Raw genomic sequence first — 144,179 nt, 5'->3', positions numbered from 1 at the left:
AGAGTTGTGTGGGGTTTAACAGTGTTTACAATTATAACAGGAACTCCCTGAAACTAACCCAAGGAAACAGGGGATAATCTCTTAAAATCTATTTAAGCAAATGATCTCCTGTACCAAGTGTTTTACACACAACAATACAGGATAATCTATCAGTGAAACATTAATGAAATCATTTGTTATTTTCATGGCAGCTGAAATAGTACCATGATATTGCTTGAAAGATTATTTATTAATGTCCTGGTAATGAATGAGTAATTAGCAAATCTTTCCAAAACTCTTCATTGTGTTAATGGCAAATACTCAACAGGCATTTTTCAATATTAGAAAAATCTCAGAAGCAATACAGCAATGCAGCTCTCTCTGTAGCAGATCATTACGGCTCAATTCACTTTAATTCCTATGCAGTCAATATTCAAGGACTATGGATGATAGTCTATGAATTTTAGGTGAGGCCAGAGACATGGCCACTCAACATTTTAGATCCATCCAACATTTTAGATCCATGATTTATAAAGTGTCTAATCCAAACATTGTACAGATTCTCAGAAAGCAAACAAGGCAAAGAACTGGCAACCCACAAACTGCAGCAGTCAGTGAAGGATAAATCCTTTGACAGATTTCCAGCCCATCTGTGTAGCTGTCAATCATGCGTGTTGTAAAAAGCAGATTTATGAACAATCATCTGAGAAGCATTTCTTAAACGTGGAGCATAAAAAGAAAAATGTACTGCTTTCAGGTAGATAATTAATATTTTTTTAAACATTTCTTACACAGTAGTGTCCAGAATGTTTGGGGGCTATACAGACATACTGTGTAGGAAGACACAGCCTCTGCTCCTCTCCTGTGAAATATTTACAGTCTAGAATACAAAAAACAGATGAATGAATGGAAGAATGCAGACTGGGATACAATATGCAAGCAGAGAGGACAGGGTAATGACTGTAGCATGTTAGTTCCAGTTCAAATTATATTTTATTGCTTCTTTTTTGTCTTATTTATTCATTTTTACTTGTATGTAATAGTTATCCACTACCAAGTCAAGATCAGTTAGTTAATTTTGTATAGGCATCATGGGGGAAATAGGTCTTCAGAAGTGATCTGCAGGAGAAGAAAGAAGTGGCCTTGCAGATGGGCTCAGGAGGGACTTGCCATATGTAGGACACTTGAACAAGACCACACAAAAATCTTTGGCACAGCAGAGAATTGAACCCAGGTCTCCCAAGTAGTGTCCTAACTGGCCATCCCTTCTTTCTTGATTGACCATTCACCAGTCATTGACTAATACCTAAAAAAACAGGAGTAATTGTGGCACCTTAAAGACTAACAAATTTATTTTAGCATGAGCTTTCGTGAGCTAAAGCTCACTTCTTCGGATGCATAGAATGGAACACACAGACAGGAGATATTTATACATACAGAGAACATGAAAAGGTGGAAGTATGCATACCAACAGGCAGAGTCTAATCAATTGAGATGAGCTATCGTTAGCAGGAGGAAAAAAAACTTTTTGAAGTGATAATTAAGATGGCCTATAGAAGGTGTGAGGAGAACTTAACATAGGGAAATAGATTCAATTGGTGTAATGACCCAACCATTCCCAGTCTTTGTTTAGACCACAGTTAATAGTATCTAGTTTGCATATTAATTCAAGTTCAGCAGTCTCTCTTTGGAGTCTGTTTTTGAAGTTTTTTTGTTGCAAAATTGCCACCTTCAAGTCTGTCACTGAGTGGTTAGAAAGGTTGAAGTGTTCTCCCACTGGTTTTTGAATGTTATGATTCCTGATGTCAGATTTGTGTCCATTTATTCTTTTGCGTAGAGACTGTCCAGTTTGGCCAATGTACATGGCAGAGGGGCATTGCTGGCACATGATGGCATATATCACGTTGGTAGATGTGCAGGTGTACGAGCCCCTGATGGTGTGTCTGATGTGATTAGGTCCTGTGATGGTGTCACTTGAATAGATATATGGACAGAGCTGGCATCGGGCTTTATTGCAAGGATAGGTTCCTGGGTTAGTGTTTATGTTGTATGGTGTGCGGTTGCTGGTGAGTATTTGCTTCAGGTTGGGAGGCTGTCTGTAAGCAAGGACTGGCCTGTCTCCCAAGATCTGTGAGAGTGAGGGATCATCTTTAAGGATAGGTTGTAAATCTTTGATGATGCGCTGGAGAGGTTTTAGTTGGGGGCTGTAGGTGATGGCTAGTGGTGTTCTGTTATTTTCTTTTTTAGACCTGTCCTGTAGTAGGTGGCTTCTGGGTACTCTTCTGGCTCTGTCAATTTGTTTTTTCACTTCAGCAGGTGGGTATTGTAGGTTTAAGAATGCTTGATAGAGATCTTGTAGGTGTTTATCTCTGTCCGAGGGATTGGAGCAAATACGGTTGTATCTTAGAGCTTGGCTGTAGACAATGGATCATGTGGTGTGTCCAGGATGGAAGCTGGAGGCATGTAAGTAAGTATAGCGGTCAGTGGGTTTCCGGTATAGGGTGGTATTTATGTGACCATCGTTTATTAGCACAGTAGTGTCTAGGAAATGGACCGCTTGTGTGGATTGGTCTAGGCTGAGGTTGATGGTGGGATGGAAATTGTTAAAATCTCGGTGGAATTCCTCGAGGGCTTCTTTTCCATGAATCCAGATGATGAAGATGTCATCAATGTAGCGCAAGTAGAGTAGGGGTGTTAGGGAACGAGAGTTAAGGAAGCGTTGTTCTAAGTCAGCCATAAAGATGTTGGCATACTGAGGGGCCATGCGGGTACCCATAGCAGTGCCACTGACTTGAAGATATATATTGTCCCCAAATGTGAAATAGTTGTGGGTGAGGACAAAGTCACAAAGTTCAGCCACCAGGTTAGCCGTGATATTATTGGGGATACTGTTCCTGATGGCTTGTAGTCCATCTTCGTGTGGAATGTTAGTGTAGAGGGCTTCCACATCCATTATGTATGAGATTATGTTTTAGTTTGGGAAACAGGTCATTGTTAAGAATAAATTGCTCACAGGTTACAAGTATCCCCAAAACTCATGGATTAAGACCTTCAGCAGTTATGCTCTGGCATTTTGAGCTAACTGAAGTCTATAAGTGGTTTCCAAAAAGAGTTCCTAGTAGAACCCATTGAAGTAACCAAATCTGATCACTATGGTGAGATTCCCCAAGAAAAATAATTCAGAGCTTCAAAATATTTTGGAGATGAAAGGACATTTTTGATCATCACTGAAACCTTGATTTCAGTTCATCTCACAGCCAAAACTAAAGTGACCAATCACGCATTCCCAGAATACCAAACATTCTGGTATTTCCAGGAATGGCATGGGCCTGCCCCAGCCTGCATGGCCCTGCCCCCACCAATATGACGTTGCATGCCCAGTGTATGTGAGGTCATGCTGGTGAAACAACTCCCTCTTCAAAATGGCAACCCCCATCCTCTACCAGACAATATTACATCTTATTTTGTCTCAGTACCATACCAGGGACATACCTTAAAAAACCAGGATTGTCCAGTTTCAAACCAGACAAATAGCCTTCCTGGCCAAAACTGATTACCCTGAAGAGATCCAGGGGATATCTAAAAATTTCCAGTTATTGTGCATAGGCCATAAACAGTGCTTCAATATTATCCATATTAAACTTAAACCTGCTATCATATATCCAGTCTGCAGTCTCAGCAAGATTCGATGACAGCACAGAAACAGAAACTCTGTTATACAATCTATACTAAGGGATCACTCCATCCGTCACTGAAATGCAGCTGTTCCTGGAATGAAATAAATAAAAACTGAAAGGAACAGTCACAAGACTGAAATACGTACAAGCATAATAAATAAAAAAAAATAGTAACAGGACTCAAAAAAATGCCACCATAGCTAAACAGAATACAAGAGGCAGTCAGAGGCAAAAAGATACCCCTTAAAAATGGGACATCAAATCTTACTGAGGGAAATAGAAAGGAGCATAAACTTTGGCAAGTCAAGTGTAAAAATATAATTAGGTAGGCCAAAAAAGCGTTTGAAGGGCAACTAACAAAAGACACAAAAACTAACAGCAAAAGAAATTTTAAGCACATCAGAAGCTGGAAGCCTGTCAATCAGTGGGGCCACTGGATGATCGAGGTGCTAAAGGAGCACTAAAGGAAGACAAATCCATTGAGGAGAAGCTAAATGAATTCTTTGCTTCAGTCTTTACTGCAGAGGATGTGAAGGAGATTCCCGCACCTGAGTCGTGCTTTTTAGGTAACAAATCTTTTGTAAAGGGAAATCATGCCTTCCCAATCTATTAGAATTCTTTGAGAGGGTCAACAAGCATGTGGACTAGGGTTGCTTCAGTGCACTGGAATTTCAAAGAGTCTTTGACAAGGCCCCACACCAAAGGCTCTTAAGCAAAGGAAGCAGTCATGATAAGAGGGAAGGTTCTCTCATGGATCACTAACTAGTTAAAAGATAGGAAATAAAGGATAGGACTAAATGGTCAGTTTCACAGAGGAGAGAGGTAAATAGTGGTGTCCCTCTGTAAATAGCAGGATCCCCTAAGGATCTGCACTGGGACCAGTGACGTTCAACATATTCATGAATTACCTGGAAAAGGGGGTCGGTAGTTAAGTGGCAAAGTTTGCAGCTGACTCAAAATTACTCAACATAGTTAAATTAAAAACTGATGGCAAAGAGTTACAAAGGGATCTCACAAAAGGGCAGATAAAATTCAATGTTGATAAGTGCAAAGTAAAGCACATTGGAAAACATAATCCTAACAATACATACAGAGTGATGGGATCTAAATTAGCTGTTACCACTCTAGAAAGAGATCTTGGAGTCATCATGGATAGTTTTTTGAAAACATCCGCTCAATGGACAGCAGCAGTCAAAAAAGAAAGCTAACCGAATGTTAGGAACCATTAGAAAAGGGATTTATAATAAGACAGAAAAATCATAATGTCACAGCATAGATTCATGGTATATCCACATCTTGAATACAGAGAACAGTTCTGGTTGCCTCATCTCAAAAAAGATATATTAAAATTGGAAAAGGTACAGAGAAAGGCGATAAAACTGATTAGAGGTATGGAACAACTTTCATATGAGGAGAGATTAAAAATGACTGGGACAGTTCATCTTAGAAAGTAGATGACTAAGGAGGGATATGATAGAGGTCTAAAAAAATCATGGACTGGTGTGTAGAAAGTGAATAAGAGAATGTTATTTACTCCTTCATATAACACAAAAACTGGGGTCACTCAATAAAATTGACAGGCAGCAGGTTTAAAACAAACATAAGGAAGTACTTCACACAACACACAATCAACCTGTGGAACTCATTGCCAGGGGATGTTGTGAAGCCCAAAAATATAACTGTGTTCAAAAAAGAATTAGACAAGTTCATGAAGGATAGGTCCATCAAAGGCTATTAGTCAAGATAGTCAGGGTTGCAACTCCATGCTCTGGGTGTCCCTAAACCTCTGACTGCCAGATACTGGGACTGGACGACAGGAGATGGATTACTTGATAATTGCCCTATTCTGTTCATTCTCCCTGCAATGGTCAGTGCCAGATGCTTCAGAAAGACAAGATACTGGTCTGGACGGACCATTGGTCTTACCCAGCATGGTCATTATGTTCTGTTTAGCAGTGAACCGCGACAGCACACAAAAGTTTTATATCAAATGAAAAATACCTGTTTCCAGTTAACAATTGCAGTGTGAATTTCAGGCAACAGAATGTAATGTCTCAAGATTCAATTTACCTTGGGCACAAGGACTAACACTCTGTTAATACAAAAGTCATTAATTAATTATTAATAAAATAATAATAATAATATAATATTAACAGTGACAGGGTCCCACACTTTGTTGCTTTGGTGGGCCCAGCTGTGCACACATTGAGAGACAGCAGCATAGTAAGCTGCTGCCTGTGATATGAATAGGGAGCAACAGGGTGTGCCAGAGACATTCCTCTGCCTGCAGACCAAATAGACAATCCATAGGCCTGGTTTTCCTCTCACACCAATGTTGTTCTTCTCTGGACACTCTCCAATTTGTCCACATCCTTCCTGAAATGTGGTGCCCAGAACTGGACACAATATTCCAGCTGAGGCCTAATCAGAGTGGAGTAGAGCAGAAGAATTACTTCTCATGTCTTGCTTAGAACACTCCTGCTAATACATCCCAGAAGGATGTTTCCTTTTTTTGCAACACTCTTGACTTATATTTAGCTTGTGGTCCACTATGACCCCCAGATTCCATTCCGCAGTACTCCTTCCTAGGCAGTTATTTCCCATTTTGCATGTGTGCAACTGATTGTTCCTTCCTAAGTGGAGTCCTTTGCATTTGTCCTTATTGAATTTCATCCTATTTACTTCAGACCTTTTCTCCAGTTTGTCCAGATTTCAGTTGTAGTAAAGTGACTATTAAGACACTGAGTGACTCATAGTATTATGGGCTGGAGCCATGCTTCACTCAAACAGTACTAAGGAGGATCCTGCCTCTTGAAGCTACTGCCCCTCCCTTTGTCCACCCTCAGGGCCAAAATTCCTGACTACTCAAATGAGAAGGGAAGACACACTGCTCACTCAGATAATCAGGATTTTCAGTTAATTGAAACATGGATAAACAGACTTCACCTGTACATGGCATTACAGTAAACAGAGGGCAAATAAACTGAAGTGCCTCCCATAATGTGCCCATGATTGGACTAGCAGTCTGCATGCCATTCAAAAATCTGTCACAGGTTGCCAATCACTGCCAGCTAGGTGAAGAATTAATGTGCTTTTTCTAGAGAGCAAACATCTGAAGAGCCCTTTGGCCTGTCAAGATTTGGACAGTGCCTTATCCAGCCCCCAGGAAGTGTAATTGAATACCACTGATCTAAAGAGAGGCAGCACAGTCAAAGTTGACGTCCCAGTTATGGTTTTGAGTCTCAGAGAGGATGGTAGTGCTGTTCACAGTGACTGAGAAAAGTAGGTGAGCTTGGAAGAAGATTAAGGGCTATGGTTTTGTTTCATTATTAATGGGAAATGGTCATCCAACTGCCCTAGACCATTTTGAAAATCCTAAGCTGTTCTTGGTTTCATGTGACATTAATGCTTCCAGTACAAAGTACAATAACCTTTGTTTATTCTGGGGCATTGGTTCCGTACTGACTGAACAAAGAGAGCCACCTACTGAATAACCCACAGCAGCTGCTGGAGGTTTCTCCACATAAACACTCTCCCAGCCTGAAACACTGAGCTCTGATAGGTTCTGTCCACAATGGCTGACGAGTGATACAGCTGATTGCTGGGTGATGCCAGAGACCTTGCTTTCAACTCAGTTCTCCAAGCAGCTTTATATACATAAAATAGCAGATGTGACAAAAACTATCACATAAAGCAATCCTTTTCTCCCAGGCTTGCTCCCAGCTGCAGTGTAGACATACCCATAAAGGACCAGAGTCTCTCTGAGATAGGTCTATATAACTCTTGCTTTCTTTAAGACGATGGGTAGACTATGAGGGAGCCACTAAGATTGCTGGTCTGTACCAGAAGAAAGGACAAGTAACTTGATGCTTTTTAATCTTGCTAATTTTGCATAGAACAGTCTTTCAGGTTGAAAGGACTTTGGGGCACACTCCTTTGGGAATAGGCCGTGTTAATTTCAGATGTTAATGTGAGACTGGACTTTGAAGCAGACTTTGTGGATAGCCATTCTAAACCCAGAAAGACTGGGGAAAGGAAAAACCCTAGTAGGGGGGAGCTCTGTTGTTTAAAAGAACTTGTCTGACCTGTTACAGCCACCTGCTATCAGAAATGAACCAAACCACATTAACATGTTAACCTCAACTACTCCACACGTCAAGTTGTGATCAGTCATGTCAAAAACAGATAATATTTGATCAGTCTTATCAAAAAACTGATATTTGATCTAACATAACTAGTCTGTGGAGTTGTTTAACATGAGTTCCACAAAGGAGATCATTCATCAAACATGTTATCTGCATGCCTTGCCAATGGCTGCCAACCACATAGGAAAACATAAAAGGAATCCCATAATGTCTAGATGTCTCTGGAGTTGCTTAGTCATAACCTCCACTAAACCCTTCCGAAAAGTGGAATGTTCAATACTGAGCCAATAATTGGATAGTTCCTCAGTGTCAAGAGATGATTTCCTGATAGCACTGAGCATATTTCAGGGAGTCAGTTCATTTGGTTTGCTCTCTCTAGAATAGGCATTGATAGTGGAGTTATCCAATAAGACAACGGCTTGTCATTGGCTTTTAAGAAGCCAAGATTGGCAAGAATACCACTCACAGTTTGTTGACTTGACCTATCCTAGAACTTCTATATTTTGTGGATGTGACATTGCTAAAATAATCAGACAGTATCAAAACAAAACATGTCTAAAAAGATTACTGTACTCCCATAGCCCCACAGGTGCATGAGGAACTACCTTAGGCATGACACATTATACTGGCAAATCTCTCATATCACAGAGAAGCCTGTTTCAAGGAAAGAAGTCTGGATGCACCAGACTCTTCAGTACCCTGAAGAGCTCAGCTAAGTGGTTCTTCATTGTGTCAATACTGGAGGACAAATATTTCTTCTTTGACTCTGCAATGGCAATGAGGTATTTCTACACCCATGTTGAATAGTCTGTCACCATCAAGGCCAAGACTGCTCCACCAGCCCAAAGTGTTGTGAAACATGCATGTGCAAAAACCAGTAAGTACAGCACACTCTGTATGAGGTCATAGTTAAGAACTGAGTAAAGACTCCAAGATACAGGCGCACAGGTCCCACTGGCCTTCAGTGGAACTTGTCCTCCTAAATCCCTTAGTTGCTTTTGAAAATCTGCCTGAAAATCATGCCCTGGCATGGGGTTATTGTTGTTTTGTAAAACTGTTTTTAGATGCTATCTTTTAATTCAAGTGAAGCAAAAAATAAAGTGATTCCATATGTGTGTGTGTGAGAGAGAGAGAGAGAGAGAGTGTGTGATTTGTTATACACACACACACACACACACACACACACACACACACGACATCAACTCTCAGTAGAAAGTGTGTTAAAAGGAGGGTCTTGTTTTATTTGTTTTCTCAGTTGCCCCGTATGTCATACTTTCTAACCTGTGTTTGGCTATTCTCAAGCAGTTCTCATCATCACTAAAAGATAAGTAACCATCCCTCTGAGTTACGGTGAGTCTAGTTCATTTATATAGTTTTGTTCTGTCATGCCAGATGTGAAATGTTGAATGGTTCTCTCAAGTATCTCAGCAAATAATTTCCTTCAGTGTTTGCTCTTTACTAATCATTGATGGAGGATTAAATAAAAAATGCTTAATGTATCTTAGAGCTGTATCAAGTATTTTGCACACTAGGAGAGGTTAATAAAATAAGTTTTTTCCTCACTTTTTAACAAATAGTGTTTCTGTTTGTTAAAATTCTAATCAGGGAATAAGCAGTGCTGCTGTAACCATGTTGGTCCCATGATATTAGAGAGACAAGATGGATGAGATAATATCTTTTATAGTTTCCCAGACCTGAAGACGAGCTCTTTGTAAGCTAGAAAACTTGTCTCTCAGACAAAAAGAAGTTGGTCCAATAAAAGATATTACCTTACCCACCTCATCTCTCTATCAGGGAATATTTATTTAATGTGGAGCAGTGATTTGCATGAGTTAGCACTGAGTAGAAAAATGAATACAGACTTTAGGGTTTGGCCTTAATTACATATAATAAGTGAGAGGCATCTAATTATTTTAGATAGTCTAGGCTGTTAATAAGTGTAAACATTTTTCAATGAAACAAAATTTGAACCATATACAGTTGTTGCTCTGCACACGCAGCTCCCCAACTTCACCATTAGGAATTCTGTATATCAGCACAGAGTGTTGTAGAGTCCTAACACTGCAAATTGCAGCATTTTTTCCCCAATAATGAAAAAAATGGATGAATTCATTTGGGTGCCTGCTCCAGCTTTCCAAATGATGAGTCACACATATTGTCTCTTAACATATCTACGATACAAATTCAATATCAAGAACAAAAATAGAGAGTGCAAGGAGCATTACAAACAAGTACATTATGTCAAAAGGGAACTACATTAAAAGTAAGTAATTTCCTTGAGGAACTATACATAAATGTGCAATTTTAAACAAATGGAAATATGCTACAGTTTAATAAGGGGCAACTTCATAACAGAGATCCGATGAGGTGTGAAAGGAAAGCCACTGTAGCTTGTATGTAAGTGAAGTCATTAAATCTGTGAAGTGCAGAGCCAAACAATCAAGCATAATCAATAAACTAGAACAGTTATTTTAGCAACTTGTAATCTACTTTTGCATATTATATAATCCAAGTCTTCTAGACTTCCTAGACTGGGCATCACCTTGTGGAGAAGACATATGAGCATGTGGCTAGTGAACCAGAAGAATTGAGTTCTGCCACAAAATTTCTGTGTGGTACTAGGTAAGCCACATTTAACATTTCTTTGTATCAGTTTTTTAGACCCCCAGTTCAGGAAAACACTTAAGCATGTGCCTAAAGCCATCCCTATTCAGGGCAGCACTTAAAATATGCTTAACTTTAAGTACATAACTAATTTCTATTGAACTCAGTGGGACTTAATCATGTATTTAAAGTTAAATCCATGCTTAAGTCTTGAGAAGTCCTGTCCTGATTAGGCATTATAGAAGTGCAGATTATTATTTTTTGTATGGTGATTGAACCATGATGTCCTTTTGTCTTAAAGCCTCATCACCATTATCTAAACAAGTGTTCTTTAAGTGTAAACTGTCTGCTTCCTTAAAAATGTGTAATGGTACTACTCAAAATAATACCCCACTTTGAAGGTGTAATGCTCCTTCCTCATCCAAATAATCCTGCCTGACTCTTAAGCAGCTAGTTTTTGGTGAAATCACAAAATATTTTACTCTCAGAATATCATCATCATGGTAAATCCCAAAGGGTGTGGTCTTCTGGCAAATTGACCATTACCAGATTGATCTCTGGCAAGGTGCATAAGATGGTCTGATTGTATATTCAGTTTATGTGCATCCCTGGCAATCTTGTTGTGCCACCAAAGCTTCTAGCACCCATATCATTGGCCATGGAATAGTCACACAATTCAGAATGTGTTGGTCTTCCATTCTTCTAATATGTCCATACCAAGAAAGCTGTCAAAACCCAATCAGTGCTGATAGGGGTGGTTGCCAAGTTCAGTTTAAAATAGCCTCATTTCTGGTCTTGTCCTGCCACTTGATATGGAGCTGATGACTGAGACAATGAGAATCAAATATGCCAGTTTGGTGTTCTTCAAACACCCATGGTTTACTTCTGTATGATAGATTTGGCATAACTGTGGTTCTATAGAGTTTGAACTGTCACCACATCCCTATAGAGGCTGAAAGATGGCAGCATCTGCTGCTATATGAGCATCTTTCAACACCGTCTATGATACAGCTCACAAATATTTGACAGCTGCTACATGTGCAATGTCCCATCCAAATAGGTTAATATAGAGCTGGCTATAATCTGGATCTGAAGACTGTTTTATGAACTGGCCAGGGATCTAGTTTTATCAGGATTAATAACCAGACCAACACATGCTGCTACTTGCCCAACCAGACTGGCCATCAGCTGCAGTGATTCATCAAACTAAGACAATGTAATTGGCACATTGAAAAACTCAAAGCAGAATGGTGTTCAGCTCAAAGCCACTAACATCTGCTTCCTCAAGCTTTGTCATCAATTAGTCAATGCCAATATTGAAAAAAGATGGTGGCAGAACACAGCCTTGCCAAACACCCTTGGAGATAAGAAACCGTGCCATCTATCTGCCACTTACTCGACTGCATCTTTCCATTCCATTATAGTCTTCTATCAATGACACTATATTTCCAGGGATGCTGAGACACCTCATCAGATCCCACAAACTTGCTCGATGCACTGACTCAAAGGCCTGATGGAAGTCTATAACAAGTGGTTCACACAACTTATTCTCTACAAGCTATCTCAAGGTAAAGCTCTGGTCAAGAGCACAGTGACCGGGGATAAAGCCGCACTTTATCACGGTGCTTGCAGAATACACATCTGGTTTACCTGGAAGCAGTCGAATTTCTATCCTTGGCCTCTCCCTTTTGCTATGTTGATCTACAAAGAGGATGCAGATGAACCCCCAACCTCCTCCATATTATACTGTCCTCCTTCCTCTTCCTCCCCACCTCCTCCTTCCTTTCCCTCCCATCATTATCCAGGGGAATTACGATGGTGATGGGTGTTTTTGATTGGGTATGCCTTAAGCCTTGGGACAATCCACCTTTTCCTTCCCCAGCCCACCAACAAACACACACAGAATGGCCACTTTTACTTTTCCAAGTTGAACATTTTCCTTTCAAGAACGTTTGATTCAAAATTGCTGGTATTATTTGTTACATGAGAAATTATGACATTTTATCCCACTTATGAAATTTCCTATGATATTGATATACCACTTTTGAGCAGTTCTAACTGATACACATATTTTATTATTATTGGGCCAAATCCCGGGGTCTTTTTTGGCTTTTGCTCAACCTTTAAGTGGCAAAAGCCCTTGATAGTTGGACTAAAAACTCAGAGCATTGTAGTACTGGTGCTGATGTTTCATCGAAAGTGATCATCACTATTTTTTCTGGGTATCAGTTTCATTAATACTGAAAGCAAGATTATAGTCTCAAAAATTAGAATCAAGACCTTTACCCACCCCTGCCCTGACCGATTAAGCTCATTAACATATATAGGAAGAATCAGAACTAGGCGACATATAAAGTCACAGCCAGAATGTGCCACCATCTTTCAAGAAGGCCAACAGAAGGAGCTAAATCTTTGTGTTTTATCCAGGATGGTCTCATTCTGATTTCTGATCCTAGTGAGAATGCCCTGCCCCTGACTCAAGCACATTCTAACCCCCTTCTATCAACCTTACTATCCTAGTTTATTTGAATACAATTCGACTGAAGGGTTGAATGGTGAAAGGAGGTAGGCCCAAACCCATTTAAAATTTTGAAGGTGAGGACCAGGACCTTGTAATGTACCAGATACTGGAAAAAAATAGTGCAGAATACACAGCATTTGACGTGATATGATCCTGATTGTCTTGCTCCCTTAGCAAATGGACCACTGCATATTGAATTTTCTGGAATTAGCTTATACTATTCAGTCAGCCCACTACTCCAGGCTTCAGGTGACCAAAATATGGATAATATGCCTGGGTGCAAACTTGAGAAGTAGTGGCATGATCTTTTGACTACCTAATGATGTGAGAGGGAAAGCAGCTCTGGCTAGAGCTACTATCTGGGCATCAAGGAGCAGTTTTATAAGACTCATAAAACAGTACCCCACCATGAAAATCAAAGAACATAGTCCCTAGATTGAGGGTAAGGCTATGACTTCTTAAACTGTTTCTCACTTTCAGCGTCATGACGATCTCTCCTGAACTGAGTGTGAGCCTGCTGTTTCTCAGGCAGGGCCCTATGTCCCTAAGACACATTGGATATTAGAGTGAAAGCAAAGTCTACACTAGGCAAAAAGAGATAAAGTTCAATGTCTTTTGCATATTTCTGATATGATATAGTCCATGGCATTTCATGATTTCTCCCACTGACCTCACATAAGTGCTGGACAGGACTGAGCCCTGTCAGACTCCACAGGACTAAAGACCTGATCCTCCATTACTGAAGTCAGAGGGAGTTTTACCATCGATTTTATTAGCTACAGGATCAAGCCCAGAGTCATCATCAGCAACTGCCCACTATAGTCCAGTGGAATTTATTTCAGATCCATTGTGAGGAAATTATATCATTAGCATGACAGGATACTGTCCTCTGTACAACCCAACAGGCCCATCAAAGAACCTCATGATAGTTGTATGTCTGTCTTCCCTCAGCCCATAGCCCTTATGAGATTGTTCATCAGCATGACCAGCATTGCCTCTGCCAGCTCTTGTTCTGTGGCCAAACTGAAAGATGTTGTAGGAGACAAGATGCATGACAGCATTTTTGGGTGATAGTTTGATTCCAGTAATTAAAGGGGAAGTTTTGTTATGATGCTAATTTAAGAATAATACCTTTAAAACTATTCAGATGAGGAAGTTACGGCCTTGACCTGGAAAAAGGATAATCTCTGACACCCGTATGGATCTTGAATGTATTTCAGGCCCTTGAATGTATTTTTTTTAATTAAAAACAGATGGATCAAGTCTGCAATTCATGGGTAAATAATAATGGTAAATGAATGGAATTAAACAGATGCTATCTACAAAATGCTAACTTTTTTTCCATTGACTTACCCAAATCAATCAGTTGAATGCAATATTTATAGGGATTTTTAACTGATCTCAACAGTTTCTATTGGAATAGGCGCTAATGATGGTAAGTGTACACTGGCAGATCCCAATAAATTAGTTGGCCTAAAGGCCAACACATAATACTAGAAAATATTTTTGTTATTGGGGAACTTGATGATTGATATTTCTTCCTTTTTGCCATTGTTCTATTTAGTGAACTGTTTTAACACTATTACCTTCTCCCCTAAGGGCAGGTCCACACCTAAAATGCTGCAGTGGCACAGCCATTGTAGCACTTGAGTCAAGATGCTACTACGCTAACAGAAGGGGTTCTCTCCTCAGTGTAGTTAGTCCACCTCCCCGAGATGTGGGAAGTACTCCCATTGACTTAGTGCTTTCTACAGAGGGGTTTAGGTTGGTATAATGGCATCGTTCTTCGGTGTGGATTTTTCAGATTGTGAACTTTGCATCTGTTCGTGTTTTTGGACCCTCTGTGCATGGATCTCATTTTTCCGCTACATAGACAGGAGAGTCAGCTGCTGCTGCTGCAGCATCATACTCCACATTTTCTTCCAGACTTCTTTCTGGGTCCAAAGGATATGCGTGGGAAGTAGGGGTTGGGAGCGGATGAGAAGGACAGAGGACCGGGTAAACAGTGTCCCCTCTGTACCCAGTGTGAACAGAAGAGAAGAGTTAATACAGAGGCAATAGTATTCACTTTTCTGTGAAGCCCCATCCCTGCTAAGTAATCCTGCTAAAGGAAGTCTAAAGGGCAGACACTGGCTGGAGAAGTCCTAGCAGCAGAAATATTGGGCAGAGTCACAAGAGACCCAGAACCAATGGAGAAGAAGAGGGAGCTGGAGGGTTTGTGAACCGGACTCTCAATTTCTTCTGCAGGAGGGGCACATCCCCAACGCTCGCAATAGATAAATCCAGCAGGTTGCTCCAGTAATTTCTCTAGCCATTAGGTAAGCATTTCCACATAAAGATTATATATATTACCCTATACACTACAGCAGAAGAATGACATCGCTGTCTCAATGTAACCTGTTCACGAACCCATCATTCTCTGGGGAGTACCATAAATCCACAAAACATCTCTGACTGATGAACTTTATATTTGATCTCTACTTACACCAAAGGGTGTATGAAAACTTGTGTAGCCAGTAGCACTGCTGACATAGTTGAAGAGGCTCAACCCTTGCAACAAGAGTCTGGACTAAATCAAAGTCTATAAATAGTCTCTGCTATACCAGTTTCAGGAACAGGGTATAAAACACTTGTGCATTTTGTTAAATCCTCCTCCTTGTGGATGACCAATGCCTCTTTTGAGAGCTGGTTTTTTTTATTTAATTTGTATAGATCCAAGAATAAAGCCCTCCACTAGATCATCTCAAGAACTGTGGTTTCAAAAATAAGAATCTATGAAAAAATGGTTTCATTTTATATTCAGATTTTTTTGAGGTAGAAATGGCATTAGAAACCATGATTGTTTACTTCTCGCTTCCCACATGCTCTCTTTGCACAAACAATATTTACATTTAATATACATTTATTAAAAACAGATTAAATTTAAATTTGAGCTAGAGAGTTTTTTTTCCAACAGCTTTTCTCTGAGTGGAATGAATAGCCAAGAAGAGTAGGAGATGAGTAATGGAATATGGGCTTATCACCTTTAGGTTACTAGAGTGAGTATATCCCAACTTGTTAGTGACCAAATCACATTTATGCACTGAAGTCAAATGGGAGTTTGCCTGAGTTTAGACTTTGTAACAAAACCTACAACCAGGAAATTTTTATGTGGCCTTGTGTTTCATTGGAAACATTCCTGAAAGTGAATACTTTTCTCTCAATACAAATTCATTAGCTTTACAGTAGTCAAATCACAATTGGGCATCAGAAGATCTATCTGTCATTGCCCACCCACCATAAATTGGGGTCCACCTAAATGTCAAGCTACACTACCCCTCACACTGTTGCTAGGCTGCTTAGTATGGTTTACATGGGGCTCCTGTTAGTAATGATATGCTAACATGTCACAATTTCACTCAGACAGACAGCGTAATGGTCAGGGCCATCCTTAGGCATACAGAGCATTGTGGTTGCATAGGGCACACTGAGTCTTGGTGTTCACCCTCCCAGCTCTTCCTACCCTTGTTCTGACCCTTCCTGCAGGCTCCCACAGCTAGCTGCTGCAGCCTGGTGACTCTTACTCCAGAGGGGATCTCTAACTTAAAAGTGAAAAAGCCTTCCAGCCTGCCAGACCTATTAGCACAACATTGAAACGGTTAAAGAGCCATTCAAGTGATAATTAAGCCATTTAACAGGCATTTGCCAACCCCTAGGTATATACTGTCAGTTTCTGAATTTACTGACAAAAACAGTTGTGCATTACTGTAATATTTACTCAGAACATGTTAGTCTACAGGACCTTAGTTTAAAGGGCAGAGCAGGGGTGGAGTATGGGCAGGGCCACAGGCAGGAGAGGTGGGCTGGGAATTTAATTTAAAATAACGTAGTTTTTTCAGTAAATTAAATATGTAGTAATCTAGTATGATTACTTTGAAGGCATAAGAGTCAAGGCTGCCCGGGGGGTGGGGCAAGTGGGGCAATCCCTTCCCTGGCTAGAGGCGCCTTTTTAATTTTTACTCACCTGGCGGCGGTCCAGGTCTTCGGTGGCACTTCAGCAGTGGGCCCTTCACTCGCTCCGGGTCTTCGGCGGCACTTCGGCGGCAGGCCCTTCACTCGCTCCACGTCTTCGGCAGCACTTCGCCGGCAGGTCCTTCAGTGCTGCTGAAAACGCAGAGCAAGTGAAGGACTGCTGCCGCCAAAGACTCGGAGCATTGCCCGGTGAGTACAAGCACCGCAGCGGGTGGCGCCTTTTTTTATATCCGCTCCCCTGCTTGCCCCAGGCCTGAATCCTCTGGGCAGCCCTGGTAAGATACATTTAAAATCTAAAATCAATTTAGAAATACTGGTTAAGAAAATGTAAAACAGAAGAGCTGCATCATGTATTCCATAATATTTAATGTTGTATTCAGCAGGACAGCTGAATTGCCCCTACTACAAAGTTTTTGCAAATAAATCTCCGACAGACTTCAGGGTATATCAGAATAACTGTGACTGACATTTTTTATTCCCAATTTTAGTGCTTTTAATTAGGGACCTTCTGCATGTCCAGTCTTCACCATCTGGCATGCAGTGGAAAACATGCTCCATTTTCTTTTGGGGGGAAAAAAAAACCCAAACAAAAAAAAACCCACCACACTCTTCTGCAATTTCTTTCTAATGTCATTTGCTTCATTTGGGTTCAGGGATTTGGCTGGAAGGGGGTGAGCAGGGTGGGGGAGGGAAGAGAGGTGGGAGACAGTGGGGAGAGGGCAGGGCCTGGGCAGAGTAGGGGCAGGGCCTGGGGCAGAGCAGGGGTGGAGTATGGGCAGGGCCACAGGCAGGAGAGGTGGGCTGGGAAGCTAGCCTCCCCAAGCAGCAGCTTCACCTACTGCCCATGACAGCAGGTAAGAACAAGTCGGCTCCTGCACACCCAGAGTGTGCTGCAGTCTCCTTAGGCAGGGGCTGTATTCACAGAGCCAAATGCGCCAGCACCGCACATTCTGCATAAGGAAGGGGATACGGGGGTCTCTGTGGGGAACTGTGACTCTCCACCACCGTGAGGCGGGCCAGGCGGCTCGTCCCTTCCGCCCTGGGTTGCGAGCCCAGGCTGCCTTCGGGCATAGGGTCACCAGTTTAATAATACTACGTAGGGCCCCATAAATCCTAAGGATGGCCCTGGTAATGGTATAGAGAGACAAACAGTTAGTTCCACTAGTGAATGAAAAAAACAGCAGCAACAGATAGAAGCTTTTTAAAACTAAGACAGTTACGTTTAAATACTAAAACAGATCGAGAGGGAATTCAGCCAATGTTCATTATAGCAAGTTGTTTCGACAATGCACAAGTTCTTTTCGCAAGCAAAATCACTCTTTCTCAGATTAATGGTTTGATTAGTATCCTTTCATTGAATAGAGTATACCTGATGATGCTGTATTTTGCTATCCCAGTATGGATTATTATGTTTCAGAATATGATAATAGGTTTGCAGAAAAGTGTGAGACTGGAACAAGATCTTTGAGAAACTGAGTAAGTATGTCAAGTACAGTATATGAAAAAGTGGTGAGATTACCAAGCAGCTATTAAATTGGCCTCAGTTGGATCTTGTTTCTAGTTCTCACAAGATCACTGTTCAGGAAAACAGAATATGCAAGAAAAATTACTGATTTGCTATGTTACCTTTCACACCAAAGACTGGCCCTTTGGGGCAGCAATGCAAAACAACCATCAGGGGGAAAAAAAGGGTAATTTTCTGGAGCGCTGTTCTCTTTTTATGAAATATGATGAACAATTTGAATGAAACTGCATGGTACATTTAACTTAACAAGCCATGAAATTCAAAATAAGTTGATGTACATCACAGCTGACCTGGTGAAGAAACATAACTGAGGAAATGCAGACTATCAGATTTTATTGTCTCCTTGCTAATGAAGGGTGGTCTTTTAAACAAGGACCTCTCAATCTATGTTCATTATGTATGTGCTGATTTAAATGTACACGCATGATTGCTCTTATTTAATGACTGCTATAGATCACAAAATGCAGAGGAAATTTACAATAGTCTCAAAGAAGGAATAGAAACAGTTGGAATAAGCGTCATTCCTAGAGTGGCTCAAATTTATGATAGGGAAAGTATTATGTGAGGCAACATTAATAGGGTACAGCAAAAATTAGAAGTGACCACTTCACAGTTATTTACATTGTATGGCTCACAAGCTTAACAGTGCCACTGTAGAGACTTTATAAAATAAAACCATGTAGGGATTTTTCAGCTTTTTGGAATCTCTCTAATGCTATTTCTTTAATGCTTGGCTTTTTTGCAATAGACAGCATGCACTAGGAATCAAGCCCATTGAATTGACTAATTTGAGTGCAAAAAGTAGTGCTAACAACTTTTTCCCCAATTATTAATGCATTAATGAAGAATTAAAAGAAGATTTTTCTGAGGAAATGTTAGTGCATGCTGTAAGGATGCTATTCTGTCTAGCGAGCCTCTTGTAGTTGACAAAGTGCTGGAAATCCATGAGAAGATTATAGGAATCAATGCCAATTTAGCAAAATCTGAAATGCAGGTTTCTCAGACTGGACATGCCATAACATATCCTGTTTTCATATCCTGGACATGTCATAACATTAGAAAATCTGAGTTCTATGCTGACAGCCTCAGAATACCCCAAATTCTTTAAATTGGGTTAGTTAGCACTTGTGCTGCCTGCTGGTGCAATGAAGTCTGAAATGTCCTTGTCAGTGATGTATCGAATTAAAACATACTTGACAACCATGAGCCAGAAAAGGTTTTTGGCTTTGGATATCCTGAACATTGTATCTGACACCACCAAAGACATTGAGCCTGCAGAAATTGTCAAAATTTATGTTTCCGAGGAAAAAAGACAAACTTCTTCCAAAAGAAGATAAGAGCAAGATTTTCATTATTTGTGTTCATGCAAACAGAATGCATTTTACAACAGATTTGAGTGGACTAACACAAGCTAAATAGATTCACCGCTAAGATGTGTCCAAATGTTGTACAGAGTAAACAGGAAACATTATTTAGTAATGATCCCTTGGTTTAATGTGCAGCTGTATAGCTCCATGGTTGGGTCTCATAACAGCCTTGTGTCTGGCTGTTCACATTCAGCAGACAAGCTAGTCCTCCTCACCCCTCAACCCTGCCCCAGCCTTTCCCCCTTTGCCTCAGATATTGTGCAGTACACAACATGCAGCTATAATGATTGGATCTCAGTGAGGCCAACTGTCAAGGCTAATTCCCCACTCTGGCACTTCGAGTGCAGAAGGTGGAGGCCCACAAGGATTCTAAAAATTAATACTGGCCACTCCAGGCTTGTATTAAACTCCCAAGGTTACAGCTTTTCTCTGACCTAGGATTGGTAGATGCTGCCACCACCCAAGTTCAGAACCCTTTTGAGAGCCCAGGAAGGCGCACTTGGGAATTCCTTCCTGTGGGGGCACCCTCAAGCCCTTTCACCACCACCCACCCCCGGGGAAGAGCTGAGAAAGAAAAAAAAAAGGGGGGGGGGGGAAATCAGCTGGTGCCACCAGCTAATTAAACAACATGTGCACAAACCTCTTAGGACACAAAAATCCAATTTTGTTCTTTTAAAAGGTAAATTTTATTTAAAATAAAGAAAATATATCTGGGAACTCAGGCTATTGATAGATTTAAAAGATCAACTACAAGAAATAAGCACCAAGAATACCTTTCTTGAGGTCCAGCTTAAAGGTTAGAGGCAAAACAAAAGCACCTGGTGTTAGCACAGAGGAATCTACAAGCCATAACAAAATAAAGGGGATAAACCTAATTGCATCTTCCTAGACATTTCCTGATCTACTTACATATCTGGGGTTTTAAATGAGTAGTTTCTAGGTATGATACTGATGATTTTTCATACCTGGCCCAAAGCTTCTTATAGGATAGCTGATGCCCTGTCCGCCTCTCCCCGGGAGAACAACAGACAGACAGACAAAAGGGGAGTCTTGTTTCAATTTTAAAAAGTTCTAGCCTTCCCATTGGCTCTTTTGGCCAGGTGACCACTCACTTTCTTTTACCTATGCATGGCAGAGAGACTTTTTAACCCTTTACAGGTAGAGCAATTAGAGAACAGCTACTAAGAGGGATTTTATAGCTACTGGCTGGCTGGCTGTCCATAAAAGAGAGCTATCCCCCCCTCCCTTCATTTATCTCACCAACATTCCCACTTAGTCAGTAAATATCAGTGACCTTTTAATCTACCAAAAGCAAATTCAACAGTCATCCTGTACCTGCTCAGCCAGTAGTGGAATCTTTCCTTGTCTCTGTCAAGGTGGACAGTGGCTAGCTTAATGAACCAGGGGAGTAATAGGTAAGCTGGGTCCCCCATAATCTCTATTGGCATTTCAGCATAGAGTCAGAGTCTAGAATGTCTGAAACAGTCCTCTGTTCTTAGAGATGTGAACATCATACACCTTCCTTGACCAGCTCACATTGATGTCACTGAAGCATCCCTGGTGATTCACCAGTACTTACATAACTATTGAAAAGCAACCATTTTTGTTTATGTATTTGCTGGCATGGTGAGAGAGTACCAGAATAGGGATGAGTGTCCCACCTATCGCTCCACTGCAGTTTGGGAGCCCCATTGCTTCAAATCCATCTACTATTTCCTGCACGTTGCCAAAAGTCATAGTCCTGTGTAACAGGATGTGCTTAATGGTTTTCCACAGTGGGGGCCATTGTCATCCAAGTGTTCATATTCCAACTGCAAGCAGTTTGGCCACTGACCAATAGCAATCTGGCATTGCAAGTTTCCAGAGCATGGTCATCACTTGCTTCTCCATTGTTGATGCAGCTCTCATTCTGGTGGGCTGGGGTGAGCTCAGCACATACCTTCAAGTATGTGGCCTTTCACATCCAAAAGTTCTGCAGCTACTTTTTATCATCCCAAACTGCATCACGATGTGATACCACCAATCAGTGCTAGTTCTTAGGCCCAGAAGAGTCAATCCAACATATGAAGCTGCTCCATGAATGCCAACCAAAACTTAACATTTTTATTTTCCATGTCAGTCAGTATCCAGTCATCAAATATCTCCTCTTCTTCCTCCTCACACCACCAGTTGTAGTAGTACTCAGGAAAGTGCACAAATGCAGTAGAATCATGTGTTCCACGTTAGCAATGGTCATTAGAACTGCACTGAGCTCAGCAGGGTCCTCACTTCTGGCAAGGGATGGTGAAGACTGAAAAGCAGTGTGCATGACTATGGGAGTTTTAAAAATGGCTCAAATATTACGGGATGGAATAAGTATTATAGATGGGAAAAGTGGCATTTTAGCAACTTGACCCTTAGTTCCCAAAAATCACTGGGTGAACTGCTGGTATCCTACAAAGCACTGTGAAAATGTCCCACAAGGCATTGCATTGGACATTGGCATGGAATACACTGGGATATCTACCTATAAAGCACTGCATTTTCCATCAGTGCAACCATTTATGGTGCAGATGCACAGCACCTAAGCAAGCAGGCAATTTTGGTATATTGCTTGCAAAGTAAATTACATTAACCAAACTCTGTAGTGTAGTCATACCCTGACTGTACAGGCTCTTGTTGGCCCCTCTAATACATAAATTATTGCAATTTTTGCTCTGCATTTCTGTGTCTGGCTCAGCCAAGGTTATTAGTCTTTCCCTTTCATTAGTACTGCACTCACCCCATACTTAAAAAAAGTACAGCACAGAAGGTATACTTGACTAGATATTTTTAGAAAGCAGGGACTGTGTAATTTCCTCTTAAAAATCTATTGGCAGATTTATATTTAAATAAGTGAAAGGGAAGCCATTTAAGCTGGTGTAACAAAATGGTAATTTTAATCAACTCATGACATCAATGGAAATACTATTTTAGTAACTCTGTTCATTAAATGACTTCAGTGTTGCTTTAGATCAGGTGACCATTTCTAAACTCCATTTCATACAATGCACCATATATTGCATATCAAAGATGAAAGCAAGAACATGTTTTGTATTCAGTTTCCCTATTTGTTTTAAATTTTAATTAAGTAGCAGGTAGAGAAAGATTTCATAATTAGTCATGCATATATTCATCCTTTAGTTAAAATGGGAGATTACCTAGAGGACAGAGCTTCACAAAACTTATGCTGAGTGGTGCTCACTGCTCAATATTCAGCATGCTAAAATCTTTACAAAATGTTTTTGAGCTCTACTGATGTAGGAGCTTCACAGCCTTGAAACTCACTTGCTCATTTCCTTCAAAATAAAGCTACTTGAGTAAAATAATTGCATGTGTCTCTTAATCCATAACATTTTCCTATGAGTACTTTCTAAGATATTTTACCATGTCCAAAGAGAGTGTGGAGCTCTGGGAAATCAGTGAGTGAACAGATGTGTAATTGTGAGCTCTCAGAATTTACATTTTCATTTTAGGTATCTGGATAATGGCTGAAGAGAACGGTGATGAATGAGTCCTGTAAGCTTTCACAGCTTTTACTCATTTAAAATAAATGATCCAATAGACCCAGAATCATTCAGGCTAACTCTGTATTATTATAAGCGCTGAACATTCTCAATTCCCATTGCCTTCAGTTTCAAGCACTCTGTACAGATCAGGATTAGACCCATAGAAGCTAGAGATGGAAAAGAGCCTTTAGGTCACTAATCCTACTCCTGGGGGAATTCCATGCCAAAAAAAATTCCTAAATTCTTCATATTTTATTTGTCAAAATAATGCAATATAATCACACCACTTATTTTCACTTATTTTGTTAATTTATCTAAATTACCATAGAGGGGGGAAAAATCACAATAACTGTTCAGCATTTCCTAAACACACGAACATGAAGTTACAAATACTTGGTAACCAGTTATAATCCTGGATTTTCATTTAAATTACACTACTTTTATTTTGGTGTTCTGTAAATTAGAATGTCGCTTTAAATTGCTTAGACTTTTACAAATGAAAGTCATACAGTTTTGCTAATCACTGTCCTGCATTTTTTTTAATGGAGAAATAAAATAGATCCTGAGCTGTAATCTAACCCCATTGTGCCTCTTTGGCACAGGGGAAAAGAAGCCAGTAATCACATAGGCCTTCCTAGCTGAAGATTCCGTTACTGTCATTTACAGTAAGGCTCCTTTGGAATGGGAACAATTAAGTAACAATGGAAACATTAGCAGCCTGCCTTTTTAGTTGTTACATTTCTGCTGTGCCTCAGTGTATGTCTACACTATGGGATTATTCCAATTTTACATAAACCGGTTTTGTAAAACAGATTTTATAAAGTCGAGTACACGCGGCCACACTAAGCACATTAATTCGGCAGTGTGCGTCCATGTACCGAGGCTAGCATCGATTTCTGGAGCATTGCACTGTGGGTAGCTATCCCGTAGCTATCCCATAGTTCCCGCAGTCTCCCCCACCCATTGGAATTCTGGGTTGAGATCCCAATGCAAAAACAGTGTCGCGGGTGATTCTGGGTAAATGTCGTCACTCAATCCTTCCTCTGTGAAAGGAACGGTATACAATCATTTCGCGCCCTTTTCCCCTGGATTGGGAGCTCAGCCAAGAATGCAAATGCTTTTCGGAGACTGCGGGGACTGGGATAGCTGGAGTCCTCAGTACCCCCTCCCTCCCTCCATGAGCGTCCATTTGATTCTTTGGCTTTCCGTTACGCTTGTCACACAGCACTGTGCTGTGGCCTCTGTCTATCATAGCCTGGAGATTTTTTCAAATGCTTTATCATTTCGTTTTCTGTAATGGAGCTCTGATAGAACAGATTTGTCTCTCCATACAGCGATCAGATCCAGTATCTCCCGTACGGTCCATGCTAGAGCTCTTTTTGGATTTGGGACTGCATCGCCACCCATGCTGATCAGAGCTCCACGCTGGGCAAACAGGAAATGAAATTCAAAGGTTCGCGGGGCTTTTTCTGTCTACCTGGCCAGTGCATCCGAGTTCAGATTGCTTTCCAGAGCGGTCACAATGGTGCACTGTGGGATACCACCCAGAGGCCAATACCGTCGATTTGCGGCCGCACTAACCCTAATCCGACATGGCAATACCGATTTCAGCGCTACTCCTCTCGTCGGGGAGGAGTACAGAAATCGGTTTAAAGAGCCCTTTATATCAATATAAAGGGCCTCGTTGTGTGGACGGGTGCAGGGTTAAATCGGTTTAACGCTGCTAAATTTGGTTTAAAGGTGTAGTGTAGACCAGGCCTCAGGGACAGAACCTGCTTTACACAGCCCTATGCCTCCAAGCCCAGGATGCTGCAACAGCGAGGAAAGGGACAGAGTGAGTCGCATGCAGCCAGGTGCCCAGCCCCATCCCTTTAAGGTCTCTCCCTGGGTGCACACAGGCATGCCCAGCAGCCTCCCTCCCACCCACACAGTGATCTGCTCTCTGCTGCCAGCTGCTCCCAGCAGATGCGCCAAGGCTGCCACAGAAGGGGTGTGTGTTCCCCCACAGATTTCTTTACTCCCCCATTTTTCTGTGTGGGAGCCAAGAAATCATAGAATATCAGGGTTGGAAGGGACCTCAGGAGGTCATCTAGTCCAACACCCTGCTCAAAGCAGAACCAATCCCCAACTAAATCATCCCAGCCAGAAGATATGAATTCTGAGCCTTCGGCAGGGTGCAGAGTTCCCCCAGGAGTATAATCCATTTTCCTGACAATGCAAGATTGTTCCCTATTGTACATTTACTAGTGTTTTGCCACATTTAGTTTGAAATGTGGCAAGTGATAGAGCTTCCAGCACTTCCTCTGGGACACTATTCTGTTCTAGATCCTAGTAGATTTCACTCTTGGGGAGATTTTCTTAGAATACACTTTAAATAATCCCTTTCTTTACATCATACCACACTTAGCTGATCTTCAGGGCATGCTGATCTTCAGGAAACTCTGCAAGGAGGATCATCTGTTTTGCCCAGATAGCTGAAGAGTTTAGGGCCTGATGAGAGTGACTGCTTATGAGTGTGATGGAGGTTTGGGGGCACAAGTTCCACCTATTAGTAATAGAGATAGAATTGTGCTGGAAATTTTCTGAGGTTTGGGGGCACAATCAGCCACCAAAGGGGGACATAGATATTACTTATTAAGGAATCCCTTGTTGAAGACTAAAAGCATCCAGGGCCCACTTCACTTCCAAAGCTTCCTTTTCAATCACTCAATATATCTTTTCTCTGGGGAACATTTTCTTGCTAATGTAGACATTGCTGCACCCCCACCTTGAAGCTATTTCCATTATACACAGTGTTTACAGTTTGGTTTGATGACTCTCAGCACCCCCCACTATACAAATTGTTCCAGCACCCCGAACATAGAGGACTGGATGTTCTTCATCTTTCACTTGGGAAAGGACAGTCCCTAGCCCTACATCCAAGAGATTTGTTTGAAGAATAAATTTCAGTGTGAAGTCCAGGTGTAACAGCATGGCACCCACTTCTCACAAGCACCCCTTCTGGCCAGGTGTGTCTGCAGTCTTTAAGTAGTCCTGACATCATGCCATACCCCTAGGACTTCCATCCTGCAGGTAATGGTTTCACCCTCTTGGTCTATTTTGGCCCCAGCTCTCTAGCTGGGCCACTATGTAAGTTTAGTTCCCCTTCTAAGGGTGTTGCACTGTCCAATTATAGCCCAGTTCCCCAGTGACCTATGGGGGACCCAGACCCACTCACTGCTCTAGGTCCCAGCCCAGGGACCCTAAGAATAGCAGCCACATGCCACCATATCCCTTTAACTATACTGCTTTCAGTTCCCTAGGCCACTTCCCTTTGGCCCCAGCCTTTGCCAAAGCTTCATGGTTACTTCAGGGCTCATCTAAGTTCAGGCCCAGCAGCCAGTCAGGGGCTCTTCCTCATGGTCCCAGTCCCTGCCAGCACTAAGTTCTCTCTCCATGGTGCTGCAGCTCCCTTTAGCCAACTGGGAGCACCCTCTATTCTCCTCTACCTCCAGCAAGGAATTGACTGTTTGGCACTGCAGCTCCTTTTTATAGGCCCTCCTGGGCCCTGATTGGCTGCTGCCTGCAGCCTCTCTGATTGGCTGCATCCACTGCAACCACTCTAGGCTGCTTGGAAGACTCCTCTATTGCTCCATTCCTGGGATGGGTATGGCAGGACACTGAGGCCTTCAGCAGGGCGCCTCTGTGTCTAGTCCACCCCATCATACCAGGCTAAAAAGGACCAGTTCACAACATAAACAGTCTTATACTGTATTAAAGGCTGTTTTCCAGGCCTCAGACTGCTTGACTTTCTTTGGTTCATGAGGTTTGTGACAGTATCTGTAACAGTAGCAAATGCTGGTACAAACCATCAATAGCACCCCACCAATCCCAGCAAATAGCCCATTTGCCTTTTCATGTTGTGAATAGAACAGGCTATTATCCAGATCCTTACCTTGTTGCTAAGTGATTGGAGTTGGCCTCTTCCTCTCATATAGATGATCTATGTGATCTCCCAGTTCCCCACATTACACTTAGTTGGGTGAACTGTTAGACCTGCATCTGCTGGGAACTGAAGAACAACCATGACCTGTCTCACATGATCCTCCCAGTTGTAGCAGTAAATCACTGACTATCAGATAGGTAAGATATAGCATATTGTCCATCAGGTCAGAGAACTCTGACCATCAGCTACTGAAAAGTCATACCCACCAAGTAATCACAAGAAGAGATTACTGAGCAATAAATGGCACACAAGGAACTTGTCAATAGCAAGGTACAGAGAAGCCAGTGTGCCACCTGAAACAGATCAACAATTAAAGTCCGAATAACACAGAGATATAAAGCAAAAGCTGAACTTGACAAATGCAAAATGACCCGTGCTGCAGCAGCTTGAGAAAATTTCTTTTGATCATCCACCTAGAATTAGAGTCCAGGAATAAAAAATGATTGGAACTATAGAGATAAAATTACTGCATATCAAGAGGTTTTGTACAGTGGACATAGGCCCAGATTTAAAAAAAAAAAAAAAAAAAAAGTTATTTAGGCATTGCTGTGCTCAACATTGCGATGCCAAACTGATTAAAAAGCCCAAATCTCATGTTCAAAAATATTAGGTACTTAGGAACTGATGGGATTTAGGGTCCTAAGTATCTAAATCACTCTTTAAAATGAGATTTGGGCTCCTAAATCAGTTAGGCATTGCAATGCTGAGCTGAGTACTGCCTAAATACCTTTAAAATTCTAGGCTTTAATGTCACAGTTCCACACAGTCTGAGGTAAAAAATATTAAGCATTATTCATAGTGTCTATCTGGATATGTAAATGTAAAATCAGAGTCCATGTTGCAGATCTATTTGAATTAAATTGGAAAATTACCTCTTATTAGTGAGCTGCTGCTTGCATCTTTCAGAAACTGAATTGTTGCAGAACACATCAAATAATTATAGCATATTGCATATCATAGCTCGCTCATATAATTTTGTTGGTTTGGGGAGGAGGTTGGAGGGAGAGGGCGGGGGGAATGTGGTTTTTTTCTACATATATCCATCTCTTTAAATCTGGAACTCTGCTCCCAGGTCATCTCAGCTCCGTGGAACTGGAAGTGCTTGGCTGCTGGCGTCCGAGATCCCTTTACACTTCCTTGACCCAGAAATCAATGGGAAGTCTTCCAACTGACTTCATTTGGATCAGGCCCATAAAAAGCCATGTCTTCTTGAAGTTGCAGATGTATTAATCAAGTGTATCTTGCCTACACAACACCATGGTATTTGAGTAATAACCTCACCCCCAGGTCTGTTTGGACTTTGCAAGGTTTGGTCACAAAGGAGTTCACCTTACTGGATCTGCTTGAAGATCTGAATTAAGAGATATGTAAAGTAATGGGTCCAAATGCTACCTCCCACTCTGTGATGCAAAGAGAAGGAAAAAAGTGAGCAAAATGAGCAGAAAGGCTATATAAACAGCTACATGACAATAAATAGCTGTGTGTCGAGTGAGTTGGCTGTCCAGCTAGTGAGGCAGTAGCCAAGAAGCAACAGCAGCATGGTCACCTTAGCAATTGGCACTGTGATTGGGTGTCCATCCCATACAGGTCTGGAAGAGGTGAAGGTGGCCAGGTAGGCCTATTAACTCTACAAGAAGCATCTGCAGGAAGACCCAGGGAACAGGGAATTGACTGCAAGCAAGTTCAGCTGTGCAGGAACAGGTGGGGCCTATAAAGCCAGGAAGCTGGCAACAGACAGGGGCAGTTGCTAGGGAAGGGCAGTCACTCCCTGGCAAGAGGGAGAAGGGTCTGGAGCTGGTATTCTCAAAGAAGGGGGGAACTAGAAGTGGTAGGAAGGAGCAGTGAGGTCTGGGAGAATAAATCCCATTACTGTTGGGTTGAAGGTCCCTGGACTGGAACTCAGAGTAGAGGGTGGGTCTAGGTTCCCCTGCCAGCCACTGAGAGAGTGGTACCTGAGGCAGTGGATGGGAAGACTGCCCAGGACTGCTGAAGTAAATACTTTGATATTCCCCCAGAAGAGGAGAACACTGAGTGACCTGGGCTGAGTCATGAAAAGGACTCTGCAATTCCTGGACTGAGAGAGGGGCTGCAGATCTGAGAGAGAGAGAGAGAGAGATGAGTGAATACATGCAACTATGGGAAGGGGCATCTGATGAGTGGCAAGCTAATCCCCAGAGTGGCCAGGAGGAGGCACCAGACTAGCAGTCAGTGAACCACCCTGTGACAGGCATATTTCCTAGTATAAATCTTCATGAAAGTTTAAGGCTGCTACAAGCTGCTTTATGTTCCATCCTTAGCTCCCATTCCCTTAGAAAAGAGAGTAGTGACCAATCTTTGTGCAGGAAAAAAGTGGCAGCCTGGCTCTTGAGTGAGCCATGCTGCCAGAGAGAGGTACAGAAAGGCATAATGTGGTGGGATGCTCAAAACAGGCAGCTGTTTTAGGATCTGTAGGGACCCAATTTCCCCTATTGTCCAAAATTGTTTGACTACACTTGCGGTTCATTCTTAAAAATGCTTGAGAGATCAAATAACCAAACTTAATCAAATTCTTTATCTAAAGACAAAACAGTACAATAGAAAAAAGAGATATGTATTCATCTTCCAAGAAGCAAATTCTTGCTTTGTGGTCACCTTACAGAGAAGGTATGCTCCTAAATTAAGCATTTCAGCTTGTAGTATTTACAGGATGATTTCATTAGTTAAACTCTTTAAACACACAAAAATTCAACCCTCCAGTTTTTTCCAGTTCCCTAACTTGTTCTGTACCTATTTTATCTTTATTTGGATTCTAGCATTCGAGGAACAGGTCTGTGAAGGTACCTCCCCAGCTTGTACCAGGCAGAACAGTAATGTATTTTGCCTTTGACAAGGTTCCTAATTTCTGTTGCAAAAGTTGACTTCAGCTTTGTAAACTGTAGTAAGATGAGGCCCTGAAACATCAACTCTTGTATCAGAGGCCCATTCTGAGGCCTGAAGCCTGAACCAAAGTACTTCCAGGCATTGCTAAACAAAAGCTGGGCTGTGAGCCAGAGACAGGCCCCACTCACAGAAGTTGGTGAGAAGAGGGTTGCTAGAAGCAGGTGCATCCACACGTAAGTGCTAATAAGAGGAACTTGCGCCAAGATGACATCAGAACACTCCAGAGATAATGAGGAATAGGCAGGTGCATCTTAAAGACAGTGTCAAAAGGACATCACGGTGGATAGATCTGTTTGAAACAACATGATCAAAGGAGGACACAGCCCCCAATGAGTCAAGGGGTTGTACTTCAATACATCAGTAGGGATGAGTAATCTGTCCTGTAACTGTATAAAAGTAGGTCCCGGAGTGCACATCTTTGTCTGGCCTAGGGGGCGGTGGAAAGTCCCGCCACAGACTGAGCCAGTCCATTGCCAGGGGGCACAAATTCATAGTATGTCTTGTAGAGTCTACAGGAAACTATTACTGTGCTTCGTTTGACAATAAACCTGGCTCGGGTTCCTTCATGCCTTACTCGAGTCTGTGGTCTTTGGGGTTTCTCTCAGGGTCTGCTGTGTCAGCTCTCTGCGCAGAACTGGGGCAGCACACAGAGTGAATGTGCACGCAGTCGACTGTTATCATCATTGAACAAGAGCAGAGTGCCACACTGGTAGCTACTGACAGCATAAACTATTGTGAGATACTTGACATGAGTGAACAGAATTATCGGGAGAGCATAATATATTCAGTTAACATAACTTCCCAACACATATGTAATGTACATTCATATCATGCACATGATACTTAATGAGGTATATTCTATGCCTAACATTTATGTATTGCCTAACATGCCATGGACCTTTTGAATCCATAGGGTGTCAATGATATGACCTCTGTTTTCTGTGCATAATCACAACCCTAAAGGGCTTTCCATATTAGAGGAAGCAGTTGGCTTGTGATTCCCATTTATCAATTATAGTATGCAAAAGAAGCCCATTTTTAAACAAATGATTTCTAACAGAGTGAAATTCAGCAAAACTTCACTTATTAAATCATTTATTATGTTCTGCTTGTTCAGAGCCCATGGATGATGTGACTACTATATTTATCACATTTGTTCTGCCAGTGTGAGCTTCACTAATAATGTGTGAAATTAAAGAATAAGCATTATATGCAAAATGAGATCTTAATTGAAATGTTCTCTTGTTTTTTAAAGAAACTTTATAATAGTTGCACACTATGCAAATATTTTTATCATACTAAGATTCAATAGTACTTCAGAAATAGTTCCACTTTTCCTTTGATGAAAACACAAGAGAATTCACTTTAGGTCTTTGAGGGAAATTTTTTTTTTTTTTATAATGCAGATGTTGACTTTCTTTTTATGTCAAACTCTTGTGTGTTTCCTTACAGGGCTATATTTCATCATTTACATTTGGTGTCCTTCCAACAAGGCAGAGTTTTCAGATCTTAGCTTTTGCATCAGAATTTCAGCGCTACACGGTCAAAATGCAGGTATTAAGAATATTTGTATTAACAATATTTGCTGCCACTGAAAATTAACAAACAACAACAAATCAAATAAAAGTTTGCTTTTTATATCCAGACAAGAAATGTAATTTCTTCCCTGGAAGATTATCAAATAATTAATAGTTAGCTTTCCCACCTATATGAATGGAAAATGACTGTTGCTGTGGCACTGTGACAGAAGAAAGGCAGAAATGAGAGATGAGCTTTCTGTCTTCTAGAGCAGGGGTTTCAACCTATGGTCTGCAGACCCCTGGGGGTCCACAGACTGTCTGAGTCCATGAAAGGTAACTATGAAAATAAAGTTTCAGATCCCAGAAAAGGCATTCTGTTTTTCTGAATAACCCCACCTACAGGTCAAAAGCCAGAGGTGGTGTTGTTACCATAGAAGCCCACAATTTAACGCCCTTTCTTATGTTGCACGTGCTTGGCCCTGCATTTGACACAGCATTTATAGTTTAATGCTGTTCAGTTTTCAGTCTAAGACTACTATGGTAGGGGTCTGTAGACCACAGTATGAATTTCTAAAGGGGTCTGCACCTCCATTTGAAAATGTTTAGGGGTCCACAAACAAAAAAAGGTTAAAAAACAGTGTTCTAGAGGAGTAAGTAACCAATCTGAGGATTGTTCCCTTATGAGTTAGAGTTTCTGATTCCTAATTATCAGTCCTATGTACTGTGTAACCTAAGGTGACAGACTGTTCCTGCTGCAGTGAAATGTGGGATAGAAAACTTCACTATGCAGTAGCAAGGCTCTAAGTGAACAACAGAAAATGCCTAAATAAAATTAAAAGGTAGCTTGCAAGTGTTTCATAGGCAGTATAGATGCCAATGTGTAAATGCTCACTGGAACATCACCACCTCTATTTAAATGATCCATAAAGTAGGACAAGCTTTGCAGTGCTGCTGATTGATATGCACCTCATGCCACTAATTTTTCCAGGAAGCACTTTAATCAGCATTAAGACAGTGTGAAGTGTTTGTTTGTAACTATAAAATGGACATTAAAAATACCATGTCTAGTGTTTAGACTAAGTTAATTGTTTCATAATAGAAAATCATTCATCATAATTAGAATGGCTCCTAATAAGAATTCATCTATGGAACTACTGTATAGACCTTCCTGGGTTTCTTTTAAAAGCAAACTGGAACATAGTCTGAAGGAACACGAGGGAAGCCTCTGCCTGGCAGAGCACTGAAGAAAAACAAACAATCTGTCTTCAATTTCAGAGTCTGAAGGTTTCCCAAGCACTTTTCCCATAGCCCAACCAGATGGTATATTTCAGTTTGTATTTTAAAAAAAAACAAAAAACAAAAAAACAAAAAACCCTCACTCAAGAACATTAAGCACCTTGATGCAGAACATAATAAAATAATGTTAATTGTTTCATTTTATATTACGATCAATTCAGGCCATATAAAAAGTGCTGAGGAAATATTCAGCCATGTCTAGAGCAGTAAAGGAGGGGAGAGACTGACAGTCTATACTGTTATTGTCATCATTTTTACAAGACTATGACAAATTTTCTACAAAATATGCCTTGTAAGATATCATTTGAAAACTCAATCTGCTGAATATTGTTCTCCTTGTAAAATGTGTGTATCAACATCATATGAGAAGTTATTAGATTCTACTATGTATCATTGTTGTAACATGCTCTAAGGCAGGGGTTCCCAAACTTGGTTCGCAGCTTGGTCAGGATAAGCCCCTGGCAGGCCACAAGACGCTTTGTTTACTTGAGCATCTGCAGGTATGGCCACTTGCAGCTCACAGCTCCAGCGCCACTTCCCACAGCTCTCATTGACCGGGAACAGTGAACCGTGGCCACAGGGAGCTGCGAGCAGCCATACCTGCGGATGCTCAGGTAAACAAAGCATCTCATGGCCCACCAGGGGCTTACCATGAACCAAGTTTGGGAACCCCTGCTCTAAGGTTAAGACAAGCAGACAAACCAGTTTTTCAGAGACAAAGACACATTAGTACCCCGGCCAGGTGTTGGAGTTATCCCGGACTTAAGCAGCCATTATTCAGCAATGGGAAGGTGTGAATAATAAATTTAGATTTCATCAATGAGACAGTTCAACCCACATGTCCACAAGAGACTACTTGTCGCCTGCACCCAGTTGGGGTTAATCCTCAAAGAGGCGATGGTAGTATAGGAGAGGGAGAGACAGTGGCCTCCATTTCACCTCTTCTCCTCCCATTGCTCTGCTCCATGACAAGAACTCTCAAAGAATTGAACTAACATGGAGTGGTCCTAGGATGAAAGGAGACCTACCCTGTGAAATTTACAACAGCGTATGGTGAGACAAAATGTTTGCTTTTACGTTCACTTGGCTTGTTAAATTAGGTAATAGCTTGTGTTTTACTCTATTTTCTTTTTGTAACCAATCCTGACTTTCATGTATCATCACTTAAGTTTATTAACTACAGAAAGGTAGATTTTTATTGTATTGGTCTATCATAACCAGTGTTTTTGGATTAAGTTATGTGGGGATAAAGCTGGTGCATATATCATTTTCCCCTGATGAAATGATGGACTTTCTATGAGCTTTCATTGTTCAGTAGTGTACTGGATAGTACAAAGTGCTCATTTCTGGGGGAACAAGCCTGGGACTTGAATTTGTGGATGTAACCCTGTATGTAATTCATGAGTGATTGGTCAGAGTGCTCATGTATCTCATGTGTCATGCTCGTGTCTCTGTGAGATTACCTTTGGTACAATCTGGTCAGCTGAACAGCTGTGTCCCCTAAATCCTCTAGCCTGGGGTGCCTTTTACACTGCTTTGCTCTCAGAACAGCCACTCCTGACCTGCTCTCACAGGTGTCAACATGCATATTCACCTGAGTCAGGTGAATATGCATGTTGACACCTGTGAGAGCAGGTCAGGAGTGGCTGTTCTGAGAGCAAAGCAGTGTAAAAGGCACCCCAGGCTAGAGGATTTAGGGGACACAGCTGTTCAGCTGACCAGATTGTACCATAGGTAATCTCACAGAGACACGCAGGAGTAAAGGAGAAAGAAGGTGCAAGGTGGATAATAGACAAAGCCTGATTCAAAGCCCACTGAAGTCAATGGAGAAAATCCTATTGGTTTCTTCAGACCATAAGTCAGACCCTGATGAGCCCAGATATATATAGTTTATAGACCAGCTATAAAAACTGCACCAAAAAAAAATCACAGTTCTCATACTTAGAATCCACAGAATTTTGCTGCCAGACTATCTGCAGTGAGCATGCTCCCTCCCCATAGAAGAACCAAGTGTGCTCTAGCCCAGGGCTGTAGGAGGTGAGCAGGCCTTCCCTTGCAATTGCTCCACTCAGCACCTGTGAAGTGGGAAAAATAATACCCTCCTACCTACCGGGGTGTTGTAAAATAAATTGATTAATGTTTGTGAATCACTTAGATGTCATAGTGATAAGCACCACAGAAAAGCCCATGAGGTAATTATGAATTCTGTATTAGAGTAGGGTTTTGATGGTGTACAATAAATGAGGCCCAGGGCTACACATTGAAAGATAAGGATAAAACAAAAGATTTAATGGCTGCTTGCTCAGTGAGCACTGTCCACCTGTGCACTCAGTAAGGCTGGGAGCCTGTGGGGAAAAATAGTATGTGATCATGTAATTAAAGACTGTCACATAATGCATATGCACAAGTGGAATATTTAAGATTTCACGGGCAACCTTAATTTTGGCATTTCCTAACTTTTGAGTGCTTGATTTTGGAACCTTAATAATGTGTTTTAATGGAGTTGTTAATGTTATATATTTAGACATCAGAAAAGTCCTACATTAAAAACATTCCTGAGTGCTTCGTTATTCCACTTTGACAGCTAGCAAGTGCCAGAATTAAGGTGGTTCATAGTACCTTAATTTTGCCCCTTTGTTCATACTGCTATATATAGTCTTTAGTTATATGATTCCATTATATCACAGTGGTTGTTTAACTATGTAGTGTAAATAATTCTAAATGGTACACTATGTATTTTTATTCCTGATTATTGTAAGTCAAATTTGTTTTTTGTTATTAGCTTTGATTATGTATCCCTTCTGGGTGCCCAGTATAAAAAATAAAAGATCAAGTTATCCTGTGCCAGCAGCTCCTTGGGACAGGGACTACTTTTTCTGCGGTGCTTAACAAATTATAACAACCACCTGCTAGGAGCCCAAGAGCTGTATTTACCATGAATTGCACATATTTGCATTAAAAATAAATGTACCCAACCAGAATATTTGAAATGTTTCCTTGCACTTGTACCTCTCAGACTGATTGAATAAAAAATACTCGTGGTTTGAATTTACTAATGCTGAAACCCTGAAGTTGATCAGCTTTGCCCATATTCTAGTTCTAGCAAGATGGCGGTCTCAAGACACATTTTAGGAATTGCCTCTGATCCAGAGGGAAGCTTTTTTCAGTCTTCATAGAAGAAATAGTTATTTCTGCTGTGACAAAGTCCTAAGCAGCTGTCATCTTGATTCTCCTATGTTTTGGCAAGGAGATGGAGACAGACATAATCAGCAACAGTGAGTGAGTAACTTCTGAAACTAGACAGCTTTACTGACAGCTGAACATAAAAGTTAAATACTGTATCTGATGTGATACTTCAGCCCTAGGGGGGGAAGAAAACTTTCAAACTTGTCATTCTATTTATGGTCAAACTCCTGCTTGTTGTACAAATTTATATAAGCCAAGAAATCTATATATCCACATTTTCATTTCACAGAAACAGTAAGATCTCTCTCCTTTTAAACAAAAAAAAATCTCACATTTAAAACCTAGTCTGGTCACATTTTATATTAAAGCTCCATTATAAAAATGATTTACAAGTAATTAAAAGATGTTACAAGTGTGTTACAGACATGAGTAGTATGTGTTTGGATGGTTAACTTTGAACACATTCTATTGATGTGTTCATATGAGACTTAGGCTGATAAGCATCTGAAATGAGATTTAGGCACTTAAGTCATTTAAGCACAAATCCTCAAAGAGATTTGGGTGCCTAAATCCCCCTGGTTACAATGGGAGTTAGGTACCTTTGAGCATCTGGGCCTTAGGCACTTTTCAGAAATGTTACCTATGTAATAATTTCAAATTCAAATTAAAAATTCAAATGCCAGTATCATATTAAGGATAATAATGTCTGTCTGAATTAAAATCTAGATCTGACAAATTACTCTAGTCTAGTCCTCCACTAGTGCTGCCTGCTGTTGCATGTTCTCTGTCAGTGTGTCCACAAATATATTTTGTTCTCAGTCCCCCTGGCCTGATGGGGCTGGAAGGCTGACCGCACCAAGTCCTAAAGTATACCTTGCTTCACATATGGGCATCGGCTTGATTTGATTACGCTCGTTCAGGAAAACAAATCATACTCTATCACATCAGTGCTATACGACAATAAGAAAAATATTCTTACCAAACACACCTCCCCCTGAAGGGCAGATTGCCCAGTGGGTAAAAGTTACATTAAACATTTAAGCACACGGTTTTGTATTGAGAATTTGATGGTATCTAAGTGTAATCTAAGCCAACTACTTCCCTCAGGACTAATACCACAAAGTGTTAAACACCCTCACTCCCCATTGACTTCAGAACTCAAAACCAGGGCCGCACGGGGGGAGGGGGGGGGGAAGCAAGTGGGGCAATTTTCACCAGACCCTGGGCCCCACAGGGGCCCTGTGAGCCGCTCTGGGTTTTCGGCAGCACTTCGGCATGGGTCCTTCACTTGCTCCAGGTCTTCGTCAGCTGGTCCTTCAGTGCAGCAGAAGACTCAGAGCGAGTGAAGGATGAGCCACTGAAGTGCTGCCGAAGCCTCAACGTGCCGCCCAGTGAATACAAGCGCCACAAGCGGCCGGGGGGGGGGGAGGGAAGAAGCCACGATCAGCAGTACTTAGGCTGCTCTACCGCCACTGCTTCATTCTTCGGCTGCATTCGGCGGCGGGTCCTTCCCTCCAAGAGGGACTCACTGCTGAATTGCTGCCAAAGACCTGGCCCTTCTGCAGGCCCCCTGAATCCTCTGGGCAGCCCTGCTCAAAACCTGTGGAAAACAGTCTCATACATTTTAGGTTTGCATGTCCATTGTCCTTGCAGCATAGAAAAGAATAAGGACAGAAAAGAAAAAGGAATGAAGTTAAATTTCTGGTTCTCCCCTTCTCTCCCTCTTTCCAGGAATACAGAGAAAATGCAGGTCTCTTGGGATCACTCATACAATTAAGTAACGTGCTCAGATACCACAATGATGGGTGCTGTATGTGTGAATGGCAAATGGACAGACAGATCAAGAGGGACAAAGGGAGATTACTAATTATACTTGTAGTTTAAAATAGAGGCTATAGGAAAATTATGGAAAGCATGAAAAGTAAATGCATATTGTACACATTTTCAACTTATCATAATCTTTAAGAATTAACTGATAAAGAAAAATGAAAGAACCAAAAGCAGGTAAAACAATCATGTAATAGCTGCTCTTCCGTATGCTTTTTTATATAAAGAGATTCATCCTCTTCCTAAAAACTTTCAATGTTTTCTTCACCTTCCATCAAGGAAGAGTTAGAAACACCTTGTAGAGGTAACTGCTCACCAGGGTAAATGATGAGGAACTGATTTTAATTTGAAAAGAGAATATTATTTTTCACATGTCCCTAATAAATTGCTTTCTGACCAGGCATTTGACATAAATGCTTTTTCTGACAGGTGGTGAAACCACAACAATGCTTAAGCTTACATTGGAACAAAGTTGTTATTTATCTTACACAAGATAGGAGAATATAATTCTTTAATACTTTTTTCCTAACACATAACCAGACTTCATTTAATGTTTATATATATATATATATATATATATATATATATATATATATATATATATATATATATATATATATATATAAAAATAAATAATGGCCCATTACGGGATTTACGTCTGACTACCAGGTGAAAAGTATTTGCTAATATCTTATTCTAAAGAGTCGGAAGATTGATTCAAATTTCTCCCCTTTGGACCCTGAAGAATACACAATAAGCTTAAAAGCCTCGATACATTTGTGGAGTACAAACTAGACCATTGTCCCCCAAAAAGCTCCCTTCAGTACTGATGTCCTCAAAGACAGGTATTCCCAAGCAACACAACTGGTCCTACAACTATTCTGGGGACATTCAATAGCCAAGGTTGGGGTTGCGAGATAGACATCAGCAACAAAAACTAACTATTTGTGGTGGGGGAAGGGAGAGAGAAAAGAAGTAGCCTAAAAACTTCATCCATTTTAATTTGAGATCTTAGATGTTTAATACAGCAACATTCAGGTCTTGAGTCCCAAATGAGCCTCTCTACTTACCACACCCTCCCTCCCCCATTCACTGTAAATATCAATTTCACTTTCCATTATTCTACAAGGATTTTAAATATAACAATGCATGTTTTCCATTAACCATGAAGGAAATACCATAGTCATTACAGCAGACACCAACAATGAACAAATAGGATATTTTGTTGTAGAATAAAATATTGAGGAAGAGTATCATTAAAATGTCACAGGTGATTGACTGGTAAGTAAAACTGGGTTTTGCCAACATCTCACATGGCAGGCATAGACCATCATATCAAAATGATGATGTATTTAGGCCCATACCCAGTCTCTGACAGTGGCCATTACCAGATGCTGAGAGGAAGGAGCAAGAAACCCTCTTGTAGTGAATTATGGAATAAATTGAAAAAAAAGTCAGATTGGTTCATGACCTGAAGCATGATGGTTTATATTCCATATAAAAAAAGGGAATAGCTTATCCTAGTAGAACTGAAGATGTTCCCATAACTCTCATACTATGGCTAATCCTTCTCCAGGGTGGCCACTCACGCATTCCCAGAATACTGGACATTCCAGTACCTCCAGGAACAGTGTGGACCTGCTCATGCCAACATGGTTCAAGCAAGGTCATGCCGATGGGGGCGGGCAGCATGCTCTTCAAAATAGCATCCCCATCCAGTACTGGACAAAAGAACATCTGTTTTTGTCTCTATGAGACAGACGAACCTTAGAAAAGCAATACTGTCCAGCATAAAACCAGACAAATGGCCCGCCTATGTTGTGGCACTGAGTTCTGCAGATTAAGTATGTGTAAAATATATTTCATTGTATTAATTTTAAATTGTTGTCTTTTGATTTAATTGATATCCTTGTTCTTGCATTGTGATAAAGGGTAAATAGAACCATCTGATTTACCTTGTTTTACTATTAGTTCTTCCATTAATGTGTAATTCGTCCTGTGTAGACATTTAAAGACTTCTTAGCACTTTTTGTAAAAAATAGGATTTTGCCTTAGTGTCTTGGGTCAAAAATATCCAGTGTCATACACTGTGTTGTGTACCAGTTTTTTAATACCCTCTACTTCCAAGGAGCCAAATTTCAATGGTTCTGGATGTACCAGACGTTTGGACCCTGCAGTCCTTTCTGAATGTCAACGAATATTTTTATTTAAAAAAAAATCACAGAAAATATATATGCTGCATATTTTAAAGTTACATTGGTACAGTACATTCAAAATTGTATGATACAAGTACAATGCTGCCCATGATATGTAATTTGTCATCTAACAGCATTGAAAGACAAAGCATTTATTAGTAAACTCTGGCATGCATTGATGTATTGCGACAAAATTTGCTGCATAAACAGCAGTTTTCTTACAAATGCACTACATCACCTCATCTGCCAGCTGTGGGCAAAATGAGATGCAATTAAGGACCATATTAAATCACAGCTCAGAAAATGGGCCAGCCAGCTCCTACAGATATATACGCTGATATCAATAATTTCCCACAAGGTACATGGTACATGTATCAGCTATTTAAAGTTCAATACTGTACTGGAGATTTCCAGTTCAAAATGTGGAGGCTCTATTGAGAGCTTGGGTGATGGCTCAGGAGGACTCATTTGGGTGTTGTGTTTGTAATACTTGTTCCAGGCAGGTTTTGCAAAACCAAAACCAAAACCAAGAACAAAAGTCAGACTCAAGGTTCTGCTTTATCGGAAATGAAGTTATTAAAAGCTTTTGGTTTCTTCACTCACACAGCAACAATACAACCTTTTGTCCAAGGCAAAAAAGTGTAGACTATAGGAATCACAACATTAATCATTTTGTATTGCACTGGCACCTACAGGCCCCAATCAGTGATGCCAGACACTTTAGCCACATGTAATTAAAATACAGTGCCTGCCTTTTTATTCTATGTGTGTGACCCCTGATAACAGGAAGAATCCTGCTGAACTTTTCTCCATTAAAGATAATGGAGACTCATTCAGTATCCCTTGTATCAGCTAAAACAACCTCATTTGGAAAAGTTCATGAATCGAAATGTGGAACTTTCTACATCAGATCAGAGATGGGATGGGCGTGTTGTTGGCCAATCCTCACCTTGCAAGACATTGGTACAGTTGGTTAAATGCAGTCTATACCACTCTTCTTGTTGCTCATCAGAATTTCAAAAGGCCATTGAATTTAAGGTCAATCTTTGGGTCTCATTGTTACATTGACTTTACCATCTCATGCAAACTAAGACCTTCACCAAACATTATTGGCAAGCTGCAAGACTTTACTCAGCCAAACAATCTCATTTTGCTCATTATTATGTAGCCACCATATTCTAGCCATGCTTACTTATTGTCTGACCTTGGAATTAAGTGTCTTCTTTTGGGGGGGGAAGAGCTATGCAATCTTTTTTTCCCCAGCCCTAGAGTGTCCTATTTCATACTTGTTCCTAACCACCCCAGAAAGCAACACTGATATCTGTCACTTTAAAAAAAAAAAAAAAGACTCACCCCTTGTAGAATCCAAAGTCTCTTGGTAGCACTGAATCTGAGACGGAGCTAACTGCTGTCCTGGTCACTTGGCAAATCAGTGGCCAAAAATAACAGCTTGGACCAATTTTATTTCACCTGAGATATTTTACAAGACTTTATAGCTGCTTGTCTCCATTTTTGTGTCTTTTCTCTCCTTTTATCTTTTTACTCTAACTTTTAGGATATATTCTATTGGCCAGAGTCTGCTGTGACTTAAATCTGTGAGACTCCATTTATTTTTAATGATACCGACCTGGAGTATTAAAATCCCACCAGTCATGCATGGAATATCCTGCCCTGCAAACTGAATCACATGGAATAAGCCTAAGTTCCTGACAAAAAGGTGGTGGTTTTATTTTTAGGCTCCGCGGCTGTAAACTAGGGCAAAATTTGCCCCTCGGCATCTAGGTCTTGAATCAGAAAAAACAACATTTAACTACATGCTTAACCTTAAGAATATGTTTAAATCCATCCCTATTCAGCATGTACTTAAGGTACTGAATTGGGGCCCTACCGGTAATCTTACATATAGACATTTAGATAGGGCAGAGTTACGTGTGTATTCTGTTTGGAGTAGGATGGGAATTCCACATGTTTTAGCTGTTATACAAAGTTATTTTTTAACCAAAATGCATTCCATCAAAAATTAGGAAATGATGTGCTAAATAATCATTCATAGACAGCCATGCACAGTGGCTTTAAACTTTAATTAAAGTTGCCTTAAATTATTTCAATTTAAAATACCTATCTGGAAAAAACACATAGCTGGAATTGAAAACTCTGCATATATTGGAGAGATTTTCTACTTCCCAGAATATGCTATGGCAAAAACACAGTACTTCAAAGCTAAAGATTAAGTAATGGAAGCAAAATTTATGTCTGGTATCTCTCCACTCACTTTTAAGCAGTTACACCAAAAATGAACTTGACATGAAGAGCCCTATTTTGCCCTATGCTAAATCCTCTTACCACCACTCCTGCAGCACAAAAAAGGATTGAAAGCCACCTTAAAGGGGCATCTTGGGACTTTGCTTGTGTAGGGGAATCTCTGGGTGGAGTAGAACTGGCATAGCCAGCACTCTGCCACCTGTTCCTGCCCCTGGAGTACAGGTTTTACCGGGGCAGGAGAGGGCGTAGCTGGAATGTGCTGCACTGACAATCCTTGCTGACATGGCAGTGTGTGCTGAACCAGCACCCATCTGCTCCAGGGATAGAGAGGCAGAAAAGTGGCAAAATAATATCCTTGCTTCCCTTCTCAGATGCATCAAGCAGAGCTCTGGTTACCTGAGAATTAAACCCAGAATTCTTCAGTTCAATAGCATTTGATAACCTTTTAACAAACCAGGCCTCATCCTTTTCCCAACATAGTCAATGGAAGGAGAATTTGGACCATAACAGGCTTACAAAAAGCACACTGAAATATTAGTTAGATAGATGTATCAAGAGGCTGACATAACCCTACCATCATTGGTGCAATAAAATGCTAATGCTGAATCTACCATAACACTATGTCTTTTTTCCTCCGGAAGAGAAATGTTGCTGTATCATTTCTGTAAGTCTTGTCATTTAACAATGATTCTACTGTAGAAAAAAATATTGTTTTTCAATATTTATGACTACATTTAAAACACAATTTTAATCTAGTCTGAATGTTGCAGCTTCAGTTAGGACAACATTTAGCTATCACTTTATTTGTTAAATTTCTCAATGTTAATATTAATTATTTTCTAAGCCCAGCTTGGTCCCCAGTTCTTCTACCATTAACCTTTCTAGGAGCAGAAACAGTCCTCTGCGTATTATACAGATTGTCTGCCACTTAAATACCGGGTGAAATCCTTCCCCACAGAAGTCAATGAGTTTTTTGCCATGGACTTCAAAGGGTGCTAAGATTTCACCTTCTATCAAATTCATCCTTTAATTCTTTTAAAGTCACACTGAGGAAGAATTTGTATTTCATCTATAATCTGAGAAATAATGTTATATGCCACAGCAAAAAGAAAGTCTTTTACATTTATACAGCATTTTGAATTCCAGAATTTCTTTTTTCCTAATGAGAAAATATTGTAATGATTCAAAATAATTTAAATTCGTTTTTATTTCATTAAAGTTCCATCACTTATATGCAGCTTTATCAAGGCATTACATTTTCTAGTTTTGGATTGAGTGGATTTTGAAAAAAACTTTATAACAGTGTAAGCAGATGAAGTTCTCACCCTGCTCCAAGTACATGGTGTACACTACATTAAGTTCCACATTTACTAGTTTCCCAGGCTTTTTAAACAACAACAGGTAACACAGGGAGGCAACACAGCCCATGATAGGGCACTAGAATGGGAATGAGGATACCCAAGTTCACTTCCCAGCTCTTCCATTGGCCTCCTGGGTGACCTTGGGCAAGTCATTTCTCTCCCTGTGCACAGTTTTCCAGTATGTAAGACAGAGATAACGATACTAACTTCCTTAGTAAAGTGTTTTGAGATACATGGATAAGAGTGAGGCATTATTATAAACATCAGCCCAAGCTTCCTTCTGAGTTTGGCTGTACCTAGAGTTTGTCTGCAGGACACTTACTCTCTCTATCCTTACCCTTAATTCCCTATGTCTCAGAGCAATACTCCAACCCCTCTCATATTTCTGGATTGGAGTTAATAGGACCCACCTGACCTGATAGGCATGAACTACAACACTTTCACAAAATTCCAGGGTGAAATACCTGGCCCCAGGTAATGAATTAAGTCAATTTGCCTCTAGAACCTACCGTCCTCTTTATATGAACTCCTGAAATGTAATATATTCTCACTCTATTGCAGTAGCTGATAATAGGAAAAGATTATCATGGCTAATTAAATTAAAATTTCTGAATTAGTAACACTTACATGTTAATAATTCAGTGGCCTCAAATTAGCATGATCTCCATCACAACTTAATTTCTTTAACAGTTAAACTGGTGTATATATTCATATTCTTTGCTGGATGTCACTATTTTAAAATAGTAAATAATTAGTAGTTTAACCATACCAAGTATGCTGTTCTTGCAGTACTTAAAATTCATTGTGTTATAACTAGCATATAGTAGCACAAAACTATCAGCAAAAAGGAGTAAAAAGGAAAAGAAAGGCTTCTGGACCAGGTGTGGACCCACAATATGGGGGATCAGTGCAACATAGAATATCTGGTACTCCTTGGTTATTGGTGGAGGATGTGTCACTTTCAAAGATATATAGTATGCTACCCTCACAACCAGACTCTGCAGTTAATACTGTTCCTGAAACCATGGGACTGACAGGTGCCTTTAATGAAAGATACAAGGTGGCTGAGGTAATATCTTTTACTGCACCAACTTCTGTTAGTGAAACAAAAGGTGTTTTTAATTAAACATACAAGGTCAAAGGAAAAGCAGAAGCTCTGCCAATTAAACACTGAAAGTTCATGAGTAGAGAAAGACAACTGGTAAAATTATGGACAAATAAAAATGGTCATGTATACAGGGCCTCCCATACACATGCATCTCCAAACACTTAAAAGACAAGGGGTCTGATTCTGTGCCATACCCTTTAGTCCCTGGTAGTATTAAGGAGCCTTAGTGTGAATGTCACTTCTACATTGCTGGAGCAATATAAAAGAGACTTAATGTACAAGTGAATCAGGTCCCGTGTGTCAAATCTTGCCACATTTGAAGTTAACGGGACTGGGATTTGTCCCTAAGTGTGCATGGACCACTTCAACTGCATCTGAAATGCAGCTAACAGTTGGGTGGAAAGGCACTAGCAGCCATTCTCTTCTAATAATGCTTCACAGCCCCCTTTAAGATGGAAAGGCAAGAAAAGCTTCTCCAAATGAAGCTGCTACAAAAACATAGATGGGGATAATGTGTAATCAGAGCCCAATGTTGAAATGAAACCAGGATACTAGCATTAAACACTCCTACTCTAGCAAAAAGCAAGACAGTAGTTGTAAGTAGTCAGGTCCTGGATCTTGCCTCATCTGAAGTTGTCACACAGTGCCCACTAGCACCATTATCTGTTCATTTCCCTCAATTACAAACCAATTCTGTGCAGTGTTCAGGACCTGATGGAACTGGGCCCTTGGTATCATCTCTCTTCTCCTGATTGTATTTATGGAACAATTTAACTCCAGATGCTAGCATGTCATTTTCCTTTCTTCCCTGCCTTATTTGATTCCTGCACTCTGACTGCTAGTATATGTTTAGTCCTTTCAGTTTCCTCCCTTTCTTATCAATATTTTGTTTGTGTAGGTAAGCTTTTTCCATCAATCTTCCTTTCAGCCACATATTTGTATCTTATCTGTATATTTAAAGTTAACTGGAATGACTAGTCTTTCTGTTTGCAGTAGTGAGAATTTGTGTTTCCACTATCTGGTCTTTATCCTCTTTCCTTGTGGGTCAGATTAAATTCCCATCTTCCCAGGTACTCATAAAAGTAGCAGAACACTTATTCAGTCCTCCCACACCAGTACCTCTACTATGCTGCTGTACTTTGATTGTAAATTCATCTAGTAAATAAAGTGGCTTAGCCTGTGTTTATAAAGCACCTTGTAAATTTATGGCACTATGAAAATGATCTCTGAAGTTAGAGGGCAATGATCCAGAAATCAAGGGAAATTTTTATGTATAGAACAAGCCAAAAAAACTAAAAAATTTTAGTTTAAGCATCAAAATTTGGGTATTCCTATTCTTGTAACTGTTTACAATACACAGTGAAAAAGTGTGGGCTCTCTGTGGATTCTAACCCAGGAATGTAATCCTCCTAGGACAAAAGTTCAACACTTAGCACCTTCTGAGCACCTGCACCTTCTGCTTAACTGTTTTGGTGGGTTTTTTGCTAACACACACACACGTGCCAATAGCAGCTCTGTCTGCAATTTGTGCCTTGTCTACATTCAGGCTACGTGCACTCACTAGAGAGGACCCCCTATGACATGTGATGAGTGGTTCTAGGATTTAGTCAGCCTACAATTTATACTCTATCCTAGAACTGTGACTTCAGTAACACTGAGCTATCCCTCCCGCCTTAACACTTTACTCCTCAGCACAGTGATGCTTGCAGTGAAGCTTTCAACTTCATCCATTTGTTAAAAAAAAAAAAAAAAAAGAACTCTAGTCACCAGATGCCTGATGCTCCACTCTTCAGCTATACGCCTATAGCTCCATTGACCTTGGTGGAGTTATTCCTGATTTAAACTAAAGATCAAACATCAGGATCTGTGACTTTAAAGGAACCTAGTCATATCTCTGAAAAGTGAGAAGCTATTTCATTAGTCACATATTGCTCCATGTCCTGAGACGTTGGGCATGTCTCACCAAAGACAATGACTTTAGAGGCCCTTATGCACAGTGTTGACACATGTAGGCTTTCTGTAGCCAACAATGTAAAGTTAATTCAGGAAATCTATATTTATTTATTCAAATCCCACAAGGAAAGCATTTTTTGCTAAGCTGATGGGCTAACTAGAACTGGATTTGACTGCTGAAGTAACAATCCAGCCCTTTAAAGCAAGAAACAGGCTTTTCTGTAGAAAAATAGAAAATAGACACTCTGGGACAAATTCATCCCAGATCTAACTCAATTGGCTACAGAGCAGTCTTCATTTATTCACTCTAATTTAAGGTTTCACATGCCAGTAATACAGCTTAATGTTTTTAGAAAGTCTCTTTCTATAAGTCTATAATATATAGCTAGACTATTGTTGTATGTAAAGTAAATAAGGTTTTTAAAATGTTTAATAAGCTTCATTTAAAATTACATTAAAATGCAGAGTCTCCTGGACCGGTGGCCAGGACCCAAGCAGTGTGAGTGCCACTGAAAATCAGCTTGCATGCCGCCTTCGGCACACATGCCATAGTTTGCCTACCCTGCAATAGAGGATACATTTTCAGTTCATGGTTCTTGTCACCTTATTTAAGAATTAGCATCCGAAGAAGTGGGTATTCACCCACGAAAGCTCATGCTGCAAAACGTCTGTTAGTCTATAAGGTGCCACAGGATTCTTTGTTGCTTTTACAGATCCAGACTAACACGGCTACCCCTCTGATACTTATTTAAGAATGTATGTATATGCCAAGGCAGCTCACTTAGCTGCAGGAAAAAAAAGTATTCATAAAAGTTCATAGAAATAAAAGCTGTAGGTCTGCTAAGGCAGTATACAAAAGCCCTCTGTTCACTTTCCATAAACACTGGTATGAGTGAATGTATTGACAAATAATGTTTGTGAAAAGCAAGTGCACCACAAATACCTGTGTGAATTCACCCAAATATCCATACAGACATCTTGAAAGCTTTTTGTGAAGAAAGTGTTTTGTTATTTCTATTTTTAAGCCATTGTAATGTGGATGCAATCTATGTTAATCAGAGAAAAACAGCTTTTTAAAATCATAGGCCAAAACTTTCAAACTTGAATGCTTAAAGCTAAGCAATTTAAGTCCACGTTTAGGTACATAAATAAGTTGCTGCATTTTCAGAAGTGCCGAGAACCTGTACTTCTCATGGAAGTCCATCATACTGTAATGGGGGGTGCTTCGCACTTCTGAAACTCTGAGCACGTATTTAGGTGCCTAACTTTAAACACTCAAGTTTGCCAACATTTTTATCATGACAATATTTTAACAAATATACAAAGCCTACTAAGGCATAGTCTCAAGCATGCCTTATTGTTTCTGAATGATCAAAGAATCACTTAGTTTTCAAAATATGGCTTATCTGTAGTGCAGACAGATATAGACTGTTAAAGCACATTAAATCAGACAAAACTAAATGAATGAATTTTTTCCTGAATATACATTTAACTAGAGACTGTAGCAATTGAAACATGCCAAATTTCTTTGTTTGTTTTTTAAACAAGCTTTAAACATTCATAAATAATGCAGTGTACAAACACTAGGCACACCAACTTCATCGTAAATGACTAAAAACTTGATCTAATACTTTAAAAATATTCCCTGATTTTGTTAGATATGTTTACAACATATTTTTAAAGGGGGGAAAAAACTCTCCATTTTCTTTCATGTCCTCTAACTTGCTCTTAACAGGCTAACTGTCACGTACCCTAATATGATTAACATCTATTTGGGTGTTTATGCATTAGATACAGAATTTATATATTTTTTCATTTGTATTTAGTAATATTCTGGTGAACTTAACTATTCTTTTGAAGTAAAACTACAAGTAAACCTTCAGAGCTGTGCATTCATTCTACAAACTGCTCTAATTTGCTCTAGTACATCTGTTTACTTGGCTTGATTAGTGTTTGATTCCTTTTAAACATTTCATATTCTAAATGTAGGGTTTCTGTTTTTCAGGGTGTATTTTATTTTTAGCCATTTGAGTTCTATATAAATGTCAAATGTTCTCAGGACTCTGATACTGTAATGAGAAGACTTTCTGTTACTTCCCAAATTATCTATATAGGATCTATTTTTATTATAGATACAATAAATGAGGTTAGTTTAAGCTCTAGTTAGTTAGTGAACCCCTGGTTTAGTGTTTGTTTCCTAGTGCACTTCAACATAGTACTGTTTCAAATACCACTATATGAAAGCAGGGCCGGCTCTGGCTTTTTTGCCGCCCCAGGCAAAAAAAAAAAAAAAAGTGGGGTGGCCAGAGCCGGGGGACTCCCTGCACTTCAGACATGCCCTGGCTAGCAAAGGGGAGGACGAGGGAGCGAGAGGAAGAGAGAGAGAAGGGAGGCGGCCAGGGCTTCAGTGGGGTGCTCACCATGCTGCCCCAACTGCCAGGTGGGCTCCGCGCTGCTCCGGTCAGCACGGAGGGAAGGACGCGGGCTGCCGGGCTTGCTGCAGACATGGCACTGGCTGGGGCAGATGGAGCGCGCAGCCTGCTCCCAGCACGGTGCTCCCCTCCTCCACACCGCCACCCCCTACAGGATGGCTGGATCAGCGAACCAAAGTGTGGGGGTGGGGGGAATGGGGAACCTAGCCATGTCTGGCTGGCTGGCTGGCGGAGGAGGGAGAGAAACTGTTGTGACAGTGAGTTTTCCCCCTTCCACTGACTTTTATTAGCTCTGGATTTAAGCTGTGCAGTCAAATGCCTATTTATTCTGCGCCTGCCTTGGTCTCACACACACACCCTCCCAGCAACAACCCTGAGTAAAATTAACAAGGATGCCAGAAATAGCCCCTAATCCCGCAGTTCAGACCGTGAAGTGAACAGCTAAATTTAAACTGTTCTTATGCAGGCAGCAGGCTACGTGGGAATGCTTCTCCCTCAGCCAGTCCCCCTGCTACAAGCTAGAGGGGAGCCCCTGCTGAGTGGGAGGGTCGGGGGAACCTGGAGCCTAGCTGCATCGGGCAGCCTGGCTGAAGGAGGAGAGGGAGAGAGAAACAAACAAATGTGATAGTGAGTTTTCCCTTTCCAAGCTTTTATTAGCTTTGAGTTTGAACTTTTTGTTATGCAGCCAAAAGAAGTGAAAGTAAGCCAGTACTAAATGCTCCACTTATTTGCCAGTACACTACTGCACCTTTTTTTACCGGTACTCCATACCACGCCATAGCGGCTTACTTTCACGCCTGGCCTTACCATCTCACTTCTCCCATGGGTGTAAACTATTGGGCTAATTAAGCCAGAAGACTGTTAACCCTTTATTTGCCAGTGTGGGGTATTCATCTCATCAGACCCAGATCTTAGGTTCTTTGGATCTGAAGTGTATGTTTAGCCCAGTCTAATGATAAGGTCCAGTTGTAAAATTCAGATCCAGCTGTAAGTTTGAATTCCAAAATATGTCACTTCTTTCCTCAAAATTTATATTATGTGATTTGGGATATTGGTTGGAGCCAACTGTAATGGTACATGGTAGGCATGTTATGAATCTACCTTTTTTACTTCAGATATTGTAGCAAATAATAAGCTGATTGGATGTCAAGTGCTCCTCCAGGTAATAAGACTCTGGAAACAACTGATTGAAAATAAAAAATGTCTCATTTACAAAGCATTTGAGACTCACCCTGGGATGTGTATCCTTTGCATTCACATAGGGCATTTAATGGGCCTAGTTTTCTGTCTGGAACCTTGTCTGCAATAGATCATATCACATGGCCAGAACCATTACAGCCACATAGCATAAGACACCACAATCTAGAGACTGACAGAAGCCATTGGTCCATCAATACCAGTGGCATAGACATCAGCAGTGAAGTTTTGCCATACTTCACTAATTATTGATTTTTATGTTATAGTAGTATATGGAGGCCTATGCAAACTCATAGTAAGAGATAGTCCTTGAAGCACTGAAAGATTATTACTTGCACGAGGAAGAACAGGAAGTCTATAACAGCTAGGAATTGAACCCAGATCCCCTGGATCCCATTCTAAACCACAAGATCAGCCTGCCTCTCGCATCTTCCAGTAAGTTTCTACCCTGCCCTATTTAATCTATTTCTCTAGGTCAGTGGTCCCCAACCTTTGTGGCTGGCGGGTGCCAGCCAAAGGAGCACTGCGGCGGTGGAGCACCTGCCAAAATGCCACCAAATTTCAGCAGCGACGCCTCTCGATGACGCCACTTGCCGTCGACAAGCAACGTCATCGAGAGGCATCCCCGCCGAAGTTCAGCGATAACACTGCTTGCCATCAACAAGCAACGTCATCGAGAAGCGTCCCTACCGAAATGCCGCTGAAATTCGGTGGCATTTTGGTGGGTGCTCTCCTGGGGGCCAGGACATGGGCGCATTAAGATGCGCCCGCGGGCACCATGTTGGGGACTACTGATCTAGGTATTTCTAATGTTGAACTGAAAGGACTGCTTCATTCTGGAATGAAAGTGTAATTATATCTCACTGCCCTTTCACCTATTGCCTCTGCTGAGACTGCCAAAGGTTCTCAATGGTGGTGGTAAGTTTTGTGATGTGGACATTTGTCTATGGAGAATTGGACAAACCACTAACTGTTTTGGCAGGGGGAGAACTTTTTCAAACTTGCAAAGGGTTCTGGTTAGATTTGGTTTAAGTTGAGTTTTGGTGGAATGTCTAGTTTGTATTTTATCTAAACTGACTTCCTCTCCCTCTGGTCATCAGGTATACAAAGTATTGCCAACCCTAAGCATGCAAAAATCATGAGTCAGGCCTCAAAAATATGATTTATTATTTAAATAATAAATTTGGGGCTCCTTTTTCAGTCATTATGCTGCACTTGAGTAACATTTCTCCACAAACATGAGGGCTGCAAACTTACTTTAAAAATTCACAAATAACCTGAAAGCTGAGATTCTCACCTAATCCCATGAAGCCAGGAGCTTGGGCTTTAGGCGAAAAATCAAAGTACTCTGATTTTATCAAGAAATTTGCTATGAGAGTTACCATCATGGTATACATACCCTGTAAAACTCAATATAAAACATTTGTTACATTACTACTTGCTAAGATAGGTCATTGCAGCACACACCTTCGTATAAAACATAACAGGATATAGATTTATAGGTTAATTATCCTATAGTTTATTATTTGTATTATACAAGTGCCTATAGGCTAACCAGCCAAGAACAAGGTCCCATTGTGCTAGGAACTCTACAAGTAGAATAGTAGATGGTTCCTGCCCTGAAGAGCTTACAGTCTAAACAGACTAAACACAAAAGGCCAGGGGAAAGAGATACTACAGGCAAGTAGAGTGAACAGAGTGATGACTGACAAACTTCAGGTTAGTGCCATGATTATTTTGTTTTTAAACCTTTAAGGTAGGGGTAAAGTTCCAGATTAGCTAAATAAAAAGTCAAAGGGGGGCAAAGGCGGGGAGAACTGGAGGCACTTGGGGCAGGTGAAATGAAGTTGAGGTGAGGAGGTTGGCACAAACATCCAGCCAAAACTGGAACAAGAAGTCTGATGATATCCTTGCTGTCTGAAGGAACCCTGGATGCTTCTGGGGCTGCTCCTGGCAGCTTGAATTTGTCTGGCTCCTCCCTGCCATTTTTCTTCTTCAAGCCCACATGCCTACAGGGAAGGGGAGCCCAACATGGGTCCGAGTGCCCCCCCCCTCCCCAAGATGATGGGTCATCTCCCCAGCACTGTTCTGGGAGGCTTGGAGGGGCGGGGGAGGGAAATGGCCCTGGGTGAACACATATTACACTGTGTGTTTGCACCAAAATAAAAAGTTATTTTTTCCTCTGGCTGTTATGTTTATGGTGAAGGGTACTCAAAACTCATCTTTGTATCCTAGCCCTTGGGTTGGCTTTCTGCTTGGATGCCTCTGTTCCCACAGGTGAATCTTCAACTAGACTGCTAGCCATGCCTGCATATTTGTTACATTTAAGCCCGGATCCTTTCTTCCTACCTTTCATTTCCTCCCGCTCCACTCCTTTTCATTTGTTCTTTGTTACTTTCCTTTTCTAGTGTTAAAAAATTTCAGTTAATTTTTAAAACAAAGACAAATGAAAATGCCCTAAATGTAAAACAGTTATTTAAAGTAAAATGAACTGAGTGAATAGGCAAAAAATGTCTAAAAAAACTGATGTTCTTTTCTGATTTTTCAAGTTTGAAAAGTTTGTATATATTGAAAGAAAAAGATGCATCTTATTAATTTTGATTGTCTTGTTTGTTTACATTATAGAAACTTTATTCACCTCATCCCACCAACACCTACTAAAACTCTTCAGCTGCAGTAAATGGTGCCATCCTTAGTAGGACCAGTAACTTTCTTAAACACTGAACTAACAGTAAAATTGCAACATATTTACCTTTTCTTCCTGAGGGAAATACTGTAAAGAACATCTTTCTTGAGGTATTTGAATGAAACATTTCTCAAACGTAAGTTGCTCGGACATTCAGATTTGTTTTTATCTCTAATTATGTAGAAACCAATTTTCAGACAGGTAAGTGTAAAAAACGTAACTAGCTAAAGAAGTTCTTGTTTTGGGTGTTAAGAACAAGAAATATTACTAATGAATCTTCTAGATTAGGCTTAAAATGTGATATACATTGTATTTGTTGTGCCTGCTGGCTGAGGAAATGTGTCCAATGTCCCCACCACCTAGCCAACCTGTCTTTCTAATTAGAAAGACACTTTGTGGGCACACTGGCACCCACTTGATGGAAGGTTTCAGTCACTCACTTCCATGGTACCTTCCCCACCTCCTCTATCAAACTTTCTTCTGCGGCCTACACTGGTGAAAGTTGGTGTAGATATAGACTGTAAAGTGAGTTTGCTATGTTAACTTCTTTGCAAAAAGAACTATAACTAATTCATAGTACTTAGTCCATAGGCATGCACAGCACATTTCATTAGGGTGTGCACTCAGGGAATTTTATTTTTTAAGCAAACATTTATTGAATACTCAATCATAAAGGACATTTTTATTCAAACAAACTAAAGGAACTAATACAAACAATTTTTAAATTAACTTTACTTTAAAAATTAGACAAAATACCAAATTTTTGCTGTAGTGCTAACCAGGTGTATACAAAGATAGTGTCAATTTTCATGATCTTGATCTTTAAGCCAAGATCTAGATCTTTGAGCTAACCCAAATTGACCAAAACAGATTAAGGTTTCTTCATCTTCCTGTCATAGAGAAAGACATCGCTCACCAGGTGTTATGGATTTAAATTCCTCAATCACATCATTGTAATTAACTGACAAAGCCAATTCTTATTCAATGTACAAAATCATGAGTTGGATGCTGTTGGGACATTGTATTACTTAGGTTCTTCTTCGAGTGATTGCTCCTATGCATTCCATGTAGGTGTGCGCGCCGCGCGTGCACGGTATCTCGGAACTTTTTACCCTAGCAACTCCGGCGGGCCGGCTGGGCGCCCCTTGGAGTGGCGCCGCCATGGCGCGTGTTATATACCCCAGCCGGCCCGTCCGCTCCTCAGTTCCTTCTTCCCGCCCGTGACGGTTAGCTGGAACTGTGGAGTGCTCTGTTAGTCCTCCACACCCCTAGCAGTTTTCTCCATTTATTGTATATAGTTAGTTAGTTTAGCTCATAGTTTAGTTAGTTAAGGTAGTTAAGGAATTAGGGGGGGTTTCCCTCCCTTTTCCCCCACCCGGTGTGGGCTCATGCCCCAGACACCGGGATTCAAGCCGTGCTCGGCTTGTCAGCAGTTGATGCCCGTTGGGGACGCTCACGATTCCTGCCTTTGTTGTCTGGGGGAATCTCATCGTACCGAGAAGTGCCCCATTTGTGCTGCCTTTAAACCGCGGACCAGAAAAGAGCGGGACTCCAGGCTCAAGCAGCTCCTGATGGAGTCGGCGCTGCGTCCACCGGCACCGATCCCTGCGGCGCCTAAATCGGCTTCGGTACGTAGCGCACCGGCGGCACCGACCCGGCACAGCTCGGAGGCGTCCCGTCCGCCGAAACCGGCACCGGCGTCACGGCACCGCTCCCCGTCCCCGGTGTGCAAAAAGAAGGCACCAGCGGCGGCTAAAGGCTCAACTTCGGGACCGGTCGCCCAGCCACTGCCAACACCTGTGGCTCCGGCGGTGATGGTGCACTCGCAGTGCACGGGCCCGGCAGCTCCGGCACCAGAAGAGCTGTTGAGCCCGGCCACCCCCTGCTCCCCGGCACCGCCCGAGGTCGAGCTTGGACTCCTGAACACGCCCGAGACATACTCACAGGTGCGGGAGCTTATTGCTTTGACAGAGGCGCCGAGCCTCCGGCCCCCGGCACCGCCGGTGCGGGCTGTACCCTCTGCTGGGAAGCCAGCCATGATGAAACGCCCAGGCGCCGAGGAACACCGCGCAAGGGTCTTCAGTCGGTCCCGCTCTCGTAGCCGGTCACCTTCTCGCCGGCCTCGATCCAGGCACCGGTCAACACCTAGGGACCGTTCCTCGTCTCGGCGCCGATCCCGTTCATGGTACCGCTCGGCGTCGAGGTACCGATCTCGAAGCCCCAGTCGCCGGTACCGGCGATGGTCTGCCTCTAGGGACCGATCACGGCACCGCGGTGACCGCAGTCTTTCCCGGCACCGTGACCGCAGCTGCTCTCGGCACCGTGACTGCAGCCGCTCCAGGCGCCGGGACCGCAGCCACTCCAGACGCCACGACCGCAGCGCTTCCCGGCACCGAAGCCGCAGCAGGTCGCCGTCCCGGCACCGATGCGACCGTTGGTCCCGGTCGTGCTCCCGGTACCGCGAAGACAGGCATCGACCGACGGCACCGCCAGCGGACGCGCACCAGCCGTCCACGGGACACTCGTTGAGTGCATCGGCCCCCCAGTGGTCACGCCAGGCATCTGTCGTATCCCAGGGCGGCAGCGGAGCGGGCCTCAGAACGGACACCCCAGGTCAAACCTATGGCCCACAACAATGGGGTTTCTGGGTTCCTTGGGCACAACATGAGACACAAGGCCCACCCTTGCCCACACGGCCTCTGGGTTCTGAGCGTCGCGTGCCAGAAGCGACTGTCAGTAAGGCCCCGCCATCGCCTATACCGGGAACTTCGCTGCCACTCCCGGCGGTGCAGCCAGACTCAGATGTTCCTGCTCCACTGGTGGACGAGCCACCACCAGAACCTACGGGCCCGGGTCTGTCGTCGTCCTCATCACCGGACGAGGCTGTTGCAGGTTCGTCGACGGCAGACCCACCACCAATAGACTTAAAGGCGCATCAAGACCTGCTCCGTAGGGTCGCGCAGTCCGTTGACCTTCCAGTTGCAGAGGTTGTGGAAAATGACGACCCGGTTACTAACGTCATTGGGTCTGAGGCCCCCGTGCAAGTGGCCCTCCCTTTTATTCGGACAATTCAGCGTAACGCCACCACCATCTGGCAAACGCCAGCGTCCATCCCGCCTACTGCCCGAGGCGTAGAGCGCAAATACTCGGTTCCCCCCACAGGGTACGAGTATTTGTATACTCATCCGACTCCGGACTCCCTGGTTGTCCAGTCGGTGAACGACCGGGAGCGTAACGGTCAACCGGCTGCAACCCCCAAGTCCAAGGACGCTAAACGTATGGACCTCTTGGGCCGGAAGATCTATTTGGCGGGGGGCCTGCAGCTCCGCATTGCCAATCAGTCGGCATTGCTGGCCCAATATACCTACGAGATGCTGCTCTCGCTCTCAAAATTCACCGAACTTGTCCCGGCGACCTCCCGCCAGGAGTTCAGCGCCCTCCTCAAGGACGGTAAAAAGTCCGCGCGCTCCTCCATCCAAGCTGCGCTAGACTCGGCGGACTCTGGAGCCCGCACCCTTGCCTCTGGGGTCACTATGCGGCGGATTTCCTGGCTGCAATCCTCCACCTTGGCCCCGGAGGTGCAGTACTCCCTCCAGGACCTGCCGTTTGAAACGCATGGGTTGTTCTCTGAGAAGACGGACGCCCGAATACAGACCCTTAAGGACGGTCGCGTGACTATCCGAACACTGGGAATGCACACGCCAGCGACCCAGAGACAATCGTTTCGTAGACAACCATCCCGGCCATTTACTCAGGCCAGATCCCGACCCTATAATAGCCACCGGAACAACCTGACGCGCCGCCGACCATCAGGCAGCAGGCGCAACCAGTCCCAGACGTCCTCTAAGGCCCCTCAAGGGCCTAAGCAGGCGTTTTGATGGGATGCCCGGGGACGGCTCTTCAGTCTCTCCATTGGATCCTTCCCCTTTGTTTTCCAACTGCCTCTCCCATTTTCTCCCGGCATGGGCCCGCTTAACATCGGACAGCTGGGTCCTGCGTACGGTCCAATCCGGGTACCGCCTCCAGTTTGTTTCGCCCCCTCCTTCCCACCCTCCCTCCCTGTCCCTCTTCAGGGACCCTGCTCACGAGCAAGTCCTCCTACAAGAGGTCGAGACTCTGCTGAGTTTGGGTGCCATAGAGGAGGTGCTGCCCGACCGGCGGGGCAGGGGTTTCTATTCCCGTTATTTCCTCATCCCCAAAGCAAAAGGAGGCCTACGTCCAATCCTGGACCTCCGGAAGCTCAACCGGTACCTGCTAAAACTCAGATTCCGCATGGTATCCCTGGGGACTATTATTCCCTCCCTGGATCCAGGAGACTGGTTTGCCGCCCTCGGCATGAGAGACGCATATTTCCATGTCGCGATCTATCCCCCTCATCATCGATACCTCCGATTTATGGTGAACGACAGGCACTACCAGTTTGCGGTGCTTCCCTTCGGCCTCTCCACCGCCCCAAGGGTATTCACCAAATGTATGGCGGTGGTTGCCGCGGCCCTCCGTTGTCGTTGGGTGCACGTGTATCCGTACCTCGACGATTGGTTGATTCGCGGCCCATCGCGTCAGCTGGTAGCAGACCAAGTGACCGATATACTGTCTCTTTTTCGAGAGCTGGGCCTGCTTGTCACCTTCGAGAAGTCCATTTTAACTCCAGCTCAAAGGATGGAGTTCATCGGAGCGGTCCTGGACTCGCAGTTGGCCAGGGCCTGCCTTCCGCTCACTCGGTACCAGACTCTGGTGGCTTGCATCAGGGATCTCCAATCCTTTCCCACGACGACGGCGCAGTCCTGTCTTCGCCTCCTAGGCCACATGGCGTCATGCACTTTTGTGACAGCTTATGCCAGGTTGCACCTTCGTCCATTCCAGACTTGACTGGCCTCTGTGTACCGACCACATCGCGACCCCATGGACTCGATCGTCACAGTCCCGAGGGCCACCCTCGACACTCAATTGGTGGCTAGCCCCTCAGGTCGTCTGTGCAGGGGTACCATTCCGCTCGCCGTGTCCCTCCGTCACCTTGACCACGGATGCCTCGGACATGGGTTGGGGGGCACACCTGGGCGACGTTCACACGCAAGGCCTCTGGTCCCCTCCGGAGCTCTCCTTACACATCAACGTCCGGGAGCTCCGGGCGATTCGGTTGGCGTGCCAGGCCTTCCAGGCCCATCTCCGCGGCCGCTGTGTCACCGTGCTGACGGACAACATGACGGCGATGTTTTATGTCAACAAGCAGGGCGGGGCACGCTCCTCCCTGCTTTGCACGGAAGCGCTTCGCCTGTGGGACTTTTGCGTAGCCCGCTCAATTCACCTGACAGCGTCGTTTCTTCCGGGCATTCAGAACACGCTAGCCGACCGCCTCAGCAGATCCTTCCTCGCCCACGAGTGGTCCCTCCACCCAGACGTGGTGTTTACGATCTTCCGAAGGTGGGGATTTCCCCAACTAGACCTCTTTGCCTCAGAGACCAACAGGAAGTGCAACCGGTTCTGCTCCTTCCAGGGACGCTCCCGCGGCTCCCTGTCGGACGCGTTCCTTTGCTCGTGGAAGGATCACCTCCTATACGCCTTCCCTCCGTTCCCACTCGTTCATCGGGTGCTCCTAAAGCTTCGGAGGGACAAGGCTCGTCTCATACTGATCGCTCCGGCCTGGCCGAGACAGCATTGGTACACCCTGCTGCTCGAGGTTTCCGCCCGGGAACCCATTCCTCTCCCATTGTGGCCGGATCTTATCACACAAGACTTCGGCCGGCTTTGCCACCCGGACCTCCGCTCCCTGCATCTTACAGCCTGGTACCTGATTGGTTGACTCACGCGGAGCGTGACTGTTCGCAGGCGGTTCAGCGAGTCCTAACGGAAAGCAGGAAGCCTTCAACGCGATCCACCTATCTCGCAAAATGGAAGAGTTTCGCTATCTGGTGAGACCAGAAAGGCCTGAACCCCTTTCTCGTCCCTATTCCGGTTATCCTGGACTACCTTTGGTCCCTTAAGGAGCAAGGCCTCGCGGTCTCCTCCTTGAGGGTACACCTGGCAGCTATATCTGCGTTTCGTCCACCGCTTGAGGGACGCTCCATCTTTTCCACCCATATGGTCTCCCGCTTCCTCAAAGGCCTGGACTGTTTGTACCCACCCGTACGACGTCCTACGCCGGTCTGGGACTTGAACCTGGTGCTGGCCAAGCTTATGGGTCCGCCATTTGAGCCTCTGTCGACTTGCTCCCTGCTTCACCTCTCGTGGAAGACGGCCTTCCTCGTCGCTATAACATCTGCGAGACGGGTATCCGAACTCAGTGCCTTGACTGTTGGGCCCCCGTATACTGTCTTCCACGCAGACAAGATTCAGCTTCGGCCGCATCCTGCCTTTCTCCCTAAGGTCATGTCGGCCTTCCATATTAACCAGGACATCTTCCTCCCGGTCTTCTACTCGAGGCCGCACGCCTCGCCTCGGGAGCAACGGCTTCACACCCTGGACGTCCGCAGGGCCCTCGCCTTTTATATTGAGCGCACAAAGCCCTTCCGGCATTCGACCCAGCTCTTCGTCGCAATTGCGGAGCGTATGAGGGGCGAACCGGTCTCCTCACAGAGGATTTCCTCGTGGGTGACGGCTTGTATTCGAGCATGCTATGAGCTCGCTCGGGTACCACCTAGTCGCCTGATGGCCCACTCTACTAGAGCACAAGCCTCTTCGGCTGCCTTCCTGGCCCATGTTCCAATCCAGGACATCTGCAGAGCGGCCACCTGGTCCTCCGTCCATACCTTCGCGGCACACTATGCGTTGGTGCAACAATCAAGAAACGATGCAGCCTTCGGCTCAGCAGTCTTGCACTCTGCCACGTCTCGCTCCGACCCCACCGCCTAGGTAAGGCTTGGGAATCACCTACATGGAATGCATAGGAGCAATCACTCGAAGAAGAAAAGGCGGTTACTCACTGTAGTAACTGGTGTTCTTCGAGATGTGTTGCTCCTATCCATTCCAGACCCGCCCTCCTTCCCCACTGTCGGAGTAGCCGGCAAGAAGGAACTGAGGAGCGGACGGGCCGGCTGGGGTATATAACACGCGCCATGGTGGCGCCACTCCAGGGGGCGCCCAGCCGGCCCGCCGGAGTTGCTAGGGTAAAAAGTTCCGAGATACCATGCACGCGCGGCGCGCACACCTACATGGAATGGATAGGAGCAACACATCTCGAAGAACACCAGTTACTACGGTGAGTAACCGCCTTTTTTGTTTGTTTGTTTACATATGCTAGTTTCAAAAAGGCTCTTTCACATGAACAGCTTGGCTGCTCCTTTTCTTATCTTAACAATGAACCAATCCATATTTTAAAATTAAAAGGGGGTATCATATGATTGAAATAAAATGTAAAGCCACAGGCTTGTTATGCTATTTCAGTAGAGTACACGCAACAAAGATTACAAACACTGTAGACACTGTGCTGGGCACGCCTGATACGGCTGCTTGTATAGGTCAAAGAATTTTCTAGACTAGTAGTCAGAGGAGAGGGGGGAGGACCAATGGTGATGCAGTGCCACAGTAGTGGAGATAGCCTGCATTTGTCACAGCATGTTGCTATATAGAGTACATCATGCAATTAAAATGCAAAGCCACTTTTGTTTTTTCGAGACATTAGGGCAGGCGTGGGCAAACTTTTTGGCCCAAGGGCCACATCGAGGTTCCAAAATCATATGAAGGGCCAGGTAGGGAAGGCTGTGCCTCCCCAAACAGCCTGGCCCTGCCCCCTATCTGACGCCTACCCACTTCCTGCCCCCCCGACTGCCCCCCTCAGAATCCTTGACCTATCCTGCTCCTTGTCCCTAGACTGCCCCCCTGAGAGAGACAACCCCCAACCACCACCCTGGGACCCCACCCCCTACCAACCCCCCCTGCTCCCTGTCCCTTGACTGCCCCAACCCCTATCCACACCCCCACCAAGTCCTGACAGACCCCTGAACACCCACGAGCCAACCCCATTCCCCATCCCCTGACAGCCCCCCCAGAACCTCTGCCTCATCCAACCCCCTTCTCCTGCCCGCTCCCTGTCCCCTGACTGCCCCTGGGACTCCTGCCCCTTATCCAACACCACCCCCTTGTGGCCCTAGCCCCTCTCCTGGGGGCTTAGCATGCCATGTCTAGGAGCTCCTGCTGCTCAGCCCACCGGAGCTCACAGCCCCATCCCCTTACCACGTGGCTGAGCAGCAGCAGCTCAGGTCCTGCCAGAGCCATGCCACTGCAGTGCTGTCCATGGCTGCTCCTGGACATGGCACGCTGAGGTGCTGGGGTATGGGGGAAGGTGGGAGTGGGACCAGCGGGGAGCCTCCCTAGCCAAGAGCTCAGACAGGCCAGGCAGGATGAGCTTGCCCACCCCTACATTAGGGTGTACCTGGGCATACCCACCACACCTCATACACATGCCTATGACTTAGTTTCAAGTCTACAGGTACATTGCAGCACAAGGAAATTACATTTTCAGTGACCTTCACCCTTGTAATGTACAGCTAATAAAAAAGGTGAAGTCATTCAGCCTAGTAGAAAGGCAGCTAAATTAGGTAGAGCATAGGATGGCCTGGATTCCAACAATGTCCTGACTCTCTATGTGACACTGAGCAAGTCTCTAAACTATTCTGTACCTCACTTGCACCATATGGAAAAGGATGGCTAATGACACTGTAGCGAGGCGATGACTCACCAGCGCAGCACCTCCTGCTAGCCATCCTGGGAATTAGCTCTCCAGCTCCAGAGCACCCTCTACTGGCCAGTGGCTCACATGTCACTGCCCCCCCATGTCCCTCCTGGACCCCAGTGCTCTTTACCCTGGGGTTCTGCCCACTGCAGCAACCCCCAATCTGGGTCTCCCCATCAGGTGAACCCTCAACCCCCTATTCCCACTGTGCCTCAGCAGCTACTGCCAGTCACCATCTAGCCCCCTCTCACTGGGGCAGACTGCATTCTGTAATGGCCATTTATCATTGGCAAGGGGGGTTTGGACCTGCCTATTCCCCATCTATTCCCATGTAGCCCCAGTACCTTTCGTAGACCTTTAGCTAGGCCTGCAGCCTGGGGGTTTTCCAGGCTGGAGCTCCCCAGATCCTCTAGCCTTCCCCCAGCCCTGCTCCACTCTCAGTACCTTGCTCAGCTCCCAGACAGGCATGTTCTTCTCTCTTTGGAGCTTGCCTAGCAGTTCCTTTGTAGGGCCAGCTGTGGCCTGATTGGGGCATGGCCCCAGCTGAGGCTGCTTCCCCAATCAGCCTAGCAATTGGCTCCTGAGGGCAGCCTTTTTCCCCAGGCTGCTTTAAGCCCTTTCAGGGCTGGAGTGGGAAACCACCCCACAACAGACACCAACCATCTTAAAGCCCTTAGAGTGCTACAAATAAAAATGCTACATATTAACTGTCATTTCTCTATGGTAGACAGAGGTAGAAAAATGTTATCCTCTCAGATCTATGCCACTTTTACCAACTGCTATAACAAAGCCCTATAAAAATGTGAAAATAATTTATCTCTTCTCACCATTTGTTAAATGCAAGACAAATTAGAGCAAAAGTGCCACCTAGTGACATGTGGCCACAATGATTTCAAGTTATTTAGGAATATATGAAAAGCAATCTCCCTTTGCCTATAATTTAATTAAGCATCTAGTGGTCGATGACTAAGAAACCTGACATTTTCAGATATCTGTGGTAACCTGGATGAGGGCTCCTTTCTAGGGAAGAAATTCATGCTGCCTCTTCTCCTAACATTAAAGTGGTGTTTATAATTTTTAAATGCCTCCATGAGCCCATGCTGACAAGTTCATTCTTCACTATCTGACCACTTACTGATGAACAGAATCAAAACTTTGTTAATCAAACCCAAGGTATTATTTCTAGAAATATAAATACCATGCAGTGAAAGGGATGCATGGATTAGGAGGGTCTGAGCATCATCAGTGGAGCAGACCCTTCCTACCTTAAGGCTACTTTTACTGCTACAGAGGCACAAAGTAGACTTAAAACTGGCCTGAGTGGCCTACTGAAAAATCCACTAATGTGGAATAGCAGAAAGATGACAACTAGCTCCTGCCACCACCCCAGCTCCTGATGTCAGGCTATGTGGGATAGCTGCTGTGCTCCAGTGATTCCCTAGGGGTTGCTGCTGCAAGGCATCACTTCAATCAGTTCCTTAGCCTAGTCTAAGGAAGCCATGAAGACCAGGGAAGTATAAAGATGGCATATCTTTGCAACTCACCATCTGGCATGCAGCCACATTCACTCCCTCCTTACCCAATCACCTTGAGCCATTGGCTGGATCCCAGGTCTGGAGTCGTCATGTTGATTGAGGCTCCAAAAGAATATTGTATCAATTGGGTAGCAAGCCAGGTACCAGGCGGAAGCTTCTGTTTTCTCCTTTTGTCTTATTATCCCTACTGGTTTACAATGTATCTTTCATATTACACATACACAAATGAGTCTGAAGCGGTGTGGCTGGCTGGTTTCACTCTTTTTAATGAGGTTCCCCCCAAACCCAGTTTAGCTCACAAAACAAATTTAAATTTTATACTCAGTACTACTGACAAACAGTAATAGCTTTTTCAAGATACTACAACTTCATTCACAACATAAAAATCACAGGAAAAATCTATCCACTTATTATTCAAGTAGATGCCGGAGCATGAATATTTAATATCCTGTTTCCAGTATGTTATTGTCCAAGAGAGCTATACTCACACAGCCCTCCTTTGGAAGGGAAGGGAACTTTTAATTTGTAAAAAATCATTGTTATACAATATTTCATCAGCCAATGGATTCTCCCTACAAAGTGGAAACTAGACAAGGACTGAGAATCCACATTTCAATTTAATTGGGCAAATACTTCCACTGTAAAGAACTGCCTCACAAATAATTTGTTCTACCCAGTCCCATGCTGTCAAACATTTGATGCACAGCGTTTGTCTCAACTGAATAGTCATTTTCTGTTGTAAATCACAAACAGCGTCTCAAAAAGATTTCCTTTAAAAACATTAAACCTTTAACTTGTAAAATGAGAACATCCTGATTACAATAATTTTAAATCACATTAAATTCGTAAGCATCATTCTTATTTCATTTCCACTTTTTAATTTCTCCCTCTGCATTCTCTCTGGGCAGAGGCAGTTGTTTAAGGCAAACTCAGCTATTAAACTGATGGGGGGCTATATGAACCTAGTTAGCCAAAAGAACAAGAGAAACAAAACAAAGCTATAGCTCACCAGCATATGAACTCCCCATTCTTGAATAATGGCCAGGTTTTTCAGCTGAATAAATAAGCAACCTTATCATTCCTTCCCCTCAATGAACTTCTGCAAAAGGAGAGAGTCAGGCAGTAAATGTCTTTTGATCTTTACTATAGATCATTTTCTTATAATGCCTCCAGGCATCAAAGCTCTGAGGGTGCACCTGTTTCCCTCCCCAATGTGGGTCAGCCTTCAGCAAGCTATAGTAGAGCCCTGAATTATATAAGGTACCAACAATGGTAGGGAAAGGCATTTAATATAACTGTGAAAGGAAGTAGGTTGTTTCTGCATGGTTCATATCTCTTGCTAAAATATGATATCATTTACATTATTATGAAGGGTGGCCTGAAAGTAGAATAGGCTAGTGGCCGGTTAGCTAAAAGGAGTGCATTTTAGAAAGACCTTGGTGGAGAATTAATTTGCTGGATGCATGCAGGGGAGAGTGGCAAAGAACAATTGCGGCCCATCCCTGACTGGAGGCACTAGGACCCATCACAATACAAATAGTAAGTAGTGATGATGGTAGTACAACATAACTGGTGCTAAAACAATTCTTTCACCTTATTAAAATTGCTGGCTCTTTACCAGTTGCACCCACTGAATTGCATTGTGTTTTCAGCATGACTGGAGGCCATTATGAATGTTCCTTTTTGAGAGCAATGTTATTTTAGAAGTGTCCACTATATAACTTTGTTTACTGCCAGAAAGACATTTTTGTAATAACAAGGGTCCAGATCTTTATACTGTAGTCAAAAATGTTAACTCTGGGAGATTTAGGTGGTGATGCAAGTGTCAGTTTAATCACAGAACCTTAGTTCGGGGGTGGGGCTATTCTCCAATTAACATACATAACTCCCACAAATGTAACTTGAGGTTGCACTCATAAATCCTTCACACATTAATAGAAGAATAAATTAGTCTCTTTGACTGTAACTTCTATTTTTCAAGTTTCATTTGTAGACCACTCAGCTCAGTCAATCCTCCAAAAAGGTTCATCTGGGTTTTGATTTACAAAGAGTTTTTACTAACATTCATCTTATTCATTCTGCTGTCTATATGAACTCTACAACTGTGGTTAGGCACTCAGCAAGTTCTTCATTTAAAAAAAGAAATTAGCATAAAAATCTCTGCATCTCTACAGCAAGAGCTTCATTTGCTGAGAAATCTCAAATTGCTGATCTAAATTTGTCTGAGGCTTTTCATTTTCTGACTGAAGTTGTTGGAATTCTTGTTCCTTTTGTGTATTGACTTTTCTGTATTTCTACCTCTTCCTCTGCCTGCACCACTACTAGTTATCTGCATGGAGAATTATCATCTGAAAGCAGAATTTCCAAAGATTCTCCTTTTGATTGAAGAGTGGTCTCCAGTTCTGGCTCTTTCACACAAATGCCCCTAAAGAATGGAATTTGCTTCTTTTATGTGCTCATTTGAATGTTCAGCAAATTTTAGCCATAAATTAATTTTATTCCTAGTTTAAGCTGAAAAAGCAAATGTTTTGTTATAGCTGGAGCAAAAATTGAGTGAAAATAAGCAGCAACAAGCACACTGTCTTAGGCCTCTATCTTCTGAAACTCCAAAGTGACAAGGCTAATCCAACTTCTGGTTATTTTATGAAGTAAGGTCTTTAAGCATGCTTAATTCCTATGGACTTCAACAAGACTCAGATCTGATTCCCAGTCAATGCTCTATACGCTGGACCATACTTCCACTCATAGGATTATATTGTCGCAGCCCTTACACCCCAATTCAATAAACCTTTCCTTTTCAGCACTTAAGCATATGCTTAAATACTGTTCAAGTCAACAGGCCACATTAAAAGTGCATGCTTAAGTCTTTTTCTGAATTTTCGCCATAGTTAGCTGCACAGGGAATCAAGGGGGAGTAGAGCCTTATTCCTATCTTTGGCCCTGCTCAGCTTGTGACTAGCTGTGGGGAAGAGACGAGGAGAGTAGAGGCTGCTCCCCACTGCAAGCAAATGGGCAGGACAGGAGGAGAAAGACAGGGAGTGGAAGGAGCTTTGAGTGTCTCAGTAGCTGGCTGAGTGTATGGCGGGGAGGGGCAGAATAAGCAGCTCCTGCAAAGGGTTGAAGTAACTGGGGTGTTACAACAATGAGCGTTGAGATGCTAATTTTAGGCATCTAGAAAAGCACTGGAAGAACAATGGGATCCACAAACCCTGAGTTGGGCATCCAGGCTTTCAGTACAATGAATGGGAAGAGAGATGCCTAAGAATGGGATTTAGAAAAGCCAGCATGCTGTGCAGGGAGCCACCTAACTAACCAAAGGGAGATGCCAAAGATTCCTGCCCCTCTTACAGATTGAGAGGCCTAAATCTGGGCTGCAGGGAGGTGTCTATCTCTGCTTGTGATCCACAACTAGGAACCCCTCTTCTGGAGTCAAGCAGCTTGGACACCTACCTAACTACACACAAAATTGAAGAGGAGCAGGAGCTGCTTATAACCTTTAGCCCAGTAGTTAGGTTACTTACCTAGGAAGTGGGAGACTCTGGTGCAATTCACCCTTCTGTCCAATGAGGCAAAGAGTTTCAGATGCAGGTGAGTGCCTATAGAACTGGGTTATGCGTTATTCTGATGTGAGGTTTCTTCAGTCTCTCCTGTTGAAGTTATTTGATTCACTTTAATTGAGTATCAAGTGGAAATCACTCTATAGTCCAGTGTTCAGGGCACTGAGAGGTAGGGTAGCAAAACCCTGCTCAGATCCCTTGTCCTTGTTAGGTGGAGTGAGGAATTGAAAGGGGCTCTCCCAGTTGCTGGGTGAGTACCCTAACCACTAGGCTGAAGGAAGCATCTACTCCTTTGTCAAGGTTAGGCAGTCTCTAGGCATGCACACCAGATCAGGCAAGATTGGCAGCCCTCCACCTATCTTCCCCTGTTTTATGGATGGTGCTGGCAGTTAGGTAAGAAATAGACATCTGGACACCTAAAGTAAGGGAGTGTGCATGCCCAGAGGCAGAAACTTAGAGAAGCCTAGGGAACTTTTGCTCCAAAACTAACTGAGTTTTGATGCCTCCAGGGTTAGGCAGCAGCAAAGTAGGGGATTTGTGGATTGAAATAGTGCCTAGATCTGGGGGTTAGACACCTACTGGTATGTCAGCACAGTGCTTTAAAGTTGTGGCTTGGGCCAGAGGTTGGTCTCTGAAGCCCACCTCAATCAGTGGCACGAGCCCTGAGAACCTGAGTCTGCTGGCCCAGGCTGGGAGACTCACTGCTATGGGGTGCATGGACATCCCTGTGCCCCTTTGTGGATCTGGCCATTACTTCCTCCCCTGCCTTGGGACCAGAAGCAGCTTTCCACCATCTGCAGCTGCTCCATAAACACCTCTTACAACCTTGAATTGGTTTTTGCTATGTCTCACAGCAATCTGTCCTCCACAAAATCTTCATGTTCCTCACTGCTACAGTTCTTCTTGCAGCTCTACATGTACCGTAGGATCATACATCCTGTATTTGCAACACTCATGACAATAGTGAAGAGCTGTGCAGCCTCCATGCTTCTGTCAGACAGTGAAAAGTGCCATAAGGGTTTCTGGGATTATTTTAAAAGGTGCAAAAATTATGGGATGGAGAAAGTTACATTCCATTGACCCTTCACTCCCAGTCACCCCTGCACAATTTGTTTCTACCCTACCATGCATCACCCAAATTTCCCAAAAGAGAGTGCCGGACAATGGCAAATTGCACACTAGGATACCTACCCAGGATGCACCTCACTGTGCATGGACACAAGCACTCCTGGTGAGAACATGCAGTGCCAGTACAAGGAGTTAAGTATGCATGTGCACAAATGATATACTAACTGTGGCAGCTTCATGCCAACATAACTTACCTCAACCAAAGTTTGTAGAGTAGTGTAATCAGGTGCAGACTCACCTTCTGCTGGTCATCTCGGGAATTAGCTCACCAGTCATCAGAGTGCCCTCTGCAAGCCAGGTGTCCTGCCTGTCATTGGCCCCCCATATCCCTCCCAGACCCTGGTGCCCTTGTCTTGGGTGCTGCCCCCCTGGCAGTACCCCACTCTCTCTGGGTCTCCCCACCCAGGAGAACCCCCATCTCCTAAACCCATGTTGCCTCAGTCGTGGCTACTGCCAGTCATCATCTAGCCCTGACGCCCTGGGGCAAACTGCAGTCTATCAGCTAATCATCACAGGCAACAAGGGGTTTGGACTGGCTGCCTTTACCCACCCTCAGGCTGCCCCCTGCAACCCCAATACCTATGTGGGCCTAGGACCAGGCCCAGCAGCCTGGAGAGTTGCTGGCCTAGGGCTTCCCAGCCCCCAAGGCCTTTCCCCAGCCCTGCCTCACTCTAGGTCCCCAGATGTGTTTCCCCAGAAGCCTGACCACCCTGCCTGCCTCTCTCTCTCTCTCCAGTTAGAGTGAGACTGCTGAGCTTCTGGCTCCCCTGGCCTTCTTATAAGGCCTAGTTGCTCAGTTTGGGGCATGGCCCCAGCTGCAGCCACTTCCGCCAATCAGCCGGGATTTTGCTCCCTTCCGCAGCCCCAGCCCTCTGCAGGGCTTTTCCAACCCCTTCAGGGCTGGAGCGGGTGTTCACCCCGCTACAGTAGGCACGGCCAAGACAAGTTATTTGCAGAATCTGTGAGAGAACCCAAGAGCCTTGACTCCCAGTTCCCTATTCTAATCACTAAAGGGTAGGAGCAGTATAATAGCAGTGATTGTAATTTACAAGTGTTGTCCAAAGAGCACTTTTCATGGTGTAATGATAATTTGTACAGCAATTTCCCTCTCATTAAGTGAGGGATATTTCACCTTACAACATTTAAAAATAATACTTTCTTGCTGCCTATTCTCCTCACAGTAGTTTGCTGTGATACTGACAGTGAAATACGTCTGTTATCTGTCACACAAAATATATTTGTGAAAAGGAGAAAAGCAATCCCGATGTTTTAAAGATAAAAGTAACCAGGATTCTTCCTCAGGCAATGATAAGCTAGAAACCTGCACAGTACAATATATTGTGCTAAGGAAATAATAACATAGGATGTCTCTGAATAGAGTGATACTTGACTTCTCCCACAGATAGATCACCTATTTCCCTTGCTACCCACACACTCACCAAATCACAGACCATGATGGCCTTACCTCATGTAAATAGTACCATTTCAGCACTTGGTCGTGTAAGTTTAATTGCTATTGACTGAGCTTTAGCTGGTCTCCACAAACCACCCAGAAGTCCAATGGCATGGAGATAAGTCACCAGGTCCTGATGGTATTCAACCAAGAGTTCTGAAGGAACTCATATATGAAATTGCAGAACAATTAACTGTGGTATGTAACTGGTCACTTACATCAGATTCTGTACCAGACGACTAGAAGATAGCTAATGTACCTGTTGCCGGCTCAAAGGGCCCGAGGAAGAGCAGGGTTCGTTGCCCGGTGTACGTCGCACTAATTAACACACCAGGGTGGAGGAGCAAACCAAGTTTATTTGAACCCAAATAAGGTGCCAGGGAGAAAAAGCATTCTCAAATCCTGCACACCCGCGCGCAGGCGGGGTCCCAGCATTTATACCCCCCTTGTTTTTCCCCCTTCCTCCCTCCCCCTTGCAACAGTTACACTTAACACTATAATGTAGCTTGTTAGAACTGTTCTCATTCGCATATTTATCTATTGGCCTTGTCAGCTCAGGCACATGAAGACTTCTCCCCCTTTCCTCCCCCCCTTATCACTACTTTTGCTAGTTTAAGCAGGACTGCAGCTGTTTGCTAGAAAAGCTGACTCTCAGATATTCTGCTTTTAGGCTGTTAGCATGTAGGTTGGTTAAAGTTTCCAAATTGGAGTTACTGTGGCTCACTTAGACCCAGAGCAGGGGCCTCATTGACACTTGTGGTCTTCCACTCCCCCCCAAGTTACCTAGATTTATGCCTAGTGACACCAACATACCCCTTCACATAACTAAGAACCAGGAGTCACCCAATTAAACTGATAGGTAGCTGTTTAAAACAAATAAAAGTAAATACTTCTTCACATAATGCACAGTCAGCTTGTGGAACTCACTGTCAGGGGATGTTGTGAAGGCAAAAAATATAACTGGGTTCAAAAAAGGATTAGATAAGTTAGTGGAGGATAGGTCAATCAATGGCTACTAGCCAGGATGGTCAGGAATGCAACCCCATGCTGTGTGTCTCCCTAAGCCTCTGACTGCCAGATGCTGGGATTGGATCACTCAATAATTGCCCCGTTCTGTTCACTCCCTTTGAAGCATCTGGCACTGGTCACTGTCAGAAGACAGGATACTAAGCTAGATGGACCATTGGTCTGACCCAGTATGGTTGTTCTTATAAGTTCTGCTCCAACCAGCAATTAGTCTATAAGTGTGGAAGAGAATAAACCCTGGTTAGCACCAATTCAAGAAAAGAGAATGCTACTGTTGTTTTTACCACCCCATTACAAAGTTGAAATCCTATTTCAGATTTCAGTCTTAGAAGTAGCCATCGAGGCAACTTTCTGGCAAAGTTACAGAACATTTAAAAAAGAGATACTAATGTTAAGATGTGTAAATACCCCATTCCCTGAAGCAGCACCAAGAGCTCTGACAAGATTCCCTTCTCATCCTTCATTAAAAAAAAGTGTTGAAGAAATAAGTCTAAAGTAAATATACAAAACACAATGTAAAAATTTGCTTGTGCAGCGTTTAGCTGCTACAGGGATGGCAATATAGAAATATCTTTGTATGAAGTTTACTAAACAATTATAGAAATTGTGTGCCCTCCTTCCTTGTACTAATCTAAATGTTACTTCAGGAGACTACATATTCCACTAACAATGATCCCCTGTCCTATTAACCTCTTCTCATCACCAATGGTAAATAACCATCTTGTCACCAAACAGAGACCATGAAAATCCCAAGAAAGGAGCTGAAAAATGTTTTGATATCGAATCCCAGCCTGAGGCTAATGACTACTGAACCTTGTACAGGCAGCATCAGCCAAGACTGTCTTGAATTTTTTATGCTTTTTTCTAAACCCAGAATGTATCTGTGTCCATTCACCTCTTTCTTATGTTACAGGCTGAGATCCTTCTCTCACTGATGAGAAAGGCAAATCTTCTCACTGATTTCAGTGGGAGAGGGACCAGGTCCAGCAGAATGATTATTGGTATGCATGTGGAAATCAACAGTTTAGAATATAGTCTTTATTATTCCAGATCAGTGACTATAAAACAGGATTTTATTTTTATTACTCTTTTTATTACATACAATTGTAAATCAGTTCATTCTTGCATTTCTGCCTTACTAAACCTATCTGCTGTGCTTTAGATTAAAGAAGACCACAATTTACCATATTTCAACATGTCACAAAATTGCTTTCAGGATTATTGTTTCATGCCATGATTTAGGTATCCACATATTTTCAAGAATTTTCTTATGCTACATGGTTTTTTCTAGAATCCAGTTGGCATATTCCACCACTTTTGTATAAACACCTGGTTGTTCTGGGCGAGCGCATCCTTCACCCCAGCTGGTAATGCCCACCACATACCAGATTTCCTCATGTTTGCATGATAATGGCCCACCTGAGTCTCCCTGTATCACAGAAGAAAAAGACAGGATGTGCAAAAGATGGTTTTGGTTAGTACTTCTTTTACAAAGAAGGGCCAGATTCACCACAACATTACTCCCATTTCAGACCATTATAAATCAATCCATTTCCATGGAATTGCACTGCATAACACAGGCCCAGATCCACAAAGTTATTAGGTGCTTAATTCCAACTCATTTCAATGGGAGGTAGGCACCTAAATGCTTTTGAAGATCTGGGCTACAGGAGTTTGTATCAGGCTCATGTGTTTCAGGAAAGTTAACTTTTACATATTTTTCATTCAGTTAGACAAATTTCTACTTAACACTATCGAGCAGCGTTCCAACTAATATCTACATCTTCTTGTTTAAAGCCTAATGAAATACACATTTGTATTTCTAATTAGGGGTTTCCTCTCCTTTATATGCTAGTGAGAGGAAAAAAGATGCCAATTTACAGGCTTTTATCTTGCGATCTTGATCTTAACATCTCTTTGTCCTCAGCTTTTTGACTATGGTCAAATGTAACATAAGCTTTCTATCTTGTTTGTCCTCTGTTAGGGAGACCATCTCCTCCCAATCACTACTGTGCCAAAAAAGCAGGTGCATTATTGTCCCTGCATGTTAGCTGAAAAGAAATCTTTGTCTCACTTATCTATGCTTTTGGCAGATACAAGTGAGAATTTATGTTATAGCCATGTATATATCCATGCACCCATCCACTTCTTAATACCTGATGCTATTTTTAAAGTGTTACTACAAGATTGTAGCCAGTGATTAGAATGCATGATTGTGCACTTATCATGCCATTACCTTACAAGCATCCTTTCCACCTTCTTTATAACCAGCACATATCATCTTGTCGGTTATTCTGTCCTGCTGGTATCTTGTCTGGCATTCTTCATTTGATATTAGAGGAATAGGAGCCTTCTGAAGAATATCTTGCACTTGATCTATAAGCAACACAATACATGCCAAAGATCACAGAAGTGTCAGTTGTATCAAAACAAGGAAAATAAAACTCTAGGAATCCCAACGTAGAGTTATTACAAAGAGGACGCACTGAACAAGCCCCATTCAACATGAACTTGCAAGCACCATGGGCTAGATTCTGCTCAGATAACGCAGTGTAAAGCCAGAGTTATGCCATGGATTGTTGTCTTCTTTGGCAATTTCAACCCAAAGTGAATATTTTTTAGCAAAAAATCTACTCTGTTTTTTTTAGCTGTAGATCAGTGAATTAAAAAAAAGAACCTGATTTTTAGTGAGGCCTCAGCCACACTTATACAATTCTAGCAAAGTGCAGCAGCAAGGTTGGTCAATAAGTAGCAAGACCCGGTTCAGAGGGGTTCTTTTAAAAAAAAAAAAAAAACTCAATTTTTTAAAATAATTTTTTAAAGGAATACATTCCATAACACAACTCTAGCGGGCCCAGGTTCCTCCAAGTGACCCTTCCTAATGCAACTCCCACTCTCAAGTTGAAGCTGGGGAGTTTTACAAAGGGCTCCCCTACCCAGAATCATTTGATAGGAAGAGAAGATCCATCCCTGTCTCTCTGGGTGACTGACAGCTCAGCCAGCCAATCAGCTGTTTCCCCCTCACTCTGGATTCTACAAGAGCTTCACACCCATCATAATTATTTTCTGAGAGCCACTTATTTAAGATATCATCCCTCACCGCATTTCCTGCCATGATATGGAGGTTTGCTGAAGTGCCTTGACTCAATAGGCTAGATTGTGAACCATGTCCTCACACTGGTATGAAGAAATATTCATGTGAATAACTGCTCACTAGGATGAGTAAGGGGTTCGCAATCTAGCCCCATGTAAGAAAAAATTACTAAAATGTGTAAACATTTGAAGGACCAGGCCCTAAATGTAGAACAGGTATATGGATGCACTATGGAATGGATGGATATCCTATGGACAAACAAATTGGCATCATTTACCTCATTATCACATTCCCATCAGTGTATGTGACGTATATTTATGACTTGTTGGGAATTCACTGAGAATACAATGTGAAGTGACACACCACAAGGAGTAAATTGAACTCTCAGTTGTAACATCAGTAAGGCTTCTAGAAGATGTATATGTATAAATATAAAGGGTTCTTATATAGTTTAGGAATAGTCTTATTCATGCACACTCATTCTGCTGGGCGCTCATGTAAATAAAATAGTGAGCAAATGACTGCCTTACATGTAGAGTGAAACCTCAGTTCCTGTTCACAAGTATCAGCATGACATGGTCCTTGAAAATATAGGTATTCATGGGTTAAATATTTGTCTGTACCTTGTTCTTTTGTGTAACCCCATCCGATCACCCAGCAGTTGGTATAAATTGTGTTTGTTTCTTCTTTTGATGGCAAACATATGGGATGTTGTAAATCTAAAATTTAATTAAAAATATTAGTTTAGTCAGAAGAAAGATTTAACTTTAAGGTTCTTTGTGTCCCCACTGAAGCCCTGATGCTATTCTTCTCCATAGGCTTCTCCCTGGAGACTGTACAGTGCCACTATGTTTCTGTCCAAGGTGGACAGGGTGAGTCTCATAAGAACATAAGAATGGCCATACTGGGTCAGACCAAAGGTCCATCTAGCCCAGTATCCTGTCTACCTACAGTGGCCAATGCCAGGTGCCCCAGAGGAAATGAACAGAACAGATAATCATCAAGTGATCCATCCCGTGTTGCCCATTCCCAGTTTCTGACTCCCCTCAGAACCCATCAGCTGTATATTCAAGTAAAGTAACCCTAGCTTCATGCACAGCAGTGCTGAGAACTACCGTTAGGTCACCCTACCAGGCTTCCAAATTTAGAGAAATAATTTTATTATAATGTAATATTCTATGTACCAGTAAAATTCATAGGCTTATCAAGTTTCATTAAGGCGATGTCATATCCAGTTTCTGCAATCACATATTGAGGGTGAATAATAATCTCTTGGACTTTGAAGACAGGTGTATCCTCATTTATTTCTGATAGTTTTAAAATGCCAGCATAAACACGCCAAATGTTGGGATTCTCGAGACTGAAGAAAAAAGACAAGCAAGCAATATCAAGTTCAGAGAATTTCACTATTTTATATAGTTTGCAGGTGCCAATGTTTTCAGTTACCCCTGGGTGCACAGAAGTGAGCACTGATGCCATTCTTTCCATTGCTGCATTTTCATAGTGTCAAACTAAAAAGAGATTCAGCTTTTCCCTCTCCTATGCTTTGCATGTCTCCTGTTCCTCTTCTCATTTATATTCCCATCTTCACATCAGCTTTCTCTCTCCTTTATATTTAAATTATTTCTGGTCCTTTTTCATCTTCTTTCTATCTCTCCCTTCTGGGTCTCTTTTAGTCTCTTCTTTCCTTATTTTCCTTTCTAAAGGCCTGATCCAACCAACACTGAAGTCAATGTGAGTCTTTTCATTGACTCAGTGTGCCATTTTTTATTAGCCAAAATAGAACTGAAAATGTAAATTCCAGTAGAGTATATTCAAGGACTTATCTAATATAAAGATGACTCTTAATTACATAGAGCTATATGAAAAATTCTGGTTAATTTCTCTAGATTCAAATTTCATATGAGTGCATGTACTAGTGACTTTGTATGTGATTATTTGATTTCAGTATTATACTATTAAGTCATTGTTAAAAGTTCAGTAAGTGCATAAATTAAGTAATATAAATTATCTTAAATTGATTTGCTACAGAAAGTTTATATGTGAACTGGCAAATATCAGTTAACTAATTTTCCATCAATGGAGTAAAGCTATTTTTCTTTTAATAGGGTGCCCTCTTGTCTTTTAAAACATTGGAAAGATTCTACTCCTAGAAATAAACTTTTGATAACATGCATGTAAAGATAATCTTTACACTATTGGACTTGTCATTCTGGGCCAGAGTTTGACAACCTTAGGTAAGACTACTTGCAGAGTAAGGTGCCTGATTTTGAGGTCCATGTGACTAATGGTAGCCATGTTACTGGATCAATGCTCTCCTTCTTTTGGGCCTGTCACCTGTCATCTCCTCCATGTTCAGCATGGTTCCCACAGCACTGGGGGCAGCATCCAGAGACATCACTTTAATCAGTAACTGACAGGATGAGCTGCTTTTTTTAAAACGTAGACAACACAATGAGGCAAAGGGAGCAGCTAAATGTCAGTTGTGTATATCTGGTCTCCAAAATATTAATGGCTTCATGTGTACTCACAAACTTGTCAACCATTAAAGGTATGTATTGTATGTTTCTATGCACTCTAGCATTCAGTACTTGCTGGCTGCACTAAATTCCATGGTAATTTTACAAATCACTAATAATTAGAACATAAAAATAACTGATTCATACAAAGAAGCTTTAGAAGTGGGACAGGCTATACAATGAGTCACTTAAATTGAAGCATTTCAAATGTAACATCCTAGTAATTATGCTCTAGAGATTAGTTCCAGTGTAAGTCCCTGTTTCCAGGAACTTTTAAACAGAGTAGGGCAGAATCTCTGAGGTGCTCCGAACCCTTGACACTACTCCAGGCAAACAGAATGGAAATTGACCAGATCTTGCCAGCTGTGAGTTCCCCTAGCATGGCAGAGTCCTCAATTAGCAAAGAGCTAGTTCCTATGTCTCACAGCCAGCATTGTGGAATGTGCTGTGGGAAGAAGAGTGCAGGGATACAGTGCTGCTGTATTCTAGCTATTTTCAACTGGCAACCAGATGCTAGGGGCTATAACCAGTTGTCATAGATTAGAACAGATTAGAGCAATCCCAGAAATTAGCATACAGTTCATGTTCAACACTGTATGCAATTATTCAACACTTTATCTGTAGGCAAACTTTCTTAAACATGTCAAAGACACTAATCTCCATTCAGGTCCAAGTCTTTGACAAATTTTGTCTTCAACAAAAACCCTCAGAACGCAACATCCTTTGGGGGGGGGGAAATAACTTGGTGAAAAATACATTTTTTTTCACACTCACTGTACAGTGGCCACACAAAACTTGACAACATTTTCCAGTGAAATTCACCTTTGAGCTGAAAACAAGCCAGAGAAATTTCAGTCTGTGGGGTTTTAAAAGACATTATAAATGACTGAAAATATTGGTACAGGAAGTGTCTTCTCATATAGGACAATACTTCTGAGCTCCAGTTGTTGTGGAAACCTGAATTTTCTGCTTTAAAAATCTCACCTTTTGGTTTCATTAAAATAGTTGCTTCCTGCCTACTCCTCATTTTTACTATTTATATTTATTTTTTGTGAAAGACAGGTGTTAACTGAGCCCTCACATGGTGTCAGAAAGAGCTTACACTAATTCATTCCTTTATGAGTAGTACTCACTTATCAGTGCAATGCGCAGCTGTTAGAATCCACTGATTGCTGATAATTGACCCTCCACAGAGATGTCTCTGAGTAGATAACTTGACTTGCAAGGTCACTTGCCATGGCCATTCACCACGAAAAGAATCCGTTCCTCCAACAACTCTGTCATCTGGTTTATGACACACTATGGAAAGAATTAAAAGCCTGTATAGCTTTATTTAGCAGTTTGCATCCCAAAAGATCTGAAAGTGTTCTGCAAACGATATATGAACTATATGTTGGAAACATTTCACCTACCAGTGGAATTTCAGCCACGTCTGGAGCCTGAGCTAAGTACTAAGAGGAAGAGTGACACCTACTGAATTCTGATCCCTTTATGAGTATGATCTTAGTGTAAATCTATTGTTTTAACACCGTGCACATTATTTACCACTAGATTTTGCCACTCTTACTCTTGTGGAATAACACCTTGTGGGACTATTCATGGAAAAATATACCATTTATGTGAATAATTGTGGTAATTAGGTTTACTCATATTGATGTCAATGGAATTGTAGAATTTTCCATTGCGGAATTTTTCCCATTAACTTTGCACAGCTTTATTAAGTGAAACTTTTGCTTACCAGTGCTGGCTTTTCTTTTACATAACCTTAATGTGTAGCCAGAGATCCTTCCTTTCTCATACACTATTCCAGTTGGGGATCCATTTGAGGACATTCTCAAGTAGCATTTGCATTTACTGTAAATCAAATGAATATACAGATTAAATTATAATTTTTTACCTAATATACTTGCTGTATGACTTCTTCAGCAAACTTTAGAACATTACAAAAAATTATCTTACCCTTCTTTGTTGCATGATTCTTGGAGTGGAAAATAAGTAAAAAACTGGCAGCGGACTGTGTCTGTGCAAACTTGCTGACAAGCTTTGTGTCCTTTAACATAGGTAACATTCAATTCATCTCCCAAATAGTTTGTGTCCGTGTAAGTGCGGGAATGGCAGGCTGTAAGGCATTAACATTGCATATGTCAATAAATCAGCGTGTTCCCTGTACTGGTGTTCCATTCTCAGACTAGTTTTCTATTGCTCAGTAAAATTAACCATTGAAATTGATGTGGGTTTTTATTGTAATGCATGCTTTACCAGAAAAAGATCTTCTGCAGTTTAGAAGACTAAAACCGGACATAGCATTTTCCCTTCCTACACGTGCATGTGGTACCCCAGTTCTCGAGGTCTTAAGGAAACAAAGATTTCTAAAAGAAAAATTAAAAATAGTATTAAGTCACTGAACATGGCCTAACACTGATCTCCCAAACTAAATGCCCCCCCAGTATAGATCAAACTGTAAATTGTACAATCTGGCTCTAGGGAAATTAGACATTGTGTAAATTGGCATAGAACAGCGCTGTACCAGCTGAGGATCTGGCCTGTTATTACCAAGGTTTAGAAAAGCAGCAGCGCTTCCAAGTCCTAGCAAGTGAAGCTCCTTTTTTATCTGTATTGTTTTACATTTCTGCAAAAATAATTCCATATAAAAAGACATTAAGAGAATGCTAAGGTTCCATGGTTCGACATCAAAGGTGCTAGATATAAAAGTGTATGGTAGTATTTTTGTGAAATGCCATGTGGTTATGCTATTAAAAACTGCATGGTAATAATGATTATGCAAAAGGGGTGAGTTTAGGTTCTGCACAGCCTTAGCTTTGCAAGGAAAGAGGAGGTTACTTACCTGTAACTGGAGGTTCTTTGAGATGTGTGGTCCCTATCTGTATTCAAATAAGGGTTATGCACATATGCCATGCGCCCAGAGTCAGAGCTTTCCAAAGTAGTTTTGCTTGTCGATCTGCACATGCACCCTTGAAATGGCAACCTCAGCCATAGGCACTGACTCTGTGGGTGCTCTGGTCCCAGAGCACCCGCGGGAAAAAATAGTGGGTGCTCAGCCCCCATCAGTGGCCCCGCCGATCAGTGCTGCTCCCTCCTCCCCCCTCCAGCGCCTCCTGCCCACTGGCGGCCTCGCTGATCAGCTCTTCCCTCTTCCTTCCAGTGCCTTCCACACACCACGATCAGCTGCTCAGTGTCAGGGGCAGGAAGAGGCAGGCATGGGGGGGGGGGGCTTGGAAGGAGGGGTGAAGTGCAGGCAGGGCCTCGGGTGAAGCTAGGGTCAAGCACCCCCCCAAGAACTGAGGAAGTTGGCGCCTAGGACCTCAACATTCTTCTCACATAAGACTTTATGGGTATGTCTACACAGCCCACAGCAGCAATTTGCCCAGCCTGGACTGACAGACTCAGGCTAGCCGGGCTTGTACTAGTGCTCTATAAATAGCTGTGTAGACAGTGCTTTGAAGTTGTGGCTCAGGCTGGAGCTTGGGCTCTGAAACCTAGAGAGACTTGTCCAGAGCCCGAGCTTCAGATACCTGTTTAGTAAGGATTCATCTTTATTTAGGAGAACTGGAAGTTTATTCCCCCTTTGATATGTATTTTCTGATTAACTTTTATGGTACATGCCTCTAGATATGCAATTTCAATAATAGCCTCCTGTGCACATCGGAGGAAAAAAATTGGTCCTTTGAGAGATTAAACATCCCTTTTGATATCATACATATATAAATAAAACATTTGTAAAGCTGTACTTTAGTGAGCATTTCCACAGCTATATTAATAGAACTTTTATTGTTATTAAAAATGGACATAAGTATTTTTAATATCTCTAATTAGAATTTTAAAAATTAACTGTCGTATTCACCTTTGTGTTTCTACTTTCCATTCCCTGGTGAAAAAGGTAAAGAATAAGCAGTTTGGATAATAAGTACAAATCATTCGACAAACAAAACTATCAGGAGTGAAAACACTTGTAAGATCAATGCCTGAAAATGTTGTTTCTTGAAAAATGTCCATACGACAATCTGTATAAAAGAAGGGGAAAAAAATCTAAACTCTAGAAATTACTGATTTCAGAAAACTGAGATGCATTTATATACAAGCCTTATTAGTTTTCCTCTGTGTTTGAAGGATAGCATAAGATTTTAATAAGAAATCATATTTTTATGAACATCTTAAAAAAAGATCTCTCTTTGTGCTCCTTCATTCCTTCTTTCTTTTCTCATTTATTTCAAGAAGCAAAAGGAAAAAGACAAATATTTTTAGGGCTATAAATTAATTGCAGTTAACTCATGTGATTAACTCAAAAAAATTAATCATGATTAATCACACTTATAACAATAGAATACCAATTGAAATGTATTAAATATTTTGGATGTTTTTCTACATTTTCAATATTGATTTCAATTACAACACAGAATACAAAGTGCACAGTGCTCATTTTATATTATTATTTTTATTACAAATATATGCACTGTAAAAATGATGAAATAGTCTTTTTCAATTCACTTCATACAAGTACTGAAGTGTGATCTCTTTATTGTGAAAGTGTAACTTACAAATTCAGATTTTTTTTTGTTACATAACTGCATTCAAAAACAAAACAGTGTTAAACTTTTAGAGCCTACAAGTCCACTTAGTCCTACTTCTTATTCTGCCAATTGCTAAAACAAACAAGTTTGTTTACATTGACGGGAGATACTGCTGCCCGCTTGTTACTTACAATGTCACCTGAAAGTGAGAATAGGCATTCACATGGCACTTTTGTAACCAGTGTTGCAAGGTATTTACATGCCAGATATGCTAAACATTTGTATGCCCCTTCATGCTTCAGCCCACATTTCAGATGACATGCTTTCATGCTGATGATGCTCGTTAAAAAAATAATGCATCAATTAAATTTGTGACTGTACTCCTTGGGGGGAGAATTGTGTCTCCTGCTCTGTTTTACCTGCATTCTGCATACATTTCATGTTATAGCAGACTCAGATGATGACCCAGCACATGTTAGTTTTAAGAACATTTTCACAGCAGATTTGACAAAATGCAAAGAAGGTACCGAGGTGAGATTTCTAAAAATAGCTACAGCATTCGACCCAAGGTTTAAGAATCTGACGTGCCATCCAAAATCTGAGAGGGACGAGGTGTGGAGCATGCTATTAGAAGTCTTAACAGAGCAAGACTCTGATACAGAAACTACAGAATCCAAACCACCAAAAAAGAAAATCAATCTTCTGCTGGTGGCATCTGACTCAGATGATGAAAATGACCATGTGTCAGTCTGCACTGCTTTGGATCTTTATCAAGCAGACCCCATCATCTGCATGGAAGCATGTCTTCTGGAATAGTGGTTGAAGCATAAATATCTTGCAACGCCAGCTACAACAGTGCCATGTGAATGCCTTTTCTCACTTTCAGGTGACATTGTAAACAAGAAGCAGGCAGCATTATCTCCTGCAAATTGTAACCAACTTTGTTTGTCTGCATGATTGGCTGACTGTAGTGGGATGGTCACCCGCTCCTGCCTTAAAAGGCTTAAAACAGCCCAGGGAGAGGGCTGTGGCAGGGAAGGAAAATCTAGGCAGATTGGGGGGAACAGACACAGCTGGGGCCATGCTCCAATCAGGCCATAGCTGGCCCTATAAGAGAACTGGGGGCCAGAGGCTGACAGACTCTGTCTAGTGTTGAGAGGGAGGGACTTGGCTGCAGGGAGTTGAGAAAAGGTACCTGGTGTGGAGCAGGGCTTGGGGAAGGCCAAGGGAGCTCTGGCTGGGAAACCCCCCAGGCTGTGGCCTAGTGGAAGGCGAATTAGGTACTGGGGTTGCAGGGGGCAGCCTGGGTAGGCAGAGGCAACAAGTCCAAACCCCCCCTTGCCTATGATGAGTGGCTTTTTACACTGCAGTGAGTGGGGGCTAGATAGTGACTGGCAGTAGCCAATGACTGAGGCAAGGTGGAGATAGAGGTTGGGGGTTTCCCTGGGTGGGGAGACCCTGAGCTTGCAGCGGTATTGCCAGGGGGCAGCACCCCAAAGACAAGGGACACTGGGTTCTGGGAGGGACATGGAAGCCAGCAGCAGTGGGACACTGGCCTGCAGAGGGTGCTCTGGAGGCTGAAAATGCTAATTCCCTGAGATGACAAGCAGGAGGCGCCACAGGGGTGAGTCCCACACATCTACACTGACCAAGAAGTAGGACTGAGTGGATTTGTAGGCTCTAAAGTTTTACATTGCTTTATTTTTGAATGCAGTTTTTTTGGTACATAATTCTACATTTGTAAGTTAAACTTTCATGATAAAGAGATTGCACAACAGTACCTGTATGAGTTGAATTTAAAAAAAAATTGTTTTTTACTGTGCAAATATTTGTAATAAAAATAAATATTAAGTGAGCATTATACACTTTGTATTCTGTTTTGTAACTGAAATTAATATATTTGAAAATGTAGTAAACATCCAAAAATATTTAAAATAAATGGTATTTTATTAACAGTGTGATTAATCATGTGATTATCACAATTTTTTTTAATCACACAATTATTCATGATTAATGTTTTTAATCGCTTGACAGACCTAATATTTTTCAAATATATTTAGCAGTTTGATTTCAGGACATTTGTGATAGCTACTTGTGACATCACAATTACTGTAACTCATGCAATTCTTTTGATAAGATTTCAAATTGGTCTCAATTTTTTCTCATACTTAAACACATTATATTGCCATAGATCTTAGCCTCCCATCTATGATGGCTAAAACCAGTGAGTGTGAATTCACTAAATGTCAATGGAATTTCTTCTATATCCATGTCTGTGTCTATCTAATATAAACTAAATGTGGACAATGTGAAAAGCCATTCATTAGTTGCTACTGCTTTACGGCTGGTATGGGCACTGATACCACTTAACATCTTCTCCTTTATTCACACCCCTATCCCATTTCTTCTTCATTATCTTCTACACTTTAGTGAGCAGGTGTCATCACTGATAATATTAATATTGGATTATACTATTTTTGAGATCGTTTCCAGAGAAAAATTCTATAATGGGACTAGCAGAGTCTGATAAGATACTCTAATGCAGAAAAAGACAAATAACAGAAAGATCAAGAAATACAAAATGGTGTTACAATTATGGGAAGAGATTTCTAGTGAAGGAAGTTCTATGGCCTGTGTTATACAGGAGAGATGATCACAGATCTCTTCCAGCCTTGGAGTCTACAAATCTGTGAACTAAGATAATGCATGAAAAAGAAAAATGTCACAACTAAGATAGGAGAATGCCAGACAATATGAGGAGGATGAGAGAGATAAGAAAAGGATGAAGCAGGATGTTACAATTAAGTACAGGAGGCAATAATACCCAGAATCTGAGCCCGCAGTCCTGAGAATTTTGCCTGGATAGTAGGAACAGGCTCAAATCGTACATTAGGCTTAGCAACAGGATTTCCACATTTTACAGAAAACTTATTCTCTGATCAGTTTTATGCTTGCTTTAAAGACCTTCAAGAGCTAGTCTATACTCCCCCGCTACATCGGCACAGCTGCACCGCTGTAGCACATCTGGTGAGGATGTGCTATGCCGATGGGAGAGTGGTCTCCCATCGGCATATTTACTCCACATCAATGAGAGGCGGAAGCTATGTCGGGAGCGAGCAGCTCCTGCCTACATAACATGGTGTGGACACCGCTTTAAATCAATACAACTTGCGTCGCTCAGGGGGTAGCTTTTTCACACCCTTGAGTGACATAAGTTACATTGACTTAAGCGATAGTGTAGCCAAGCCCCAAGTGTATACACTGCACATAATTTGAAGCAACAAACTTTATTCTATTCCTGATCTGCAGACTTTGATGGAATTTTATCTTACAGTTTTTGTATCTATGATACAAAGGTAAAGTGCAAAAACAAAATTTTGAGATCTTCATCTCCAAAGGCATTTTCCATAGCAATGATAAGAAAGAAAAGTTAAGAGTCAGAACCTGTAATCTGAAGTTTACTACTAGCTACAGGTTCCAAAAAAGGAATGAGTTGATACTACTGTCTTTTTACATCATGCATATAACACTTCTACACATGAGGTCTGTATAGAATACCTTGTTCCATTTCCTTTCAATCTAAGTTAAATCAATAGATGTAAATAGTTACCTGTTTGAGAAAGTTGGCAGGGTTTTAATGAAAATCCAGATACAACATTATTAAGCAGTCTTATACTGGTTGGTGTTCCCATCCTGCTATTTTTCAAGAAGCATTTGTTACTGAATTGGGGGAAAAATGTATTTAGTAAGACAACAAACCAGATTCTTTGATCCAAGAAGTCAACTTTGTGCTACTCAAGTGGACTTAAACTTGGCAGAAATGGCCATCGGAGAATTCTCTCTGCACAAGGTAGCTCTCTGTTCTTGCACCAGCACTACTTGCCAGCCACAGTACACAACAGGCAGCGAGGGGTTTGGCAGAGCAGAGCCTCCCATACAACAACTGATTAGCTGAACCCTGTTTAGCTTGTAAGATCTGACATGATCACAGCACAAACACAGTATAACTACTAACCATGTAACTTCTCAGGTCCCAATTCATGGTACCCTGTTTTATAATCACTTCCTAGAGCATTAACCAGAGCTTTGTGGGGTAGGCCTATGAAACAGTGTTTTACTCCAGTCCTCAGCAGTAAGTGATCCCTATTCACCCTGATTCACCACTGTGCACTGAGCCTTCCCTGGGATTTTTGGGCAGCTTAAGAGGATTCTTTGTGGTGCATTTTAAATTAAATGTATGGGAAGGAGAGGAAGAATATTCAGCCAAATACTGGGGAAGAAGTGGAGCCCAGATACCTGGTCATAATTGTCACCATTTTAAAAGTTTGCAAGGGACTTTGAGCCTATTAAATAGGGAAATTGAGAGCCACAGACCCACAGCTACTGCAGGATTTGGAGTGCATTGGGAAACAGTAGCACTTTATATAGTAGCATTTTACAAGCAGGAAATAATTGAACAGCACAATATTCCTGTTAGCAGAAAATTATTATTGTCTCTAAGTATCTGGTATAATATTGCCTTAAAAATGTAGGTTGGCAAATGAACACACTGACATACTGTATTGGGGAATGAAAGTAATAAAATGTTATATTTAAAAGGTCCAACTTTCATGTAAATTTCACAAAAAATATGCGATGGGTCAGAAAAATACAGAAGATATTCACTAATAATGCAATTTGATTATTGGTAATTATTTTTATTATGGTAGTGTCTGTGACAAACATAGCAATTTCCTGCGATATCCTTGGAAAAACCTTATTGTATTAAATGCAAAGTTTATGTATTTTTGTGGGCCAGGATTGTATGTAACCTTTCTAGGAGAGAGATGTGATATGAGGCTTGGGAGTTCAGAGGATTATATTGAAATTGTGCCAGACAAAAAAATGGATTTTTGGATAAATAACCTGATTTTAAAGTGACTTGGGGCCTTCCTTCTGATATAGAAAATGGATAGGACCTTTTGTCCAAAGGGGGGACCCCAACCCTTGCATCAAGGTTGGAAGGACTTGGTCTTCTAGGGCCCTATAAAACTAATGGGTGACTGCTGGTAAGCTTTTTAGCATGTGTGTAAGTTCTTTTATTATTTTTAATGTTTTTTGTAATGCTTTAACCTTACAAATAAATGTGCTAGCTTAGAAAAAAGCCGTGTGATAACTTGTAACTGCTGGCAATTACTCTCTTCATAGCCTCTGGAGAGGAAGCAAAGTACAGACATTGGTTTGCTTAAGCAGTCTGGCTTGCTGGGAATATCACAGTGCAGGAATGGAACTGAACAGCCAAGAATAGGAACTTATTGTGCTGTTCAAATATAGAGTAATAGGATAGGAATAGAATATTTATCAAAGTTTTCTGTAGTGCATCAGAAGTTGTATTATTATAATTGAAACTTAATTTACATTTTTAAATATGACAGCAAAGAAAAAATAACAAACTTTAATCATAGTAACACTAATGGCAATAATATAGTAGTAATCAATAATTTTAAAATTCATCATAGGTTCCTGATCTTGCACTGAGCTGAATGCATGTGGATCCCTGAGGTCAGTGGGACACTGTTCAGGTGCTGTGCAGATGGAGCTTAGCGAAGGATCAGGGACATAGCTTCCTGAATTGATTTTTCTATTAAATAAAACAAAATACTCTAGTAATAACATTAGAATTTAACAATATCCCCATTTTAACAACAAAAATTACACCTCTCTCTGATCTAGCACTTGTCATCTAGAGATCTCAGAGTACTTTACAACGGAACGAAGTATCATTATCCCCATTTCACAGATGGGAACACTGAAAAAGAGGGGTGGCAATAAATTGCAATTAACTAGAAAATGATAGCCAATATCACGTGAAATCTTTACATCTCCCCTGCATTTTAGGCTCTCCAGTACCAAGCTTGCCTTTGCACCCAGGAATAAATCCAAGTTAAACCATTACAGACCTTTTTCTACCTTTTGGGGGGAGGGATAGCTCAGTGGTTTGAGCATTGGCCTGCTAAACCCAGGGTTGTGAATTCAATCCTTAAGGGGGCCACTTAGGGATCTGGGGCAAAAATTGGCCCTGCTAGTGAAGGCAGGGGGCTGGACTCAATGACCTTTCAAGGTCCCTTCCAGTTTCAGGAGATTGGCATATCTCCAATTATTACCTATTACCAATAAGTCTAGACCTGATTTGAATAGGGAAAAAGATATTTGTGATTAATTTCTACATTTCAAAGAGAACAATGCAATGTAAATGCTATTTCCTTAGCTTCCCTTTTCTTAAATTTTGCCTATGAATTACAGTGCTAACCCATACTGCTGTTCAGTTAGAGTCAAAATGTTATTTACCGAAAATCTGTACTGTGAAATGCTCCTGAAGCGTACGTAAAAAAATGACAGCTGTTGTCATTGGTGCATCTGTTTTGACACTGTTGATAGTTGTCAGCAGTAGTTATATTATAATTTGTCCCTTGCATATCCAGTCCTGTATGGACATCCATGCTGCAAGCTGGGGAATACAAACAAACTACTATTCTGGAGACATTCTGTTTTAGAAGTGCCAAAGATAAAGCAGTTCACATGAATCAACCTTACTCACTTGATTCTGCAGCTCTTATACACTTGAGTAGCACCTTATTTTGTACATAGCCCCATTCATAATACTGGGATTGCAGAGTCAGGTGCTACTTGATACAAGTAAGAGTGACAGAATCTGGTCTTAAAGATGCATCTGTGTCTTTGCAAGAGGAGAGAGAGCTGAGGACAGTCAGATCACTGAGTCACCACGATGGGATTTCAGCCATGTGGCAGCTCACATTGATACATCAGAGTTTGTCTTTCTACTTTCAAAATTCACAAAGCATAAACCAGCACTTTTAACAGGCAAATTCTGTCTCGGACACAATAGCCAACTCCCATTGGAGTCCATCAGAGTTGTTCACATGCTTCCAAAGGGAGAATTTGGACCAAAGAAATTGAAATAAATCTCTTTCCCCCCCTCCCTCCCCCAGTAGATGGAGGCTTTACTTTTTACATTTTGGGGCACCAGGTTGTATTCACCCAGCACATTTGTCAGCTAGCCAGAGCTGTTTCCTTATCATGAATACAAAGGGCCAGATTTTGATCTGAACTACACTAGTCTGATTCCAGAATAACTCCAGAGGCATTAATTAGAATGAACAGCAGGAAAAATGTCCTTATAGCGAGATCTATTAGACTAGGCAAAAGCAATTTAGAATTATGAATATGAGTTAAATAACTCTGGCATCAATACATAATTCAACAAAAAAGGACTTCAAGATAGTAGTGAATGCTCTGTCAGATGAGTGCCTGTAAGAGGTGAGATGCTGAATTTTGAATAAGCTGCAGCCTAGTGGTATATAATGGGCCACATTTAACCTTGATGTAAGCAGGCATCTCTCCAATGAAGAAAATAGAGTTGTGCCCACATATGCCAGGCTCTGCTTGGCCCAATATCAGCAAGGGGTTCCTAAAAGAAATAATTGCAAAAAATATAATCTCGCATGTGCAGTGAAAAAGAATTTACCAATCATGCAAAATCTGTTTTGCTGAGCACTAGTCTCAGCTTGGTGACATCTTGATGGTGGTATGAAGAAGTTTTAATAATAGATTTAAAACATGCATTCATTGATATGTCTTAGATATGGCACACTGACTCCCAGACTGGGTTAAATATTTAAAAATGAACTCAGTAATGAATTATCAAAGGGCATCATCAAGGTGGGAGCATCACACAGGAACAACACAGAGCCAATATTGTGAGCTTCTGTTTTGACTGACATATTCTCCATAGAGCTATGGGGCATACATTGCCAAATATCTCATAAGCAATTAGATGGAGTAAAAATGACAGAGCACTCAGATGGAGGAGCAAAATATATTTGAGAATAATCTGGAGAGCTGCAGCATAGAATTGCAGAGTGCTCCGCCTTGTAATTAAACCAAATGGAAGAATAAGGTTGTACTAATAGGATTTCCTTACTTCCTGTTGTTGGGAATCTAGAAGTCAGGGAGCTGGGATTCAAAAAGAAGCTAGGAAAGGAATTGTCAGTTGTTATTTAAAAGAGTTCCCATGAAGTGATTATCCACCATGGTTATCTTTCTAGTTCAGTTTTTAGTTCCATTCTAACTCTTTGAAATATTTGTTGTGTGTCACACTGTAAAATAGATTCAGTTGCACAGTAGATGAATAACCATATCTTACCCGTGATTTGTGTGTTACATTGTTTTAAGGAATGTCCAGAGATTGCACCTGCCATGCCCACCTTTGGTAATATTTCAGTATCACTGTCTTTCAAGAAGCAGGTAAACCTGTATTTAAAAAGCAGTGCTAGGTAAAATTAACCTACAAAGCCCAAACACATGGAAAATAGCTTGTGTTCAGTGTAGGGTGACCAGATGTCCCGATTTTATAGGGACAGTCCCGATTTTTGGCTCGTTTTCTTATATAGGCTCCTATTCCCTCCCACCCCCATCCCAATTTTTCACACTTGCAGTCTGGTCACCCTAGTTCAGTGTTTCTATTCTCAAAGAGCAAAATGTGCTTTCAGGGCCAGCGCCTCAGCCTCACTTTAGCCCCTTCTGGTGCAAGAAGAATTTAAACTGCCTTAAGACAGCAGTTATGGGGTCCCCTAACCTAGCCCTTCCTGACCCCTTCCAGCATAAGGGGTGTTCTGGGGTAAGAAAATCTAGGCATTCCCAAATTCCCCAGCATCATTATATCTAGGCACCAAATGCTTGCAGATTTAAAATCTTAGGGCTGGATCATGCTCCATTTTTGGCAGCATTTACTATTCATGTGGGGACTCCAGGAGGCCATGTGGCTCAGGGAGGCAAAATACCTCTAGAATACTCTGTGTGGGGTCTAACCATAATCCTTTTTGCTATATCCCTGGGTGTGAGGCACACCCCACTGGGAGGGGCGCATGCTGGGTTAGATATGGGAAGGGAGTATCTAAAGAAGATCTAGACATTAAAATGAGTAGTCCTTTAACAACACACAGCAGATCTGAAGGAGTGCACAAGTGGTTTCCTTTCTTGAAGGGGAAGTTCAGCTTCCAAAGGTCTGGGAAATGCTGCTTTAGATGATCATTTCTAAAGAAATGTGAGTGTTACCCAAAGCAACCTTCTCTTCTACTGTGAGAGCCACCATTGTGTTCTTCCTTTAAGCACATTTCAGCATTTCCTATGTAATAATATTACATCGATGGAGTGGTGCTGAGTGCCTAAAATACATTATGCATCCGTAACACAGAAAAATCTGCTTCTGTTACAGAGACATGGTATGTTACCTTTTGGCAGGATCTTTAGTCCATGTTGCTGGAAGGTAGGTGAACAACAGACACCTAGGATGGTAAGTACACACTATTCGACAGTAATCAAGGTTTGGTGTGAAAACTGTAGACACGTCTCCTCCTTCGAAGTACGTATTTTCATAGATCTGAGTTATACATTCTGATATAGAATAGTGAAATGCATTAGTTTGTGTTACTGAAGGTGGTAAATCTCACAATATGTTGACCATATTGGTCTAGGACTAAGGCAGGGTCCCAGAGCCAAATTCACAGGTGGTGGAAATCTGCATAACTCCAGTGGACTCCAACTTTTGATGGACCCTCTATTTCCTCTTAATCCATCCAGGATCTAGCTTTACCTGCTTTATACCAAGGAACAAAACACTCTCTAAACACAAAACTAAATACTGAACTTGAAGTGAAGTGAAAAAGTAAAAGTTTAGGAACTGTAGAGAACCTAAAGAGCGATAATATAATCTCAAATTTATAGGCACACATATCAAGCATGTATTAACTCTCCTACAGCAAAACACATCCACGTAGCTTGTAGTGTGAATAATAGAATAAAGGCTGTAGTGATCTGTTCATATGTTTCAAAGAAGGGGTAGGTGCTAAATCTGAGGGCAGATCTACACTACCGCTTAAGTCTAACTTACGTCACTGGAGGTGTGAAAAAAACACACCCCTGTGCAATGCAAGTTAGATCAACATAAGCGCTGTCTAAACTGGTGCTAGGTTGGCAGGAAACGCTCTCCCACTGATATAGCTTCCGACTCTCATGGAGGTGGAGTAATTATGCTGACAGGAAAGTGCTCTCCCCATCAGCATATAGCATCTTCACCAGAAGCACTACAGCGGCGCAGCTGCACCAATGTAGCACTTCTAGCGTAGACCTGCCCTCAGTTTTAAAACACACACAATGCAGGTTTAGAGATGCATACACTATGCTGCTTGTTGTTTTGCCCTCTGGAGTTTTAAGAAGTGTTGCTATGTATATCCATGTGTACATATGAGAGTTTTGCTCGGGATGCAGTTCTACTATTAAAAGAAAAAATGGATAAAGAGAAATTATTCTATTCTGTATGGACTGGAAGGAAATTCCAGTGAAATATATTTACTAAATTGATTTTATCCATTTATTTATAAATATAGCATGTGACTATGGTCTCTCTCTCTCTCTCTCTCTCTCTCTGTGTACAGGGGCGGCTCTACCTTTTTGGCCGCCCCAAGCAGTCATGCGCGGGAGGCACCCCGGAGCCGCGGGAGCAGCGGACCTCCCGCGGGCATGACTGCAGAGGGTCCGCTGGTCGCGCGGCTCGGCTGGACCTCCCGCAGGTGCGGACGGTTCGCAGGTCCGGCGGCTCTGCGTGAGCTGCCGCAGTCATGCCTGCGGGAGGTCCAGCCGAGCCGCGGGACCAGCGAACCGTCCGCAGTCATGCCTGCGGGAGGTCCGGTCCTCCTGGGGCTCCGGTGGACCTCCCGCAGGCATGACTGCGGCAGGTCCGCCGGCCCAATCTGCCGTCCCCCCGGGAAAGGGCCGCCCCACGCGCGTGCTTGCCGCGCTGGGGTCTGGAGCCGGCCCTGTCTGTGTATATGTGTGTGTGTGTATGTATATGTAAATAAGTTCTAGTGATAATATATTTTGATATTTTGAGAAAACATATATATATTTATAAAATGCTTTTTTGCATAAACAAAGAGATGCACTTATTTTTTAACAAATTGTGAAAACCAAAATAGCTTGGATCCTAACCGATTGAATTCCTTTAAAATATGTATTTTCACTGATATACCTAATCCCCTAAAATATGTTTTATAATAATTTGTATTAATGCATCCTACATTTAATATGTTATGGGATAAAAATGGTTTTAAAGTCCTGGAAGGGGTTAAGATTTAAAGAGTTTAACTGAGATGAGCATTTTTAAAAGGGTTAAACTTAAATATATTAAGTATTAATTTAATTAAATATATTTAATTTTTTTCTTTTGTTTAAAGTGTTTTGAACATGGTTTTCAATATAGTGTGAAGGCTGTCAAATAGAGTTATATATATATATGTTTTCTCAAAATATATTATCACTAGAACTTATTTACATAAGCTTTAATTATGACAACAAAAGGAATGCCATTTGCTACAATTTGAAACATTTAGCATAGTAAATACATTTTTAAAATAGTACAAATTATCTGCTTCAGATGCTCAGTAACTTATTTACCTTTTTGTACAGACTACAGAAGAAATTAAGAATTTAGCATTCTGATTCTGGGGTGCTCTAATTTAGTAGGGGGCATTGCTTCCACAACCTTTTGACAAAGTTCAAAGTTTTTAGTTTTCTAGAGCTTCCACTCTAAATACTTTTATTTAAAAATGTTAAATGAAGCTGTCAGTCTGTTCTTGTTAAATACTCTATTAGCTAACTCCATCCTGTGTGAAAATAGATAATTCATTAGGAGAAATACCAACTACAGTTTTATGCTTCCTAACTTTTTGGCATAGTGCTCATTATGGAAACATGATGGAATGTTTGCCAATCAAGTGAAGTAAATCATTAACATATGCTGACATTGAAAAATGTACACAAGAGTTTTACTTTCCTCTGACTGCTACCTTTCATCTATTTCAACAGAACCATAATGCACAGTCAGATAAATGGTTTGAGTTATTCAGACTTCTTACAATAGAATTTTCCATTTAATAATAGGCAGATGTTATAAGGATGCTACTAGTATCCTGAACTGTTTCCTCAGCTGTGGGGGGGGGGTTGCTTGTTTTTTTTTTAATAAAGCATAATAGTGTCACAAAAGAAATGTGTAAGACTGAAGCTTTTTAAAAGTATGTTGCTGACTTTTAGGCCAAGTTTCTCTCTTCAGTATGGCTGCTTGGCTGAACCATTCTTAAACTGTATCCTTCCTCCTACCTGCTAGCATTGGGGCGTGACCAGGGCAAAGGAGACTTGTCTGTGGCTTCCTCACACCATGGAAAGCCACAGCAATCTCCTGCTCCTGCTATGGAGACCCCTTGACAGCCAGCACAAGTTACAGCAGCTTTACGTTGCTCTAACTTACACTGGGTGACTGGCCAGAAGGAAAGTCAGCCCAGGATCATGGGAGCAAAAGAGGTGGGTTAGAACCCCTACCCACAGGAACTGTGCTATGCACTCTTCAGCTGCAGCAAAGACTCTGGGCCCTAGTGTTCTGGGCTAGATATACTTGGTCTGATTCTAATCTCACCTACGCTGGTTCATAATAGTTATACTGGAGTTACTCCTAATTTACATCAGTGTAACAGGAGAATCAGGTCTACTGTACAATCAGGCCAGGCTGTACAATCTTTACTAACATGATTTCAAGGGCTATTCAATGGGATTGCTCAATGTGGGGTAAGAATAGCAGAATCTAGGACCCTCAGTTTGCATGCAAGTATTTAAGCTGTCATAAATATGATTCCCCTTACTCTTACTTTTTTAAAGTTATATTATTCTGCGTGCACATTTTAGGAAGTATGCATAAACTTACCACTGTAAACCGAAGTGAATAAGAAAATGAAATTAAAGGTCTGATAAATCCAAACCATCCTAAAAAATAAATACATCAAAATGTTTCTTTAGGATATAATTAACATGTGATGCAATTAATCTTAAAGAGTAGTAGAGCTACACATTATTGGGTGATTTACATGCAATTTTTCTGCCAGACAGTCATTTAAATAACATGCAAAGTCATAGGATACAATTGGAATGACTGTGCTGGTATATACAATAGCATGCATTAGCAGCAGAAGTTTCATACAGTGTTATGACTGCAAGAATGAATTACATTTACGAATATTGGGACAAACTATGCTCGGCTCTCCAATGGAGTTACCCTGGATTTTCACTTAATCAAACTGAGAGCCAAACTGGCCTGCTAATTATACATTTCAGTATTACCAATATGACCATCTCCTGCTAGTCATTTATTTCCAAATGGTTTTTAATCTAAACAGCTGCTAGCAATCATGTAGGCATTGCATTCATCCTTAGTATTTTAGCAAAATATGAAATCTTACAAAATCTTAAGTTCTTCACTTCTAAAAATGTTATGCTGCAAATTTTAGGAGCAGCAAATGAATGTTTGTCAGCAATATAACACAACCCATAACCAGATCAACATGCATTGTGTAGTGGATATTGCCAATCTTTTATTTAATAGCAATTAAAATAATGGAAGTTATTTACCTGAAAGCACAATAGCTGCACATGTGTGAGTAATTCTGGCTGGTTGGATAATGTGCGTGCTCTGCTAGGGTAAAATCCAGCACTTCCAATTGTGTTAAATATTTTGCATGCAATGTTTGCCTGACTTGAATATTTACTTTAATGGGTACTCACAATGTCAACATTGTTTCTGTCTTTGGACCAGATCCTTAGCTGGTGTAAAGTGGTAGCACTCCAGTGAAGCCAATGTAGCTACAGCAGTTTACACCTGCTGAGAATCTGTCCCTTTTTTAATAAATGTCTAATCCCTGTTTTACAATAGTCAAATCTTCTGCTTAATGTGGGGCCCTGCACAAACTAGTGAAGATTTATGTTTAAGGAAATCTTCAGGGCATAGGCAAAAGAGAATCCCCCTTTCTCTATTCTGTTCTTCCCTCCTTGCCCCCCACCCCAGGAAATAGGCCTGATCTCTCCTCACTTAAGTATGAATCTTACAATTATATGTGTGCTAGTGAAATGGTGACTCGAGCCCAAGTGAGTTACACTGGTGTAAATCTGGTGTAATTGAGGAGAGACTCATGTCTGATGTTTCTTTCCTTTTATCACAAATTCCTGAAGTGCTGCATTTAGCAAGTGGAAACCAGTACCTTTTTCAGTTAGGGAAACTGCAGTCTGCTGTCTCAAACATATATTCAAATTCCTAATTTTCAATAGGCTCTCCATCAGCTACCCCACCTGTGTCTCCAAACTCAATTTTCCTTACTGTTTTTTCTCACTTGTTCTGCCTCCCAACATCCTCTTTCTTAACCACTTCCTTACTATTGGCTTCTGCATTGGGACCTTTTCATTTCTCTCTGTGGTTGATACTCTACTATAAGGGTAGGCAAACTATGGCACGCATGCCAAAGGTGGCACGCGAGCTGATTTTCAGTGGCACTCACCCTGCCCGGGTCCCAGCCACTGGTACTGGGGGCTTTGCATTTTAATTTAATTTTAAATGAAGCTTCTTAAACATTTTAAAAACCTTATTTACTTTACATACAACAATCATTTAGTTATATATTATAGACTTATAGAAAGAGACCTTCTAAAAACATTAAAATATATTACTGGAATGCAAAACCTTAAATTAAAGTGAATAAATGAAGACTCAGCACACCACTTCTGAAAGATTGCCGACCCCTGGTCTACTACCTCTATGCCCAGTGACTTTCTTTTCCTTCTCTAATTTACCCCTGTAATGAGACATATGGCCTTTTACAAACAGACCACAGGTGTGCAGCACTATTCTGTTTCACCCAAAACAATGGCATTCTGGAGGCTGTACATCCCAGAGGGACCATTGGATTATAGGCTATGGGAAGAAATAGCCTATTATCCCTAGCCTACTCTGCCACAGACTCCCTGTATGGTCTTGGCTGCCCTAACCTTTGGCTTATAGAATGATTCTTGCTCCTACTCTCTGGCCCAATGAATCAGGCAGAGGAGGGATTTGGCCAGCAGCCTCCCACATCATGGGTCAGTGGCACCACTTCTTCTGGTTGTGCTTTGTGCAGAGCTCAATCCAGTAAGCATGCTCTGAGACACCTACCAGACTGAGGGCCTCCAGGCAAGATAGGTGGGGGAATGCAGAGTTTCAGAATTCAGCTAGGGTTTAGGCATGAGCTATATGCTGGGCATCAGGACTGAGGCAGCACTCTGAATGCTCACCTGCAGAAAGTTAAGTGTCCAGGGAGTTTAGGCACCTACAGGGTTAGCAGAACCCTAGCAGGGGATTTGAGGAACTCACTTTTGGATTTAAGTGCCTTAGGAAGTTAGGCACCTAAATACCTTTGTAGCTCTAGCCATTAGCCTCTCTGTGCATCAGTCCCCATTTATAAAATGAGACTAACAGTACTTCCTGCTTCCCAGGGGTGTGTAAATATAAATAGATGAAAAGATTGTAAGGCACTCCGATACTATTGTAATAGAAGTCATAAAAGTACCATAGATAAAAATGCTGGGAAACGGGGCCAGAATACAAACAAGCTCCTTTTTCGTCAGAACAGGGAGATATGTGGAAGGAGCAGGAGCTCTGCCTTGCTCCACTCACAGACAAAAAGATAAAGAACCCAAGGGAGGCACTGGGTGGCCCTGTGAAAGCCTAGGAAGAGAACTGTTGGATTTATTTATCAGTGGAAATATTGATGACTGAGAATTTGTATTGGAAGCCCAGTACAGGAGAAAGTTTGAGTAAGGTGAAGGAATGGCCTTGGGCAAAGAGGCAGAGTGGGCTTGAGCCCCGAAATGGGCATCTGCATATTTAGCTGCCCAAGTTTCTGCTCATCACGTCCAGTTCCACCATGAGGAGAAAAAAGCCTGCACCCTAGGTAAAGACTGGGAAAGACATTTTTTTTTAACTTGTTAACATGGAAGGAGTGGAGTTTTTGGTTTAGCTGGATGGGTAAACTACCCAACTAGCAAGGGGGAAGCTGAGGCAATGGCTGCAAGCACTAAGCCACTGCAACACCTTTTTCTAATTTACAGACCTTTGAATTGACTAAATGTAATTCTGTGTCGCAGGTATTCAGTGAATAATTTCTTTGTACAAATTTCATCCCAAGCATTTCTAGCACAAATTTTTTAAAGAATGATTATTTGTGCTAAAAACCATTAAAATTTCAACTATTCAGATATTAACATTTTTCACAAAACCTCAGCACCTGTCTGAATACAACAGCAAGCTGAACTTGCTATTTTTGTTCATGAAATAATTCAAAAAGTGGCTTGTAAATAATTTGACCAGCTCTAGTAAAGAGTGGATGTGACCTCTGAATTTCATATTAGAAACAATTAATCTTCTGAGTCTTTCATAGACATTTTTCAATTCCTGGCTTGCACACCCATACACACAGTATGTATGTACTTGTGTTTGCATTTCTCAAAGATATCTGTAATTAGAAAAATATTAAATCATTGCATTAAGTGTCACAGTACAAACAGATTATTTAAGAATATATTGTTTTATTGATCTAGGGAGCAATGTAGCAAATTCAACATTTTATAAACAAATTCACAACACTGTAGGGCTACAACCTATTAAGTGTCCCTCTTTTGCATTTTTAATCTCTCCATTTTCTAACATCACCACTATGTTTTCACATGGAAATGTTCACTGTTTAATATTTCTTCAGTTTAAAAATATCTTTAACTAATAACTTTATTGAAAAATAATGTATATTGTCCAGATAGCTAAAAATAGACCAAGGTTAGGTACATTAAATACATTACCAATATTTCCTATCTGAAAGTATTGTAAGGTGGGGGATTCCAACAATTGGGAGAGAGGTCCCAGGTCCCAGCCACACACCTCTGTACAAACACCAACCCTCTTTCCTACAGGGATCAGAGTTAACCCCTGGAATATGAATTACACTTAACAATAGAACAACAGTTACCTAACCCAAGCAAACCAGGAGTAGATCTAGGTCAGGATCTCTAGCAGGGGTTATATAGACTTTCTTGCCCCGATAGAGCCACAGCTCCTCCCCCACTGGCTGGCTAGACACACACAGACTCTCTGCCCCATGCCAATGCAATCCCATCCCCTCCCCTTTGGGTCAGTCCAACCTGTGAGCTCAGAATAGTGGTCTCAACTGTCCTGTGAACTCCAGGCTGTGCATTTATGAGTCCCCTTTTGCAAGCAATTGGCTCCCCTCCAAGCAGCTCCAGGTTCAGTCTCGCTCTTTGCCTCAGCTCAGGGCTACTGCTTACTCGCCAGCTTCTTCTTTATTCCTTCTCTAAATCTTCCCAGGCTGATGAACCATCCCACCTCCTGTCTGCTCATTGGCTAAAACCCTTTCAAGTTAATTCGGTGTCCTTGTTTTTGAGGGGCACTCCCCCCACAGCCAATCAGGTTTGTGCTGCATGGAGTTGGGGAGAGAAAGAAGAGCTTTCTGCCCAGCCCCACAGTACACAATCATCATAAATTGCCATGATATTTCACTTCTGTGTCAGCTCTTTGTTCACCCTATGAGACTAGCAGTAATTTATGGCTGTGGGTCAAATTCTATTCTCAATTACTAGGTGTAGCACCAACTGACTCAAGTAGGATTTGGACCAGGGGTTGGATCTCATAGCAGACTTTGACCCTGAATGTCAAATTGTTATAATTATTTGTGCTGGCAATCAAAATTCTCACTTTGTGCAGGCAAACACAGATCCACCTTGTGCTAGTGTAACTGCTCTATTAAGGGAGGTAGCTCAGCATCCAGGCTACCTCGATTTTCTTTTTATCCTCAGGAAAGAAGCCCATCTACTGATTGCTTTTGTGAGTCAAGTGCCAGAAAGTGAACAAAAAATCCATTCTAATAATTTATAACTATTTGTAAAGGACGTCAGTATCATTTAAATACAGAGGTTTACATAAATCTCAACCAGATTTGACTGTTAGCTGAATGTATTATATCATACTGTATAATACAAGTTATGTTACAAATTAATCTGACAATCAAGGCCACAATAACATTCAAAGATAACTGTGGAAAACACATACATTTTGGAAAATATATTTCTCTCCCTTCAATAGGCACACTGGAAGTCATTTGTGAAATTCTCCCCTCATTCACACAGAGATAACTCTATTGAAGCCAGTAAAACTGCACTGATTTAAGTGAGAGGAGAGTTTGGGACATGCCATAAATTGCAGAATGAACTCAATAACCAAAAAAAACAATGTTGAATGAATAATCACTAAATATACTGAACCAGATCCTGAGCTGGTGAAAACTCACACAGCAACACTGTAGACCATAGAGCTAAGTTGATTCACACCAGCTGAGGATCTGGCTCTTTCTTTTCAGGTAGCTCCAAATTCACATAAAGTTTTCTACATTTAGCCTGTCAAGGCTACAATTCCATGCAAGAACTATAGTTGTCTGATTTCTCTCACATAAGCTATGGAGTTGTCCACCAAAAATATTCTAATGAAGACTGTAACAGTACCTTGTGTTGGCAATTAAGAGACTATGGATGGAAGACCACCTTCATACCCTCACCCTTGGGAGAGTGGAAGCTGGACATGTCCCGCAACTTTTCCTCAAGGGGGAGAAGTCAGTTTGCTGACCATTTCATGGAGCAACATGAATGGTGGTCTCAGAGAAAGTGATGTAAAGTACCAAGACAATGATTAGTAAGGATATAAGATGTTCAAATGTCAACGCTACTTTGATACATCCTGAGCCAACTGAATGGGAGGGAAAGATCATATCCTGAGATAAATATTTATAGTACAAAAGGCCTAGAGGTTCTGAAATATTTTGATATATTTACAATTCTGTTAAATCTTTTTGTGTGATCAAAGATCAGTGAACTACAGGATATTGCTGAGTACATGTTTTAGGATCTAAAATCCTTGTGAACTTTCTTATGACACACTCTCTCTTCTCCTCTTCAGCTGGATCCAGATGCCCTTATTTGAGCGAAGAATTAGTTCTGAGACCAAACCAAGTTCTTCTCTCTTTTGACTTGTCTCCACCCAAAAGCGCCGTAGGATGATGGCTAGAACAGCTTTCTCTTCCATCAGTGCAAAGCGTTGGCCTTCAGGTTATATTGGAACATAAACAATAGTAATTTAGTACTAAATTATTACTCATAATTACACTTAAAAATTTCCCACAAAATGCAGCATGGGAATAACTGTGCATCTGTAGTCAAAGATTATAAGCCAATATGGGCCAAATTCAGGATAGTACAAATGTTACCAAGAACGGGATTTGTGATAGATCTGTTTCCTTCCATATCTACAGCAGGAAAGAATCAGCTTTAAAATATGAATGGCCTCCAAGCAAGAGGAGATTAAAGTTGGCCCTGTATCATGGAGGAAAGGCTAATATAAAATGTGACCCTGTTATATCACAAATAGGCCTAAATGAGGAGGAGGAGGGCTCAGCTCCAGGATCACAGCATATGGACAGCAGGAAGAGGAAGAGCACACATAAAAGGAAAAAAGACAGAGCTTTGTTGATTTTGTTTTTATCCTAAAAGTAGAGTGTGCTGGTGAAATAGGGAGGGGATAAATTAAACAAAGCAAAGGTTTAAGAGAAAAGTGGAGGGGGGAGAAAATAGAAATAAAAAGGAAAAGGAATTAAGCAAATTGACAAGGGTCAGAGACCAGACAGTTAGCCAAAGATTATACAGAAAGAGGCAGAGGATTTTAAAAGTTGTGTTGTGCTGTCTGTGAGAGATAGGGCAGTTTCCTGCAATATCTTTAGGAGATGTTACTGTATTAAGTGCATGTATCATTCTGGGCCAGGGATTGTATGTAATTCAACAGGAGAGGTAACCACAGCCTCTCTAGGAACTAAGAACAAGGTGATAAGGCAAATTCACTCAGATAGTAAAGCCTCCAGTGAGTTACCACCACCTGGAGAGGCCCGCATATACTAGTTCAGACTGAGTTCTCCAGAGGCCAACAGACAAAGAAAGGATTTTTGGATAAATAGTCTGAATTTAAACTGACTCAGGGCCTTCTTTCCGATCCAGCAATCAGACAGGACCTGCTGTCCACGGGAAGGGCCCCAGTCCTTAGGGAAGGGTTGGTAGGACTGACACCAACCAGAGCCCTTGAGGAGATGGGGATAATCTTTGATGTGCTAAAAAACTTATGTGTAGGTTCTTTTTTTGTTTTTAATATGTTTTCTCTGTAATGCTTTTATCTTAAAAAAAAGTATGATTGCTTAGAAAAAGCTGTGTGATAACTTATAACGGTGGGTCATTTTGCTGTTTATAGTCTCTGAGGAGAAAATCAAAGCAGCTCTGCTTAGGCAGTCCAAGTTTCTGGGAAATTCACAGTAGGCAGGGAACTCTGCAACCTGGAAAAACCCTGGTCAGGAGGGAGAGAGTCATGAGTCTCCACCCCAGAGATGTGATGGCTGAGGAGCTGGCAGCCTACAATAGGTCATAAGCGGGGAAAAAATGTGCAGTTGCCCTGAACTCTGAGAGTGTCTCTCTCCCTTCCCTCAACCCCTTCTCTGTACATTGTCTATTCAGACTGCAAGCTGCCTAGGCAGGAATCTTTATACCTGGAAAACACCTAAAACAATTTGGGTGCACTAGAAACAATAATTAGCCTGGTTATGGTAAGTTAGTTCCTCTTTCAATGCGCAAAGATCTGATCAAGAATAAAGAGTAATCTTTGGCTTTGTTAGTTTGTTTTGGGTTTGTTTGTTTTTAAATTAACTTCATTTGTATTTGGACTCCTGAGAATGTCTACTATATTTTTGCATTGCTGACAGAAGAGTTGCAACAGCTGTTGCTGAGAGCCTTGCCTACAACGGTGCTTCTGGCATTGAGACCAACTCATTCAAAATGGAATGAAATCCTGAAAATGAAATGAGATCAGAACAACAGACATTTGCCTTCTTCTCAATACTCTGCACCATTCATAGTTAATGTGGTAGAATAGTGCCTCTGGACTAAGGATCCATAAAGGGACAGCTTCTTTGATGTCACACCAATTATATAACACATACAATTCTCCAAAAGTTGTTTATTTTTGATTATACACAACTGTGTTAGGTGCTTCAGAAAAACAAGTGCAGACACAGTCCCTTCCCTGAACAGCTTACAAGTTTTAGGAGCTCAGTGACCGCCCCAGCAGTTACTGCAGAAGACCATAGAGAGGTCTTAAATTTTCCCCTCCAGCCTGCAGTCGACCAGTGGTTGGGATCATAGTATCACCAGCAAACATATCCCATGGGGAGGGAGAGAAAGAGTGTCTCATGCTGTTCCCTAGTGAGCTGTTCGGGTGTCTCCCGGTGACTCTGAAGTCTGACGGGAACCATGTCCAGCCCTTTTGAGCCAGAACTGATGTTAGCATGACACTGAGTTACATGTGGATCAAGTCCCAGTAAGGAAGAAACAAAGTGGACTCTGAAGACCCCCATGGGAAGAAAGAAAATGTAAATATGACATCAGGCTGAAGAATGAGATACCAGTAAGAATTGCTCTGCCTCAGTTATTAAGCACACAGGATTGACATTGACATTTGAATGCATAAGCTCTGCTGTGGGTACTGCAGCAAAGGTAACTTCATCTAACCAGACTTAGTGGTAAGTTCAATAACCAAGTATGAAGGCTATCAAGGGGCAACCCTGCCTGGGGCATGCAACACAGCACCCTCCAGCAGCAGGCTACAGCATGACTGGTACCACTGCCTCTGTTTCCCCTTTTTGTTCACCCAGGAAACAGTCTCTCAGTGTCCAATACAAAGCCTGCCTCTCAGAGTAATTTATTCAAATATACTAGTGCATTCATTCCCCCAAAAGCCTTGTAGAAAAACCATTCTTGACAAACCCCCAGTAAACATATAAAGGTGCAACTATTTTTCCATTCCCCTCTTCATGGACAACACCTCCAGGTTATTCACCTGGGAGTCAACAGCAGCACTGTGTTCTCAGACCCTTTGGCCCCTGATCCAGGGCCCACTCTCCAGGCAATGCACCAGAGAATGACCAGTCTCATGATTCTTCCCATGGCTCCCCCAAGTCAGGTGTCCCACAAGAGAGCTCCCTGCTGTGTTCTATTCCCCAGGTCTCCCTGTCTGGGGGCCCCACCCCTGCTCAGGGAACATCCCTCCAGAGTCCAGCCTCTTGCTTCCAAGCTCGGCTTCCCCTGCCCAAGCTGGATCTTTCCTTTTTGCCTAGGGGCCAATGCCCAAGCCTTCTGCTTATCAGGGTCCCAACTTCAGTCAGTTCTTACCAGCAGTTCTGTTCCAGCTGTCCTCAGAACTCAGCTGTATCCACCCGGTCTTCTGTAGCTCTCCCAAGCAATGCTTGACAGCTCTTTCCTGTTGCTTCCTGTCTCTGACTCCTCTCAAGCTCTGATACTGCATGTCTCTGGCTCACCAGGTCTCCTTCCCTCTAGGGCCCAAGTACCCTCTTTTAAGTCTAATGGGGATGGGAGGTCAACTAACCAGTCTTAAGTGCACTAATCTCTTCCTTCGTTAAGGGCCAGTGTCACTCTCCCGATAGAGACCTATTACTCTTCGGCGTTTATCAACTACGTACCAATGCAGTTTCTGGATCCAGCAGAGAAGGGCACATATGCATATGGATGCCTTCCACTAGAATTCTCAGGGAAGAATCGCTCAGGCCTGAATTCCTCAGGGTCTGGGAAAACCTCTGGATCTCTGTGCAGTGCATAAGTAACAATGACTACCTGTGTACCTTTTGGTATCTTAAATCCTTCTGCAAAAAAAGAATCAACATGCCAGTGAAGTAAGTGACTTCCTGTAAATGGATACAAAGCACAAAAACAGTTCTTTACTTGTGCAACACCTTGACAGCAGATACTTCTCATAGCTAAAAATAATGAATACAGAAAAGGCTGAGATCTATTACCCGAAAACATCCACAAAACTAACATCCTCCTCCTCCTTAAAAACTCTCTTTTGCAGTGAGCCCTTCAAAAACTTGACAATGTCTAGACTGCTGTTGTGCTGACATAAGAGCCTAATCTGCTAACCAATAGGGTCTTATTGCTTTCTTGTACTCCACATTGGAGTGTCTGCATCCATCTCCCTTGTCTAATATGTAGATTGTAAGTCCTTTGGGACAAAGAACATCTTTTTGTACTTTCTTTGTACAGTACCTAGTCTAAATGGGTACATGGCAGGGGCTCCTACACACTATGAAAATAAAAAATAATAATAAATAAATACTACTACTTACTAATATGGCAATCTTCACTTGTGGTCCGGGCAAAGGATGGAACAGAAGGGAAGAGACGAAGGGCTTCCTTAACAACACACTCAAGATATCGGAGCTTCTTCAAGTCATCCATTGTGACAGGCCGGTCAGAGTTCCCTGATCAGAATCACAACAGGGGTGTGAGAAACAACTGTCCTAATCAGACTAAAGACTAAAGCTATCGTAAGGGACTCCCAACTCTCTTAAACGCTGACAAAACTACAACTCCACCACTGGGCTTATGTAACCTTTGAATGGGCTAGAGTTTACATAATTGCCCTTCTCTGGTGCCTAAAAGAACCCAACTCCCATAGAAAAGCACCTGGAGACCCAGAATTCAGTCACTGAGGATTTTCAGCAAGGATTGCACAAGATCAACCTCCCCACATTCAAGTCCAAAAAGAATAAAAGGAATTAACATAATTCTTAAGTACCAACTTTACAAAGACAAAAACATAATAATAATAGTCATAATAACAACTTAATTGCTACAACATAACATGGCTCCTTTATAATCCACATACATGATCTTCGCAGTTATACATAAACAAAAATAAAGAAAACAAATTAAATCTAAACAGGCCAGTCCCCACAGAAAGACAGTGAGAAGAGACTCAGAGTTCCAAAAGCTAAGGTTGAGTTCACCTGAGTCTCAGTTACAATCTGCTGAGTTAGAAGCACTGCAGCAATAACGTCTTTCCTCTTGCTTGCAGAAACTTCCAACTGGAATCCATGCAGACTGTTCCTCTTCCTCTACTGCAATCACTCAGTTAGCTAGCATGGCTGCAGGCATAGGCGCCGACTTATATGGGGCTCTGGGGCTTTAGCCCCATGAATAAATCCCAGGCAGGGGCTCTGCCCCACCAATATTTTTTCTCCCCTGCTTCGAGCGCCGCTGCCGCCGCCGCCGCCAGGGCTGCCCAGAGCCCTTTAAATCCCAGCCGCGGCCGGGAATCAGAGGGCTCTGGGCTGCCTGCTGCAGCGGGAAGCCCAGAGCCCTCTGATTCCCGGCGGCGGCTGGGATTTAAAGGGCTCTGGGCTGCCGCAGCAAACAGCCCAGAGCCCTCTGATTCCCGGCTGCTGCTGGGATTTAAAAGGCTCTGGGCTCCCCGCGTTTGCAGGCAGCCCAGAGCCCTTTAAATCCCAGCCGCGGCTGGGAATCAGAGGGCTCTGGGCTGCCTGCTGCGGGCAGAGCCTTTTAAATCCCAGCCGCGGCTGGGATTTAAAAGGCTCTGCGCTCCCCGCGGTTGCAGGCAGCCCAGAGCCCTCTGATTCTCGGCTGCGGCTGGGATTTAAAAGGCTCTGGGCTCCCCGCGTTTGCAGGCAGCCCAGAGCCCTTTAAATCCCAGCCGCGGCCGGGAATCAGAGGGCTCTGGGCTGCCTGCTGCAGCGGGAAGCCCAGAGCCCTCTGATTCCCGGCTGCGGCTGGGATTTAAAGGCTCTGGGCTCCCGCGGTTGCAGGCAGCCCAGAGCCCTTTAAATCCCAGCCGGCTGGGATTTAAAAGGCTCTGGGCTCCCCGCGTTTGCAGGCAGCCCAGAGCCCTTTAAATCCCAGCCGCGGCTGGGATTTAAAAGGCTCTGGGCTGCCCGCCGCAGCAGACAGCCCAGAGCCCTCTGATTCCCGGCTGCGGCTGGGATTTAAAGGGCTCTGCGCTCCCCGCGTTTGCAGGCAGCCCAGAGCCCTTTAAATCCCAGCCGCGGCTGGGATTTAAAAGGCTCTGCGCTCCCCGCGGTTGCAGGCAGCCCAGAGCCCTTTAAATCCCAGCCGCGGCTGGGATTTAAAAGGCTCTGCGCTCCCCGCGGTTGCAGGCAGCCCAGAGTCCTTTAAATCCCAGCCGCGGCCGGGAATCAGAGGGCTCTGGGCTGTCTGCTGCAGCGGGAAGCCCAGAGCCCTCTGATTCCCGGCGGCGGCTGGGATTTAAAAGGCTCTGGGCTGCCCGCCGCAGCAAACAGCCCAGAGCCCTCTGATTCCCGGCTGCGGCTGGGATTTAAAAGGCTCTGGGCTCCCCGCGGTTGCAGGCAGCCCAGAGCCCTTTAAATCCCAGCGCGGCCGGGAATCAGAGGGCTCTGGGCTGTCTGCTGCAGCGGGAAGCCCAGAGCCCTCTGATTCCCGGCCGCGGCTGGGATTTAAAAGGCTCTGTGCTCCCCGCGGGTGCAGGCAGCCCAGAGCCCTTTAAATCCCAGCCGCGGCTGAGATTTAAAGGGCTCTGGGCTCCCCGCCGCAGTGGGCAGCGCAGAGCCCTCTGATTCCCGGCCGCCGGCTGGGATTTAAAAGGGTCTCAGCTCCCCCCGGTTGCAGGCAGCCCAGAGCCCTTTAAATCCCTGCCGCGGCTGAGTTTTTAAGGGCTGCGGGCTCCCCGCGGTTGCAGGCAGCCCAGAGCCCTTTAAATCCCAGCAGCGGCTGAGATTTAAAGGGTTCTGGGCTCCCCGCCGCAGCGGGCAGCCCAGAGTCCTCTGACTCCCAGCCGGGGCTGGGATTTAAAGGGCTCTGGGATCCCCGCGGCTGCCAGCAGCCCAGAGCCCTTTGAATCCCAGCCTCTGTCCGCTGATTGCCCCCTCCCCAGACCCCAGCCCCAACTGCCCCCCAGAACCTCCACCCCCTATCTAAGCCCCACTGGTCCTTGTTCCCCAATTACCCCCTCCCGAGACCCCTGCCCCTAACTGCCCCTTGGTACCTCAGCCCCTATCTAAGCCTCCCTTCTCCTTGTCCCCAACTGCCCCCTCCTGAGACCCCACCCAACTTCCCCAGGACCGCACCCCCTACCTGTCCCCTGATAAACCTCTTAGACTCCCATGCCTATCCAATTGCTGCCTGTCCCCTGACTGCCCCTTCGAACCTCTGCCCCATCCAACTCCCCCTGCTCCTTGTCCCTTGACTGCCCCCCGGAACTCCCTACCTCTTCTCCAACCCCCAAACTGCTTACTGTGCCACTCAGACCAGCGTATCTGGCTCCATGCAGCTCCAGACAGTTGCTGCCATGCTCCCCCATGGAGCCCACAGCCCTCTCCCACCCCCAGCACCTGCCTTCCAGATTTGAACACCTCAAAATTCAGGAGTGCTCAAGCTCGGTTTGGGCAGCTTTTACTTCATTTCTCCCAAATCAGTTTCCCCTGCAAGGTGCCAACTGAAGGTGTTGGAGAACAGAGAGATCAGGTGGCCTCCTAATGCCTGGAAAAGAGACAAAGGCCGGAGGAGGCAGTGTCAGTGCCTGTGCGGACTTCTGGGAAATGCACGGTGTAGAAGGGGATGCTGTGATGCTTTGGAACATCTCCATACAAAGCCAGTCAGGACTCTGGGGGAGCCTCCTCTCTCGGAGCATACTGTCTCCAGGGCAAGAAGCTTACACCTTCCTGGGTCTGACCTCGGAGCATTCAGCATGCCCTTCCACGTCATGCACTTTCCAAAGTGAGTCTGCCCAGGCTGGTCCTGGGGCAACCAGAGGTCGCTGCACCCCAACTCTGCAGTCAGATGTGACTCTCAGCCAGACAGTAAAACAGAAGGTTTATTAGATGACGGGAACACAGTTTAAACAGAGCTTGTTGGTACAGAAAACAGAACCCCTCTGTCAGGTCCATCTTGGGGGGTGGGGAGCCCAGAACCAAGTTCTGGGTCTCTCCCAATTTCCCCAGCCAGCTCCAAACTGACACTCCCTCCTCTGGCCTCTGTGTCTCTTCTGGACAAGGAGGCCACCTGATCTCTTTGTCCCCAACACCTTCAGTTGGCATCTTGCAGGGGAAACTGAGGCACCCACACAGTATTCAGAGAAAATATTAAGAACATTCCCACTTCATCACAACAGATGCAACAAAATATAATACTGTATATTGAAGTAGGCAAGTGCTGCTTCTGACTTTCCACTTTTAATTGACCCTTGTAATCTTGTGGCACTGACGCGTTGTAGCTTCATTTTATATCGGCTTACAGGGCGGGAGCGGGGGGGCACCACCATTTTGGGCCCCACCAAAAATTATACAAACCTGCCGCCTATGGGTGCAGGTATAATAGGCCAGGGAAGGCTAAGACTTCCCTAAGCCAAGCCCTGGCCCTGCCCATGCTCTGCCCTTTCCCCAAGCCGGTGTTGAGGGTGGCTGGGGCCCCTCCAGCTGTGGAGAGCTCAGGGCCATGGCAGACGGGAGGGGTGATGTGGCAGGGCCTCATGTGGAAGGGGTGGGGCCACGTGGCTAGCATCCCCAGGGGCTCATATGCCGGCCATGTTAGCTAGTCAGCTAACTAATTAACTGAGCACTCACTTTAAGTATCTAGATTTTAAAAAACTTGCTGCAAAATACTTCAGAATTAATGAAAATAGTCTGCTTTCAGCGCCTGTGGCTCAGCTTCTTCCAACCCACACGAGGCACGTGGCCTTTTGTAAAGGAGCTGCCGTGACTACTAGCTCTCATGGAGTTTGAGTCTAGTAACAGGGAACCTACTGAGCACACCCAAAATTGCCACCCACAATTCCAGAAACTTCTGAGTGTGGAGCGTTAATTGTGCATCTGCCTAGCACCAATGACCCAGACATAACTCATTCCTACCCTCTACAGAGCTCTTAAAGAGATATCTCCCTTTTAGGGCCGTGGGTTACACTTATGGGTTTGAATCATTTGTCTAAATATTTATTCTTGTGATTTTCTTCAACTACCATTATTACTTATTATTAAGGCTACAATTTAATCATGGGTATTTTTAGTAAAAGTCACAGACAGGTCACATGCAATAAATACAAATTCACGGTGTAATCTTTTGTACCTAGGGGAAACACCCAGCACCCCCATGTTCATCCTTGTAAAATTATTGTGTGGTATCCAATGCAAAGTTTGTCATGTTGAGTGTCTTCAGAAGGCTCATGATGCACTGAGCATTGTTGTTATAGTGATGTTATAGTAATTGTTGTTATAGTAATGTTATAGGTTGAAATTTCATGTATATAGTTATGAGGCTGAAAATGTGTCTTCATGGCTTAAATAAGCCCAGGCAAAAAGTTCATACCTCATCAGGGAATGTATGGGACAAACCCAGGCCAGCCTCACAGGAACAAAGAACACTTGCTTAGACAACATCAAAGGATCTGTTGGACTCTCGAGTGAGTCACCTTCCCCTTCCTTTGGTCAGTTTTGGACTGCAATGAGGTAATGCTCACCTGACTCTGAAGGAGGAGTGGGGGCAAAGCCAAGAGGGAAGAAAGAACGTGATAAAAGGGAGAGACGTTTGCCATGCTCTTCCTATCTCTTCCACCTCCATCTACAGACACCACACCAAGCAACTGAAGAACTGATCAAAGGGGAGAGCCTGGCTGAAGGACAACTAGCCAGGCTATGGTGAGAAACATCTAAGTTTGTAGGGGCACTGAAAGTATTAAGATCAGCTTAGAATGCGTTTTACTTTTATTTCATTTGACCAAATCTGACTTGTTATGCTTTGACTTATAATCACTTAAAATCTATCTTTATAGTTAATAAATCTGTTTGTTTATTCTACCTGAAGCAGTGCATTTGGTTTGAAGTGTGTCAGAGACTCCTCTTGGGATAACAAGCCTGGTGCATAACAATTTCTTTGTTAAACTGATGAACTCATAACTGGACACTGCAAGATGGAAGTTCCTAAGGTTGTGTCTGGGACCGGAGATATTGGCTAGTGTCATTCGGTTGCACAATCCAAGGAGCAGCTTAAATGTCAGAGGCTGTGCGTGAACAGCCCAGCAGTTGGGGTTCTGACAGCAGAGCAGAGTAAGGCTGGCTCCCAGAGTCAAGGACTAGAGTGATCTAGCAAATCACCGGTCCAGATAACACCAGAGGGGAACATCACACATGGCCCATGATCTGTCTGTGATTTTTACTATATATCCCTGACTAAATCTTAGCTGGGAGGGTGGGACACTGCTCTGGGGGGAGACTAGGGGACCACTGCTCAGGGAGGGCAGGGGCCAGCGGCACCAGCTGTCGGGGGCTAACAAGCGGCAGCTGCTCTGGCTGCCCCCCAGGGCCACCCACCCACCTCTGCTCCCGCCACCTGCAGGACCACTGCTCAAGCAGTCCCCGGAGCCAGCTGCTCCAGCCACTGCTGGGGCGGGAGTGGCTATCCCCAGGGCTGCCTGAGGAGTTGGCCCCAGAGCCAGCTGCCTGGGCAGCCCTGGGAGTCAACCACACCAGCTGCTGCAGAAGTCATGGAGGTCGTGGAAAATCATGGAATCTGTGACTTCCAGGACAGACATGGAGCCCTACTGATTATTTGTATTGCAGTAGCACCTAAGGAGCCCAAGTCATGGACCAGGATTCCATTGCGATAGGCACGGTACAAAGATACAACAAAGAGATGGTCCCTGCCCGAAAGACTTTGCAATCTAAGTGATCTGTCATAATTCCCTTAGCATCAAGCCAACCACCACTGATATATCTTTATACACAGAAGAGTTACAGCCTGTACAGTGGCAGGGCAGGTGTTTATTTTCCTTTATAAATCTCTAGATAGAAATGACTGTTAAACCATATACTGTCAATGCAAACTTACACCCACATCCAAGGAAAGAGTAGAAACTTACCAAACACTTCATCCAATTCTCTGTGAACTTTCTTCTGGGCATCAGGATGACATCCAAGTAAGTAGATGGCCCAGTTCATAGCAGCAGCTGTTGTATCATGCCCCTAGAAGTACAGATTTACTCAGATGTTCAGATCTGCATTATCCTGATGAATATGAAATTAAATATATTCAAGGAATTAGGGACATTTTAGTGATGTAGCCTAACTGTACAGATACAGAAGAAAAGGTAAGAATATATGAATCCATGTAAAAATCTGATACCTACGATTGAACAGGAAATAGCTAGTTGTGTAATATAATGGATGGAGACTAAAATGGGGGGGGGGGATCATAATGTTAACAAGCAGAAGTCTCTTTGCCATTCCTCTTCTATTACTTAGCTACTCTATGTTGACTGGGTGAAGGGTCTTCCTCTGCATTCAGACTCCGAGGAAGAGGTTTGCTATTGCTTCCTTTTAGACATTAGCTGGTTGACCCACTAAATCTCTCTGGACAGTCACAATAATTTAAACATTATATAGTAATCTTAAAGTCACTATTTTTCCCCACAGTCAATTGTTGGAGGGGCATTTACCTTTCTTCACTGCTTTACAATGAAATATAAAGTATACAAAGTTACTCACTTATCTTTTTCATCGTGGGATTGTAAATACAGTATTACCATCAATTACCACAAGAGGGCATAGGAATATAATTAACCTAAAATTATATGTTATAAACATAAAACTGATCCAGTCAGGTACTGTAGGCTAACAAAAACAAGGGAATGTTCATTAGCAACAGATTTTGTCAATATCTTAATTTTAATCAAATTTGTTGTAATCAAGCCCCAGATTAATAGCGATCATGGTACAATTAATTCCACTGCCTCTGGGAGTAAAGACTTACACCAGCAGAAAACAAGCAATACAGCAGTGAATCAGGCCCAATGTGATCATTTCCAGTTATCCTGTGTCACAATGGATATAACAGGAATGAAAAGAGACTAAAGACACCTAACAACGTCATTAGTAGCATGGAGATATTTCAATGTGAGAACAGATTAGGACCATTCATATCAGGTGCTGCAATTGCTATATTTCTAGGTATATATCTATCTAGTCTAGGTATATATTATACAGCTTCCTCACTAACAACCTGCTCCAAAGTCCATTCAAGTCAATGGAAAGACTCCCTTTGACCTGGATAGGCTTTGAATGAGGACCTATGGGTCCAGACCTGCAAACCCTGGCCCCTGGCAGTAGTTCCACAGTAGTCATTGGATTATTGGTGTGAGGGGGGACTGCTCAAATGTGCCATGGTTTGCAGGACGAGGCACATAGTTCTACCAATGGACTTCAGTCCTGATTTGGAAATGTGTAACTTTCCACCACAACATTGCAACTCACAATATTGAAGATTTCTTGCTCTGGATATATTTTTTTTTCTGAAGAATGAGATTCTATACTGCAATGTGTGCATCAAGCTCTTCTTACATTGCTCCGACACTATTACAGTTATGACTGAATCATAAAAGTAAAGCTTCTGTTCCAGTAAGAGTAAAACTTCAGTTCTGTAACAGATCTCAAGCTCTGAAAGTCTACAGCTCCTTGGGGTACCTCAAACATGAAAGTATCCACTTCCTCTCGAATATCCATGTAGCTCAGTCTGTTTCCTTTGTCATCAGTTGCATTCAGAAGCATATCAAGAAAAGCTCTTCTCTTTTTGGACCCACGTTGTTCACATTTGCCTTCAAAGTCAATTTTATGTTGTTCATGTATCTTTATTTCATGGGATTTTTCTGCAATAACCTTTAATATAAAAATGTATATATAGCTCATGGCTTAAATTCCACAATCTAATGATGTGTGGCCCCTGTTTGTATGCACTTTAAAATAATTTTTATCCCACATATTTAAAAATTCACTGTATCCGTGGCTCTATACCAGAGGTGGGCAAACTATGGCCCGTGGACCGGATCCAGCCCCTCTGGGCTTTGGATCTGGCCCACGGGATTGCCCCCCGTGGAGCCATGGGGCCCCACGCCACTCTCAGAAGCAGCCGGCACTATGTCCCTGCGGCCCCCAGGTGGGGGGACAGAGGGCTCTGTGCGTTGTCCTTGCCTCCAACTGCAGCCAATGGGAGCTTCGTGGGAGGTACCTGGAGGCGCAGCAAGGGAAGTACACGCAGCCCTCCCCGCCCACCGCCAGGAGCCGCAGCGCTTCCTGGAGCTGCGCGGTGTGGGGCCAGGGCAGGCAGGCAGGAAGCCTGCCTGGCCCTGGTGCACACCACTGCCACCCCAGAGCCACTTTAGGTAAGCGGGACCGGGCCGGAGCCCGAATCCCCTCCTGCACCCCATCCCCCAACTCCTTCCTCAAGCCCCCTGCACCCCAGCTTCTGTCCTGAGCCCCCTCCCACAGTCCACACCCCTCCTGCACCCCACCCTGAGCCCCCTCCTGCACTCCACACCCCTCCTGCACCCCAACCCCCTTCCCTGAGCCCCCTCATGCACTCCACACCCATCCTCTGCCCCAATCCCTTGCCCTGAGCCCCTTTCTGCACACCGCACCCCTGTCCCAGCCCTGTATACAATTTCCCCACCCAGATGTGGCCCTCGGCCCAAAAAGTTTGCCCACCCCTGCTCTATACTATGCATTGGTTGGTGGTAGAAAGGGATCTATACCATCCCCCTAATACTTGTTTCTCTATTGCATGCTGAGTTTGCACTCATCCATGCAGTGAATCATATATATTCTGAGGTTTTATGTCCTGCTTTTTCACAAACAGGCTACTTATGAGTATGAACCTAGTGCTACAGACAGGAACACTTTGTTGACTCCTTGCTTTGATTGTTCTTCATTTCTGAGCCTCAGCACAGTGCTGCTGCCTTAGCAGGCAACATCAACAATACTGTATAGTAACGTGACATTGCACAGAATGCAAATCAGCACCAAAGGGATGAAGAATCCCATTCAGATGTGGTACCTAATTCTCCTGGCCTTTTCATAGGTGTATCTCCATTGAATGCCATGGAGCTACAGTGATTTAAGGGCTGATTCCTGCACCACTGAAGACAATGTGCACAGGGACTGGCTCTAAATGAGAGGAAAATAAGGCCCTGTGACTGAACTTTCTTCTTTAAAGGGCAAATTCTGGTCTCAGATATGGGTGCACAGCTTCCATTAACTCAACTTCCTGTCACCACAGAATCTGGTCTTTAGGTATTAATCAGTTTGTATTGCTTGATTAAAACAGATTTAAAAATAAAGGTAGGGCAGTTTTTAAACTCTTTATTTAAAGCATGGAATAATAAGAGTCTTGGCATTTGCAACAGCTGTGATTTTTACAGCTGTTACAAGACTAATGGTGAAGTGCTAGATTATTTTAAGCTGTTCAGTACACTGTATGTTAAGAGAATTAAGATAATTTTCTATGGCTTCCCCTCCTCCTCCAACTAAAGTATACTAGTATAAATGATTATACTATTCCCATGTAAGGGTTACCCATTAGCTGAAACCAATAGATTCTAAGTTATTGCATCTTTCCCTTCAGGGCATTCCTTTATGGCCTGAATACGATAAACATTCTGTTTTCCTATCCCAGACACATCGCTCAGAAAAGGTGATGTTTCCAATGGTTGAATGCCCAGCCACCAAATGCACAATCTGAAATCTCAATATTTACTACAGTATTTCTCTCCATTGACTGGGACACAATAAAAAAAGGAATAACACATTACATTGTCAGTAAAAATGTGAAGAATCTTGAGACTTCTATTATGTTCCCTTCCTTCTTGGAACATATAGTGCATAAAGTCAAGCCAAAGCCAAGGACACCTTTGTCTCTGTTGAAGGACGTCACTCATCCTAGGGTAACAAAAATAACATTAAATTATAGTTATTTCTGAAAAACATCCCCAACACATCCACAAGAGCCTAACAGTGTCTAAATTTCCTGGTCCTGAACACGATGATGTAAGTACCATCTGATGTTGCAGACACAATAATTTTGTCTAGTCCTCAGGGATGCCATCAATCCACTTTTTATTATTAATTATAATGCTCAGAATCATCTATCTTATTTTTCATGTTTCTATGGACAGAAATGCTTCTATCAGGTTGTGACAGGAGTGGTTTGTCCCTTGAAGGATAGTAGGGCCTAAGGATCATCCCACCCCGTTCCATGGTGGGGCCCTTTTAAGGTTTGGTACCCAAAAGTCTAGGAAAGTGACATAAGGCAGATATAGGGAGAGAGGAAGTGGTTCAAGGAGAATAGTCGGTATGTGAGGAAAACCTGTGCTTCTATTCCTTCAAGGGGCCAGAACCAGGAGCCTTGCAAAGAAGGTGGGGCAAGGCTCCTCTCTCCCAACCATCCAGAACCAGCTCAGGGAAATTGGCTGTATCTATGCTGCTGCCTCCTCCCTCAGAAAAAGGAGACACCAGCAGGACAAGGTGACCTGCTGAACCCTTGGAGCCTAGGAACTAACTGGAGAAAGGGACTAGGTCAGGGGTAGGCAACCTATGGCACGGGTGCCAAAGGCGGGCACGTGAGCTGATTTTCAGTGGCACTCACACTGCCTGGGTCCTGGACACTGGTCCAGGGGGCTCTGCATTTTAATGTAATTTTCAATGAAGTTTCTTAAACATTTTCAAAAACCTTATTTACTTTACATACATCAATAGTTTAGTTATATATTATAGACTTATAGAAATGAGAACTTCTAAAAACGTTCAAATGTATTACCAGCACACGAAACCTTAAATCAGAGTGAATAAATGAAGACTCGGCACAGCACTTCTGAAAGGTTGCCCACCCCTGGACTAGGTGAAGGAGAAGCTGGCTGAAAGCAACAGCTGGGCTGTACATATTTCTTCAGACCAATAAGTGGCGCTGTGGGCCTCATGTGCCCCAAAGGGAACAGCTTGATAGAAAACCTCAGCCGCAAGGAAGAGAACTGTTAAGACCCCATAGCTTTTGGGGAAGCTATGTAAACTAAATAAATCTGAGCCCAGGTGAAGAGGAAATGTTTAAAGACACTGGAGGCAAGTGAGTTTCTTCTGAACTCCGTAGATGGAACTGAGGGAAGTGTGCCTGCAGGACCTCCCTGTGCCACAAGGGGAAGCACTGGCATTGCCCTCTGCCACACAAATGAAATCTATTCCCATCTAAAAATCAGAATTAATCAAAGAAGTTTGTCACTATGAAAAAGGAACATGTGCCTCCGTTTTCTCTCACACCGGTATATTTCTGCAGTAACTCAGATGTCAGTGGGTATACTGAGAACAAAAGGTTGAGGGTTTTTTTAATTAAATGTAACAATTTACATGACCTTTCCTCTGATTTCAACCTCTCCACAATTCAGAAGCATAAGCAATGCCATCTGATAAACAAACTATGGAAAGGTTTCAGAGTAGCAGCCGTGTTAGTCTGTATCCACAAAAAGAACAGGAGTACTTGTGGCACCTTAGAGACTAACAAATTTATTTAAGCATAAGCTTTCGTGGGCTACAGCCCACTTCATCAGATGTATGCAATGGAAAATACAGTAGGAAGATATATATATATATTTACACACACACAGAGAATATGAAACAATGAGTGTTACCATACACACTCTAATGAGAGTGATCAGTTAAGGTGAACTATTACCAGCAGGAGAGAAAAAAAAACTTTTTGTAGTGGTAATCAAAATGATCCATTTGCAGCAGTTGACAAGAAGTTGTGAGGAACAGTGTGTGTGGGAGGGAAAATAAACATGGGGAAATAGTTTTACTTTGTGTAATGACCCATCCACTCCCAGTCTTTATTTAAGCCTAATTTAATGATGTCCATTTTGAAAATTAATTCCAATTCAGCAGTCTCTTGTTGGAGTCTGTTTTTGAAGTTTTTTGTTGTAATATTGCGACTTTTAGGTCTGTAATTGAGTGACCTGGGAGATTGAAGTGTCCTCTGACTGGTTTTTGAATGTCATAATTCTTGACGTCTGATTTGTGTCCATTTATTCTTTTACGTAGAGACTGTCTGGTTTGGCCAATGTACATGGCAGAGGGACATTGCTGGCACATGATGGCATATATCACATTGGTAAATGTACAGGTGAACGAGCCTCTGATAGTGTGGCTGATGTGATTAGGTCCTATGATGGTGTCCCCTGAATAGATATGTGGACAGAGTTGGCAACGGGCTTTGTTGCAAGAATAGGTTCCTGGGTTAGTGTTTTTGTTGTGTGGTCTGTGGTTGCTGGTGAGAATTTGCTTCAGGTTGTGGGGCTGTCTGTAAGCAAGGACTGGCCTGTCTCCCAGGATCTGTGAGAGTGATGGATCATCCTTCAGGATAGGTTGTAGATCCTTGATGATGTGCTGGAGAGATTTTAGTTGGGGGCTGAAGGTGATTGCCAGTCGCGTTCCGTTACTTTCTTTGTTGGGTCTGTCCTGTAGTAGGTGACTTCTGGGTACTCTTCTGGCTCTGTCAATCTGTTTCTTCACTTCAGCAGGTGGGTACAGTAGTTGTAAGAATGCTTGATAGAGATCTTGTAAGTGTTTGTCTCTATCTGAAAGGTTGGAGCAAATGTGATTGTATCGTAGAGCTTGGCTGTAGACAATGGATTGTGTGGTGTGGTCTGGATGAAAACTGGATGCATGCAGGTAAGTATAGCGGTCAGTAGGTTTCCAGTATAGGGTGGTGTTTATGTGATCATCGCTTATTAGCACTGTAGTGTCCAGGAAGTGGATCTCTTGTGTGGACGGTCCAGGCTGACGTTGATGGTGGGCTGGAAATTGTTGAAATCATGGTGGAATTCCTCAAGGGCTTCTTTTCCATGGGTCCAGATGACGAAGATGTCATCAATGTAGTGCAAGTAGAGCAGGGGCGTTAGGGGACAAGAGCTGAGGAAGCATTGTTCTAAGTCAGCCATAAAAATGTTGGCATACTGTGGGGCCATGCGGGTTCCCACAGCAGTGCCGCTGATTTGAAGGTGTATGTTGTCCCCAAATGTGAAATAGTTATAGGTGAGGACAAAGTCACAAAGTTCTGCCACCAGGTTTGACGTGACATTATTGGGGATGCTGTTCCTGATGGCTTGTAGTCCATCTTTGTGTGGAATCTTGGCGTAGAGGGCTTCTACATCCATAGTGGTTTGGATGGTGTTTTTAGGAAGATCACCAATGGATTGTAGTTTCCTCAGGAAGTCAGTGGTGTCTCGAAGATAGCTAGGAGTGTTGGTAGCGTAGGGCCTGAGGATGGAGTCTACATAGCCAGATAATCCTGCTGTCAGGGCGCCAATGCCTGAGATGATGGGGCATCCAGGATTTCCAGGTTTATGGATCTTGGGTAGCAGATAGAATACCCCTGCTTGGAATTCTAGGGGTGTGTCTCTGCAGATTTGCTCTTGTGCTTTTTCAGGAAGTTTCTTGAGCAGATGGTGTAGTTTCTTTTGGTAACCCTCAGTGGGATCAGAGGGCAATGGCTTGTAGAATGTGGTGTTGGAGAGCTGCCTAGCAGCCTCTTGTTCATATTCCGACCTATTCATGATGATGACAGCCCCTCCTTTGTCAGTCTTTTTTATTATGATGTCAGAGTTGTTTCTGAGGCTGTGGATGGCACTGTGTTCTGCACGGCTGAGGTTATGGGGCAAGTGATGCTGCTTTTCCACAATTTCAGCCCGTGCACATCAGCGAAGCACTCTATGTAGAAGTCCAGTCTGTTGTTTCGACCTTTGGGAGGAGTCCACCCAGAATCCTTCTTTATATATATATCTTCCTACTGTATTTTCCATTGCATGTATCCGATGAAGTGGGCTATAGCCCACAAAAGCTTATGCTCAAACTATGGAAAGAAATTCTGCCAGGACAATTTTTCAGTGAGACATTCACACAATTGTAACTAAATAGAAATTATGGAACAGAAGTATTAGCCTTGCCCTATTACCCTTGGGGTTTGGGCCATGCAACATAGCTTCATTCTATTCAGATAGCGTTTCACTCCCACTTTGCACCAGTGGGAATGGTTGTACAAGGTGCAAACCAACAGTGAATTGGGCCCAATGTGCTATGTGGATTCAGTGTCCCACCCTCCAGAGAAGGCTCAAAAGAGCCGTGGTGACTATTCCAGCCAACATTAGCCATGGAGAAGCTGAACTGCAACTGAAACCTGTTCACAGGTTGGAGCAGCTTGCCTTGTGCAGCCATTATAGAGGTCTCATCTGTGCATGGACAGCTTACATAGGTTCTACCATCGTCCTGACACTCTACCTCCATATACAGCCTCCCTCATCCCCACAGATAAGCAAGGGAGGACTTAGGTGGCACAGAAGGCCTTGTGAAGGTCTACACTCACTTATAAACAGCATGGACATATTCAGAATCCCTATTGTTCTGTGCACCCACATTCTTGCCCATCGCAGTTTCTAGAAAAAGAAGAAAAGAGAAATTTACTAAAGTTAACTGGGTGAAAAGTCAAATTCATTGACAATATATCGCCAAATGTTGCATGAAAGCATTGCAGCCATTTACATCCTCATCTCATGGCGTTTCTGTTTTTTTAGAATGTGTACTCTTCTTTGTGAGTCTAGCCCTATTACCTCTATTCCTTTAATTCTCCCTCAGTTTACTTTCCATATCCCTGTTTTACCCCATGGACAAAGGATTCTCATAACACAATATTTGATTATTCAGACAGATACAAAAATAATTAAAATAGAAAAGATGCATTCAGGGTAGATAATACAGAAGTATTGTTACAAGACAGGCAGGGCCTTTTTGTCAGTTATCTCAACTAATTAAATTGCAGCATTGTAACTGCGCTACTTTTAAGTCTTATCATTTACAGCACGTTTATAGCAACTGCTGAATCATCAGCAAGACTTACCACAGATTATATCCAGGGCACAGAGCGTGATGTCTAGAAAGCAATCAAAGGGCTCTTTGTCAATGTGCTTTTCAAGTTTATCAACCAAAATATTGGCTTGTTCGTTCATAACTTCTAGGAAATCAGCTAAGATTGTGAAGTGGAATGTGGGAGTTATCATTTTCCTTCTGGAACGCCACTTATCTCCAGTGCTACAAAATAAAGCATTGGAAATTAAGTATAAACAACTCATCAAAAAGGAAATAATGAAACTCTTGAGTAGTTACAACTTGTAGATAGATTATTAAAGTTAATATTTTAGAAGGTTGCCAATGGCCAATGTAGTCTCTCTGTCAGCCCATCTTCATTAATGACATTGATGACTAGCTCTAATGATTTGTAACATTTTTCATACATACATTAATGTCAGTAATTGCAGCCAGCACCACTCACTATAAGGGGCAAAGTGGAAGTACATTTTGCTACAAAACTCTTCTAATCATACAGTGCTACTAACAGCTTGGTGCTAACTGTAGCTGCTGCAAGACAAATACTGTGAACAAAGTTACATTAAGGCAAGGGCAGACTGAGAAGGCACTTGGGGTGGAAGTGGATGAGGAGAAGGGTAAATAAAAAGCCCTTTGTTAAATATTTGGCATCCCAGCCTGGCTAAGCCCATCTTCACTGATAATCATAAATGGTGGCTGCCCTCATTTTTCCACTGTGTAGAAAAGTGAGGGCTAGGGATAGTTATAGCCTAATATGGGTCTGGTTTTTGGCATCAGTATCATCTATCAACCATTACTCAGAGAAGAGGCTTCATCTCCCACAGAGCTGTTAAGGTGATGGGACAGATGCTGGGCAAGTATATGTTTCTGTGGTCCCTCCCCCATGCAGGGAGCAGGGTGCCCCAAACAGCCCTCTCTGCAGAAAGAATCAGCACACAAGTTGCTGTTTCCATTGCAGTGAGTCCAAATAGTTTCCCCTCTTCCCACGGAGCTCTTTTGGGATACTTGATCCCAGCCTCCCAAGCCATCCAGTTCACTCTGGGGTGGACCAGGTCTACTCCACTGCCCTGTTTGCTAGAGTGTCTAATGATACTTCTTCAGTCCCCTCCTTGCTTGAGTTTGAGGTATGGATGTGCTTGATCGTGTCTGACCATAACAGCAGGCTGGCCAAAGGAGCCAGTGGGACTTCTCCATTTAGCTACTCAACAGCCTGTCTGCTCATTTTGCAATCTTAATAGTAGACCTAGGCTGTGTCTCAGTACAGAACTTTCTTGTTTTTAGCAGAACTCCCAGAACCCCCTAAACTTCCTTCCAATTTTTAAGTGACCCCAAACAGAGCATTTCCTTGAACCTGACCCTCCCTTTTCTATAGTGGAAATCAGAAATACAGCATTGCTATGAGATCATTTGCATCCTATGTGATCCAGCCACAGTGTTAGTTCATTCCAAGTTTCTAAAACAGTAAAAAAATATGAACAAAATCATCAAATTAATTAGAAAATATCTGAAATGGCAGATACATGTTAGACAGGTGCTTGCAAAAGCAGTGTAAGCAAGTACTGCCACAAAAGAAGCAAGTGTCATTCTGGAATTTATTAACAAGTGCCATATGTAAGACATGGGAAACAATTGTTCTGCTCTACTTGGCATTGGTGAGGCCTCAGCTGGAGCACTGTGTTCAGTTTTGGGCACTACACGTTAGGAAAAATGTGGACAAATTGTAGAGCGCCCAGAGAAGAGCAACAAAACTGATAAAATGTTTAGAAGCATGATCTATGCAGAAAGGTTGAAAGAACTGGCCATGTTTAGACTAGAAAAGAGAAGGTTGAGGGAGGACTTAATAACACTATTCAAATATGTAATAGGTTGTTATAATAAGGACAGTGATCAAGTTTCCTCCATATCCACCAAGTGTCAGACAAGAAATAATCTGCTTAGTTTGCAGAAAAGGAGATTTAGATTGGATATTAGCAAAAAGCGTTCTAGCTATAAGGATAGTTAAGTAGGGAATAGGTTACCTAGGGAAGTTGTTGAATCCCCATCACTGGAGGTTTTTAAGAATACAGTAGATGAACGCCTGTCAGGGACAATCCCTAGATATACTTAATCCTTCCTCAGTGTAGGAGGAAGGGCTAGATGACCTCTTGAGGTTGCTTTGAGCCCTACATTTCTCTGATTCTATGCACAGTAGGATGGGGGGGGAAATGGGGCCCATCCAGGCTCCTCCCTCACCCAGTCACCCAAGAACTCTCCAGATGTAGAATTGTGTTAGAGAGACCTCCCTAATTTTGGGGTCACCAGGACTAATGATGTCTCCCCTCCCTCCAGCCACATGTCCTCTGAAGATACTGCAAGATGGAACCAGCCAGAGAATGAATCCGGCAGAGCACCTGCAAAAGCAGTTTAAACAGGGATCTATAACACTGATAATATTTTCCACAGCTTTGACTGGACTTTCTCTGACCTGTGCTGACTGGCTGTTTGCTCCAATCATCTCCTCCTCCTCTCACAGTCTCTTCACTTCAATCTCACGCCACATCTGCCTCTCATGTTACTTCTTTCCCTCTTCCCCTCACCTTTCTCCCTTCTCTTATCTTCCCATTTAGCACATATATCATTAACCACCACCACCATCCCCCCCACACACACATTCACCCCAAAATAGGAAACTAACATGACAGTGTGTGTGATATCCCTTTCCCTGTGTCTGTCTTGTCCATGTAGGGTATGCTACACTTTGAGCTGGACGTGTGAATTCCAGCTCAAGGAGATATCCCCACACTAGCTCTGATCGAGCTACCACAATAAAAATAACATAGCCATGGCAGTGCAAGTGGCTAGTGTTGCCTGATTCTTTAGTGGTTATTACTTATTATTGATTTCCAATTAATTCTGATTTAAAGAGCTGGGGGACTGTAGGGTTCTAGTCCCATAATCAGGCACAAAAGAATCAAGGCTATTAAGTTCAGTATCTGGTTGGGAATCCCAGTATGCACAATGGAGACGCTCACACTAAGGGCAGAACAAAACTTAACCACTTTTATTAGTAAAAGACAGAAAATTAAAAATTAGTAAAGACAAAAAAGCTCCAGACCACATAAAAAGACTTAAGGTGATATCTTGCACCCATTCTTCACCTATATGTTCATATATTCACAACCTTCCTTGGGAATTTGGTGGTAAGTGACAAAGGTCCAGCCCTGTCCCTGGCATGCCAAACTTGTCCGATGGTCCAGATCTCCCTCTTACTTGGTGGTCTGGCCTCTTATAGAGCCTAGGGGAGGTCACAAATGTTCATTCAAATACCCAGCCTCCCTTGTCCATATTTAACTTCCTCACCCTAATAATGTTGGGGTATCTTTATCTTGTAGGTTAGTATAGTAATGATTTCAACTAATTATCATATATATCAATTCATTGCCAAGGCAAGTTCGTAGTTAAACATTTGCCAACATTTTATCCTAAAATATCAAAATCTAGTATCAATTCAATGTCCTTGTCATTACCTGGTATAAACTTCCCCTTTAAACACACCTTTCCCAGTTCCCCAAAATGGAGGGTGATCTGTGCCAGAGTTCACAGGCCTCAAAGCCTTATGCTAACTATTTAAGCTAATGTCTTACAGGATACAGGCCTGTAGATTCCTTTGTGTAACTTCTGAGTAAAATAAAATGCTAAAGCTAGCTCCACAGGCTACACTAGCCACCCCAGGTATGTACCTAGCATCTTGGATGGTGCAACTAACCCTTCCCATCTCTCAGAAACACTGTGGCTACACTTTAAATAGCATGAGTATGTCTCCTCAAGCTAGAATTTACACCTACAGTTTGAAGTGCAGACACTGCAAGCTCTTCAGGGCATGGCACCAGCATCTGACTGAATTCAGACACCTTGTTCAGAAGGTAGGTCTAGTTGGCTGCAAAGTACACAGGGCCTTATTAACAATTAATGCAATGCTACCATACTAGCTAAGGAGCTGCTCTGCAGCTCCAAAGGCTTGGGGAGGATTCCTTTGCATGCAGCAGAGTGCGCAACATGTACACTGTTGTCCTGAATTTGGGCATCAGAGGTTGAGAATGAGCTGCACATTTGGTGCTACCTGCTCTGAACCTAAGTCACTCTGCAAACCTGAAGGTAGGCAGTGTTATTCAGTACTTTGGGCAAGGAGACAGGAGCAATGGATTCTGTTCCGGGGTTGGCCACTGACCTGCTCAATGACATAGGCCTGAGAACTAGAGGTGCAGGGGGTGCTGCAGCACCACCAGGTTTTACGCAGAGCTCCGCTCCCAGCCCCGCATGTGGGGTTCTGGCCCCCCACGTGAGGTCTGGCTGCCGACCCCATTCCTGGGGCTCTGCTCCCAGCCCCGCATGCAGACTCCCAGCTCCGTGCCCAGGGCTCCTCTGCTGCTGGCCCTGCGTCCGCCCCTAGCTGTGGCCCCAGCCTTGACCCCCTTACCCCTGTCTGGGTCCCCCACTCTAAGAGACACAGCTCTGCTCCCGGCCCTGGCTCTGGGGGGGAGGGGGCAGATAGGGGTAAAGGAGCTGGCTTTCAGCACCCCCACTATTAAAAAAGTGTTCCAGCACCACTGCCCTGTGACTATTATTATTACTAGCAATATTATCATAGTGCCAAGGAGCCCTAGTCATAGATCATTGACCTAAATACTGTACAAAGGCAGAACAAAAATATGGTCCCTGCCCCAAGGATCTTACAATCTACATATAAGACATGAGAGAACCGATGGAGACAGATGGATGGGGGAACTCAAAGAAACAATGAGGCAAATGGGTATGAGTTCTCAGAAACGTCAGCCTTACATGCTTTCACATTATTGTGTTCCCTTTGATAGACTGTTCCATGTCCCAGCAATGTTTTGAGCAAGCCACACTCTTCCTAATCTAAGCCCTATGGACAGAGAGCAAAGAGCTCTCCACTCTCTCTATTGGTGAAAGGGTGGGGGGGGAGAGTGTGCTCTCATAGAAGAGCTTCATTTGCACCCAAAATCCCTCTAGTGACACTTGGGAAGTGTGATGGGGTATGTACCCCACACAGACCCAGAAAGGATTAACCTGGGCCTGAGAGGCCAACCATTCTACCTGGCTATACCTAGAGATTGAGCCAGGTTTAACTGATGAAGAAGCCCAGATAGGGAGGGGTGAGTGCTTAATATAAAGGAAGAAGTTTAAAGCAGAAGGGGACTGCTGGGAGAAAGTCTATAGTCACTCTCTGGGAATACACAGCTTGTGAGGGGGAAGCCAGGGGGTGGGAAAGTTAGCCCTGAGAGCTTTGCATCAAGGGAGAAGGCTGGCAAGCAGACAAGAGAGATGGAGCAACCACTGGGAGTGGAGCAGGTTCCAGTGGTAAAAAAGGGAGAAAGGTTGGCTGGGAGAAGGCCTAAGAACAGTCATGGTAGCAAGAAGCCTAAGGAAGCAGAAGCAAGTATTCTGAAGGAGCAGACCTTGGTGACTGGATATATGATCCCTGGGATGGAACCCTAGTGTACTGGGAGGGCCTGGTTTCCCCTACCAGCCACTGTAGAAGGCAGCACTGCGATGTCTTGTTCCTTTAACTATTTGGGTGCTCTGCACTTGTCCTTCCCAGTGCTGAGCCTCACTTCAATTTCAATTTCTTGTTTGCTGCCAGAACAGTGAAGCCATCACAGCAGGCATGTGTTTAAATCGCTCTAGTGGTGAGAACTCTTTCACAGAGAGTTACCATAAACTATTCATGAACTTGGATTTTGGTGAGTAATGGGCTCTCAGAGAAGCTCTGGACGGGGAAAAGAGCTCTTATCCTGTGGCAAAGAACGCATTTCCAAGCAGCCAGGAGTCTGCTAAAGCCCCTGAGCTACCGGCCGGGGAGCCTAGTTCCTGGCCCCTCCCCCACAGCCAGGCCGCGCTCTGGCCCACCGCTCCCACTGGGCAGCAAGAGGAGCGCAGCTGGCTCTGGCCAGGTGTTGCAGCTCCAGGCTCCTGCTGCTGGTAAGGGGGCGGGGTGGGGGGGTTCGGTAAGGGAGCAGGGGTCCTGGGGGGCAGTCAAGGTGGTGGGGGTGGTTGGTTGGGGTGGCGGTTCTCGGGGTGGGGCAGTCAGGGGATGGGGAACAGAGAGGGTTGGGAGTGGGAGTCCCGGGGGGGCTGCCAGGGGGTGGGGATGTGGATAGGGGTCAGGAGGGCAGTCAGGGGGCAGGGAGCAGGGAGGGTTGGATAAGGGGGTGGGATCCCGAGGGGCAGTTAGGGATGGGGGGTCCTGGGAGGGGGTGATCAGGGACGAGGAGCAGAGGGCAATTGGATAGGGGTTGGGAGTCCTGGGGGGGCTGTCAGGGGGTGGGGGTGTGGCTAGGGGTCAGGGCAGTCAGGGGACAGGGGCAGGGGTCCTGATAGGGGTGGTTAGGGGACAAGGAGCGGGGGGGATGGGTTGGGCGTTCTGAGGGGGGCAGTCAGGGGGGCGGGAAGTGAGAGGGGGAGGATAAGGGGCAGGGGCCAGGCTGTTTGGGGAGGCAAAAACTTCCCTACCCGGCCCTTCATACAGTTGCGCAACTCTTATGTGGCCCTCGGGCCAAAAAGTTTGCCTACCCCTGTGCTAAAGGGTCCTAAATCAAGAAGTTTTGACAGAACCATATTCTTTCGGAATCTGCAATTTGTCAAAATTGAAACAATTTGCAAAACTGGGTGGATTTCACCAGAATTTTGTTTCAAAATAAAACCGGGGAGAAAAGTTCTGACTTACCTGATATGTTCCATTTTGATACTCTCAGGATGAAATACTTTGATTTTTTTTGTTTTGAAATGACACGTTATCTCTACCAAAATACAGTCAGTTAACAATGCCACTTACAAACATTTACTTTCAAATACCATGGGAGTTTTTGCTGATTAATATTGTTCATGTATTGAGAAATTATACCACATATAGTGTTGACTTTGACCTCACTGATTTCAATGGAAATAAGAGAATTTAGCTCATGAGCATAAGAGGATAAACCAATTTATGAAACAGCACTTTCCAGGAGGTAGTATGTATTACCCCTTATACTGCACATCTCTTCTGATCAACTAGCAGTAAACAAGGGGTATAGTCATTCTGGGCATGAATTATCTCTGATAAAATATTTAAAAAAATGTTGAGAGTCTTTCTAGGGGTTTTCAGTATCATAGATCTTGAGGGTTAGAGCTAGGAGGGTTAGTTCAGCTGCATCAGTTTGAAATATGAATCTAAGGCAGTAACCAGTAACCAGCAGGGGTGTCCCAAGAAGTTCTTTGCATGGTATGCACAACTGAATTACTGTCACTTTAACTTAGCATGGTGTCTACGCATATACTTTTTTAGGTTACATTTAGCAGAAAAACAGGCAACTAATAAAAATAAAATTTAAATGAGTGGCAGTGTGACCCAGTCATGGGGGTGCAGCATGGCTAAGGTTTGGCCTAGTAGCTCCGTCTTGAGAGATGCAAACAGAGGCACATGGATCCCATTGAAGTTCATGAAGGTGAGTCTGAGCACAGCTGGGAGATGGATCACTAAGAGTACTTGTGTCATTTGTGTGGAGTTACTAATTGATTTTGCTGGACTATAATTGGCTGATATTCTTTTGTTGAAGAATTGAAAGTTGTTTCTATCAATTATGAAAACTCGAGCTCTGTGCATGGTCTTGCTACATCATTTGCTCTAAAGTCCCATTCACATTCTTCACATCACATGACCTTTTCAAGCACTGCTGTTTTTTCTGGGCTCCTGATAGTGGCAGAGACACCCCATTTTAGAACACTACAGGACACACCTGGCTCTTTGGGCATCTGTACTTTTTATTTGAATATTTATACCATAACTAAGTTACTATTCTGCCTATTTGCAAATAAAATGTAACATTATAGTCTTAAGGCAGTCCATATACATTATAACTTAAAATTAAACATTGCATAACTTTAAAGGGACATGACTCTATTTGTATATTACTATACCTCGTTAGAAGTCCTGTGCCAAGCCATGGATGCAGAAATGTGTATAGATAGGATTTTTCAATGTGTTTCGAACTGCTTAGAATAGCCTACCAAAAGAAGAAAAGAGGGAGGGGAAAGCTCTCTTTAGAAGAAGTTAGTAAAATTGTTCACTCATTCTATTTTGTATGAGGACACTTGCAAGCCAAAACTATGACACACATGGCTCAGTCAATAAGCTAGTCTGAAAACTTTGACAGAACCATTTTCTGTTCAAAAATGCAGTTCCAGCACAACTGAAATGCTCCAGAAAATCATGTTGATTTCACTGAAATATTATTCTGGAGGGGAAAAATGTATTAAACAAGTTCTAACAATGTCAAAACACTGTAATATTTCAGTTTTTCATTTTGAAATGATTATTATAGTACAAAATAAAGAAAATTGGACATGAACATATATTGTAATAGCAATTAAAAGGTCAGAGGAATGAAATGTTAGCCCCATTTTTTGACTGGATTGTCATTAATGTAATTGCAAAATTGCAAGAGTGGCTCTAGAGGCAGTTTTACTCCTGTCCCTGGCACAGGGCAGAATGGGATTCTGTGGGTAGCATTGTATTAGTTTGAAATTTTGGTATGTATGCTCGGAGACTGAATTGCATACATACCTAAGAAGCAGCAAAGAATCCTGTGGCACCTTATAGACTAACAGATGTTTTGCAGCATGAGCTTTCGTGGGTGAATACCCACTTCTTCGGATGCCTAGAGGCTGATGGTAGTAGGCACATTTTATACACTGAAATACATAAACAACTGTCCTGATAGTGACAGAAGGGATACCCGAACAACAGAGCTCCTTTAAGGCTGGTTTAATTACACACCCTCCTTTACAAAATAATGCCAATTGTTTTAATTAAACATGTTTTTTCAGTTTTAATTTGATTGATGTGTAAATTACATTATTTCCATGAGATAGACCAGGGGTTTTCAACCTTTTTCTTTCTGAGGCGCCCCCACAACATGCTATAAAAACTCCAGGGTCCAGAGGGGAAGTGGAGGACTTGGGGCTCTGGGCCGGGGTGGGTGGGTCAGGCATAAGAGTAGTTTGACTTCTATTTTGGGTGGGCAGGGGCCAGCAGGTCTTGAGCCAGCTCTGCACAGCAGGGTCCATGGAGGGAGCGCCATGTCCAACTCGACTCACCTCAGCAGGCCACCCAGCCTGTCTGGATTGTGCGGGAGTGGGGGTGTGACAGTGCCCCCCCATAAGGCTTTATGGAAATATGCTTGTGAATATATATATGACATAATTGGAATATGTTTTATGCTACATATGCCATGTAACATATCCATGTAAAGATTATGATCTACTGAATATATTCATCCTATTTGTATGCATGTATCATTTTTGTATTCGAAGTTATGAATATTGGCTGTGTATTTGCTTGATTTTTAAGTAGCCTTAGTAAAGCATTTGGTCAACTTCTTGAGAAAGGAATGTGCAAGTTAAGTGCCCAATCAAGAAGCAATTAATGGACAATGGATCTTGGAAGGCTCCAATCCACATAAGAAGTCTACATGGGGATGTTCAAGCTAGCATGTGAGCCATGGCTGCTACCTGTAAGTTCTGAAGTATCAGAGGGGTAGCTACCCATGTTAGTCTGGATCTGTAAAAAGTGCATGTAAGTTCTGAGTCATGCATGGACATGTGACTTGCCCATGTGACTCCCAAACTCCATCTTGTAGCTGGACTTTGCATAGGAGAGAGGAGGGGGTCTCCACCCACAAGAGAAAGTCTATTTAAACCTGTGGGAGACCCCCCCATTTTGTCTTCATCTGTCTAAAAAGATAGTCTCTCCACCCCCAAGGATACCTGAAAGAAACTGAAACAAAGGACAGTAACTACAGGGGGTGTGAGTGATTGCTGGACCCAGACTAGAAGGAGACTAGTCTGTAAAAGGAAGCTTACTGGAATTCCTCTAAGGGTGAGGTTTTTATCTGTACTCAGTTTTCTTACTGTATTAGACTCAGACATGCATGTTTTATTTTACTTGGTAAATCACTTTGTTCTATCAGCTATTACTTGGAACCACTTAAATCGTACTTTCTGTATTTAATAAAATCACTTTTTACTTATTAATTAACCCAGAGTATGTATTAATACCGGGGGTGGGGGCAAACAGCTGTGCATACCTCTCTATCAGTGTTATAGAGGGCAAACCATTTATGAGTTTACCCTGTACAAGCTTTATACAGGGTAAAACGGGTTTATTTGGGGGTTTGGACCTCACTGGGAGTTGGGCATCTGAGTGTTAAAGACAGGAACACTTCTTAATTGGCTTTCAGTTAAGTCTGCAGCTTTGGAGCACATGGTTCAGACCCTGGGTCTGTGTTGGAGCAGACTGGCATATCTGGCTCAGCAAGACAGGGTGCTGGAGTCCCAAGCTGGCAGGGAAAGCAGGGGCAGAAGTAGTCTTGGCACATCAGTTGGCAGTTCCCAAAGGGGTTTCTGTGATCCAACCCATCATGGGGGGGGGTGCAACCAAAAATTATAACTCAAAGGTGGGGGACTCAGCTCAAAAAGTTTGAAAACAGCTCAAGGAAAGGGAAAGGGATACCTAAGAGCTGTGTGCAGGCAGAGAAGTAGGTCATGGTGCAGGCAGAGGGGTAGCTAGGGGTTGTGTGCTGGGAGGGCTCCCCTGGAGCCTCTCTGTTCCCCAAGGGCTCTACCAGCCATGGAGCTGGGTCCTCCAACCTAGGTGATTCTTACCGGCTGCATGAGCAAAGCAGGCTGGGAGCAGAGGAGCAGCTTCAACCCCCTGCACCAGCAGCAGACAGAGGAATGCCACGGCTGCCTGCTCCATGGCACCAGCCAGAGCAGCAGATGTCCCACACTGCCCGGCTTCGTCTTCTCACCTTCGACCTGGCCAGGGGATGAGGAGAGAAGGAGGTGGAGGGGTGTGTGAAGCTGCTCCGGGACTGTGCTGCTCTTGCAGTGTAGTTTGGCGGGGAGGAACACCCCTGTGCCTCCCAACTCTGCCCAGGGGCTCAGGGCTTTTTTAAGACTGGTGTCAGTGCTGCATGGCCAGCTATTTGCAATCTTTTCTGTAAATTCTGGAGATAAAGCAACTTAAAATTTTAAATTAAGGAACAACTATAATGATTAGTTAAATCCCTGAATGTGTCCATATTTGCTCACTCAAGCAAAGAGGAAACAAAACAAAAAAACGTGGAACAAGATTATCTCAGTATTGCAGTTTACGTTTTAGGGGTCCTGTCTTCCACTGACATGTACATAAGCTTCAGTCAGCGGCACATACAATACACATACAAGTAAAGGGGAAAGAGACCCATTCATGACAAAAACATTAAATACATTTCTTAAATTTTTATACTGGAATTTTCCTTGGCAATTTGCTCTTTATATTGAAATGTATTAGCACCGGTTCACAAATTGTTGCCTTTGAACCTTGAAATTACATCAGTTCAAATATTTTGACACTCTTGATTGATAAATTACACTGAGGGAATGTAGAATTTCTGACATGTGTTGTGCTACAATTGCATGACTTGTACAAACAGATTTATTAAAAATGAGATAGGTATACTCACCTCGACAGTATCTGGGTGATATAAAAACAGAAAAGGCAATGGTCCTATCCAAAGTTTTAACAGTGGTTGATTCCTGAAATCTTCATAGTATTGCGTCATTTGTTTAAAAAAATCTGGAAGAGAAAATCTGTTTGAATGGGCCAAAACCAGAACTTCTGTAATTAACTGATTATAAATTCACTGTAGTATTACATTTGCTACTGTAACAAAGCTGGTTTGTTTGCACTTATGTATTATTTTGATTACAGTAGCATTTAGGAGTCCCAACAGAAATCATGGCCTTAATCTTAAAAGCACTCTACAGACACAAAGGAAGAGCCACTCACTCCCCTGCTTGCAATCTAGACAGAAAGGATGTATCCAGAAAGATAATGGAGCAAATAATTAAGCATCATAGAATATCAAGGTTGGAAGGGACCTCAGGAGCTCATCTAGTCCAGCCCCCTGCTCAAAGGAGGACCAATCCCCAGACAGATTTTTGCCTCAGATCCCTAAATGGTCCCCTCAAGAATTGAACTCACAATTGTGGGTTTAGCAGGCCAATGCTCAAACCACTGAGCTACCCCTCCCCCAATTTGCAGACACCTAAAAAATAAGAAGGTTATAAGTTTCAGCCTGGTTGCCATGTTAGTCTGTATCAGCAAAAACAACAAGGAGTCCATGTGGCACCTTAGAGACTAAAATTTATTTGGGCATAAGCTTTCGTGGGATAAAACCCACTTCATCAGATGCATGGAGTAAAACATACAGTAAGCAGTATATATATTACAGCACATGAAAAGATGTGAGTTGTCTTACCAAGTGGAGGGTCAGTACTAATGAGGACAATTAAATTAAGGTGGAAGTGGCCTATTCTCATCAGTTGACAAAAAGGGGTGAATATCAAGAGAGGGAAAAAAATTTTATAGTACTAACGAGGCCAATGCAATCAAGGTGGACGTCACCCATTTCCAAGAGTTGACAAGAAGGTGTGAGTATCGGCAGAAGAAAATTACTTTTTGTAGTGACCCATCCACTCCCAGTCTTTATTCAGGCCTAATTTGATGGTGTCCAGTTTGCAAATTGATTCCAGTTTTGCAGTTTCTCGTTGAAGTCTGTTTTTTAAGTTTTTTTGTTGAAGAATTGCCACTTTTAAGTCTGTTATTGAGTGTCCAGGGAGACTGAAGTGTTCTCCGACTGTTTTTTGAATGTTACAATTCTTGATGTCTGATTTGTATCCATTTATTCTTTTGCGTAGAGATTGTCCGGTTTGACCAATGTATGTGGCAGAGCTTGGGAAGGAACAATCAAATGCACACATACAAAATGGGAAAGGACTGCCTAGGAAGGAGTACTGCAGAAAGGGATGTAGGGGGCATAGTAGATCACAAGCTAAATATGAGTCAACACTGTAACACTGTTGCAAAAAAAAAAAAAGCAATCATTTTGGGCTGCATTAGCAAGAGTACTATAAGCAAGACAAAATAATTATTCTGCTCTACTCCACGCTGATTAGGCCTTAACTGGAGTATTGTGTCCAGTTCTGGGCACCACATTTCAGGGAAGATGTGGACAAATTGGAGCTAATGGACACTACCCAGAGGAACTCCGCCCAGAGACGTAAACAAATAAGTGATCAGAAATGGGCACCACAGTCGCAATCACAAAGAACGTTCCCATTTCAACCTCCTCCTCAACTGATAAATGGCCATTTTGGTTGGGACTAGGAGAAGACCCCAGGATATTGTGGGGGCCACAAATAGGATGTGAATAAATTAAAAAAATGAGTGGAAAAGTCCAGCCAGAACCTCAACAAGAGAAGGAGGCAGAAAAGAGGCTTCAACTTGCAGATATGCATGCGCCAGGGTCTCCGTCTGTCACTGTGAGGCTAATGAACATTGATTTATTAGAAGGGAGGTTGTCCAGCACCAGTTTGTCATGGCAGGACTGCATTGTTTTATTTGAGGAATGGGGACCAGCATTAATAGATTGGGTATGGGGCCCTATATTAACAGACTGCCGTGCTATGTGCAGTGACGGTAGCATTAGCTGGGGCCTCAGAGTTCAGCCAGCAGTAGATCAGTGTCTTCAGATCCAAGAAGTGAAATATACTGAGTCATCAGGAGAGACTGCAGGGATGCGTTTGTGGCTCAGCGTACCAATGTACTGCAAGAGTAGGTTTAGTCCTTGAGCTAGTAGGTGGTGAGTGTAAATATACTGGGTGGAGCACAGTCAAATAAAATCAGAAACAATCTCTTTTCATATTATCATAATGTAAACGAATAGTTGCCAAGACTAAATTACAACCTTGAATTGCACAGGATCAAAGAGGGATGTTACTGGGTGTAGCCAGCGAATTGAGGTCCTATGACTCCTGTTAATGAGGGTGTATGCTCCCTAACAGTGCAATGGCTGTACAAAAAAGCCCTCTGTGCAAAGTATCAGTTTCAGGGTAACTGCATCTGTATCCCCCCCTCCCTCTGTGGTCCATTTCAGGCATGACCAGTCAGGTCTCAGGTCCTCTGCTGTCACCTGTCTCTGGATAGGGACCCGTGGCCCACTCCATTCTGACCAGGGGCTTTAAGGTTGCACAGTTCCCTGCCTTACACTGTGGATGTTCAAAGAAATCCAGCTGCCTAACAGTCAGCACCTTTTTCTCCAAGGGCTATGAACAATGTATTCCCAGCAGCTAGAAGTTACCACACAGCTCTTTCTAAGCAAGCACCTTTATTCCTAATGTAAAAGCATTATAGAGAACACATAAAAAACAATGAAGTTCCTATACACACGCCAGAAGCTTACCAGAGGTCACCCATCAGTCTTATGGGGCCATAGTAGGCCAAAGTCTTTCCAACCCTTCTGCAAGGGTTGGTGGCCCTCCTTGGAAAGAAGGTCCAGTCTGTTTGTTTCATCAGAAAAAAAGATCCTATGTCAGTTCACGTTCATCCTTTTATACCAAAAGACTTTTCTTTGTACCCTAGTCTCTGGAAAACCCAACTGGAACCAGTATATAAAAAACATTCCAGAGGGTGGCACCTCTTTAGAGTTGTTTAGTCTCAGTGTTTCACCTTAATCACCTCCTTCCGTTCTAGTTGCTGAAGGAGCAATGGTAAACCTCCCCTGTGGAGTGGAATACAATCATACATACAATTCCTGGCCCACAGTGATACATAACTTAACACAATTCATCCCCCCAAATATACTACACGTGGTTACATTATCTGTCATGTCTCCCCTAGAAATAAATGGGTGTCCCTAGGGTTTCTGACCGACGTCCTAGGAGCACTCATGGGGAATTTTCTTCCATTACCTTTCATAATTTCACATTTTAACTATTCATATAATAAACATTCTTACAATCCAGCACACATCATTCAAAAATCCATACAGAGTAATTTGACAACCCTCCTGTGTAATTTCTCTCTTTAGGCCCGTAAGGGGATCTCAATCACCCTCTCTTACCCTTATCACACCAAAGTTTTTGGATGTGAACTTGATACCTGATGCTCCCACATCCACCTCCCATCCGACTCCTAGGGAATGTGTGTGACGCCTTTTTGTACCTCAAGATACTGGCTGCCCTGAAGATGGGTGAAGTTTCTTCATCCCTCTTTGGAATATTCCAGGAAGCAAGTCTTTGGACAAAAGCGAGAAAGAAGGCAGGGCTGGCTCCCTGGAAAGCAAATCTTAACCATTCTTTTAACAGCAAGGGATGATGGGTGGGCAAGGGAAATTCCTCAAACCTCCCCAATATCCAAATTGTTTTCTCTGCTCCACCTCCTCAGAGATTGAGGCATGAGGACCCAAAATTTGACCTTATCTCAGCGAGGGGAATGAGTATTGATCCCCATACACTGAGTCATGGTGAGCAACTGTTCTTTCCCAACCAGATTCAAGGTCCTTTACATTTTCACAGACCACCAGGCAGCTCCCTACCTTACACTGTTCATAGCCCTTGGAGAGAAAGCAAAGCACAGGCACTGGCCTTTATGCACATTGGCTTGCTGAGGATATCAGTGTAAGAGAGGGAGCTTTATAGCCTTAAAACCTCCAGTCAGAAAGGAATGAGACAAGGGACCCTACCCAGAGCCAGGTGATGGTTGGAGACCCGAGACCTAACTGGGAACTCCTGAAGTGGACCAGACCATAGTGGGTGACAGAGTGGGGAGGGAGGGAAGTAAAGGTGCAGTTACCCTCAAACTGACACAGAGTATTTGTTACAATCAGGGTAAATAATTCCAACAATGGCCAATGCTGAGTGCTTCAGAGAGAATGAACAGAACAGGTAATCATCAAGGGCTAGTCTACACTGGCAATGCTAAAGCGCTGCCGCAGCAACACTTTAACGTGCCTTGTGTGGTCGCAGCGCAGTGCTGGGAGAGAACTCTCACAGTGCTCTTAAAAAAACACCTCAACGACAGGCATGGCTTTACAGCGCTGCAACATGCAGCGCTCAGGGGGGTGTTTTTACACCCCCCTGAGCGAGAAAGTTGCAGCGCTGTTAATTGCCAGTGTAGACAAGCCCCAAGTGTTCCATCCCATCACCCATTCCCAGCATCTGTTTGTTTCCAAACAACTCTTATCCCTATGAGGGAAGCAACTAAATTGGTAATTATCCAACAATTTTAGAATGACTCCTTTGTTTTCGCAAGAGATTCTAAGACATGTATCCTGGCAGTTGTTTTTAAGCATATAAACCAAGAAAGTAGACGTTTCAGGTCTATCTCATTTTAATTAGATGCATGGTTCCATGCATCTGAAGAAGTGGGGTTTTTTACCCACAAAAGCTTATCCCCAATTAATCTGTTAGTCTTTAAGGTGCCACCGGACTCCGTGTGTTTTTGTGGATACAGCCTAACATGGCTACCCCTCTGATACTCATTTTAATTGTGCTACTGACCTGACTGCCCATTTGACAAACCATCTCTCCTGTATGTCTTAATTTGTACTGATGATATGGGCCATTATATATATATTTAAAATATAAATGTGTGAAAAGGTGGCCTCTGAAAAAGGCTAACTTTTATGTCTTCTTGAACACCCAAAACAAAAAATAACAAATAAATTAGGGAAAACTTGGCAAAGATCAAAACAAATAATTTGTCCACAGTTAAGAGATTATTTACATATTCTAACAATAAAATCCTTAGAAATAGGGATAAACTGCCACCACACACTGAACCATAAAGACATGTCAGAGGTTTCTGGGGAAGGTTTTGGTTGGTTGAAGTAGAGTTTCGGTAATACTGCCTAGCTGTTTTGTCTGGATCTAGAAATGCTGAGTATTAAACAGCTTTTAATTTTCAGCTTGGAAAAAATGTCTTTAATGTAAGAATAGCTCACTCCTACTCTGTTGTTCTACAACAATAATTAGTGATCAGGGGCGGCTCTACAAATTTGGCCGCCCCAAGCAATCATGCCCGGGAGGCGCCCCCGAGCCGCGGGAGCAGCGGACCTCCCGCGGGCATGACTGCGGAGGGTCCGCTGGTCGCGCGGCTCAGCTGGACCTCCCGCAGCTGCGGGCAGTTCGCTGGTCCGGCGGCTCCGGTTGAGCTCCCGCAGGCGTGCCTGCGGGAGGTCCAGCCGAGCCGCGGGACCAGCGAACCGTCCGCAGTCATGCCTGCGGCAGGTCCAGTCGTCAGGTCCACCGGCCCAGCCTGCCGCCCCCCTGGGAAACGGCCGCCCCAGGCGGGTGCTTGCCCCGCTGGGCTCTAGAGCCGCCCCTGTTAGTGATGGTGCCAGTCCAGCTCCACTGCTGCAAATAAGCTCCTATTATACAGCCCTCAGAAATCCCCAGCCACTTCCTGAGCACATTACAAATGTCTACACCGCTGTACACCCTACTGCTGGGACTCATGCCCAGGGCATTGGGGTCACCCAGGAGAGAGGGTGCTTTAGTCAGCAGCTCCAAGAGGGAGAGGGGTTTGCAAGCAGCTACTGCTACGTGTCTGGGCGGCCGTTACCTTCCCCTTTGCGCTTGAAGAGCAAAGCATTTCCCAGCAGAGGGTAACAGGGGCTGACCCCCGGAATCAGCTTCAGCGCCTTCCACTTCCCCAGGTAATCCAGCAGCAGGTGGCACGTGAAGGCTGCCAGCAGCGTGAAGAGCAGAGTGATGACTCCGGTCCCCCAGTAGAGCAGCTGGTCCCCATCCTGAGCCCCCATCGCTGCCCCGAGCCCGGCCGCTCGGCGTGCACTGAGCCGCAATCCCAGGACACTGCACTGAGTATAGAACCCAGGCTCCGACTCCAGACGAGGGAAGCGGAGCCTGGGGATAGGGCGTGCGGAGGTAGGGGAGAGGCCTGGGAACAAAGGAGTAGGAAGGAAGGAGGGATCCCCAGAGGCTGCATGAGGAGGGAGCAGAGCAGCAGAAGGCGTAGGTGCTGGGGGAGCTGCTGCACCCCCTGGCTTGAAGTGGTTTCCTTCACATACAGGGCTAACAGATGGTTCCATGGCTCTCAGCACCCCACCCTCTACAAATTGCTCCAGCATCCCTGGGGAAGGAAACGCTGCTGTGATCTGTGGCTGCCCTTTTTCTCAGGGTATGTCTACACTGCAGTTGTCACCAAAACTTTTGACTTTCATGAGTACTTAAAAAAAAACCCGCGAAAGACAAAAGTTTGGCCAAAGCAAGCGGCAGTGTGAACGCGGCTTTGTCGGCAGGAGCGCTCTCCGCTGACAGAGCTTATGCCACTCACAGGGCTGGAAGTATTTTGTCGGCAAAAGTGCTGACAAAATACTGCAAAAGAGCGGTCACACTCGCTGACTTTTAGTGACAAGGCTGTGTCGACACAGCCTTGTCACTAAAAGCTCCGTAGTATAGACAAGCCCTCATTGCGTAACCTGGGATCTGCAGGAGAGTTTGACAAAGCAGCTTAGGATCTGAACTTGGAGGGTCAGGTGAGGTCTCCCTGTAGTTGTCAGTGACCCTAACTACTACTGCTCATAGTGAGGGGGTCAAACCATCTTTCACTCAGCTACTGCAGGGCCCAGGGCACAACTCCCAGCCTTGTGGGCAACACTGAGAATTAGGGTGACCAGACAGCAAGTGGGAAAAATCAGGACAGGGAATGGAGGGTAATAGGAGCCTATATAATAAAAAGACCCAAAAATCAGGACATCTAGTCACCCTACTGAGAATACCTTCAGGACACAGGCAATATTACAGAGGGGAGGAGGGAGAAACCACAACAACCAACAAGAATCAGGACAAGTATGAAAAGCTGGGATACACATTCTAGAAGGAACAACACACAACCACACTGAATTGGATCCATGGGAATGGAGGAGACTACCCCAGCCATCTGTCACACAGAGCCACCAGCATGGCCAACAAACACTGGCTGTAACCAAACAAGTGCATCACCTGTAGACTCCACTGCATACCCCACATAGCCCAGACATACACATGTAAAGAGCTGTACATATGAAGTGCTACTGTTACCAATAAGCTCAGTCCCACAACTGTGACTGCCCAGGGCCTTGTTACAGAAATGGCTGAATCAAGAGGACTATAGTGATGGTGCACAGGAAGAGAGACTGTGCAGGTTGCCACTGTTACTGGCCAAATTTTCTAGTAATGAAATGTGATGCTGTGACACTTTACACCAGTAAAGACTTTGGCCAGATACCTGTACCAAATGAGTCACTGACCCCAGCTTGGTTTCTCTGGATCCAGCATCCATTGTTCAATGTCTAATCGTGACTCATGGATCCACACAGCCAAAGGAGCCACAGCAAGCAGAGACAAGCATAGGTACAGGAGCCAAACAGGGCAGGGGGCAGCCATGCATTGCCTGAGCACCTCAAAATACACCAGCACACATCTGTGTGTATGAGTATTAACTGTATTACAGCAGTGCCTACACACCCCAGGCGAGAGTGGGCCCAGTGTGCTAGGCCCTGTGCAAACAGACCTAGTAGCACAACCCTCTATAAGAGGCAGACTGCCTGTCTGGAACAGCTGGGAGTGAAGTCACAGGGACTGGGGAAGAAGGCTCTGGTGACTGAAGGCAGCTCATGTGAGAAAGGAGCAGTCAGTCAGTTGGGAGCTGTTGGATCAGACTGGGAAGAGCAGGTGTGAACTGCTGCCACATAACTCACTTGTGCTGCTGCCTTTGCTGCCTGAGGAGGTTTCAGAGCTGTCTGCCACTGCACCATCTGGGAGGGCTGGGGAGTGTTTGTTGCTCCTGATTCCCCATAGGGTTTGCCAAGTCAGACTCCTGTGAGACACCAGTGTAAAGTCAGACAACTCAGACAGAGAGAGGAAAGAAATCTTCCTGGATGAAATAATGCAGCCACATCCTTTAGGTGTGTAGCAACTATTGCTTATTTACAAGAAGATGGGAAAAGCTAGGCAGCTTGCTGCCAGCTCAGCCAAGTCAACTGTTCCAACCTTTCATCTTCCAGTCACCACATGTACTTCCCCTGTACGTCCCCTTGAACCACGTTATGCCAAAATCATCCCTTGTGTAACTCCACAGACACCTTTGCAGTTAAACCTATGAATTTGGCCCCTTAACTTTTATTGTTGTTGCTTGGTACCTGTAGACATTCCTCTGAGTTGTGGGGCTAGATTCACAAGGAGGACTTAGGTGCCTAAATGCCATGGAGGGTATTTCTACACGGCAATGACAAACCTGCAATTGGTCCAGGCCATCTGACTTGGGGGACTCGGGATTGTGCAGCGGCAATGGATTCTTCCTAAAAGGGGGAGGGGGGTCAATCCCTGCCTCTTCACTTCCCCCAGATGCCTGACCCAAGCCAGAAGCTGGAGCCACGCCAGGGAACCTGGGCTCCTCCACCTGACTGGGGTGCGGGTACACAAGAGCAGCCCCCACCCTGTGTCCTGGTCTCCCCCCAGCCCATGGCAGGTGGAGGGTCCATGGCTCCCCACAGCTGCCCATGTAGCTCTTACCCCAGCCTGGCCTGGGGGTGTTGCTTTGGGGACCAAAGAGGAGAGGCAGCGAACCAGGACTGTGACACAAAGTGGGAGGGCCACTGCCCATTGTCCCCTTCCTCCTCTCATTCCAGTGCCTCTGCTCTGGGACCCTCTCACCTCAGAGAGTCTCTAGAGCCCAGACTCCAGCCCAAGCCTGAATATCTACATGGCAATTAAACAGACCCTTAGCCTGTCAGATGGCACAGGCCAGCCTCAGGTTTTTAATTGCAGTATAGGCACACCCTTAGGTGCCTGAGCCTAACATCTAGGCACCACTGGCCTATATGTTCATGAAACCACTTCCTGGCTGCTGCTTGACCCTGTAGGTGCCCTGAAGTTCCTAGGTGCCTAAGTTTCTGCTGGTAAAGCCCCCTACATTTCTGTCAGTGGGCATAGGCAAATCTAAGTTCTGACACCACCAAGTTGCTCAGCAACTAATTCAAACCTAAGCCCTAGTGGGATTTACACACTGATTTCCTCAACTTGGCCTGATCCAGTAAGTGTGCTCTGTGCACACTCAACCACACAAATAGGGGTAGAGGGGTGTGCTACTTCCCTTATAGTCAGTGTCCTGTCTAAATTTCCTGGAAGGCATGGAAATTATAAAAATGCCCCCAAACTGATTTTTTCTTTGTTTTTTTCCCTTCTCCTTTAAGAAAAGTGGCTACATAGTCGTTAATACAATAATTGTTTTAGCTAGTTAATTTTAAAGGATGGAATGAATTTTACAAATAACTAGTCAAAATTGACTATGGTTACTTCTAAATTTAATTCTGTCCTAGAAATTCAGCAGCATTACTTGTAAAATTAATTCCATGCAAAATCTGTGAAATTCAATACTTTATCATTTACAGTCATGAATTTTCTAAAAAAAAATATGAAAATCATGATGTATACAATACTAATTGGTAATACTAATACTAGTAATACTAATACTAAATAATGAATAGTTTGAGTACTTGGCTCACATGTGGAAGACACAAGTTCAAATCCCCACTCAGCCTGATTTGGGGCAGGGATTTGAAGCCAGGTCTCCTACTGCCCAGGTGAGTGCCCTAACAAGTGTGCTAATGGTTCAGCAGGCCTCCTGTTGGCATAAGTAGAATCTTCATTAAGTGCTCTACAGCACAGTAATTGTAGACAAACTCTGGGAAGCCGCCAGGAGCAGAAGTGCCAGGCCCAGAGATGCTTGGGAGGGGCAGTCTGGACCCAAAGAATGAGTTAAGATGGTTTTTCTGAGGGTATGGCTACACCTGAGATTTGCAGCGCTGGTGGAGGCTTTCCAGCACTGCAATTAGTAACTGTCCACACCTGCAGGGCACATCCAGCACTGCAATTCCCTGGCTGCAACGCTGGCCGTACACCTGGGTCTGCTTGGGGAATAAGCATTGCAGCGCTGGTGCTGCAGCGCTGGTCGTAAAGTGTGGCCACACACCAGCGCTGTTATTGGCCTCCAGGGTATAAGGATATATCCCAGAATGCCTGTTCAGCCACTCTGCTCATCAGCTCGGACTCTACTGCCCTGGCCTCAGGTGACCCGCCCTTTAAATGCCCCGGGAATTTTAAAAATCCACTTCCTGTTTGCTCAGCCAGGTGTGGAGTGCAATCAGTGAATCTTTCCAGGTGACCATGCCTCCACGTGCCAAACGAGCCCCAGCATGGAGCAATGGTGAGCTGTTGGACCTCATCAGTGTTTTTGGTGAAGAATCTGTGCAGGCACAGCTGCGCTCTAGCCGTAAGAATTATGATACCTTTGCCCAGGTATCAAAGGCCATGCTGGAAAGGGGCCATGACTGGGACGCACTGCAGTGCAGGGTTAAAGTAAAGGAGCTGCGGAGTGCCTATTGCAAAGCACGCGAGGGAAACCGCCGCTCCAGCGCTGCCCCCACAACCTGCCGTTTTTACAAGGAGCTGGACGCGATTTATGGGGGTGACCCCACTGTAAATCCGAGGACCACGATGGACAGTTCAGAGCAGGGAGAGGAGAGGGAGGTGGAGGATGGGATCGAAACAGACAGTGAGGGTACTGGGGTGGCGGGAGACACCCCGGAGTCCCAGGAGGCATGCAGCCAGGAGCTCTTCTCAAGCCAGGAGGAAGCTAGCCAGTCGCAGCACCTGGAACTTGGTGAAGAAGAATCACAGGAGTAGGTCCCAGGTAAGCAGCTTTTATTGCAATGGAAATGTTTTTGGAGAGGAGGGGGTGGGGGTATGGCTGCATGCATGCATGCCTAGACGTGGAATATCCCATTGATGTGGTCTATCATGTCGCAGTAATCGGCCTCGGTAATCTCTTCAAAAGTTTCAGCAAGAGCGTAGGCAATGCGCTTGAGCAAGTTTAAAGGGAGACTCAATGTGGTCCCTGTCCCAGTCAGGCTAACGCATCTGCGCCACTGTTCCAGGAGGGGTGGGGGGACCATTGCTGCACACAGGCAAGCTGCATAGGGACCAGGGCGGAATCCGCATTGTTGTAGAAGACCCTCCCTTGCTTCCCAGGCAACCCGCGGCAGGAACATATCTTCCAGGATTAACTCCTGTGGGAAATGGAGGGACAGTGTTCATTGCAGGTCCCACTAGCAGCTTTCTGCTTTTACCAAAGCACAGAAACACCAGTGCAGCCCTGAACCAATCAGCCCCCCTTCCCAGACAACCCGCAGCAGGAACATATCTTCCAGGATTTATGAACTTCTACACTAATGTTTTACCCTTACTCACCATGTCTGCGAGGCTGTGAATTCTCTAGTTGTGTTTGGAATGTGTGAGGAATGCTACAGTGTGAGACTGAAAACTACCTCACTGAGATTATACACAATGCATGCTCTCTTAAAATGTATCATTTGTTGTATTTTTTTAGTGTCCTTGACTAGTCCTAGAAATGGACCGGCCTTATCAGAGACTGACAAAAAGCTTCAAAACCTAAGAAGGAAACCTAAAAAAAGCAAGGAAGATATGGTGAAGGCAGTTATGAATCAGTGTGCAAGAGACAATAAAACTACGCAGGAATGGAGAGACAAAATTCAGCACTGGAAGGAAACACAAACCAGGAGAAAGGAGTTGTCGCTGAAGAAAACCACGGGGCAGCTTATAAGCCTCATGGCACGCCAAATGGACTGTATCCAGTCACTGGGAGCCATGCAGGCAGAGCACTACCGTGCCAACCCCCCCCCCCCCCCCTCAAAAGCTCTTGCCCTTGTGCACCAATGTCAGCTCCAAACCCCGTTCCCCAGCATCCAGGTTCTTACCTACACCACCACCAGCTGCCCCCGACACCTGTACGGTCACCTATGAGCCCAGAGAACTACAACCCTTACCCTCTGCACTCAACCCCCATCACCATGCAGCATTATAATCCTGAAGTGCACAGCACTCCTGGCAGTACATATGCAAACCTATGAATGTACAGTTCAACAACCAACCCCCCTGCCCTTTTACTTACTTTTTTTTTTAAATAAATGATTTCTTGGCATATGAAACAGTTTTTATTATTGCATAAAGTGAAAGATAACAAACCCCAAGGAAAACACAGGCACTTAAAATCACTGTACCCACTGCATTTCACTCCTGTTTAAGGCAAAAACCATTACTGTTGGCTTTCAGCCTCAAATTCCTCCCTCAAGGCATCCCTAATCCTTGTAGCCCTGTTGTGGGCCACTCTAGTAGCCCTGCTCTCTGGCTGTGCAAATTCAGCCTCCAGGACTGGTACCTCATTGGTCCATGCCTGGCTGAATGTTTCACCCTTCCCTTCACAAATATTATGGAGTGTACAGCATGCGGATATAACCGCAGGGATGCTGCTTTCCCCCAAGTCTAGCTTCCCATAAAGCGCTCTCCAGCGTCCTTTTAAATGGCCGAAAGCACACTCCACAGTCATTCGGCGCCAGCTCAGCCTGTAGTTGAAATGGTCCTTGCTCCTGTCCAGCTTCCCTGTATAGGGTTTCATGAGCCAAGGCATTAACGGGTAAGCGGGGTCCCCAAGGATCACAATGGGCATTTCAACGTCCCCTACTATGATCTTCCGGTCTGGGAAAAATGCCCCGTCCTGCAGCTTCCTGAACAGGCCACTGTTCCAAAAGATGCGTGCATCATGCACCTTTCCAGGCCAGCCTGTGTAAATGTCAATGAAATGCCCACAGTTTTCCACAAGCGCATGGAGAACCATAGAGAAATACCCCTTCCGATTTATGTACTCGGAAGCTAGGTGGGGGGGTGCCAGAATAGGAATATGCATCCCATCTATCGCCCCTCCACAGTTAGGGAAACCCATTTCTGCAAAGCCATCCACAATGTCCTGCACGTTCCCCAGAGTCACGGTTCTCCTTAGCAGGATGCGATTAAT

The 144,179-nt window shown here is 43.4% G+C and overlaps 2 protein-coding genes across 2 annotated transcripts; both read right to left on the bottom strand.

Moving 5' to 3' along the window:
• Positions 1-71,710: 71,710 nt before the first annotated feature.
• LOC120406388 (coagulation factor XI-like) lies at positions 71,711-94,378 on the bottom strand. The gene is made up of 15 exons (XM_039541190.1): positions 94,305-94,378; positions 93,604-93,662; positions 90,083-90,245; positions 88,996-89,102; positions 87,120-87,279; positions 84,403-84,512; positions 80,126-80,285; positions 78,523-78,632; positions 78,223-78,382; positions 78,002-78,117; positions 77,397-77,562; positions 74,929-75,104; positions 74,368-74,463; positions 72,887-73,026; positions 71,711-72,079 (listed from the first exon to the last, which is right to left on the bottom strand). Exons 1-15 carry the CDS (start codon positions 94,325-94,327, stop codon positions 71,924-71,926), a joined length of 1,902 nt encoding a protein of 633 aa, XP_039397124.1. The 5' UTR covers positions 94,328-94,378; the 3' UTR covers positions 71,711-71,923.
• Positions 94,379-99,687: 5,309 nt separating this feature from the next.
• On the bottom strand, positions 99,688-142,561 carry LOC120406861 (cytochrome P450 4V2-like). The gene is made up of 12 exons (XM_039542044.1): positions 142,549-142,561; positions 136,872-137,207; positions 130,930-131,042; positions 127,343-127,428; positions 119,397-119,587; positions 118,866-118,935; positions 114,271-114,397; positions 112,151-112,342; positions 110,551-110,653; positions 103,994-104,128; positions 103,331-103,510; positions 99,688-99,860 (listed from the first exon to the last, which is right to left on the bottom strand). The coding sequence occupies exons 1-12, from the start codon at positions 142,559-142,561 to the stop codon at positions 99,688-99,690; spliced, it is 1,719 nt and encodes a 572-aa protein (XP_039397978.1).
• Positions 142,562-144,179: the final 1,618 nt, after the last annotated feature.

Source organism: Mauremys reevesii, linkage group 5 (genome assembly GCF_016161935.1).
Source record: "Mauremys reevesii isolate NIE-2019 linkage group 5, ASM1616193v1, whole genome shotgun sequence".
In the NCBI taxonomy this organism is placed as follows: Eukaryota; Metazoa; Chordata; order Testudines; family Geoemydidae; genus Mauremys; species Mauremys reevesii.
Note: the sequence above shows the minus strand (reverse complement) of the source record. Positions and strands in the feature narration are given on the sequence as shown.

What these genes read in the sequence shown, in the direction of transcription:
- LOC120406388 (XM_039541190.1), bottom strand. Translation starts at nt 94,327, where the DNA reads ATGTGCAGCTATTGTGCTTTCAG. An exon ending in ATTCACTTCGGTTTACAGTG is followed by an intron (nt 90,246 to 93,603) that starts GTAAGTTTATGC and finishes ATTCTATATCAG; the next exon opens with AATGTATAACTCAGATCTAT. An exon ending in ATGTAACACACAAATCACGG is followed by an intron (nt 87,280 to 88,995) that starts GTAAGATATGGT and finishes TGTATTCCCCAG; the next exon opens with CTTGCAGCATGGATGTCCAT.
- LOC120406861 (XM_039542044.1), bottom strand. An exon ending in TTCACATTTTTACTGACAAT is followed by an intron (nt 112,343 to 114,270) that starts GTAATGTGTTAT and finishes TTTATATTAAAG; the next exon opens with GTTATTGCAGAAAAATCCCA. An exon ending in AAGTGAAGATTGCCATATTA is followed by an intron (nt 103,511 to 103,993) that starts GTAAGTAGTAGT and finishes CTTTTTTTGCAG; the next exon opens with AAGGATTTAAGATACCAAAA.